General features: G+C 42.3%; 5 protein-coding genes, 1 long non-coding RNA gene and 1 pseudogene across 10 annotated transcripts; 4 read left to right on the top strand and 3 right to left on the bottom strand.

Annotated features, from left to right (window-relative positions):
• The first annotated feature begins 32,337 nt into the window (after positions 1-32,337).
• Positions 32,338-60,653, top strand: DHX32 (DEAH-box helicase 32 (putative)). Of its 3 annotated transcripts, XM_068140193.1 has the most exons (11): positions 32,338-32,953; positions 35,188-35,381; positions 37,436-37,808; positions 39,704-39,949; positions 42,646-42,745; positions 42,857-43,015; positions 53,049-53,240; positions 54,674-54,823; positions 56,432-56,622; positions 57,412-57,593; positions 59,050-60,653. In XM_068140193.1, the coding sequence occupies exons 1-11, from the start codon at positions 32,687-32,689 to the stop codon at positions 59,240-59,242; spliced, it is 2,247 nt and encodes a 748-aa protein (XP_067996294.1). In that variant the 5' UTR covers positions 32,338-32,686; the 3' UTR covers positions 59,243-60,653. The 3 variants fall into 3 exon arrangements, with proteins under 3 accessions (XP_067996294.1, XP_067996295.1, XP_067996296.1); XM_068140194.1 differs by lacking the exon at positions 53,049-53,240; XM_068140195.1 differs by lacking the exons at positions 53,049-53,240; positions 54,674-54,823.
• On the bottom strand, positions 32,906-48,994 carry LOC137442032 (uncharacterized). The gene is made up of 4 exons (XR_010987566.1): positions 48,965-48,994; positions 36,774-36,925; positions 35,186-35,354; positions 32,906-33,318 (listed from the first exon to the last, which is right to left on the bottom strand). It is a non-coding gene; the product is annotated as an uncharacterized lncRNA (long non-coding RNA).
• Positions 60,654-60,854: 201 nt separating the features above from the next.
• Positions 60,855-75,047, bottom strand: BCCIP (BRCA2 and CDKN1A interacting protein). The gene is made up of 7 exons (XM_068140196.1): positions 74,570-75,047; positions 72,711-72,785; positions 71,635-71,715; positions 70,791-70,883; positions 69,647-69,834; positions 67,484-67,661; positions 60,855-61,240 (listed from the first exon to the last, which is right to left on the bottom strand). The coding sequence occupies exons 1-7, from the start codon at positions 74,705-74,707 to the stop codon at positions 61,070-61,072; spliced, it is 924 nt and encodes a 307-aa protein (XP_067996297.1). The 5' UTR covers positions 74,708-75,047; the 3' UTR covers positions 60,855-61,069.
• Positions 64,997-65,136, top strand: LOC137442142 (U1 spliceosomal RNA; annotated as a pseudogene).
• On the top strand, positions 74,755-93,432 carry UROS (uroporphyrinogen III synthase). Of its 2 annotated transcripts, none has more exons than XM_068140198.1 (10): positions 74,755-74,887; positions 82,312-82,401; positions 83,141-83,224; positions 84,165-84,261; positions 85,958-86,032; positions 87,301-87,375; positions 89,230-89,313; positions 90,136-90,221; positions 91,585-91,683; positions 92,379-93,432. In XM_068140198.1, the coding sequence occupies exons 2-10, from the start codon at positions 82,339-82,341 to the stop codon at positions 92,523-92,525; spliced, it is 810 nt and encodes a 269-aa protein (XP_067996299.1). In that variant the 5' UTR covers positions 74,755-74,887; positions 82,312-82,338; the 3' UTR covers positions 92,526-93,432. The 2 variants fall into 2 exon arrangements, with proteins under 2 accessions (XP_067996299.1, XP_067996298.1); XM_068140197.1 differs by having other exon boundaries at positions 74,755-74,945.
• A 3,062-nt stretch (positions 93,433-96,494) lies between these two features.
• Positions 96,495-124,800, bottom strand: EDRF1 (erythroid differentiation regulatory factor 1). 2 transcript variants are annotated; one of them, XM_068140199.1, is made up of 25 exons: positions 124,663-124,800; positions 123,366-123,574; positions 121,614-121,680; positions 120,646-120,771; positions 120,037-120,161; positions 119,433-119,592; positions 118,119-118,220; positions 117,705-117,826; positions 115,954-116,065; positions 114,396-114,543; positions 114,215-114,323; positions 113,330-113,441; positions 112,506-112,763; positions 111,347-111,418; positions 110,329-110,479; positions 107,574-107,762; positions 105,992-106,192; positions 105,158-105,376; positions 103,971-104,194; positions 103,404-103,562; positions 102,968-103,117; positions 101,812-101,965; positions 101,429-101,544; positions 100,233-100,396; positions 96,495-97,330 (listed from the first exon to the last, which is right to left on the bottom strand). In XM_068140199.1, the coding sequence occupies exons 1-25, from the start codon at positions 124,726-124,728 to the stop codon at positions 97,159-97,161; spliced, it is 3,687 nt and encodes a 1,228-aa protein (XP_067996300.1). In that variant the 5' UTR covers positions 124,729-124,800; the 3' UTR covers positions 96,495-97,158. The 2 variants fall into 2 exon arrangements, with proteins under 2 accessions (XP_067996300.1, XP_067996301.1); XM_068140200.1 differs by lacking the exon at positions 118,119-118,220.
• A 3,372-nt stretch (positions 124,801-128,172) lies between these two features.
• TEX36 (testis expressed 36) lies at positions 128,173-136,583 on the top strand. The gene is made up of 4 exons (XM_068139275.1): positions 128,173-128,289; positions 130,257-130,388; positions 134,336-134,416; positions 136,244-136,583. Exons 1-4 carry the CDS (start codon positions 128,173-128,175, stop codon positions 136,490-136,492), a joined length of 579 nt encoding a protein of 192 aa, XP_067995376.1. The 3' UTR covers positions 136,493-136,583.
• Positions 136,584-143,015: the final 6,432 nt, after the last annotated feature.

The following is a 143,015-nucleotide window of genomic DNA, read 5'->3' as shown; positions in this document are numbered from 1 at the left end:
GGAGATGGAATCCTAGAACAGGCTGCCCAGAGAGGTTGTGGAGTCTCCTTCTCTGGAGGGATTTGAAACCCACCTGGACCTTGTGATCCTGGGCAAGCTGGTGTGGGTGATTCTGCTTTAGCAGGGATTTTGACTAGGTGATCTCCAGCTTCCTTTTCTCTCGGCTGAACATCCTCAATTCCCTCAGCTGCTCCTCTCAAGACCTGTTCTCCAGTCCCTTCACCAGCTTCACTGCCCTGCTCTGGACCTGCTCCAGCAATTCAATGAGTATCTCATCAGACACCCAGGAACTTCAGCGCTTTTCTTACAGAATGTGCCTATTACAAGTACTGAGGATGCAGAAATGCAACAACAAAAAGCTACAAGGAATTTCCCAAGAATGTGTTGAATTTGGTAGTTTTCCAATTGATATCCATCTCCAACAGCAGCCCTAAGTCAACAAGCAAATGGGCAAAAGCTTAAAGAAGAAAGATTATCTCCCAGTGCAATACAGCTCTTGCAGAGGCACTATGCTGCATCTTGCCCTTACTCTTCAAAGTCTCTTGTCTTCCAAAGAACAAAAACATTACTGCCCTTTAAACCCTGAAAACAGCATGGGGGGGGGGGGGGGGGGGGAATCAAATAAATGCCTCTCTGCAGCTACTGCTAAACAGAAAGTTTTCCAGGACTCACCCCCCCAGCAGAACATGTCCAGGGGCAATGCCTCTTAGAAAACTGCAGCTCCCAGCAACTAACTTTTTGTTCCTTCCCATCTAAAAGCTTCAAACCAGAAGCATGAATAGTGTGTTCTACTGTACAGCATTACAAAAACATTAAGTAATAAAAATATGTATAGTTGTAAGCACCTTGGCCATAAAATTACTAGTCTAACAAATATCCAGCAGCATTAAAGCTATTAAGGGAGAAACTCTGGTAACCTCCTGATGGCTGAGACAGTAATACCCAGTAAATAACAAGGGTGCTCTGCTCCTTCTTACTCTCCAGGGCTGGCTCATTACTAAATGCATCAAATCTCCATTTTACAGTTTACAACTTTTTACCCTCTTCCAAAGACAGCCAAGCAGCACTTCTCCCTCACCCCAGAGAACTGCCAGAATTGAGTAACCATATGGTTACGTTAATGCTGAGAGTAATGTGATGTGAGCTGAGGGACAGAGAATCTCATCACAACTCACAGCTCCCAAACAAGACAGCACTGGGAAGAATGGAGACCTGTAAAGGAAGGGAAAAACCCAGCCTCACCCTCAAATCTACAAGAGGAATACATAGTTTCATAGTTTCATTCAGGGTTGGAAGGGACCACAAGGATCATCTAGTTCCAACCTCCCTGCCATGGGCAGGGACACCCCACACTACATCAGGCTGGACAGAGCCTCAGCCAGCCTGCTCTTAAACACCCCCAGGGACGGGGCCTCGACCACCTCCCTGGACAACACAGTCCAGGGCTTCACCACTCTCATGGTGAAGAACCTCCTCCTCACATCCAGCCTGAATCTCCCCACCTCCAGCTTCATTCCATTCCCCCTAGTCCTATCACTACCTGAGATCCTGAGAAGTCCTTCCCCAGCCTTCCTGTAGGCCCCCTTCAGATACTGGAAGGCCACAATTAGGTCACCTCGGAGCCTTCTCTTCTGCAGACTGAACAGCCCCAACTCCTTCAGTCTGCCCTCATAGGAGAGGTGCTCCAGCCCTCTGATCATCCGTGTGGCCCTTCTCTGGACACGTTCCAGCACCTCCACATCCCTCTTGTAATAGGGGCTCCAGACTGAATTCTACCCCATAACACACAAGTTTTGATTGACACCCATACCATTATAACACAAATTATCCTGACTGTATTTAAGAAAACCATTAAGCAAATCTTAAGCTTATCCAGCACACACCCAATCTTCTCTTGCCCCTTGCTCTGCCTGCACTCCTGCAGGAGCCTCTATCAATCTCATGTTTGGTGTTTTTTTTCCCCTTAATCTAAGTTTGTTTTACAGGTCCTCAATTTAATTTTTCAGTCCTTTAGGTTCTCCACTAGTCTCAATTAGAGTAACATTATATCCATCAACCCTTATCTCTAAATCTTCAGCTTTTCATTTAGCCTCCCAGCAGTCTCCATCAGAGCTTTTCAGCACCTTATCAACTGCAACCATGTTGATTAAATTATACCACCCATTTGCTAATATTTACTGAGCCATTACTAAATATGCCCAATTTTGTTTGCTAATGCACATTTCTGCCTCGCTATCATGTGAAGCCAAAACCAGGCAGCCTTGCCTGTCTCCTGTTTCATGGAAACCTGGCAAATAAAACAAAATACCATCCTTTTATTTTAAAATGTACAACACTAGGCAAGGAAGGTTCCCTATTATACCCTGTATCAACTACTAAAGAGAAAGTTTCCTTACTCTTTGCTCCTTATTAAGGACCCATTAATTTCCCAGTAATTAAATACAGCAGAAAAAAAGAAAAGAAGAAATGTAATTACTACTATGGAAGAGTACCACTGGGCTAAAGACATAGAGGTCATTCTATTTATTGTAATCATATTAGTAGAGGTTTATCTACTGCTCAATTTGTCTCTACTTTCAGAGCCCTTCACTCGCCTGAATTCTATGCCATTGTCATCATCCTTTCAGGCAAATGAGTTTCCATTAAATGGTAGCACTCCTTTGCCCAGAGGATTCAGAAATGTATCCATACAGGAGTGACAAGGGTATATAACATTAACCTCTTCATTATCTGGGACAATGTTGCCTTCTCTGCACAAGCATAGAATCATATAATTGTTTTGGTTGGAAAAGACCTTTAAGATCATCGAGTCAAACCATTCTCGAGCTTTACTGAGACTGGAGGTAAGCCATGTCTCTCAACACAAGATCTCTGCCTCTTTTAAACACCTCCAGGGATGGGGATCCAACCACCCCCACAGGGAGCCTGTCCCAGTGCTGGAGAACCCTTTCAGTGAAGGCGTTTCTTCTAGTGTCCAACCTAAACCTCCCCTGGCACAACCTGAGGCGATTTCCTCTCATCCTATCACAGATCAACTTTCACCTTGTTATGATCTTTCAGGGAGTTGTAGAGAGCAAGAAGGTGTCCCCTCAGCTTTCTTTACTCCAGGCTAAACAACCCCAGTTCTCTTAGCTGCTCCTCACAAGACCTGTTCCCCAGACTCTTCATCAGCTTCATTGCCCCTCTCTGGACCTGTTACAGCACCCCAATATCTTTCTTGTAGTGGAGGCAATATGCCCTCACATGTATAGGTTAGACACCTACATTCCAGCCATCATCAACCATTCATTCCAATAATATGACCATGTCCTCTGCTTGCAGCCTGGTTAGAAGCTGTGTGGTCCCCTAAATCCTTGGCTTCTGAAGAAGCACCTTGTGATCTCAGATGACCAGCAAAAATAGCTAACATCAGGTTGCAATATTTAAAATACACATGAAAAGGCAACTAAGTCATTGCAAAATCAGCACATTATTATCACTTTAAAAATAACAATAAAAAATTAAGTGTATTGACTACCATGTAGATGTGTGATGAATACAAGTAAAGATGTGCCAATTGCAGCCTAAACTTAGCATGTGAAGAGGACAGAAAATGCTTGATCTTCTGAAGACAAGAAGTAACACCATAAATGCATTTTAAAAGCTTGATGCCCTCCTAAGAGCATTCTGAAACCTCTTGAAGGGTAATCTCATTTCAGAGGAGGGTAAGAGGACAGACAAGAGCACAGAAATAAGTGCTGAGAAATTCACATTTGAATCTTGATTCTCCAACTGCCTAAGCAATCCATTAGTTCAGAATGGGAATGTCATTACAAGATCTATGTATTACACCAAATGTCATTCTTCAGGTGCAAGGTGCGAGGGTGCAACCTTTATATTTCCAGATGTCATCTGGAAGCTATTGAAATCCAATGGACCTGGACTTCTGTTCCAAAAGAGACAAAGTATGGTTCTGAAAACAGATTTCTTTCCCCCTTTTTCCTACTTAAAAGGCACATGTATTTAAGGTGCTTTTAGTCTCTAAAGGTTTGTTATTGCATTTCTATACCACCAGTGGCAGGAACCACTAAAACTCAGCAGATTGGTCTCTATGAAAGTTCTTTGCATGCTTCAATACAGCCAAGTGTGTGTGCCCAGAACAGCCTTTAGCAACCGTTTAATATCTCCACCAGCACTCAATTTAAACATTATCTCCAGCACAAATGGCAAGATCTTAAACTCCACACCTTTCCTTCAGCAAATGTCGACAACACAGGATCATAAAAGCTGGCAGCGACCTCAGGAGGTCTCTAGTCCAACTCCTACTCAAAGCAAGGTCGGCTCTGTAGTCAGACCAGGTTGCTCAGGGAGTTATCTAGTTTAGTCTTGAAAACTTTAAGAGATGAAGATGGGCACAACCTCCCTGGACTACCTGTTCCACTGTTTCCCCTGCTAGCTGGATAGCTATTCAAAAAAACCAAACAAAAAAAAAGATCTCAATCTACTGATGCCAAAAACCTTGGGATTTTTTTTTACTGAGATTTTGAATGGTGCTTAATTATCTGCATTTATCTCTCAGAGGTTATAATTAACAAAGCTGCAGAACTTTCTCAGCTAATGAGTCTTCAGCACAGTTGCTTGGCCAAATAACATTTCTGGGTCAATCGTGTCAAAACCAAATTCCAGTTACCAATAGTTGAAGTTGTCTATTTATTTTCATTTTTTCATTTCCAAATGAGAAATCATTTCTATTTATCACAGTGTTTTTCCAAGCCCTAGGATGTATTCATCCCAGCTGTAAGCAGAACAACCACCATGAAACTACCAGGATTAACATCCAGCAGGGTAAAGCTTAAAACTTTGGGCCTATGCATGTAAGAAAATAAACATTGTGTTGATGTCACTGACACGGAAATGTTATTTAGCCAAGCGCTGCACTGAAGATTGGTTAGTTGAGAGAGTCCTACAGTTTTGTTAATTAGAGAGAAAGAGTGCCCATCAGGTCTTGAAAGCTTTTAAACAGTCCAAGAATGATAGGCAGGTCATGAAAGAAACCAAGCAACATAATTTCCTCTGGAACAGTTTATGAAACCTTTTAAACAGTCCAAGAACGATGGGCAGGTCATGAAAGAAACCAAGCAACACAATTTCCTCCAGAACAGTTTGTAAAACTTCCATACAGGACAGCACAGCTGCACATGGAGCATAAAGCTGCCCAGTAAAACCAGTACAGTTCACCAAAACACAGGGAAAATCAGCAGAAGGTAGTTGACTGACACATGGATACTTTGAGGGAAAGACCTACAGGAGTTGGGCAGCTGTCCCACCAGATAAATAAGCATGACAATACTGCAAGAACTTCTGTGTGAGTTACTTAAAGAGTACCAGGAGCAGGAGAGGTCATTGTGCCGCTGGACTCTGCATTGGTTAGGCCGCACCTTGAGTACTGTGTCCAGTTCTGGGCCCCTCAGTTTAAGAAGGACATTGAGACACTTGAACATGTCCAGAGAAGGGCAACAAGGCTGGGGAGAGGCCTTGAGCACAAGCCCTATGAGGAGAGGCTGAGGGAGCTGGGATTGTTTAGCCTGGAGAAGAGGAGGCTCAGGGGTGACCTCATTGCCCTCTACAACTACCTGAGGGGTGATTGTGGCCGGGAACGGGTTGGTCTCTTCTCCCAGGCAACCAGCACCAGAACAAGGGGACACAGTCTCAAGCTGCGCCAGGGGAAGTTTAGGCTCGAGGTGAGGAGAAAGTTCTTCACTGAGCGAGTCATTCGTCATTGGAATGTGCTGCCCAGGGAGGTGGTGGAGTCACCGTCCCTGGAGGTGTTCAAGAGGAGATTGGACGTGGCACTTGGTGCCATGGTCTAGTCATGGGTCTGTGGTGACAGGTTGGACTCAATGATCCTCGAGGTCTCTTCCAACCTTGGTGATACTGTGATACCACACTACAATTCAGGAGAAATAACTTCCAGATATCCAGAGTCTGGATATCCAGACTCCAGAGAAGAAAGTCAAGACAGTTAATAAAAATCATCCCAAGCAACACAGGCTTGAGCACAGGATTGCTGGAGGGTAACAACAATTTTATCAGCCTCCACAGGATCATCACTCCTGTGATTGCCAACCATCAGGGTTGAATAGCTGTCAAACAATGCAGCAATCAGCACACAAGGGGTTTTATGGATTTACAGTTAAACCAAGAAACATCCGCAAATCCCAAAAGATGTCTGTATGCTGAGGTTCTGGAATTCAAGCTACCTAGCTGAAGTCCTTTAACACACAGGTAACAGCCTAGAAATTAATCATAGAATCACAGAATCAATAAGGTTAGAAAAGACCTCAAGGATCATCAAGTCCAACCTGTCACCCAAGACCTCATGACTACTAAACCATGGCACCAAGTGCCACATCCAATCCCCTTTTGAACACCTCCAGGGATGGTGACTCCACCACCTCCCTGGGCAGCACATTCCAACGACTATTGACTCTTTCTGTGAAGAACTTTCTCCTCACCTTGAGCTTAAACTTCCCCTGGCGCAGTTTGAGACTGTGTCCCCTTGTTCTGGTGCTGATTGCCTGGGAGAAGAGACCAACCCCTTCCTGGCTACAACCTCCCTTCAGGTAGTTGTAGACAGCAAAAAGGTCTCCCCAGAGCCTCTTTTTCTCCCAGCTAAGCAATCCCAGCACCTTAAATACATGTTCCTTTTAAGTAGGAAAAGGGGGAAAGAAATCTGTTTTCAGAACCATAATTTGTCTCTTTTGGAACAGAAGTCCAGGTCCATTGGATTTCTATAGCTTCCAGATGACATCTGGAAATACAAAGGTCACACCCTTGCACCTGAAGAATGACATTTGGTGTAATACATAGATGTTGTAACGACATTCCCTTTCTGAACTAATGGATAGCTTAGGCAGAACTCTAGCCCTACAGTGACATTATTTGGATGGCACTATCTAGTTTATGGAAAAATCCTGAAACTGAAAATGGGAAGCCTAATGCATAGTAATTTAATTCAGAGCTACCTCCCTTTCTCTTCAGCATTATGCTTTTAACCAGTGCTTCTGCACATCCAGCACACTGAACTCACCTGCCTCAGCTACTTAACTGCAGCTTTTTAATCCTCCAGTAAAAAGGACTTAAAACCTGACCTACAACAAACAGGAGCTGGCATTTGACTACAGGTTGGATTTTCAGTGAAAATAGCATAATACAAGTTTCAGGATTCAAGGGAAGATAATCAGTAGGACACATAGTGCAGTTACAGCGATGTAGTGATGCTTTGAATATGTAGAAATAGGTTTTCTTCACACAAGTGCCTCACAAAATGTACATGAAGTGGAAAGGTCTGACACAGAAAAGGTTACCTGCTGATTATCTGGAAGTGCTCCTGCCTTATGTGAAACTCTAGCAGAGTTTGGCTTGAGACAGACCTTTTTAAATAAAGGTATACATTTTCTTTGATTTCTTTCTTTGGAAATCTAAGGATGCACAGATGGATTAGTGAAGGGAAAAAAAAAAATAAACCACTGTTGGTTAGAGCCAAGTGGATATAGAACTTCAGTAATACATAAAGAATACATACAGCAAAGTTTCCTCTCTTCAGTTCCCACCTAAAAGCCATCACTTCTGACCTACACCTTTCACTGCTCAGAACTGAGGTAAAAGGTTATCAAAGCCCCCAAGTTCATAACACTGACATGAAGGCAGAGAGACACAGTTGTGCTACACACAGAACTCTCAGCCTAAGACCAACAAGGCCATTAAACCATGTCCTGAAGTGCCATGTCCACATATTTCTTGAACACCTCCATGGACAGTGCCTCCACCACCTCTCTGGGCAGCCTGTTCCAATGCCTGGCCCCTTTCAGTACAGAAATATTTCCTAATATCCAAGCTAAACCTCCTCTTGCACAATCTGAGGTGGTTTCCTCTTGTTCTATCCACTTGATAATAGGGAGAAGAATTCTCTTGCTGGAAATTTCTGCCCCTTCCAGAGAGTCCACAAGGAAGCTCTTAATCGGCTTCAACGCAGGTTCAACCACCTCCAACCATGCTCTCTGGATATTCAACTAAGCTTAAACTAAAGGAATGAGAACTTGCACAATTCCATGGATGGGCTAAGGGAATGGTAACCACCAGCCAGGCACCTGAATGAGCACTTAATTGTTTTCACCCTCAACCCCTATAGCAAAATTTGGAAAATATAGGACAGCCCAAGACAAAACCAAACAATACCATTTATACCTGGGATCTAAACTAGACTTTAAATCACAGCCTCCAGCTATGAAAAATCAATGACATTTTAAAAAAATCATGTTTTTTTTAATATAGAGATTTATATAATTCTAGATATTTACAGCAATGTTTACATATTCTATAGTCATTGAATTATTAAGGTTGGAAAGGACCTCTAAGACTATCAAGTCTAAGTCTAAGACTATCAAGTCCTCTACCCAACACCTTCATGACCACTAGACCATGTCCTGAAGTGTCACATCTATTAATTTTTTAACAGCTCCAGGGACAGTGACTCCACCACCTCCCTGGGCAGCCTGTTCCAATATCTGAACACTCTTTCAGGAAAGAAATTCTCACTAGTATCCAACCTAAACTTCCCCTGCCACAGCTTGAAACCATTTCCACTTGTCCTGTTGTCAGTTACTTGGGAGAAGAGTCTACCACTGGCCTCACAACAACCTCCATTCAGATAGCTGTAGAGGGCAATAAGGTCTCCTCTCAGCCTCCTTTTCTTCAGCTTAAACAATCGCATCTCCCTCAGCCTCTCCTCACAAGATATTCTCTCCAAACCTCCTCACCAGCTTTGTTGCCCTAATATCTATGCATCACATAGGAAGTATGTTCACATTACCTGGCTTGCTCACTTTGATTCTTCTGTCCCTTTTTGTTTCAACACAAATGCTTGCAGAATAAATTCCAGCTAAAATCTGCAAATGCAACAGCTAAGCCTGATAAAAAAGAAGATATGCTGATAATTGAATTCTGAAAGCACAATAGCATGTCATTTATGGCATTATAACATTAGAATGGCAATTATCATGTAAATAACTTTAACAGAACAGTCTATAACACCATTATTAAAACATTCAAACTACACAATAATGCTATTTAACATTTCTAAATCTGTGCTTTTAGACCAGAACATTTTCTTACCCTCCTTGAAGGACATAGAAATCTGCTTCTGTATTGTCTCCACTAACAGCCAATGGAATCGTTCTTCGTCCATCGGTTCTACACAAAGCAAAGCACAAAGGATTTTTCCAAAATACAGTTGGACACATTCATTTTAGTCCTATAATATTAAGCTGGTAGATGTTACATCTTCACATTTCATAATCCAATATGCTGATTCTTTTAGTTTCCACTTTACTCCAACAGCAGATCACACTTCACAAGTTTCAGTTAGCTACATTTAATGCAATATATTATTCAATGCTGTGATAAGATCAAATATCATTAATGCAAACAACCTATTTCAGATATTGCAGTCTCTGGAGACTTTAAAATGGCTTTGGAGTGAGTCTTTAAAATAACCTTCTAAAGGAAACAAAATAGGATCAAATTGTTTGTGTCTGTTTCACAGAATCATAGAATTGTTCCAGTTGGAAAAGACCTCAAAGATCACCAAGACCAGCTATTAACCCAACACCACCGTGACACGTAAACCGTGTCCTAACGTGCCATGTCTACACAATTTTTGAACACCTCCAAAGATGGTGGCTCCACTGCCTCCCTGGGCAGCCTGTTTCAATGTCTGGCCACTCTTTCAGTAAAGACTTTTTTCCTAATATCCAACCCAAAACTCCTTTGGTGCAATTTGAGGCCATTTCCCGTGGTTCTATCAATTGATACTAGCAGAAGAGACCAGCACCCACCTGCCTCCAACCTCCTTTCCAGTAGTTGTAGAGAGCAAAGGAGGTTTCCCCTCAGCCCCCTCTTCCCCAGTTTGCTTGCCAATTAATTTTAACTTCTTTTTTATTGAAACAAAAACAGTCCTTGTATCCAGATTTGGCATTTGTATAGTTCTTTGTGTTTATTAGCTAGGTAACCCAAGGCAAATATTCTCAGGTAAATACATAGACACTGGAATAGTCCCAAAATCAGGTAGAAAGGCTTCTAACAGCCACTCTATTTATGAAGAGGGGAAACAAGGACAATGAAGGTTCAGAGAAACAAGTTGCAAAAGCAAACCTAGAGGCAAAGGCAAAACAAAAGATAAGAGCATAACAACTGATCAGGGTGACAGCATGACAGTGCTTAGCTGCAAAACGATGTGTAAGGAGGAGGAAAATAAAGAAGATACAGGAAGGGAACAATACATGAGAGAAAAAGTATGAAAGAACAGGAAGGAAAGAAGAAGAAAGCATCCAAACTTTTGTCAAGTTAAATTGAAGTTTTATGTTTTACTTCTCTGGAAAACTTTGTGACTCCACTGCACAACTGTGAATGAGCCACCAGAAAGAGGGAGCAAGACAAAATCTCAACCTAAAATAAGAGCTATAAATTAAAGTACCAGAGAGCTTCTGGAAGATGTATACAACTAAATGAAGACTTGTGAAGAAGAGAGGAAAAAAAAAGAGGTAATGGCTGTCTTTAGAGATCAGAAATTAATATCAGAGATCAATTGTATCTGTGAAGAAAAAAAGAATATGTATGCTATTAATTTCTCTTTGAAACCATTATGGTACCAAACCAGAATTCATGGCACTTGTTCTACATCATTTCTGAAATAGACAGACAGTATGGAGAAGATGGAGAGCCTCTTCCCCCAGCTGCACAATGGAGCCAAGTTAAGTGTTGGTCTCTTCTCCCCAGTATCAAGTGATAGAATGAGAGGAACTGGCCAGAGGAGGGTTAGGTTGGACATACTGAAAGTCTGGTAACGCTCACCTTGGATGATGGAAAATTCTGTCTTGATATAAGGAAGCAACTTCTTTTATCATGAGATGGCTGGAACTGGAGTACCAAGATGGAGGATCTCCATCCTTGAAAAGCTCCAAAACTCGGCTGATCAAGGCCTGGAGCAACCTGCTACAGCTAGATTTGATCTGAGCAGAAAGTTGGACTGGATGACTCCTGTGGGTCCCTTCCAACCCAGAGGAGACTGTTGCTCTACACAAGAACTCTTTTCCAGGGTGAGGAATTCCTTATGGCTTGGTATAATTTTTAACAAGAAATTAATCCATTAGGTGGGGAGATTAAATATGTTTTCCCCTTGGTTTCACACAAGAGATCTGACCTTTCACAGGAATTGTTATTATTAGAGGAAAACAATGAACCCATTAAGGTGAAGGTCACACATGTATCTTTGAAAACAAATTCTTCATGTATCGTCTGACCTGCTCAGTGGCAAATGTGCATAGCTGTGGTGATACCACCTTTATTTACAGAATATAAGGCTGCACCAAAAGCTGTGAATAAATGATGAGGCCATTGGTGAAGACATTCACCAATTAACAAGCAGCAGCTGTTTGTCTCCTTTTCTTAGGGTACAATTGATTAAAATTGCATGCTTCATTTAAGCAAAATTCTCTTGTACTTTACCAAAGGAGAGAGAAAATATATTTCAAATAGAGCAGTTTCTTTTCTGATTTATTGAACATCTCCCCAGCTGAATGCAAATTAGAAATCTATTTTGTTTTGTTGTGTATAATATGCAGGCACTATTCTAAAAATCAGAGTTAAAATATTTTGAATGTTAATCAGAGATGAATTCTAACAAACAACAGTTGGTGCAACAAGTTATTCGAGGCTTAAACGATACTTCCTTTTTACAGGCTCACAGAATCATAGAATTGTTTAGGCTGGGGAAGACCTTTAAGATTAGTGAGTCCAAGCATTAACCCAGCACTTACAGGTCATCACTAAACCATGTCTCTTATTACTACAGCTCCACAGCTTCAAACCCCTCCAAGGATGAGGGCTCCACCACTGCCCTGGGCAGCCTGTTTCAGGCTTTGACAATCCTTTGGGGGAAGAATTTTTTCCTCATGTCCAACTCAAACCTTCATAGTGCAACTTGAGGGCTCTTGGCCTGTCACTTGTTACTAGGGAGAAATGTCCTACACCCACAATACTATTACCTTCTTTCAGATTGTTGTAGAGAGCAATGAAGTCTCCCTTCAGCCTCTGCTTCTGCAGACTAAACCTCAGTTCCCTCAGTTGCTCCTCACATGACTTTTGCTCTAGACCCTTCACCAGCTTTGTTGCCCTTCTCTGGACCCACTCCAGCACCTCAATATCCTTCTTTAAGTGAGGGGCTCTAAATGTGAGCACAGCGTGTGAGATGCATCTATAAAAACTTTGGTTCACATTTTAGGAAAGGCCTCCTTCTCTGTGGAAAAAAAATGCCTGCAAAGCCAACTTGGAGATTTGATGAAAAAGCTGACACCTGAAATGACTTTAGGAATTAGCGTTTACCACAAGCCTAAGAACATGCAAAACTAGAACTTCTGGGAAATGTCTATATGAATTGCCTGACTCCAAGGAGACATTATTCAAGCCTGAAAATGTTCATTAGAAAATAAAAATTATTAATGATGAATAAATACCTATGTTATTTTCACAATATCTGACCACCTGGCAGATACAGAAGTCACTCTTGCGTCTGTCTGCTTAAGAACATCCTGACTCTGCTTGGTCTCATCCCACTGGGCACCTCCAATACCAACTTTTAACAACTTCAGAAGCACAACATGCTCAAGGCAAGATATTAAGTGGTCACTGTCTTGGACATCTGAAAAGAAATGTAATTTATATTCACAATGAAAAATGCTAAGTAAGTCTCAGGAAAGAGCAAGCATATCCCAGCTTGATAGAAACATTTATGGTATCATAATGGTGCTCTTCCTAAATCGAGAAGGCACAAGATAGGCCTCACACAAAGCACACAGCTGCTTTTCCACCTGTTTATTTGAAACAACCAACATTTGACTATGGAAAAAACAAAAGTTTTTAAACATAATTAAAAATAAAAAGGAAATCAAGAAATATTTTATTCTTCATTTTTAAACTTATGTTAGAGGGCACTCTAGAGACTATTATAACCATAGTTAGAACAGTTGCACAGAAAAACTTTATTCCCTATTTGCTGACCTGAGTATTAAGGTAAAATTAGGTGATTTCCCTCATATCTGCTCAGAAAACCTCCTTTTTTGAGCATACCATTTCACTTATTTTTTACTATTTTTTTAATCTAACAAGTCCTTGAATTATTCACTTCATTATAATTTAAAGATCTGCATTGCTTTCCAGTAGAGAACACAGAGATAACTGGACTACAAGCAAAAGCTCCTTTAGGGTCAGTGAGCTTTAAGGAATATCTACAAGACATTCTTGGCTCGCAGCCACCTTACAACATGGTGTGTGGCATATCCTCTAAAAAGAAAAGAAAGTGTGCCTTCAAATATCCCCAACAAATTCCCAAACATTTCAGCACATAGCAAGTGATCAGAGATGTTTCTCTAATGATTTCAAAGCACATGCATTATATCCCTCAAAATCAAATAGGATTTCAGGTTCTGCATCGCTGTTCCCATACTGATGCATCTGTCATAACTAGTCACCAAGATCTCATCTTTATTGGAACACAATTATTTTCTTCAGTATAGGCTAAATGAAGTCCAGAATACTAAAAGCTATAACCATTGTTTTTCCAATAAAAGCAGAGCCTTTTCAGTTGTGCTCTTGTGCCCATCTAAAGAGATTTAAATGGTGCCGCACAGGCAAAACCTTATTTGTAAGCAACCTCAACTGTTCCTGAGAATTAGCTGTTCTCATATGAAAAATGCCATTTAGAGACAATATAAATCTCATCTGCACTTGTAGTTAAAGCAATATCTGAATATTAGACATTGTTGGAAAACACCAAAGGAGAACAACGTGTTTTCATCTGCAAACATGAGCACTAAAACAGATCTAAAATGTGGGAGTGAAGATATCAGAAATTGACATGAATCCAACATGGATTCAGGAAGGGCAGATCCTGCCTCTCCAACCTGATCTCTTTCTATGATCAGGTGACCCGCCTGGTGGATGTGGGGAGGCCTGTGGATGTGGTCTACCTAGACTTCAGCAAGGCCTTTGACACCGTCCCCCACAGCAAACTGCTGACTAAGCTGTCAGCCTGTGGATTGGACCACTACACTCTGTGCTGGGTTAGGAACTGGCTGGAGGGCCGGGCCCAGAGAGTGGTCGTGAACGGTGCCGCATCCAGCTGGAGGCCAGTCACCAGTGGTGTCCCCCAGGGATCAGTGCTGGGCCCTGTCCTCTTCAACATATTCATTGATGATCTGGATGAAGGGGTAGAGTCAGTCATCAGCAAGTTTGCAGATGACACAAACTTAGGGGCAGATGTTAGTCAATTAGAGGGTAGAAAGGCTCTGCAGAGGGACCTCGACCAACTGGAAAGATGGGCAGAGTCCAATGGGATGGCTTTCAACAAGTCCAAGTGCCGAGTGCTGCACTTTGGCTATGGCAATCCCATGCAGAGGTATAGGCTGGGGTCGGAGTGGCTGGAGAGCTCCCAGACAGAGAGGGACCTGGGTGTGCTGATCGACAGCCACCTGAATATGAGCCAGCAGTGTGCTCAGGTGGCCAGGAGGGCCAATAGCATTCTGGCCTGCATTAGGAATAGTGTGGCCAGCAGGAGCAGGGAGGTCATAGTGCCCCTGTACTCTGCTCTGGTTAGGCCGCACCTTGAGTACTGTGTCCAGTTCTGGGCTCCTCAGTTTAAGAAGGACATTGAGACACTTGAGCGTGTCCAGAGAAGGGCAACAAGGCTGGTGAGAGGCCTTGAACACAAGCCCTATGAGGAGAGGCTGAGGGAGCTGGGATTGTTTAGCCTGGAGAAGAGGAGGCTCAGGGGTGACCTTATTGCCCTCTACAACTACCTGAAGGGTGGTTGTAGCCAGGAGGGAGTTGGCCTCTTCTCCCAGGCAACCAGCACCAGAACAAGGGGACACAGTCTCAAGCTGCGCCAGGGGAGGTTCAGACTCGAGGTGAGGAGGAAGTTCTTCACCGAGCGAGTCATTCGGCATTGGAATGGGTTGCCCAGGGAGGTGGTTGAGTCATCGACCCTGGAGGCGTTCAAGGGGAGATTGGACGTGGCACTTGGTGCCATGGTCTAGTCATGGGGTCTGCGGTGTCAGGTTGGACTCGATGATCCTCGAGGTCCTTTCCAACCTAAGTGATACTGTGATACTGTGATACTGTGAAGTATTCATCAAATATTTCCCACAGTTCTGAAGTCCAGCATATTATGACTGTTATTAAAACAAAACAAGAACCCCCACCTCCTTCAAATGAGCTGCATTTATTAGAGTTTATTTAAATATGTAGATACTTTTGAATTCTGGGTATAGTAAAATAGGTATGTATGGAACAGAAGACAACGGGACAAACAACTGTTAGCACTAATACAGTCCGATTCTGCCACCTAGTGACAAGCTTTCCTATGGAAATTTTCAGAGGACATTACTATACATGTCAGCAGGAAACACATTCATCCATAGGAAAAGGACGAAAGTGTTCAGCCTCTACAACCAAACCAGCAAATTCTGGATTTCACTGTCACTGTCACTTCATCTTTAGTTCAAAGGAATCAGAAAAAGAAAGACCCAGTACTCACTTGTGACTACCTAAAAAGTGCATTCTCTAAGGACACAGAAAGCATTGGTTTGTTACCAGTGACTCCAGAGTTGTCATTTCCGAGGTAACTAAGACATAAGAAGGGTGGAAACTAAACCAGCCCTGAGAAAGTCAGTAGAAGTTGTGCACAGAAAGCCCTGGAGGTGTTTAAAAGGTGCAGAAATGTGGTGCCAAGGGACACGGTTTAGTACCAGACTTGATAGAGTTAGATAATGGTTGGACTCTGTGATCTTGAAGGTCTTTTCCAAACCTGTGTTATTTCTCCATAGACCAACATTCTCTGTATAAGAAATCACACCATGATAGATCTGAAGAAGGAAGACCTAGAGAAGGAAGGCTGGAAAGCTGGGTGCAGGCAAACCTCATGAAGTTTAATGAGAACAGCTGCAGAGTCCCACATCTGGGGAGGAATAACAACATGCACCAGTACAGGTTAGGTGCTGCCCTGCTGGAAAGCAGCTCCACAGAGAAAGACCTTGGAGTGCTGGTGGACAGCAAGTTCTCCATGGAACAACAATGTGCCCTTGTGGCCAAGAGAGCCAATGGTATCCTGGGATGCATCAAGAAGAGTGTGTTCAGCAGGCCTAGGGAAGTTCTTCTACCTCTCTACTCTGCCCTGGTGAGACCACACTTGGAATACTGTGTCCAGTTTTGGGCTCCCAAACTGCTGGAGAGAATCCAACAGAGAGCCATGAGGATGATTAAGGGACTTAAACATTTCCCCTGTGAAGTGAGACTAAGATCCCTGGGGTTTTTCAGTCTTGAGAAAAGAAGACTGAGAGGGCATCTAATCAATGTGTATAAATATTTGAAGGGTGGGTGCCAAGTGGATGGGGCCAAGCTTTTTTTGGTGGTACACAGTAATAAGACAAGGAACAAGAGGTTTAAACCTGAACATGGAAAATTTCAGCTCAACCTGAGAAGAAACTTCTTTACAGTGAGGATGATGGAGCACTGGAACAGGCTGCCCAGGGGGGTTGTGGAGTCTCCTCGAGATTTTCAAAACCCACCTGGATGCATTCCTGTGCAGACTACCTTAAGTGATCCTGCTTTGGCAGAGAGGCTGGACCAAATGATCTCTGGAGGTCCCTTCCAACTTCTAATATACTGTGATACTGTGACCGAGCAGATCCCTAGGTATGCAATAGCTCTGAAATTATCCAAGATTTGCAGTGTCCCCGCTGTCCACATGCAGAAAAACCTTCTTTATAATAGAGAAGAAAAACATTCCTCAATCATATTTACAATAAAAATGGTATCATTCAACATCTTTATCAACAAATCACTTTGAATGTTGATAATAATAGAATGCAAAATTATAATGTTTCATTTTACTTAAAAAATACATTTGCAGCAAATAATCAACATTTAAATCACTTTCACCCTTAAAAGTCTTTACAAACCTGAAGAAGACAGTACCACGTTAACTTTGCACCTACATATATATGACTCCATGTGTATGCATCATTGCATCTCCTTTCTTTCACTGACTATCACAGTACCACAGTATAACTAAGGTTGGAAAGGACCTCGAGGATCATCGAGTCCAACCTATCAACACAGACCCCATGACTAGACCATGGCACCAAGTGCCACGTCCAATCTCCTCTTGAACACCTCCAGGGACGATGACTCAACCACCTCCCTGGGCAACCCGTTCCAATGACGAACAACTCGCTCAGTGAAGAACTTCCTCTTCACCTCAAGTCTAAACCTCCCCTGGCACAGCTTGAGACTGTGTCCTCTTGTTCTGGTGCTGGTTGCCTGGGAGAAGAGACCAACCCCTTCCCGGCTACAACCACCTTTCAGGTAGTTGTAGAGGGCAATGAGGTCACCCCTGAGCCTCCTCTTCTCCAGGCTAAACAATCCCAGCTCCCTCAGCCTCTCCTCATAGGGCTTGTGTTCAAGGCCTCTCACCAGCCTTGTTGCCCTTCTCTGGACACATTCAAGTGTTTCAATGTCCTTCAAATCTCCTTTCTTTCACTGACTATAACAACCACTATCCTAATGATTCTCTTCTCTCTGCTGCTTCTTCTGGGGCCTGAAGCAACCAAATACACTGCTGTATCACTTTTCTAACTGGAGTATGTGGTTTATTGATTGTACTCTGTCCTAAAATGCATAAATATTTTAAAACATTACTTCTATAATCTAGTTTGTAAATATTGTCACATATGGGAAAATGGATTTTGGAGATTCAATAATAAATTATGTTAAAATTGACTGAGCACTTCTATCTGTTATAAGTGCTTGGAGAACCACAAACACACACAAAAACTATGCTCACATTTAGCAACGATGTCTAAGCAACAGAATCAGCTTTTAAATTTATTATCTGACAGAGAAATGATATCTAAAGTGATTGCATTGGATTCCACCAGAAATCTGGCACGTTTGCCATGCTAGCACACTGAGCCTCTGCATTGAGTTTTAATACAATCTCTCTCCTTTTCACCATAACTCTTTCTGTATATGCAGAGCTCCTCTTATCTAACTTCTTTTCTACTAACCTGAGATGACACAAGCTTGAAGGAAGGCTTTGGGCTGCAGTATGCCAACATGCAGCTCAAGTCACAAAGCAAGGAAACCTAAGCACAAAATCTTGAAAGATCAAAAAATTTAGATTAATTCAGAATATAATCTGGACCAAAAAAACCCCACCATATTGGTACTATAATATATAATGTTGAAAAATAATGTATATACTCATACACATATGTGTCTACAAAGATCTGCTTAACCAACCCATTTGAGCCTCAAACAGTAAGTTTCCTGACTGCAAAGAAGGAAACTTCCTATTTTTTTGATGACAGGAAAAAACCCAGAGATGTAATAGCCTGGATGACAAAAACCATGGTGCCCTCTATTTGCAAAGCAGTGCTTTACAAACACAGACAAGAAGTGAAGATAACAAAAACTTGGCATTTTAAGTTAGACAAGACATATCCAGTCAAAGCAAGCAATTTTAAAACCCAACCAGCCATTTTCTTTCTGGTTAAATTACTTTCAATAACAAAAACCTAGATGTAAGAAAGATAATTTTGAAAACAAAATGTGGCTCTTTGCAAGTATTAATATAATGAGAAAAATGCACAAATAGGAATAAAATCTGTGCGATGGGTGAAAATAGACACGAGAATTCAGGGTTAAGGACCCTCAGGGATAACAAGATCCAATAAAAATGGCAAAAGAGTGGAAGGTACATTTCCAGTGACAAGGAAAACTTTTGATTTTGAAACTTATAGAATCATACAATTGTTTCAGTTGAAAAAGATCTCTAAGATCAGTGAGTCCAACCATCAACCTAAGACCAAGAAGGCCATTAAGCCGTGTCCCAAAGTGCCATGTCTACACATTTCTTGAACACCTCCAGGGACGGTGACTCCACCACCTCCCTGGGCAGCCTGTTCCAATGCCTGACCATTATTTCAGTAAAGACATTTCCCTAATATCCAACCTCAACTTTCCCTGGCAGAATTTCAGGCTGTTGCCTTGAAGATCTCCAAGGACAGTGACTCTACCACCTTTCTGGGCAACCCATTCCATTAGGATGCCTGACAGGCTCTCAAAAAGCCAAAGTGCGAGTGTCAAACTCAGAGAGCATCTGCACACACCACTGATGCTAAATGATATCAACACTTGAAGTTGACTCTTAAAAATGTAATTTTGAACATAAATTTGCCTTCATAAAGGGAAAAAAAAATTGCAAACTCTACAGTTGTTAGGATCATAAATATTTCCTGAACTCCATCAAAATATTCCTAAGTTTCTTTAGGAAGTTTCACAGGGGCTGTGAATGGAGCAACTTTAAAACATTTCAATTGCTCATCAGTTGTGTTTTAAAACATCACAAGATATATTTACCAGTTTGAAACTACTATGAGAAAGCCAGTGGTGTTTTCCAGATTGCACCAAAATTGTGGTCTTTTAGGCCAATGAGCAACACGAAACCTGTTGCATTTACCCAGACCCACCCACTATTTATTCTCCCTCTGATTCACACTCCTCTGCATTTACTCCACATAAGCCTATGCAAGCTAAATGTCAATTTGGCTACTTCACTTATGACAAAAATACCTTATAAGTATATTCTTAGCATGTTATTAATTAATTACACCCCCTTGGTGGTAAAACTTCTATCACTTTGGCACCACCAGCAGCAATGAGCTTAGATAAGAAGGAACTTGGCTCAGCACCATCCATGCAGTGTAACAAACTGATTTAATGTTCTTCACCCAGGTGGCAGAAATGCTTTGAGCAAGTTTTTACATCCTCTGTGTAAGATATTTATTATTTTTTACGGCACATTCCTTTTCAACATACAGTCTGAATTATCACAGTGTCTACATTTGCTCTTGTTGCACCTGAGCTTTACTGGTAGGCACCTGTTCTTTTGATAAAACAGTTTAATTTCCCTAAAGAAAATTTGTCTCTCATTGCAAAGCTGTGAAGCAGCAGATTCTGAAAGTCCTCCAGGCTTCCCATTCCATTATACTTTTACACATTGTCAGCTACAATTTGCAGTTTCCAGAAGCATACAGTGGAGAATGGTGTACTAGCAAACACAGGCCTTCAAGACTTACTACCACCTTCAGAAATTCTAAAACCCAGAAATCACCTCACACTACAGGAACTCACAGTACAGAGGTTGTTGGTCTCTTCTCACAAGTTACAACTGATAGAAGAGGAAATGTCATTAAGTTATGCCAGGGCAGGTTTAGGTTAGGCATCAGGAAAATTTTCTCTAATGAAATGGTTATCAAAGACCGGAGTAGGCTGCCCAGAGAAGTGGTTGAATCCCTATCCCTGGGTGTATTTAAAAGCCTTCTAGATATGGTGCTCAAGGATACAGTGTAATAGTGGCCCTGGCAGAGTTAGATAATGGTTGGACTGGATGATCTTGAAGGTCTTTTCCAAGCATAGTGATTCTGTGATCCTGTGAACTTGAGCTCTCTGTCCAGCTAAGTCCTCCGTCCAAAGAAGCCTTCAGAAAGAGCTGGGGATCACATCATCCAACCCTTGTTTGATGCTTATACTTTTGCTACCATCCTGTCTGGGGAACTAAGTCCCACTCAAAGGAAATTAAAAATTCAAACATTTCCTGAATGATGTTCAAATCCCATCTTACCTCTGTTTATTTTTGGAGCATAGCAAAACAGTATAAACAACTAATTTATACATATATAAGTGGTTTCAGAAGTCTGTGTTCTCCCACTCACACCCACCTGTGGTTTTTGTATAGCCTAGAACTACAAAGTTGTGCTAGAACAGTGAGACTATTTCTTCCCCAAAGTTTGCCTAAAACATTTACAGATGTTTTTGTAGAAAGGAATATATTAAACACATACCTACTGCATTTCTGTTACCATATACAGACCTCTACCACTTCAATTTCATTACTTGCTCTCACTTCAATCTCATTTTCTCTAAATGAAGAGAAAATGCTGTCTTCACTGGCAACAGTTAACAGGTTATTTAGCTAAATTGTAATCACTAACCAGGAATTTGCATCTTATTAAAAATAGGAATTTTCTGTACTTTAAACCCACAGAACTGGACACAATACTCCAGATATGTCCTCACTTAGAGTAGAGGGGAGAAGAGAACCTCCCTAGATTTCCCAGTTGTTGATGATACAACACAGTGATTAGGATCAGATACACTTTACCTAGAGGAGGAAGATAAAAACAAACAAAACCCTCTCCTTTACACTTTGCTATGGCCAAGACTGTGATATATTGTCCTACTTACATAAGATTGTTCTTTATGATTCATTCAATAAAGGCCATGACTGAAACTAACTGAAAAGAAAAAGTGTAGAAACAATGAGCAGGTGAATTTGAATATTCAACAGTACATTCAAAGCTCCTTAAAACATCTGTAGTTCTTAAAAATAACAACACTATTTAGTCCATGCAACTGTATTCTGATGCATAAAATAAAACACAACCTTCACACGCCTACAAAAGTCAACAATACTAAATATTCCCTTTTTAGAGGCTCTAAATGTTTTTTAATTGAAGGGTTTGAGAACTGGATGAACTGAGTTGTTCAGCATGGAGAAGAGGCTGAGGGCAGACCTTCTTGCTCTCTACAGCTCCCTGAAAGGAGATCAGAGTTGTGTAGGGGTTGGTCTCTTCTTCCTAGTAACAAGCAATAGGACAAGAGGAAAGGGTGTCAAGCTGAACCAGGCAAGGTTTAGGTTGGATATCAGGAAAAATTTCCTCACTGAAAGAATGATTCAGCATTGGAACACGCTTGCCAGGGAAGTGGTGCAATCACTGCCCCTGGAAGTGTTCGAAAAACAGTCTCAGGCTGTGCCAGGGGAGGTTCAGGTTGGATGTTAGGAAGAAGTTCTATACAGAAAGAGTGATTGCCCATTGGAATGGGCTGCCCAGGGAGGTGGTGGAGTCGCCGTCATTGGAGGTGTTCAGGAGGAGACTTGATGGGGTACTTGGTGCCATGGGTTAGCTGTTTGGGTGGGTTGGATTGGTTGATGGGTTGGACACGATGATCTTGAAGATCTCTTCCAACCTGGTTTGGTTTATTCTAAATAAAGGTTTATTCTAAATAAAGATGTGGCACTTAGGGACATAGTTTACTGGACTTGGCAATGCTGGGTTAGTGATTGCAGTCAATGATGTTGGAGGTCTTTTTCAATCTTAATGCTTCTATTTATTATGAGAGATACCAGATTTCATTACTGTGACCATAAAGCCCTTCCTAATGTACTGCAAAATGGTTCCAATGCTGCAGTTTGCTTCAGCACTATCAAAGGAAAAAGGTCAAAGTTATCTTTCTGGAAACTTTTAAAGTTGAGATGACATAAAAGGTAACATCTTCTCAGATGGAGCAACACAGTTACTGAAAACAAACACAGTATAATAATAAAGCAGGTATTTTTCTTAATCAACATGTAAAATGATATTTGCTTCTATCTACAGAGGTAAATAGAAATTCAGGACCAAAAGATCATTCATTATCTGTCATTTACTATTTGCTTGCATCTGAGAACTCTATGAAGTTTGACCCCACTTAAAGGGCTACTTTACCTTTAGAAAATAAGCTACATTTCCCCAATTTTTTTTTGACCACAGAGGACTCACAGATATATTAACAACATTTTCTGGAAGAAAATTTGGCTTGATTTATATCAATGGCAAAATTCCCACTAAATTCAAAGGCCAAACATTTAGTTCTGCATCTGTAATGAAGCAGACATTCATACTAAATATAAGCTGCATATACAACATCAGGAAGGACATGATTTGACAGAGCATGGCCATGCCAATGCACACTGACTTCCCTAATACTTTGGCTTGATTGACTGTAGAGTAAATGCCAAAGAATGCAAACTGACTCCATTTAGGTCTCCAACAAAACGTTACTGACCTGGTTAGGGTTGGAATATTGCAGCACCTCAGGCAAAATCAATGCAAAATGATGCCATGAGATTTCCTGGGTCTCAAGTTGATGATCAGAGCATTGCAACACCTCTGTAATGAAAACCAACACTGACAGTGACCGAATGCAGCTGACAGCCACTAAGCCAGGGCAGGATCACATTAAAACAATCTCACAATGTCAAAACAACACAAACTACTGAGCACATTGATCCTTGCCAGTTCCCAGTGACACTAACTGTGTGACCAAAGGAAAACAGCCACATCAACCTCAGCTCAGTTCATACAGTACTGGAAAAACATGCTCAATCCCAGCATGAAAGCCAATCCTCCACAAAGGCAAAGTTCTCACCCTTTTTCTTGGGTTTTTAAGTGCAATACTGCAGCACTGTGTTTTGTAGGAAGACAGTATTTGTTGGTCTCTTCTCCCAGGCAGCCAGTACCAGAACAAGAGGACACAGTCTCAGGCTGCACCAGGGGAGGTTTAGGTTGGATGTTAGGAAGAAGTTCTATACAGAGAGAGTGATTGCCCATTGGAATGGGCTGCCTGGGGAGGTGGTGGAGTCGCTGTCATTGGAGGTGTTCAGGAGGAGACTTGATGGGGTGCTTGGTGCCATGGGTTAGTTGTTTAGGTGGGTTGGATTGGTTGATGGGTTGGACGCAATGATCTTGAAGGTCTCTTCCAACCTGGTTTATTCTATGTATTCTATGTATTCTATTTCCTTGTCCAAAGACAGGCATAATGTGCAACTTTCCCACATCTCATGCTTTACTAAATAAGTTATAAGTTCCTTAAAAGTTAGTAAGGATAAGCATGTACAAATAAATGAAGATGTTTCACAATGTGAAACAAAGCAAAATTTGTAGTCACAAAATACTTTTCCTTTTTGTATTAATAAATAAACTAGATTTTTTAAAATTGCATATGCTTTGACCATTCAGAGAGACCTGGACAGGCTGGACAGACGGGCAGAATCCAACGGCATGAGATTTAACACATCCAAGTGCCGGGTTCTGAACATTGGCCACAACAACCCCATGCAGAGCTACAGGCTGGGGTCAGAGTGGCTGGAGAGCAGCCAGGCAGAGAGGGACCTGGGGATGCTGGTTGATGGTAGGATGAACATGAGCCTGCAGTGTGCCTAGGCAGCCAGAAGGGCCAATGGCATCCTGGCCTGCATCAAGAACAGTGTGGCCAGCAGGAGCAGGGAGGTCATTCTGCCCCTGTACACTGCACTGGTTAGGCCACACCTCGAGTACTGTGTCCAATTCTGGGCCCCTCAGTTTAGGAAGGATGTTGACTTGCTGGAACGAGTCCAGAGAAGGGCAACGAAGTTAGTGAGGGGCTTGGAACACAAGCCCTATGAGGAGAGGCTGACGGAGCTGGGGCTGCTTAGCCTGGAGAAGAGGAGGCTCAGGGGTGACTTTATTGCTCTCTACAACTACCTGAAGGGGGGTTGTAAACAGGCAGAGGTTGGTCTCTTCTCCCAGGCAGCCAGCACCAGAACAAGAGGACACAGTCTCAGGCTGCACCAAGGGAGGTTCAGGCTGGAGGTCAGGAGGAAGTTTTACACAGAGAGAGTGATTGCCCATTGGAATGGACTGCCCGGGGAGGTGGTGGAGTCGCCATCACTGGAGGTGTTCAGGAGGCGACTTTACAGGGTGCTTGGTTACATGGGTTAGTTGATTAGGTGGTGTTGGATGATAGGTTGGACGTGATGATCTTGAAGGTCTCTTCCAACCTGGTTGTTTTCTATTCTATTCTATTCTGCATTAGTTAAAGCATTAGGAATCGATGCCCACAGAGAAAGGAATAATCCTCAGTGCAGAGAAATGCAGACACCTGTGACATAAAACCATGCTGAGGTGAAGTAGGTGCAATATATTGTATTGGGCAAACATTAAAAAAAAAAAAAATAAAACAGCCACATCAATCAAATCCTAAAGAGGTGGTTGGAATATCTTAAAACACAGAACATTAATTTTAGAGTAAAGAGAATTCTTGTTCTATCATCCATCAGAGCAGCAATGACCGCTTTAGAAGTTTCACGCCTGCTGTCAAAAGTTGTAAAGAAAACTGAAGCCATGAATTCCCAAAGCAACAGCTCATCCACGCTCTGCTGACACAGCAAGTCTGCTCGTCTCTGCAGCAACCACTTCTACAGCTGGAAACATATTCTGATTTGGAGGTAGATAATTTGAATAACCCACATGACTCCTTCTCAAACTGCTTGGGTTAAATCACGCCTCCTTTTCATCAGCTGCTGACTGCTGGGTGACTAAAGGTTTCCCTTCCACTTGATCCCTTGTCAGCTACCTGTAAGTCTGTCACCACCATTATTTACCACTATCTTTAAATGCTTCACTTTGTTCATTTTCCACCACATTGTACACCTTCCTCTTTCAGAGCTCAACATCCCTTCCCTATGCTGCATTTTACCTCCCCCAAATCCAGAAATTCATATTCCAGGCCAGGAAAATCTTTCAGCCTTCCCGTTCAAAGAAAAATAAAACTCCATCACTAATATTTTCACAAACAAAGTTCCTTGTTCCAAGAGACTTTCCAGAGAATATTTCCCATCAGTTTACAAAGCAAAAGCCCTCTCACAAACAGCCTGATGTTTCTCTCTTTCCTGCACTGCCACAGCACTAGTTTTTGTTGTTAGCCCATCAGACATTTTGGCCCCTACCCAAACTTCTTGTCTGTAGTTCCTGTCATCTGGAACAAACTGTACTAACACTGTCGAGCTGACTCTTCATCTCATTGTAAATTCAAGTTCAAAATATCCTTTATTCTTTATGAATTGTCTCTATTTGTTCCTCCTCCTGCTGTTCCAGCTCTGGAAAGCATTAAGTCTACGGCATGAATATTATACTAACGAACTGAAAAGAGAATGCTGGCCTTGCTTTTTCTAAACAACATAAACAGAATAGAAAACATATAAAGATATCCCATTACATTAAAAACCACTAATAAATTAGAATAAAAATCCAGTTAGGCCTCCTCTCATCTGTCTTTTTAAGATGCCTTGATGTTTCAATAACACTTAAAGCCATTCTCTAACACAGCTCAGGAAAAAAAAAGTACTTGCAAAAAACTCACATAGCTCCCAGTTTATTTTTCATGTCATTATTCAGTAGAAGTGTAAACAAACAGATCTGATGCCTAGATGACAGTTTTGTGGATAAGGCTCTAATGTAGCTATACTGCAGAAGATGAGATAGTCAAAGGTTTCATTAAGCAAGTGGTGGTGATAAATATGGTAATCTACAAGAAAACCTTGGTTTGAGCCATTTCCTTTTTTTTTCAACTGTGACAGTTATGGGCCTCATACCAAGCCAGTCCTTTCCTAGGGATGACCCAGGTACACTGAGCTCTGGCAGTGACCTCACAACCTCCTCCTTCACCACCATCACAAAACAAGAATGTGCTTATCAGACAAGGCAAAATCCCAGCAGCCTGAGCTTTGCCCAGCAGGTGGGAGAACTGCAGTACTAATGTTGAACCTCCTACCTGTTACTCCACAAGGACAAAATTCCAGGTCTTTCTAGAAGTACTTCTTAGGTTTCAGTGGTACAGTAATAAACCTTATCTATAGAATTATAGAATTATGTTGGTTAGAAGAGACCTTTAAGACCATCAAGTCCAACTATTAACCCAGCACTACTAGGGCACCACTAAACTATCGCTAAATTTAACGAAAAAAAAACCCAGATTATCACTGATGAAAATAAGTTACACTGCTCATGCTACTGATTTGGGACATGTGGGGTAGTGGAAATTTAGTAAAATCCTGAATTGTACATTTAATTTAATTTTTCACCTTTCAAAAAATAAAAGTTGCTTACATTTACGTCAGTTTATCACAAAGTCTGTGTAATCCATTGGTAGAAATAAAACTGAAGTGGTTTCCCTTTATTTCCAAAGTGCAAAGTCACTGAATTATAGCCAGAGCCTGCTGGAATGATAAAACAGCTCCTGACCACATGAAAGAGAATGTTTCCTCGATTTGAATCTTGAATCTGAAACCACCCTCTCAAGTCACTAGCTATAAGGCTGGACTTCCTCTTCTTAATAAATTTGTTTGGCATTTTACAAGACTATGCTTTTCTCATTACTTTCAATATTATCAAATATGTAAAAACTATATTGTGATTTTAACCTAATTTCAATTCACAATTAATAAAGAAGAAAAAAAAAAATCCCCAAGAGGTGTTTCAGATACTTTTCTTTCACTTTCATAGAAATGGAGCAGATGTTAGTCAGTTAGAAGGTAGAAAGGCTCTGCAGAGGGACCTCAAGAGACTGGACAGATGGACAGAGTCCAATGGGATGGCATTTAACAAGTCCAAGTGCCGAGTGCTGCACTTTGGCCACGGCAATCCCATGCAGAGCTACAGGCTGGGGTCAGAGTGGCTGGAGAGCTCCCAAACAGAGAGGGACCTGGGGGTACTGATTGACAGCCGCGTGAATATGAGTCAGCAGTGTGCCCAGGTGGCCAAGAGGGCCAATGGCATCCTGGCCTGCATTAGGAATAGTGTGGCCAGCAGGAGCAGGGAAGTCATTGTGCCCCTGGACTCTGCATTGGTTAGGCCGCACCTTGAGTACTGTGTCCAGTTCTGGGCCCCTCAGTTTAAGAAGGACATCAAAACACTTGAACATGTCCAGAGAAGGGCAACAAGGCTGGGGAGAGGCCTTGAACACAAGCCCTATGAGGAGAGGCTGAGGGAGCTGGGATTGTTTAGCCTGGAGAAGAGGAGGCTCAGGGGTGACCTCATTGCCCTCTACAACTACCTGAAGGGTGGTTGTAGCCAGGTGGGGGTTGGCCTCTTCTCCCAGGCAACCAGCACCAGAACAAGGGGACACAGTCTCAAGCTACACCAGGGGAGGTTTAGACTCGAGGTGAGGAGAAAGTTCTTCACCGAGCGAGTCGTTAGCCATTGGAACGGGTTGCCCAGGGAGGTGGTTGAGTCACCGTCTCTGGAGGTGTTCAAGAGGAGATTGGACGTGGCACTTGGTGCCATGGTCTAGTCATGGGATCTGTGTTGATAGGTTGGACTCGATGATCCTCGAGGTCTCTTCCAACCTTAGTTGTGATACTGTGATACTGTGAAATGTGAAAATGAAGAATCTCAAAACCAAGGAAGGATATTGCTTGTACATGCACAATTTCAGCTCAAACCCCATAGCATTCTTATTCACTCCTGGGAAAATGTTGAGTTAAACCCAGGGTTTTTTTATTTGCTGACTTGAAATGCTTTGTTCTAACCCAATCCATCACTGTCTGTCAGTGCTTTTAGGACCAGTAATGCAAAATTAATAATATTTTACCAGCCAACAAAGCCTTAAGTGGAAATTAAAGCACAATAGAGGTGTGACTCGCCTGTACTGCTACAGTCTGTCTCACAAGATGGAAATTCTCTATTTCAGTTTTACAGTTTGCTCAATAAACAGTAATATAGTTACAGTGTAACCAAGGTTAAACGTTTCTGTCAGTAGGCCAACAGAGAAGCTAACAGAGTTTTCAAATGAGAGGGCCTTTTTCCACATTTGTTTGCTGTCTGTTGGCCAGGCACCAAGCTTTCATATTCATAAGCAAGGAAAAAAAAATATTAAAAATCCTGGAGAGGCTATTAAAGTGTCATTTTTAGGAGTAGGACTCCATAAATCATAGTGATGTTCTCACCTTCAGGTTCCACTAGCGTTTGGCACCGTCTCCTCCCTCAATCAGCTCCAGTAGGTTTATGTGTGCAGGTTACTGGCTCAGCTTTTATTGTACACAAGGAGACCCCTGTCACCATCGCTTGTCCTACATCTATCAAAGAAAAGCTCTTTAGTGAGGATTTAACATGGGCCAAAATCCAGCTATCGCCCAGCTCTCCTACTTGCAACACCTGCCTTGGCAGGCTGGCTGCCCCATGGGAATGGTGACACCATAGCATTGGGGATGGTGAGCTGCTGGTCCAGAAAACAGCCTGGTCTTCTCCTTTCCCTGGATAATTTTGTGGTTCTGCAGTCCCACAGCAGAGGCCACTAGCCCCAGGACCTGGGAAACCCAAGATGGCTTAACGAGGTAATTCAGTGTCAAGATATCTGCATAGGGAAAAGCAAAGAACATCTACTTTTGGATGTCATCTGTCTTTCAGAACTGCACTGGTTCCATGTAACCCTTGGTTGGTCTCTTTAAGAAAAGCAGAGATCAACCAGATAATGCTTCCTGGTTGAAAGATCAGGGATTGTACCAGGCACACAACTAGAAATCTGTTACCAGCACAGATCTTTTTTTTTTAAGTCAAAAGAGGGAAATAGCAAAGTCTTCAGGACAAATGTAATTCAAGGTTAGGAACAGATCTTCCACTTCCAGCTGCAAAAATGCAGTTCCACATCCTGATGGACATACATGAGTGATGGAGATGTTTGGCATCAAAAGATTTTGTGCTGGAAAATCAGATGGATAGAGGAAGTGTTCCTAACAGCATCTGCTGGTTTGCATCTAGCAAGAATAAACTATAATTTTGCTTTCTAAAATGTGTTACATTTTAGGCTTCACTTGCTCCATTACAAAGTAAATTCATTCTGAAACCCTCTATTTAAACAACAGTCTTGGTCAGGGGAGGGGAATGAAAAGAAGTGGCGCCCTTAAATTCCTATTGCTGTTGTGCTGCCAAAATGGGAGAAGAAAAATGCAACAGAGAAGAAAGAACTTCGTAATACCATTGATATTAGAAATCCAAATTCTGTCTAAATTGCACACAGAAAATCCTCCTCCTCTGAAAGACTTAATAGCAAAGCTGCAAAGAGTACCTATATATTAAGAGGGCTTTATTAAAGGCACAGAACATGTTATGTGGCATTTACTGCTATCCTACAGCACATTATCAGCAGCACTTGCACAATATCTAATTTCAATCAATAGCAAAGTTCTCATTGCTATCTTTGAAAGCAGCCTATAACCTAATTTACTAAAAGCACTCATCTGCAGCAAGTGTTTCTCTTCTTTATGAGAATTAATTAAATCCTATATTATGTTAAAAAGTGAATCTTGTGAATTCTTAATGGCCTGCTATAATGATGGCAATCAGAAGAGAATATCGAGAAGCCTTATCAGAAAAGGGTGAAACCCTCCAAAGGGAAGAAGAGATCACGCAAAATAGCAAAGACAAAGCCAAGAACAGTTGCAGCAAACATTCACCAGAATGGTGCAAAGCAGGTGGAAGATGCAACAGACAGACATCATGAGGTCAGAATCAGGGACTAAAAGAAGCAAGATCAGAAATGAGTACTCTGGCATACCAAGTAACAAAGAGCCATTGCTTGGATATCTTAATTTGTGAAGGCAATCCTCAATCATTCTCCTAACCCAGTTTTGGCTATGTTCATTAAGTTCCTCCACTGCCAGAGAAGCTGTTGGGCTGATGTTCCAAGAGGCTCAAAGTACTCAATCATCCACCTGGCTGAAGGTCAGCACAAAGCATTTCTATGGCCTATTTTGGCAAAGATAAATAACAAAAACTTGTTAACAACCTGTTCTATTAAAACATTTATTATCACAAAAGGAATATTAGTTCCATAATATTTGGGTTTCAAATTGTAAACATTCTTCTTTGTGTGGTAGCATTTAAATTTGCTCTCTTCCATTACAGATACCAAAAAGGAAGAACAAAAAAAATTCTCTGGTATGACCATTCAAATTTGTTCAATGAACCAGAAAATATTGGTGTTCTTAATGTTTTGAAGACAAATCTACCCTGCAATGGAGGAAAGAACAGAGTACATACTGCTGCTGCTGCAAAGCCTGTAAACACCAAGTAAAATTCGAGACAACAGCCATTCACCTATTTGCTGCCTGCCATTTGAAGCTGAATTTCACCAAAGAAAAATCCTCTGTGGGACTGCAGTCTCAGTCCCCTCATGATGTTCATGCCTTATTGATTCATTTTAACCACAGTTAGAGGGGCAGAGTTCTCAATGGCAGTGAGTTTGCAATAATAAATAGGAAAAGATGCAGTCTGCATCTTCATTTATTGTTGTAGTCTCCAACAATATATAGGAAAGAAACCCCCAAATCAGATAAGCCATTAGGTATCAGGAGAAACCATTAGATGCCAAAGCATCCACCCAGTGATTCGCTGAATGTGACCTAATTCAGTGTTACTAGGCATGAAATCTGGACTCCTGTCATCTTAACAGATATCATGGTATGTCCTCACTTGTCCTTACATTAGTTCAAAGCATACTTTGCAGTACTGTAATGCCAGAGAGTGGACAGATACGTCACCTGATCCTTTTGCCTTTCAGAGATACTCCTCCATAACATCACATTTGGTTCTGGCCCTCAAACTGGGCAGTCTGTCAGTCTTCGCTGCCAGCAACTCCTAAGTGCCAATAATCAGCCCGGTTTTGTGAGCAGCATATCATTAGATTTATCTCATTTGGATTGAGATATTCAGACTGATGAACAAAAGATTTTCTCATACTTCTCTTTGTTGTCTTTCTATGGTGCTGTCATCAGAGAAGGCATTAATAGCACTGCAGCAAATATAGTCCAAAGCTGTGAAATAAGAATAATTTGTAACAAGAGGCAATAACTTTCATTATTTCTTTAGTGCAGAAAAAGCTTGGTACAGAAAAAAAAAACATACCAGCATTGTGCTCAGAGACTGTTCATCAAGACACTATCAGTATCATTGCTCAACAGGACACTTGCCTCTGGAGCTAAAACAAAAAGTGTTATTTAATATTTCTCCTATAGTACAGATCAGTCAAGATTAGGAGATTCAGTATTGTTACTTTGGAGTCCTAAGAGTTGGAGTTACTTCACGTCAGTAAGTTTTCCTTCCCCAATCTTTCAAGGCCAGTCCTGGTGTCCTTGAAGGATTAGAATTGGCATCTATGCTGTTTTTTTTAATGCATCAAGTATATTTGCAGCAAAAGCTGTTATAGCCTTGCAAGATTTCCAAGCAGAGTTAGTGCACAGAGTATATAACAAGACTCTTTACTACTCTGGCTTTCTAAAGCACCACAAGTAACATACAATAAACACACTGGCTCCTCCTGATGGATGCTTTCAAGCAGCAGTTATGTCCTGTTAACTGGATGGGACTTGCTGCCCCTGCACTGTTTTTGCTGCACCCAGGGGTGAAGCTCATTGTGCTGGGATTAGCCAGCCACATGACCATCCCTGCAATCACAATAATCACTCCCTAGCCTCCTATTCACGGCAGCTGGGAGTGATAAAGGTCAGGCTCAGCATGCTCTTTCCCAATTATTTTCCAGTCTGGTCGAGGTGGAGACAAGAGCAAACAGTGGTCTGGTACAAAACTGGTCTGGTGCAAAAACTGTTCAGCTTCTGTTCAACAGTTTTTGAGTTAATCACTGCAGTTTTGAAGAGTTTGGATGATCTTTTAAATATATTTTCTTGAGGCTTATTCACATTACTAAACTACTTGAAGTCTGACCAAAAGATCACAAAGGCACCAGCTGGACCCCAAAACTGAAGAGCTGGGAAATACTAATCCAGAAGCAATCAGAAATGCATCTCTCCAGGTTTAGGAGGCCCGAATGATCAATCAGTGCACAAAGGACTCCTTCCATTACTAATGTATGGTTGCTGGGAATAATACATGTAAGAAAAATGGAAGTTTCGACCTTTTCTCCAGAGATCCACTGCTTTTCAGAATTACTTGATGGCAGCGATGGTGATGAAGAAATACTAGTATGTGGAGAAGACTTAGAGCTTAATCCTTTTGATGGCTTGCCCTACTCTTCCCGTTACTATAAACTTATGAAAGAAAGAGAAGAGCTTCCAGTATGGAAAGAGAAACATACTTTTATGGAAAGTTTGCTTCATAATCAAATTGTGATTGTGTCAGGAGATGCTAAGACTGGCAAGAGCTCCCAGGTCAGTACAACATATTTGGTTGGGGGTGTTTTTATTATTTTTAGAACAGTTAATGTTGTACTTTTCAGATTTACTATTATTATTTTACTAATATTGCATGGTTATGAAGCAGAACATTTTTTTTTTGCCTTAAATTAACTATTCACTGCAGTTGCCCCTTACTTGCATTAGGTATATCAACATCCAAATTTATAACCAGTCCCTGGTTTCTGTTAAGAGTGGGCTGTTACTGTGCTGAGCACTGTATGGGATTGCAGTAGAACAACATCCAGCTGTGGTGGTGGTACACATAGTTGCACTGAGTTTAGCCATTCTCAGTGTAGGAGCAGATGTGCAGCCATCTGTTGTAATCTGAGGTGTTAAACCTGGAGAGGGGAAGTGAAATACAGAAAGTGCATAAAGATTGATACAGTCAAATACACATATTTAAAATACATGCCTAAGCATACATTTAATTAACTTTCTTCAAATATTCACAGGCAATTGACACTATGTTTATTACAAGCCATTTTACTTGGTTGATGATGTCTTTTGGGCTTCAGGGTAAGCCCCCTGAGTACCCAAGAGTAACACTTCTCAGACTGTATTTGTGTGACAGTGTCATAAACAATAAACAAAAATTACAAACTACAAGTGTTTTTGTACTAAATATTAAATACACAAATATTAAGCCCTTTCTGAGTACTGAAGACCACACACACATTAGCTACTACAATCTAAAGTTCAGAATCAATGATACAGAAAACCTTAAAAAATTCTGTATTAAGTATTATTGTATCTACCAGTATGTAATTTTTTCCTTTGTATATCACAATATCAGCTCTGTCCCATCCCTGGAACAATTCTAGGTCAGCTCGGACAGGGTTCTGAGCAACCTGATCTAGTTGATGATATCACTGCTGAGTGTAGGGTGAGTTGGACCTTTAAAGGTCCTTGGAACCCAAACCATTCTAGGATCTCTACTTGAAAACCTATCAGATCTATCCTTTCAAATGTATTATGGAATGTACCAGCTAAAATCCTTCCCTCCTGAAATTTCAAGTGTATTTCCACTTTCTTCTGTGAGGTCAAATCTAAGTGCAGTGTACTTTAGGAGTTGTTTCAGGTTGCTTTAGTATATCAATAAATGATTCCATCTACACTTGGCTGGCTGATATTTTGTTTATTTGGACAATTTTATTGCCTTAATAATGACTGAGCTGTCATTTTGCCCTCTTTTTGCCCATTCAACACCCAGTGGAAATTGTGAACTCTGCAATGACTGCCTTGGATTCAATGCATATGCTCACTTGGAAAGCGTGGTGTAGCTCTGATTAGCACTACAGCAGGAAAGAAATACGGTGGTTGGCAGACAGGTCATAAGAGAAGGTGAAAAAAGTTCTCAAGGAATGAAGGATTGAATGAAAGATTGAAATCAGTAGGGCTGTTCTCAGGGAGAAGTAATGATCTTTCCCCCATTTCAGCCAAGAGTACAAGGTGTTTTTTTTCCAACAGTATACAGTTACTTTACAGAACTCATGTTAAAAGACATCAGTGCAGATTAAATCTCAGTTGACTCTAACCACCCAATTATCCACTAAGATATCAAATTCAGCTGTGGTGGTATATAACCTAAGTTTGTTACCACAGGAAGCAGAGAAGAATTTTAAAGCAAGTGCTATAAGCCATAATATTGTTGTTTATAACTGGGATCAGGAGAAAACTTTCCTCCCGGTAAAGCTGTTGCAGGGTATCTCATATCTGCCAGAGATTCTGATGCTGGACAGTACTAGAGATCATATATTGAACTAGAGACATCAATTTTCTCTGTTTCTATGAAAAGGATACACAGCCACCTGGTGCCTGGCACTAGCAGGTTTACTATTCAGCCAGTTGAGAAGCCCCCAACAACAGCACTAAAGCTGTGGGATTGACCAGCAGATGCTTATGGATGATACAACAAATATTACCTGTTCCCCAGGGACTAATTCTGTCCTTTCTGCAATATATTCAAACTAATCTGAGTCCAGCTGAGAAATTCCCAGGTATTCTAGCCAATCACTCCAGTTCTTGACTACTTAACAGATTCCGGAGCTTGACATTTATCAAGGCAGATAATTTCTGTGTTAGGTGCACCTCATCCATCAGTAAGCAGTGGGTGCTCAGGTTGATTTAGTTCTTCCACACTGCCTACCTCTTTTGGATTACAACCTCTGCTAAATACCAAATCCATCTGTTTTCTTGTTTACTCACAGGTTCCTCAGTGGTGTGCTGAGTACTGCCTTTCCATGCACTACCAACACGGCGTAGTCGTGTGCACCCAGGTACACAAGCAGACTGCAGTGTGGCTGGCTCTGCATGTAGCTGATGAGATGGATGTCAATGTTGGCCATGAAGTGGGGTATTTCACTCCATTTGAAAGCTGCTGTACAACAGAAACCATCCTGAGGTTTGTCTGGTTGGTTTTCAGTTCCTTCTAATAAATTTGTATCTTACAGCCCTTTGTCAAGTGCAAGTTTGCAGCTGACAGCGCTCCAGTCCTTAGGTCTTTATTGCACAACTAACATGGTCAGGAAGATACCTAACATTGTCATAACTGCAAAAGATTTTTACATATACTATGGCAACAACAATAATAAAAAAAAACCCAACAACCAACACTACTTTATAACATTATATATAATATTTTTAAATGCAGATACCAGGAATTTTGTAAAAGGCCTGAAAGAGATATTCTTGAGGAGAAGGATTTTGGGCATGTTAGTTGATGGAAAAACTCAACATTAGCAGGCAATGTGCACTTGCAAGCCCAGAAGGCAACCATGTCCTGGGCTGTGTCAAAAGAAGTGTAACCAGCAGGACAAAGGAGGTGATTCTCCCCCTCTATTCTCCTCTTGTGAGACCCTGTCTGGAGTACTGTATCCAGTTCTGGGGCCCCCAACACAAGACGGACATGGATCTGCTCCAGAGGATTGCCACAAAGATGATCAGAGGGATGGAGAACCTCCCCTACAGGGACAGGCTGCAGGAGTTGGGGCTGTTTAGCCTGGAGAAGAGAAGGCCCCAGGGAGGCCTTAAAGCAGCCTTCCAGTACCTGAAAAGGGCCTACAAGAAAGCTGGGGAAGGACGTTTTACAAGGGCTTGTAGTGACAGGATGACAGGGAATGGATTTAAGATGGAGAAGGGTAGATTTAGACTGGAGATTAGGAAGAAACTCATTACAGTGAGGGTGGTGAGACACTGGAACAGGTTGCCCCAGAGAAATTGCAGATGCCCTGTCCCTGGGAATGTTCAAGGCCAGGCTAGATGGGGTTTTGAGCAAACTGGTCTAGTGGAAGATGTCCCTGCTATGGCAGGGGTTTAGAACCAGTAAGGTCGCTTCCAACCCAAACTACACTACGATTCTGTGCTAAACTGTAGTAAAAACTTCAGTGAGAGAGGTTATCATCAGTGCAAAACTTCATTAAGTACCTCACTAACCACCTTTTTCTTTCTCTGTTTTCCAGTACAGCAATGCTCATTACCAAAAGAGAATGTGGGACAATCTATCACAATATAAAGCTGGAATTTAAAAGCAACCAAAAATCATGGCTGCAAAAAGGGTATATTGAGTAACAACGAGGGGCAAAGAAGTACTTAGGAGGATATTTTAAGAGCCAAGAAATGCACTTAAATACAGGCAGGTGACAGCAGCCAGACAGGGATTCAGATTTTGAGCCTCTCTTGAAGTTAAGAGAGTTAGTTTCACTGGTCCCTTAATATGGCAAGGCACAAATTATAAAATATAGATCAAAATCCTTTTTCCCAGTCAATGATCCCCAGTGGAAAAGAGATTACTCACCACTCCTGAAAATCTAGTTCAGCCACTCTTCCTTTTGCATGTCCTCTCTCTTTCATGGAGGATTTTAAACCTCATCCTGCAGAACATCTTCCTTAGAGGGAGATGAATTCTGTCCTCTTACACATCAACAGCTGTTTCAAGAATTCAAAGTTCTGCTGAGTAACACAGAAAAAAAAAATGATAGTTTAAAACACCTTTCAGTAGCAGGGATAATAGAGATAAAAGTGAGGAGGGCTTTATGGTACAACTTCATCTCACACCTTGGTTCTGGCACTGCCGCAAGTGCATGTGTACACCCTTTCATTATCTAGAGCTATTAGTTCACAGCTCAAGAACTGGTGGTGGAATGCAATATGCTTAGGTAGTTTGGGAGATGAAAGGCAATAACAGTTAGGATTCTAGGGCAGAAGTATTTCTTCTTTTCTCCAGAGCATCCTTCCAACCAGAGTGCATTTAGTGCTGTTGAATTACACTGAGTTTCTAGCTACTGATAGGATTTAAACAAGTAGTTGAGATTGTGGCACTGTCCACAAAATAGGGTCTCTATTCTTAACAAATCTTTCTGATAGAAGAGAGCACCAAGCTGTCCCCAGGACCCTGAAGTAATTCTTCACATTCAAGTTCCAAGGAACTGTGTGGAGTTTTCTGTTCGTATGTTGCAGATACTGTACAGATGACATGCTACAAAGGGAAATGATGTCTACTCCTCTTCTGACCTATTATGGTGTTATCATCTTGGATGATGTGCATGAAAGAACCATTGCAACAGATGCATTACTTGGCCTTCTTAAAAATGTCTTGATATTAAGACCAGAACTGAGGCTGGTAATACTCACTGCACCTCACATGTCTGGCACACTGCTGAATTATTATGGCAGCATCCCCTTCATACGAGTGGAAAACAAACACCATGCAGAAGTTGTATACTCCTGCAGCATTCAGAACAACCACTTTCTGTCTGCACTGAGATTGCTCTTTGAGATACACCACACAAAAGAGAAGGGCAACATTGTGATCTTCCTGGCCTGTGAACAAGTAAGTTATTAACTGATTCCAACGTTTCTGATTTGAATCAAGAAACAATTTATATCTGCATTTTTGTATTATGAACTCGTTGCCAGTATCTAAGACACCAGACACTGTCAACATGTTGTATCATTTCAGAGTCACAGAATCATTTTGGTTGGAAAAGACCTTTTAGGATCATCAGATTCAACCATTCTCTACCTCTCCCAAGGCTGGTGCTAAACCATGTCCCTCAGCACCACGTCTCTGCATCTTTTAAACACCTCTAAGGATGGGGATTCAACCACCTTCCTGGGGAGCCTCTTCCAGTCTATGAGAATCCTTTCAGTGAAAAAGTTTCTTCTCAAATCCAACCTAAACCTCCTCTGGTGAAACTTGACTCCCTTTTCTCTCATCCTATCACTTGTTACTAGGGAGAAGAGGCTGGCCTCCACCTGGCTCCAGCCTCCTTTCAGCTAGTTGTGAAGAGTGAGATCTCCCCTCAGCCTCCTTTTCTCCAGGCTTAACAACCCCAGTTCCTTCAGCTGGTCCTCAAAAGACCTGTTCTTCAGACCCTTCAGCAGCTTCAGTGCCTTCCTCTGGACATCTTCAGAATTTCAATGTCTTGCTAAAATTCCTATTATAATTAATATATTACCACTGAATTTAGGACTGTGTTACAGGAATCACAGGAATATTCAGGTTGGAAAAGACCCCCAGGATCACCAAGTCCAACTGATAACCCTACTCTACAAAGTTCACCCCTAAACCACATCCCCAAGCACTACATCCAAATGACCTTCAAACACCTCCAGGGTTGGTGACTCAACAACCTCCCTGGGCAGCCCTTTCCAATGCCTGACCACTCTTTCTGTGAAAAATTGCACTGCACAGAACAACCTTCTGTGAATTTTTACCCAGGAGGAGATGAAGTAGTAATGAAACCTAGAAACGAAAGGTGACATTCCTTTAGTAGACTGCAGGGACTTTTTATTGATAATGTTAATTCTTCATAGATTTTATTAATCATTAGGGGGGGAAAAAAACCCAATCAAACAAAAACAATAAAAACCTTTACCATACTTATATCTTCTTAAATATAATAATTAAGGTAAAGTAGGAGGATTTCTGCATACTTTGATTTTTTTAATGTATTATAATTAGACTAAGACCATCACAGTCTTTTCCAAAGTGAGCCAAAAAGGGGCTCTGCCATTTTAGCCCTTCTCATGATGGGGCCATAAGGGACTGCAGAAGACAATTGCTTGATCTGCTCTGATTCCAGGAGCAGACCTTGGCCATCAGTGCAGGGTCCCTCATTGCCAGCTCCAGAGTGCACCATGCACAGAAAAAGCCACCCCACAGAGGACAACACCATGTTCATAACTTTGGTTCCAACAAAGGAGAAAACATTTTGGGCACACCACTGGAGTATTTGAGTACTTGCTACAGTATTACCAGCCCTACACACACAAATTCTCACCAAACTGGTACTAAGCCACTAATGTGGATGCATCCTAAACGTCCTACGCACGTGAAGTTTTGTGACCACTTCATAATTTTTCAGCCTTGCTATTCCTGTGCTCTGGTTTTGCACATCTGCATAAGAGAGGTGGGTTTGGAGAAAATTGAAGCTAGAGAAGACTATTTTGAAAACTGCAGAAGAGAAACAGACTTCTCAAAAAACAGCCCAGCTATTCCCTTGTCTATAGTTAGTGGATAGAGCCAGTAAATCCTCATACATCATTCTGTTCACTTATTTTTCCTCTTTAATTATTATGTAAGGTTTAAATGTTGTTATAGTTTGATATGTAATTAAAATTCATTTCAGAACTACAAAAAAAAAAATAGTTGCTTTCAAATTAAATGTTGATATCTGGTGTTCATGCTCATGAGGAAATACATTTTCTTTCTCCTGATTACAGGACATTGAAAATGCTTACCAAATGATCAGACAGGAGCAGTCCAATTTAAACCCTGACCTTGGAGAACTCATTCCAGTTCCTTTATACCCCACAAAACGAGAGCTTATTCCCAAAGCCAACCAAGACAAACAGAAATGCTGCAAGAAATACAGAAGAAAAGTGCTACTCACCACAAGCTCTGGAGAATCTTTGATTTGGATTAAAAATGTAACCTTTGTTATTGATGTTGGTGTGGAGAGAAGAAAGGTTAGTGGAGTTCACCAGAATCAGCAGACCAAAAATTAGCTATGCCTAAGGGTCTTTTTTCAGAGTGAGGGAATGGAAAATGTGCAGCTAAGAGATTGTTGCAAATAGTTTCTAGAGGATCAAATATTTGTCTGTGTTTTCATAAGTCAGATTCTACAACATTAACATTCAAATTAACAAAATTTAACTTTCAGGGGCATCTCATGTGAAAACCAAGAAAGAAAACACAATTACTTCCTACATTCAGACAGGAAACACTATTTTAAAGATTCTAAAGCCAGATAGACACGTTCAGCTGGAAGTGCCACTTATTTGGGTACCAAACCAATGCTATTTCATTTGCAAACTATACCTTACGTTATTTTTTGCCTATTGGTCATAATTATCTCTTCAGTATCTTACAGGAAGAGCAAAACAAAACCATTTCTTGGTTGCCCATTGGCAGATTACCTGGTTTACAGAAATTAATCTCATCCCTTGTTTAACAGTTTAGTAATCAGTATATAGTGCCACAGACCATACAATGTCAAGAGATGCTCTCAAAGGGCATTCCTCTTTAAAGCTGCTTGTGCTCCTGGATACGTGTTTCCATCCAAACATCTCAAAATGCTGCAGCTTATCAAAGTAATCTCTGACCTTTTGTCTGCCTTCAGGTCTTTTCCAACCCATCCTGGGAAGGACCAGTGCAGCTGCAAACACTTGTTTCTCTTTTGTTTCTCTCATGTATACAAAACTGATGTCCTAAATAATGAGCGACTGTGTAGGAGCAAGTCTTAACATGAATTGGAAAGCTGCACTTGTAACTGTCTTGGGCTTTGTAGCTGTCCTATTTGTTTTGCTAGTCAAAATAATGCCAGTAAGAGGCAAAAGAAACAGTATAATAGAGTTTCTTTCTATAATGGAGAATGAAATCACCAAATTGAAGTTAAGTGTTCCTAAAAATTTTGGGTCAGGGATCATTAATCCTTGATAAGCCTTGAAAGTATTTCAGGCAAAAGCCTGGGAACTCCCATCACCTTTCATTTTCTCTCCAAAAAACTCTAACACTGTCATTTCTAAAGGTTGTTATGTGGGGGCTTATACGACTCGGCCTCAAGTCAAGCAAAAAATAATTGTCATACTTTTGTGTGAAATGAGCAAAAGCCTAAAAGCAGTTTTCAGTTAGGTCATGCACAACTTATTTCTGAAACTACAGTTGTCTTGGATGACAGAAATGAATCTTGTTTCCACAGTAATCTGAAGTCCAAAGTAAAATTCAGTGCTTCTAGGCTTCTGTGAATCATAGAGTATTTTGGGTTGGAAAGGACCTTAAAGCTTATCTAGGTCCAACCCCCTTCTGTGACTCAGAAATATGAAGCAATGGGAACCAAATCAATTTCAGCACAGTCCTGATAGCCATCATATCACCTCTATCAATTTTTTACCCCTTCATTCAACTATTTATTCCAAACAGCTGAAGTTTAGTCCTTTCTTATTAATTCCTCAGCAGTTCCAATTCATAAACTACATGGCTGAAAGTCAGTTGAACACAGAGGGAACAGGCAAAGCTTCGTGCAGAAAGAAGTCCCACATAAGTCTTAGCAGTTAGGAGATATATATAAACTTACCTGGAGGAAAATAAATTTATCCCCTGCACTGAAGAACATTTTATAGAATCACCTGGTTGGAAAAGACCTTAAAATCATGGAGTACAGCCATAAGTAAACATCTCTCTGTCCAAGTTTTTTTGTATTTATTTACTGAACCCCTGCTTAAAGTAGACACTTGATTCAGATTATATGATTAGAATGTTGCCTTATGCAGATATTCTATGTCTTGCCATACACTTCAGAATCTTGTGAGCTCCTAATTTTCATCAAAATTGCAGAATCACAGACTGGTAGGGGCTGGAAGGGACCTCTGAAGATCTACCCTAACGCCTCTGCTAAAGCACGGTAACCCACAGCATGTCCAGGCAGGTTTGGAATCTCTTCAGAAGAGACTCCACAACCTCTCTGGACAGCCTGCTCCAGGGGTCCAGCACCCTCAAAGGAAAGCAGCTTTCCCTCATGTTCAGATGGAAAATTCTGTGTTCCAGTTTGTGCCTATTGCCACTTGTCCTGTCGCTGGACACCACTGACAAGAGCCTGGCCCCATCCGCTTTCCCACTTGTCCTCCTTCTCAGTTTGCTCTTCTCCAGGTCTCTCAGCCTCTTCTCCTCACACAGATGCTTTAGTCCCCTCTGCATCTTTGTAGCCCTAAGTACAACTAAGCAAAAAATAAAACAGGGCACTGTACCCCTGTGTAACAGTCCTTATCTCCTGCACTGTATTGACAGATTTCAGCATTAAGACAAAAAACGGGAGCTATGGAACAAAATGCTATCAGACAATGTTGGGATTCTGCAGCTGGAAGAAACAATCTTTTTCTGGTGCTTTTCTTGATGATATTGTAGATATACATTTTGTGCCTTAGTAAGGTAAATTTCTTCAGAAAAAGACATTTATTTTCATGTATACTTACAGAGTTATTGCACAGCATGTCTGACATGTACCACAGTGCTGACTATTCTCATTTCCAAGCTGAAGAAATACGTAACAGAAAAATAAATTAAACTCTTGCTACACTGTAGAATGATCTAGACAAAAGTACAGACCATTAATATTTTTGTAGCCTTCACTAACTTATCTGATGCTTAATATCTCTTTCATTTAAAGGTGTACAATCCTAGAATCAGAGCAGACTCTGTTATAACGCAGCCCATCAGCAAAAGTCAAGCAGAGATGCATAAACAAATTCTGGGCGTGTCTTCATCAGGTAGAATTATGAGCTCAAAATTTAAATCCATTAGCTCAAATTATTAGCAGAATCCATGGGACAATGCAAAACTACATAAATAAAAGGTAATTTTCCTGAAATCTCTTCCAGGAAAACTCTTCTGCTTGTATCCTGAAGAGTTTACGTACAAAGAAATGAAAGAACATCTGCCAGCCAAGATACAGGAGTCAAACCTGACTAGCATGGTTCTCTTCCTCAAGAGGATGGATATAGCAGGCTTTGGACACTGTGACTTCCTAACCAGGCCAGGTAATGATGAACTATCAATTTTCCATATATTTATTATTATTATTGCAGTCATTTAAAGATTGTTTTGGTCCTGTTTATTCAAGATACGGGTTTTGACTGAAGAGCTTGTAATAATATTGACACTGCCTTTACAGTTCACAATGCAGTAGCTGCACTTAGGAAAAATGTCACTATCTCTGAACTGTTTGCTCTGTGAAAGAACTTGAAGTATCTGAATGCAACTGGAATTATCACCTCTTTTTTTTGTTGTTGTTTTTTTAATATGGCAAATATCTTCTCATCTAGGTTTTATATTACTTGGCTGCAACCCACAAAGAAAAGTTGTGTCCCATTGTACAAGGCATCATACAGATATCTAAGAAAACATATTCACTTAATCAAAAGTTTACAGCCAAAATATAAGCTGCTTTTGTTACCTAGGGGATATATTTGGAGGAAATCAGATTTCTTCTTATCCTCCTGCATCTCCCACCTCAAATTTATAATAAGCTGTTACTTAGGGACAATAATTATACAATAAACCTGAATAAACTTGCAATACTACACAGGGAATACTCTGACTTTTGAGATAAGAGCGTGAAGAAAGTGGTTGCTTGTTCATTTTTCCAACTTCATATTTTAGGGCTTTTTCTACAGAAGGATATTCTTTGTTCTGATCCTAACAAAACACTCCAATTTTGCTGTTGTTTACCCTTAAAGTGAGGGTAATAGAACAGATTTCACTGGTTTGGGAATCATATGACCTCTCAGTAGCTTCATTTAGAATACTTTCCAACATAAATAGGAAGAATTCGTGTGTTATCCTCTTTTTCTTCACGCACAGACAGAAAATAAGAATCATCACTTGCCTCCTACGTGCTGTGCAGTGTAATTAACCAGTAACACAGAATTTAATTCCCACTGTTGGATGTTCTGATAGATTGTAAGTGGGATATCTAAGAATAATGTACTCTACTTTTCCCTTTTCTGCCTGCTTAGCAGCAATATGCCTAAAGTCAATGTGAAATGAAACTGTGAAATGGGAAAAATGTGGGGGGGGAAAATGTGGGGGGGAAAAATGTGGGGGGGGAAAAATGTGGGGGGGAAAAATGTGGGGGGGAAAAATGTGGGGGGGAAAAATGTGGGGGGGAAAAATGTGGGGGGGAAAAATGTGGAAAAGCCAGTGGTAAATGATTTAAGACTGATGCAGATGGGAGTATTTTGGCCTCATGAGGGTCACTTGTGTTGAATCTAAGAAATCTTCACGGGAAATGGTTGTGGAAGGCAGTTGGCTTCCACTCAAATATAGGACATATTTTAGTTTTAAGAAAACATTCTAAAACATATTAATGCTTTTACTGGATATGAAGAAAGTTGTCCTTGAACTGTAGAATGAATTAGTGAAGTTACATTAGGAAAAGCAGTCTGCATTTTTTTTCATTTAAAGGCACAATGGAGACAATTGCTATTCAGAGAGAATGAAATGCTGGAGGCATTTAAGGCTTTCACAGATGCAGGGATTCTAAGTTTTGTCTGTATTTTTGAGAAAAAGGAGCTGAAGAAAGCATCCTGCTGATGTGTGCAAAATTGTAAAGGCATTAGATGAACTTATCAAATATGGAAAGGTTTTGGCTAGCTAGAGCAGAAGTGCAAGGTCAAGGTTTTGAAAGGTTTGAGGAATTACTGAAACGGTGTGAGGAGTATTAGACAAGCTGTTTGAACAAAGAGAAAAGTCCTACAATCGCTGTAGGCGGTCCACTGAAAGGAGAAAGTCTGCACAATTTCCTGGTCTCCTTCCCCTCTCTTAAGGCCTCCCATGATTAAACATTTCAAACATTGCTTTAATTGTCTAGTACAGCTCTTCCTTTACCCTAGGACGGATTGCATTGGTTTTCTTTGCCTGGGGGCTTTCTTCTTCCCACATCTGAATGGGCAACAAACCTTTTCTCTGCTAACACTTAGGTTATATTCCTAGCACACATCCCCAGAGATGACTATAAAGCTCATAGTCTCAGAATGCAGTTTGAAGTACCTGCTGTGAAATACATTTGTCTGGAAGAAACAAGACTACTGAAGTTAGCAGACTTATAAGGGGAGTTAGTTATTGCATTAGACCAACTTACAGAACTCAAAAACCATGTCAAACTTTCAGGCACATGGCATATGCCGCATTCAACCTGGCCTTGAATACCTCCAGGGAGGGGGAATCCACAACCTCCCTAGGGAAACTGTTCCACTGTCTCAGCACCCTTACTGTAAAGAATTTCTTTCTAATATCCCTGTTTCCTGTACAAGAGGTAGAGAGCATGCAGGAGATAAGTAAAGAAACAAAAACTGCACCAGTAAAACATTTTACTTGTGCTCACCAACAACATGCACAAGTGGCTTTTTCTCCTGCTCTCTGAGGAAAAAGCCTGGATTAACTCTGATTCATTATTGCATTATGAAAGCAACAAACATGTCAGGCTGACAGCTGTTGCATTTAATTCACACTGTAAAAGAGATGAACAAATGCATCAGGCTTGGGACACTTTCAGAATTCATGAGCCATCTGAAAATGTATCTGGCACTGCAGTTCTGAAGTATGCTCTCTGAACTGGTGTGCCACTCTAACAGGGATGTGTTCACATTTTTGTCAATTAATCTGCTAGATCTTTACTGTGTTCTTTAATGGGACAAAGAGGTCCTTTCCCAGAGAGCACAGCACCTTTAGATCATTTTGTAAATCACTGGAAATTCCTTATGTAAACTATTCAAATCAGTATAGAGATGAAGCCACATAAAATTTCTGTAAGGAATCAAGATGGAAGCATTCTCTAGATTTTTCATTTGTGCTGAATTACCATAAACAGTTTGCAGATTAAAAGAGTTGTTGAGGGTCATGGATAACACTACATTTCAGAGCTATTCTATTGTAGCCCCCTTGAGAATATATTTCTAGAATGTCAAGAGTTATATAAATGCAGGTAATTTCAAATTCTTTCAGAAACAAAAATGTGTTTGTGTAGCTTTTTATTATAAACAGACCGTAAAACCCAGAAACTTAATGTGCCTATGTAAGGTCTGCTCAACAGAGATTACCTCAGGGGAGATTTATTATCACAGGTCCACTTGTAGATTCTTTGGTGATGTAACTCCTGAATTTAATTGATTAAATTTAGAATCATAGAATCAATAAGGTTGGAAAAGACTTCAAAGATCATCAAGTCCAACCTGTCACCCAAGACCTCATGACTACTAAACCATGGCACCAAGTGCCACGTCCAATCCCCTCTTGGACACCTCCAGGGATGGTGACTCCACCACCAACCAGGACAGCACATTCCAATGGCTATCGACTCTCTCTGTGGAGCACTTTCTCCTCACCTTGAGCCTAAACCTCCCCTGGCCTAGCTTGAGACTGTGTCCTCTTGTTCTGGTGCTGGTTGCCAGGGAGAAGAGACCAACCCCCTCCTGGCTACAACCTCCCTTCAGGTAGTTGTAGAGAGCAATGAGGTCACCCCTGAGCCTCCTCTTCTCCAGGCTAAACAATCCCAACTCCCTCAGCCTCTCCTCGTAGGCCTTGTGCTTGAGGCCTCTCCCCAGCCTTGTTGCCCTTCTCTGGACACATTCAAGAGTCTCAATATCCTTCTTAAATTGAGGAGCTCAGAACTGGACACAGTACTCAACGTGTAGGCTAACCAGTGCTGAGTACAGGGGCACAATGGCTTCCCTGCTCCTGCTGGCCACACTATTCTTGATGCAGGCCAGGATGCCATTGGCCTTCTTGGCCACCTGGGCACACTGCTGGCTCATATTCAGACAGCTGTCAATCAGTACCCCCAGATCCCTTTCTGCCTGGCTACTCTCCAGCCACTCTGACCCCAGCCTGTAGCTCTGCATGGGGTTGTTGTGGCCAAAATGCAGCACCTGGCACTTGGACTTGTTGAATGCCATCATGCTGGACTCTGCCCATCTGTCCAGCCTGTCACAGTCCCTCTGCAGAGCCCTTCTACCCTCTAACAACCCTTTTTCTCCTAGTGAAAAGACATGCCTATATAATTCATAGTTTGTACTTCACAAATCAGTGGAGGCAAGAACCAGGCAGAAAACATGGGAAGGAAAGTATGGACTGTACAACCTGACCCTTAGCAGCAGTCCTGCATCCATGGGTCAAGGAATAGAAGTCAGGACAGTAACTGAGCACATACCACATGGAAAGTAGCCAATTGCTTAGAACACATCTGGTATCACAAATTGAGAAGGGGTAGGCCAGTACTGTTAAAGATGGACTTCACTCACATCACTTACTAGAGAGTAAAAAAAGGAAAGCAAAAAATATTTTTATGCCATTTTATATTTAAAGTTTATATTTTGTGGAAGGTTGGACTGGATGATCTTTGAGTTCTCTTCCAACTGGATATTTTCTGTGATTTTATGTTTCACAGTCATACAATACTTTGGGTTGTAAGGGACCTTAAAAATAAACCAGTCCAAGCTCCCTACCATAGGCAGGCAGGTGCACCTTCCAATAGACCAAGCTGCACAAAGCCCCATCCAACCTGGCCTTGAACACTTGCAGGGCAGGGGTATCCACTACTTCTCTGGGCAACCTGTTCCAGTGCCTCACCACACTCATGGTAAAGAATTTCTTCCTAATGTCTAGTCTAAATCTCTCCTCTTTCATTTTAAAACTGCAACCCCTCATCCTATCCCTATATTCCCTGATAAAAAGTCCCTCCCCAACTTTCCTGCAGGCCCCATGCTATAGCTGTGCTTTGAGGATGATGCAAAGCAGATAGAACTTCACTGAATAGTCAGTGCTGTCCCTGGTGTGTGGATATTACTTAGCATATTTATGTTAGAAAATGCAGGTCAGCCTCCATCCTGACTGGCACACAGCACAGGAGAAACCATTACCAGCCAGTTTGGAAGACTGAAGAAGCAGCATAAGGGGAAATGGAAAGACTACAAAGTAAGAGTTTGGAAAAGTATTTATTTAATGATCAACTATAACTTAAAAAAAAAAAAGTAGTTATAGACTTGGTGGCTTCAGCATATGGCAAACTCATAAAAAAAATCCTACCTCAGAAGTCAGAGGGAGAGAAAAGAGACTCAAGACAAAACCTGCACACAGAAGCTTGTCCTTGCAGAAGGAAAAATCTTTGCATAATTTGAAGAAAAATTGGCACTCAGTTTCTCCATATCTTCAGTTTGCTATCCAAGGAGCAATGTTTAAAAAAACAGTAACAGAAAACACCATTCTCCAGAACCGTTCTCCCTGCGGTAATTACTTTGGCACCTCTTCATGCTGTTAAGCCTAACAGAACCTGGAAAAACTCGTGGATTGCCAGGCAGTGAATCAGCTCTTTAAAGGCAACATTCCTTCACCTGTCACTAAAGTCAGCTCTAACTCTGCAACATTTTTTTTTCCCCTGTGGAAAGAAAAGATCTAACAGAAGAAAGGTATTTTATATACTCAACATTTTCACAGGGTAGGAGACTGGAACACAGGACCTGTAGATCCTCTATACGAATATGATGCAGCATTTAGACTATTAAAAATCATTAAAATTACATTTAACTCTTGTCTCCATTTCTTACAGAACTTTGTGTAAATCACTTGCTTCATTATGTAACAATAATACTTTTGCATTTATTTTATCACACCTTAAAGGCTCCACTTTCAGCCATATGAGATGCAATACAGCAAACACTAAAGACACAGCTACCTTTAGAAACATTACTTTGTGCATGCCAGTGCAACCAAAAACTGTGAAAGGAAGAACATCATTTTAAGTCAGCTTGAAACTTTCAGATAAACAATTTCACTGCCAACAACATTTAGTTAGTTACTTGCTTTACTAAGGCTAAATATGATCAGGAGTGCTATCTGTATTGATATAATGCTGGTCAGATTTCCAGAGCAACCCAGTCTTAAGTAACCAAAGAACACAAGCAAGGGAAAGAAAAAGTCAGATAAGGAAATACCTTTTAAACTTCCAGGGATGTGCCTGTTTCTTGCTGAAAGCACAGGACACATCTTGAGAGCTTCTCTTAAACTTTGCTCCTGTGAAAGCAGCAGTCAAGACACAAAGCATTGTGGTTTGCCTTGATGGCAGCAGCTGTTGGTGCTGGCGAGCAGTCCTAAAAAATAATGATACTGGCTTCATCATAAGACAAAGTAGGTTTCTGTTCCTTAAATAAGAGCTTTCCATATCTAAACATTTACAGTGCTTGTGATTTATCATAGTTTTTATTGAAATCTATTCTCTGTCATTGATTCTCAGTCTTCATTAGCTGTAACTCTTCATTTCTTTTAACTTTCTTCTCAGATGCTTTAGCTTTTGCAAGAGCTCATCCTTTATCCCATTAAGCCTCATCTGTCTGATAACAAAATGTTGTCTCTGGACAGAAGCCTCCCTCATGTACAGGCAAAGATATTAACTCAAATACTGAAATGAAATAGGTTCACAGGCTTAACAGGAATTTACAGACTCCTGAGATTGTCTCTGAAAACAAATAGTAAGTTTTTTAAAATTAGGTGAAGTCACAGCACTACCAGACTTACATCTTGGAGAAGTTCTGTAAAAGCTCATGCAAGAGGAATTAATAAACTGTTGTTTCCTTTAGACATTAGTAGCAGATAAGGGTCATAGACAACAGGTGCTTGCTTGCTTCCCTATTTACTTTTAGAACCATAGAACCACTTAGGCTGGAAAAGACTGTTAAATCATCTGGTCTACCCATAAACCTAACCATTCTGGTGCTAACCTAACCATTCTGGTGCTAAACCATGCTAAACACCTCCAGGGATGGGGATTCAACCACCTCTCTGGGGAGCCTCTTCCAGTGTTTGACAACCCTTTCAGTGAAGAAGTTTCTTCTAATACCCAACCTAAACCTCTCCTGGTGCAAACTGAAACAATTTCCTCTCATCCTATCACCTGTTATGAAGGAGAAGAGACCTCACTCCAATCTCTTCCAGGGTAGTTGGCGAGAGTGAGAAGGTCTCCCCTCAGCCTACTTTTCTCCAGTCTAAATAACCCCAGTTCCCTCCTGAAGCACAGTGCCATGGCTAAATATGACCTACCAACTCCTCACAGCTTGCTTAAATTTGCTTTTAATCTCTGTGGTGCAGAGGTAGCCTGCCAAGGACAGGTTCCTGTTCACAATGAATTCAAGAAAGAAATTCTTTCTAGTCATCTTCTAATATGCATATGAGAACAAATATAGACCCTGGCCATGTGGGCAGCTGTGGCATTGCTTTGGGGTTTTTTATTTAGAGATTTTTTTGGACATTAATATGCAAACTGACAGCAAACCACAGAAGCCTGAAGAACTGCCAGTGCAGTCATTAGTTTCTCAGTGCTGGGTATGCTTGGCTGGGGATGAGGCCAAGTCCTGCTGTCGTGGAATTTTTGCCACCAGCTTCAAGGGGACTAGAATTTAACTCATTATCCATAAAACAGAGAGAAAATATCAAACAGTTCCTTAAGCTGGAATAAGAAGGAAGTTGCTGCTGTGACAGAAGAGCAGTTATGAATTTAAATGAACTGGCACTCACAAAAGATATTGACCATTTCAGTAAGATCTGAAATAGAGATCTATCTTTGAAAGGAGCTGGCAGAGAAAAAGCCTTTACACTTCAAGAATTCCCAAATTTCCACCAACTTTTTTTATGCTCTAGCAACTACTTTTTGGAGAGTGTAGGCTTGACAACTTCCACTCAGCTTGCAGGTTCACTCTCTCTAGCCACCATGGTTGCATATAAAGCTCTTCTACGCTTTCATTGCCAAAGGGACCTACTGTCATTAACAGGAGATTTGCTGAATCTTGTCCTTTCAGATATGTTTGCTTATCACTGAAGCTGTGAGAGTCTGAATTCATTATACCATTCTTTCTCATCAAAAGAACACTTAGACTAATTTTTTTTACAAAATCTGAAAAAAGAAAACAAAAAGCAAAAACAAAACCCAACCCAAACCCAAACAATCAAAAAACGGCAGAATAACACTTCATATTCCTCTGGCACCATCTATCAAAAGCAGTCAGTTATAGTGAAAGAGACAGGGCATACACAAGCTGAATCTGTCTTCTGCTGCTTCAAGATGCAAAAATGTAAGAAAATAAATAGTGACAAAACAATACCAAAGGAGAAATTCAGCAATATACTTAACGAGCAAGAAGCATCTTTGCCAAACTCCTTCGTTCTTTACTCCCATGCAGCTGACAGGTTCAGAAGAGTTACTGCAAATGCCATCTTTTGGCCTGTTAAAAAATAGCTGATGAGATGGAAAGATAATTGATGAGAAAGATGTATTTGTGTCCCTGTGCATAAGCCATTTTCTGTATTGTCACATCTTGTGGGTTGATTTCATTCACACACATCTATGAAAGAGGAAGGTATACCTATGACATGTGACTTACAGAGTAAGCTTCGTATGTCATTGAGCAAAAGTTAATTAATTGAACAGTTACCTAAGTAATTGGTACTCCAGTGGTCCTAAAAATCTCCATATGTACCATTTTAGCCTAAAAGCTTGGTGTTCAAAAAGCAAATCTCCCTACTGAACATGAGCCAGCAGTGTGCCCAGGTGGCCAAGAAGGCCAGTGGCATCCTGGCCTGCATCAAGAATAGTGTGGCCAGGAGGAACAGGGAAGTCATTGTGCCCCTCAATTTAAGAAGGACATTGAGACTCTTGAATGTGTCCAGAGAAGGGCAACGAGGCTGGGGAGAGGCCTCAATCACAAGGCCTACGAGGAGAGGCTGAGGGAGCTGCAATTGTTTAGCCTGGAGAAGAGGAGGCTCAGGGGAGACCTTATTGCTCTCTATAACTACCTGAAGGGAGGTTGTAGCCAGGAGGGGGTTAGTCTCTTCTCCCAGGCAACCAGCACCACAACAAGAGGACACAGTCTCAAGCTGCACCAGGGGAAGTTTAGGCTCAAGGTGAGGAGAAAGTTGTTCACAGAGAGAGTTGATAGCCATTGGAATGTGCTGTCCAGGGAGGTGGTGGAGTCACCATCCCTGGAGGTGTTCAAGAGGGGACTAGACATGGCACTTGGTGCCATGGTTCAGTAGTCATGAGGTCTTGGGTGACAGGTTGGACTTGATGATCTTTGAGGTCTTTTCCAACCTTATTGATTCTATGATTCCATGATTCTACTGGCAGATCTCCAGTTGTGTTCATCTACCACCTAAGATAAAAAGCTATCACTTCAGTCTTTGTTCTCCTCTGCTCTCACTGTCCACACCCCTATCTTAAATGCTAAACTCTAACTCACGATATCTTTCACTTTTTCCTCTGTTCAGTGCATTTCATACTCATGCTCCCTATTCGCTGTGCAGCCCAAATTCACGCATTTCCTACTTTTTTCCCAAACTTGTCTCTCAGCCTACCCAATTATTTTCCTATATTCACACATTTGTTCTGCCTTACTGTTCTCAGTTCTATCTGTGGAAGTTGTAACATACAACAGGGAAAATTTAATTTCATGCAGTGAGAAAGTATAGGAAATTGCTAGGGAGAAATTTTCTGTTGCTACATTCCCATTTTTCTTCTGACATCGTGAGAAACCATGTGAAAAAAAGAAGAAACCAAGACATCTCCAAATACCTGCCAGAATGATAAGACAGCTGTAGCTTCTGTGTGTGCCTGACATTTGGTTATAACCCTCTGTCCTAGGGTTTTTGTGTACCTCTCAGATGTGGCCATCCACCTCTTTAAATTGAAGATGCACACAACAAAATACCTGAAGTAGGTGCAACACATTATTCAGCACTGTGGTTGGACTTTTGACAACAACTGCTCTCTCAGATGACAAAACCAAACCAACACAACAAAGTTATTTGCAGCCCTGTAATTGTTACTCCTTTTTTCCTCCCTCCACAGTGTTCTCATCTGTTTATTCATCTCATTTATTACTTTCTCTTCTCCCTCATTGTCAAACAACAGAAGCCAATTTCGATTATTTTCACACAGGAAATATACAGCTGGATATTATAATGAGAATTCAGACAGCCATTTAAGTGGAGCCATTCTCAAGAACTTGAATTATCTTTCCTTTTTATTAGCCCCTGAAAGCCTGATGCAGGCTTTGGAAGACCTTGATTATCTAGCAGCCCTGGATAATGATGGAAACCTTTCTGAATTTGGAATTATTATGTCAGAATTTCCCCTGGATCCACAACTGTCAAAGTCAATTCTGGCTTCATGTGAATTTGAGTGTGTTGATGAGATGCTCACCATCGCGGCCATGGTAACAGGTACTTGTAAATAAGGTCTGACTGCATGGCTTGTGCCACCTGCTAAATCCACGTAGACTCTTGCAGAGTCTGCTCACAAGGGCAACCCAAAGGCAAACTTTTGTTATTCACATCCTGCTGACTTCAAGTAAGTGACTATCTCTGGCTGTTTAAGTCTTGACTTCAAGCGTGCAACAAAACAAGAGTAATGAATTCCTAAGTAGCACTCCATTTCCATGCTTCAGCTGCCTCTTTAGCTTCCAACCTTTTGTCAGAAAGCATACACAGAACATCCCTAAAATGAACTTTCTTATCACCTATTCATGTTGATTTGGAGCAGATGGGAGCAGCAAATCAGGGGAAGTTCTAATTATAAACAATACTGACCTACAAAGAATTACTTTGTGATCTTGTTTCTTCATGCATTTTATAAAGCTAACATAACTTTAAGGATGTTAGTGTATTAATTATTCTGTCCTGATGGATCACTCTGTTCTTACAAGGCACTGTGAGACAAATCATCTGGCCCCAAAGACTGGACACATGAAGTGTGAAGAAGAACAGTTATATTAGGAAGCTGTTAACTACAGAGACAGAGCTTTCAAACCGATACATAACACCAGATATTTAAAACAAAGCTGCTGTTGAAATCTTGATACATCAAAGATACACAAAAGATTTTAGGATAACCCAGAGGGAGATGACTGCAGAAGTTCAAACAGCAAACAATGACCATGACATCTCAAGATCCCACCAGACAGAGTAAAAGAGGTCTAGATTGGCATTCTTTCAGGTCTCACTGTTACATGGTCATGCTGGCTCAAACTAGACTAAGCTGTCCCACAGTGACCTCCTAATCACACCCTAGCACAGCACCAATATTTGACAGCTCTCTAATGCTCAACAGCCACCTGTAGAGAAAGTTCTGGCATAGCATTATTGTGCTTTGCCCAGAGGGAATATCTTGGGCACAGAAACTGGTGAGGAGTCTTGGGCAGCAAGGACATGAACCCACAAGGCACCAAGATGCCTTAGGGGTTCTCTTTATGGAATAACTTTGGCTTATGCCCAAGCTGGCTTGATTATTAATAGTGGACCTCAACTTGTGGAGACAATTTTGAGGCACACAGAAGTCTAAACAATTAAGCACAGTCTCAATCATCTCAAAAGTCACAATTATGTAGCACAGTACCACAACAGAAATAAAATGAACTGCAAGTCACAGTTTTCAACAGATAGGGGCAAATTTAGGCATTACAAACCAAACAAGAGTTTGAAACAACATGTACATAAATAAAACCTCAGTGAATGTCACAGAGTCAGCTCTTCAGTAGCAATCCCACACTGAAGATTAAAGGGAACTGAGAAAGGAAAAAAGCAGAAGCACCAGTGGAGTTACTATTTGTGCGTGCACCTACGTGCCTTAATAACACCTGGCTTGATTTTTCTCTAAGCTCCTAATTGCTTCTTACACTCACCTCCTGGAACAGAAGAGATTGCTCTTACATGCTGGAGAAAATTCTCACACCCTGCAGGAGATCACTTTACTCTTATCAACATCTTCAACGCCTTCAAAGAAGCCACTGCAAACTCTGCAAATCAATGTAAGTGTGCCCATACTGGGCAGAAGAAAGCACATTGTAATCAATTAGGGGAAAACTGCCAGTATCTGAACAGTCATTATTAGCATTAAGTCACAGAATCATAATTCAGACATCCTTTTTTATAATAGCTTCCCCCTCTACTCTGCCCAAGTGAGGTCACAGCTACAGTATTGTGTCCACTTCTGGGCTTCACAATTCAAGAGACAGGAAACTACTGGAGAGAGTTCAACAGAGGCTACAAAGGTGCTGAAGAGCAACTCTCTGAGGAGGAAAGGCTGAGAGACCTGGGGCTATTTAGCCTGGAGAAGAGCAGCCTGAGAGGCGATCTTCTCAATGCTGGTCAATATCTAGAGGGTTGGGGTCGACAGGATGGGGACAGATTCTCTTCAGTGGTGTCCAGTGACAGGTCAAGGGGCAATGGGCACAAACTGGAAGACAGGAGGTTCTACCTGAACATGAGGAATAACTTATTTCCTGTGAAGGTGACAGCAGGCTGTCCAGAGAGGTTGTGGAGTCTCCTTCCCTGGAGAGATTCCAGACTTACCTGGATATTGTGATCCTGGGCAAAATGCTGTGGGTGACCCTGCTTTAGCAGGGGGGTTTAGACTAGATGACCTCCAGAGGTCCTTTTCAACCCACACCATGCTGTGATTTTGTGACTCTGTAATTTACAGGAAGAAACCTAAGATAGTAACCATTGCAAATGAATGTTAGGTTTAGTTTAACTAATTGAAAATTACCTAGGAGAGCACACCTCACTCAAGAGATATCCATAAGCACTGGAGCAATTGCCATTTGAAGCGACTCTGTGGAAAACCAGACTTATGGTTCCTCCTGTAACACCACACAAACCATATTTAAGATGGGAAATTACATAAATACAGTTGAGGAAGGGACTCTGTTCCCTCAGCAGCATAGCAATACTGGTGTTTTTCTGATAGCTGTCAACTAAAAGGAAAGTTTAAGGGGAAAAAATAGAAAGTAGTAAAGTTTGTATTTACAAGAAAGCAAATAAAAGTCTGAGAACTGCACAGCAGACAGAAACTTTCCATAGCTTGTTCCTGTGCTCAAACATCCTACTCAGGTTTATTTAGCCTGAGTCCAGTACTTAGTGATAGATTTGCCCATACTAAATAAGAACTTGGGACAGGAGAGTTTCATGTGCAGTCATGCTGAATGCTGAAGAAAGCTCCATGAGAACCTGCTCTTTACCAGCATGCAACATCCTAGCACTGCTCATGGGATTTCAGTTCCACATTCCAGCCTGAATCCAGAAAGCCTGAAAACAGAGTTGCTACTCATTCCATTTGCAGCTATTACAGGCAAAATAAGGCATTTTGAGTAGTTTTATTCAGGAAGATATAATTCTACAAAACTAAGTAAGGTTATCAAATATTGCCCAGTACAAGCAACATCAGTGAGCCTAAACTGTCCCACACAGCTCTTGTTATCAGAATTTTGCACAGCTCTGACACAGCTACTTACTCCAAAACGGTTTTCATCTATTGCATCAGTCAAAGAGCACTTTATGGAGCACTATCTCTGTGGGTAGTACCCATCAGCAAGACTTTGCTTTCAGCCAAACCCAGGTTTTTTTTCCCTCCACAGACTACAGTAATGAGAAATGGTGCCGTCATTATTTCCTAAGCTGCTCTGCACTGAAGATGGCAGAAATCATCAGAGCTGAACTAGTGGAGATTATGAAGCGCATTGAACTTCCCGTTTCAGAACCGCACTTTGGATCAAAAGAAAATACTCTGAACATTAAGAAAGCTCTTTTATCTGGTTACTTTATGCATGTAAGGAAAAATACTGTGGTTTCCTCTTACTGCTCTGTCATATAGAATGTTGTCAGAGATCTTAAGTAGTTACATCTCTTGAGTTGTTTTTTTCCACAGTGTATAAAATACTTCTGCCAATTCCAATCTTCTCGCTGGGATTCAGGTATGACAGCTGGAAGTCCACACACTTCCCTGCAAGAGGAGAACTGCCAATGTGCCTCTCACTCAAATAATTCTTTTACCCAAACAAATTTTTTGACTTCTAATATTCTCTCAGACATTATTTCCTTTTTGTTCTTGTGAAAATGCACTGGAAACAGAGAATGGGGCTTGTTCAATATGTTTAGTATATATAATATACAGCTTTCTTCATCCCAAGTGAGGGGTACTGTAGTTATAAACAAGAATGATTTATTCCCACTTGAAAGCATCCTCCTCATCACTATGTTACACCTAAAAACAAGACTGACCCCTCCATACTACACTGTGTCCTGCCACACATTGTGTTTTAGCCTCATACCTCTTCAAGAGCACAGCTCTTTTTCACAGACCCTTCAAATTCAGACATTTACTGTACAAGCCTGCCCTCACTTGTTGCAGATGGTCTCCTTTCAAATATACAGATGGACATTTTCTTTCAGTCTGTCTCATTTTATAAAATCCAGTCCCTGGTTTTCCCATAGAAATCTGGGAAGAGATCTAGATTTTCTAGTTCAAAGTATCTGAATACAAGTTTAATATGCTAGGCAAACACTGATCTATGCATCTCTACATTCAATTAAGTAATGAATAACTGTTTCCTTTTAGATTGCTCGTGATGTAGATGGCTCAGGAAACTACTTAATGTTAACACACAGACAAGTGGCCCAGCTTCATCCTTTCTCATCCTATTACAACACCAGAAGAATTCCTGAGTGGGTTTTATTCCACGAGTTTAATATAGCAGAAGACAATTCCATCAGGGTCGTCACCGAGATATCACCTGATCTGTAAGTAAACCATGATAAAACTCTTTCTTCACTCATACCTCTACCGCAACAGCACAAGTTAAGACAGAAAGAGGGTAAGGGGGTGTGTGTACACTGAGAGAAGTCAATTCTGGTCATCTTCTCTTTTTCTTTTATCTCTGTCATAAACACAGCTATCCCGGATGGTTTAGTACCCATCCCTGAAGGTGTTTAAAAGAGGCAGAAATGCGGTGCTGAGGGACATGGTTTAGCCCCAGCCTTTGTAGTCAGATAACAGTTGGATTCTATAATCTTAAAAGTCTTTTTCAACCAAAATAATTCCATAATTCTGTCTTCTGGTTCTGTTGAGAAAGCATTCCAAGCGTAACTGATTGACTAGGTATGGGTGTGGATTTAAAAGAAAATAAAGCCAGCAAAACAGGCATAGAGAAAAGGAAATCTTCCTATCTAGTCAAGCAAAAGGAGCTGGCATCACTAAAGGTGAAGAAAGTGTTGCTTTCCATATTTTTTACGTTCACTAGAGAATGTATGTGGGATGTTATTTCTTTGTTGCCAGTGTTGTCTGTCACTGTGTGTGTAGCTTTGCTTGATGTCTTCATTTTCTCTCAGAACACTGCATGAGAGCTCACAACTATTGAAAAAAACCCTAAGAACTGTGATCTCATGCCCTTACTATTCTTTTCATACAAACCAAAACATCATTTACATCAGCCTTTTCTGTTTCCTAATCTGGCTGTTCTGTACAGGTACTGAAGTAAATCTCAATGTCTGCCACTGTACCTGTAATCAGTTCATCCAGTGAAAGAAACACATTAGAAGCTGTAAAAGTTTCTTGTGAAGTACACAGAAAAAAAAAAACAACAAACAAAAAAACACCACCAAAACCCATGGAAGAGTTAACATGGCAGTGTACTCACAGATTAATCTATCTGGAAATGTCTCTGTTCCCTGAAAAGCTATTTTCCAGCCAATCTTTTTCTCAACATGTTTTATGTACCCAGCCAGCTCCATCATCTCATATCAGCTGCTTACAGATTCAAGACTACAATCTTCCTTCTGCAAAGAACTCTTTACACTGAAAAGATACATTTCACTGCCCCACCTTTTCTATTTCCAGTGTTTATGAGAAAGCCCTTTTCCATAATTTTCTTGAAGCAAAAATATGTTCAAATCCAGAAAAAAATTGCTATTTAATGCACTGAGAACCAAAGGACAATCACCCAAAGCGTAGAGAGAAAAATATTAACTGCAAATCAACTGAAAGCATGAACTACTCTTACACCTTGCAATGTTTGGGTTCTGAGTTGAGACACTCTTTGCAGCTGTACTTATCAACACCTTGCTGACATCTTTTGTCTAAGCTTGGAAATAATGATTCAAATATTTCAAAGTTGAGTTAAAAAAAAACCCAAAGTGTTTTGCTTTATTTCCCTATGAACTAAAAAAGTAACAATGTTTTGTCTTATTTCCTCACCAGATTCATGGAGCTGGTACCTCAATACTATTTTAGCAATCTTCCTCCTAGTGAAAATAAGGATATTCTGCAGGAAGTGATCAATCACTTGTCACCCGTTTCAAGCATGAAGGAGAAACAGAAAACTAGCAATGACAACAAGGAAAAAGACAAACTTGCCCAGACTCCCACAGAACAAAGATGCATCGTTCAGTGATTCTAGACTGAGCTAGTAGATACTGGACAAACATAAATAAAAGCAGTACATCAACAATCTTCCCCATCTTAACCCAGGTAATTACAGTGGACTTTTGACATAAATGTATTCAACAGCAGAAAAGTCATGGGTTAGAGCTGAGCTGGCCACTAGACAAGTGACAGTAATTGCTAGGCCACTCTCCATCGTCTTTGGTAAGTTGTGGGGAACAGGAGAGGTGCCTGAGGACTGGAGCAAAGCAATTGTCACTCCAGGCCAAGAAGGAGGACTGGTAAACCTCACCTCCATCCCTGTAAATATGATGGAGCAACTGATCCACCTTGATATGCCTCTAGGCGTATCAAAGATAGGAAGGTCATTTGGAACAGTCAGCAGAGTTTTACCAAGGTGAAGTCATGTTTAACCAACATGATAGCCTTTAATGAATAACCAGGTGCATAGGTAATGGCAGTGCAGTTGATGTGGTTTGTCTTCATCTCAGGAAAGCATTTAACACCACTTCCCACAGCATCCTTGCATCTAAACTGAGGGTGTGGTCTGGAGGATCAGGTAGCGAGGTGGATTGTGAACTGGTTGAAGGAAAGAAGTCAGAGTTGTGGTCAATGGGATGGACTATAGTTGGAGGCCTGTATCTAGTGGAGTCCCTCAGAGGTCAGTACTGGAACCAGTACTATTCAAGTCAAGTCTCCAGTTCTGGGCTCCTCAGTTCAAGATGGACCTCAGACAACTGCTTGAAAGAGTCCAGTGCAGAGCCACATAGATGCTGAAAGGAGTGGAACATCTCCTTTATGAAGAAAAGTTAAGGAAGCTGGGTCTCTTTAGCTTGGAGGAGAGGAGACTGAGGGGGTGACCTCATTAATGTTTATAAATAGATGAAGGGCATGAATCCCTCTGCCTTCCCAAATGGGAGAGAAAGGGAATTAGAAAGAGAGAGTGATGGGATGGGGAGAAAACTAAGAGAGCTTTAATTGAAATAATAACAATGGAATAGACAAAAATAGATACAAACCAGTATCAAACCCAATGCCTGATGGCAATGATGTCATCATCACCGCTGATGCTGAGGACAGGCACTGGGGAAGTCCCAGACCAGACACCATGGCAGATGGGAACTGGATTCTGGAACACATAGATGGGGACCGAAGGAAGAACAGCATCCTCCTTGTATGCTGGCCACTGAAGAGGCTTGACCCTGGTGATCCTCCAGCCTTCTCCAGAAGTTGAAGTCTGTGGGATGGAATCCCTTGTTGGTCCGTTTTGGGTCACCTGGCCTGTCCTCTCCTCCCCGCAGATGACACCTCTTACTGCACCCCAGCATGGCACACAAGATTCAGCAGTGATTCTGATCTGCACCCCAGCCCTTGGCAGTAATTTTGACCACCAGCATTCTCACTGCTAGAAGCAGTCACTGTTTGAAAAAAACACACCCTGAACTTCAGAAAGTGCTGCAACTGAGCAGAGGCTGAGCTGAGAAGTCAAATCACTGCACTGAGCTCAAACTGAGATACAAACATACTGAAAAACCACTCTTCTTAAGGGAAGGAGTTGCACACATTATTTAGTAACAAAAATACACAGGTTTGGTTAAAAATGTATTGAGCAGGTGTTGGAGTTTTCTTGTAACACTGGGTTTTTATTGTGTAGTTGATGATGATACCAAAGTATAAGACACAGTATTTGAAAATATCAACTCGATGGACATTTTTACGGATACCACCTGCCACAAGAAGCAGCATCTGAGCAGTACAAAACCATTAACTCTTCTGAAAATATTGTGAAGCCATAGTTCTGCATGGCTGCTTTCTAAAATGGTCTTTATAGGAGAGTTCAGAGTGAGAGATAGTCTTTGAGTTTATCCATAATTGCATTAATTCTATCAGCTGGAACTATCATAACAGTCCGCCAAGGTTTCATTGGTACATCGTCAAAGGACCATCTGCCGCCCAAACAGGTGTCACTTTCCTCTTGCACGGAGTAGCTGAACTTCAGAAGGGCTTTCTAAACAACACAAACAAATGCATTAGGATTAGAATTTTTAATTAGCACATGGAAAATACAGCATTTAAAGAAAGTAAAACCAATGACTATTATGGACATGCTTATTAAGAAGTTATTTTTTGCCCTCTCAAAAGGTCCACTGAAAAAAAACCTACATGAGAATTCAGTCTTAAGTGCACTAAACTATTTGCTTTCCACATAATTTATGTAATTCATATTTCATAAAAAAATTGATTGCTATCATTACAGCTTGGGATCAAGAAAGAAGACCCAAGAGGAAAAATAAAAATCAGTGACTCCTTCAATATGCTGATTGTGCCTCATTTTAGATGGTTTTGAGATAGCATCTCATTCCGTACCATCACATCAAGAAATGCTAACCCTAAGGAGCTTTTGTGACAACTAAAGAGGGATCCTTGACCAGGCTCCTAATAGACCTTCAAACTTGGAACAAGAGCAAATAGAATAGAATAGAATAGAATTTTTTTTGCTCAAGAATTAGCAGATATCTGATATATCTGAGTGTTTACTCAGATAGAAGGAACAGCAAGAAAGTGCAGGCACAACAGTGCCAGCATTGAAGATAATGGCTTGTAAGGCCTGTAGCAATGAAGCTCTGCCCTTTCATGGCCTACGCTAAAAATGCTCTGAGAACTAAAACTGAATGTATCTGTAAGAATACTGCAAGTACTGTGTCCAGTTCAGGGCTGCCCAGCTCAAAACAGACAGGAAACTACTACAGAGAGTCCAGCAGAGGCTACACAGATGCTGAGGCGCCTGGAGCAACTCTGTGAGGAGGAAAGGCTGACAGACTTGGGGTCACTTAACCTGGACAAGAGCAGGATGAGAAGGGATCTTCTCAATGCTGATAGCAGCTGAAAGGTGGAAGGAAAGAGGATGAGGCCAGACTCTTTTCAGTGGTGTCCAGTGACAGGACAAGCAACAGTGGGGACAAACTGGAAGACAGAAGGTTCTATCTGAACATGAAGAGAAAATTCTTTCCTGTGAAGGTGACAGCCCTCGAGCAAGCTGCCCAGGGACGTTGTGGAGTCTCTCGAGAGTTTCCAAACCAGCCTGGGCAACCTGCTCTGTGTGACCCTGCTTTAGCAGGAGTGTTGGACTAGACGATCTCTAGAGGCCCCTTCCAGCCCTCACCATTCTTTGGTGTATGAATCCTGAGAATTTCAAAAGAGCTCATGCAAGTTTCTAGATGGCTGGAGCTACTAAAGACACATGGATAAGAGATGCTTCTTCAGACAGGTGTCCACAATGCATTTCTTTCTTTTCAGTGCCACATACTGCATACAGATAGAAGAGTCCCTGTTCATCAGCTTTCCCAGACAAGTGGCTGATGGATAAGAAGTCACCTAACAAATGTTTCTGGCTCCCACACAAGTCAGATGGAGAAGTATGAACTGAACTAAGTACAAAAACCTACCTAACCTCTTCCCTCTGCAGGAAAACTGAAGATCTGGTCCCTTTTAGGTTTGCTGTTTGCTAACAGTATCTCAAGGCTGTACATTTAATTTTGGAAGAATCATCAGATAAATTGAGTGGCTTTGCTCAAGAACAAACAATGTGAGCAATGGAGGCCCTAAACATTTAATCAGTTCCAAGTGTGGGTATAATAGAATTTTTCTTCTGCTCCCTCAATAACATTTTAAGGAACAAAATAAAGCACAGGAAACTGACAAGTGCAAAGAAGCATCTATCCATTTATGTGTCTCAAAATGTCTGCCTCACCACAATTAACAGTATTTTATAGAATAGAATAAACCAGGTTGGAAGAGACCTTCAAGATCATTGTGTCCAACCTACCACCCAACACCACCTAATCAACTAACCCATGGCACTAAGCACCCCATCCAGTCTCCTCCTGAACACCTCCAGTGATGGTGATTCCACCACCTCCCCAGGCAGCCCATTCCAGTGGGCAATCACTCTCTCTGTGTAAAATTTCCTCCTGACCTCCAGCCTGAACCTCCCCTGGCACAGCCTGAGACTGTGTCCTCTTGTTCTGGTGCTGGCTGCCTGGGAGAAGAGACCAACCTCTGCCTGGCTACAACCTCCCTTAAGGTAGTTGTAGAGAGTGATAAGGTCACCCCTGAGTCTCCTCTTCTCCAGGCTATGCAGCCCCAGCTCCCTCAGCCTCTCCTCCAAGGCCCTCACCAACTTCGTTGCCCTTCTCTGGACACACTCCAGCAAGTCAACATCCTTCCTAACCTGAGGGGCCCAGAACTGGACACAGTACGCAAGGTGTGGCCTAACCAGTGCAGTGTACAGGGGCAGAATGACCTCCCTGCTCCTGCTGGCCACACTGTTCTTAATGCAGGCCAGGATGCCATTGGCCCTCTTGGCCGCCTGGGCACACTGCAGGCTCGTGTTCAGCCTACCATCAACCAGCACCCCCAGGTCCCTCTCTGCCTGGCCGCTCTCCAACCACTCTGACCCCAGCCTGTAGCACTGCATGGGGTTGTTGTGGCCAATGTGCAGAACCCGGCACTTGGATGTGTTAAATCTCATGCCGTTGGACTCTGCCCATCTGTCCAGCCTGTCAAGGTCCCTCTGCAGAGCCTCTCTACCCTCCAGCAGATCAAATCCTGTCCCCAGCTTGGTGTCGTCCGCAAATTTACTGATGATGGACTCAATGCCCTCATCCAGATCATCAATAAAGATGTTAAAGAGGATGGGGCCCAGCACTGATCCCTGGGGGACTCCACTACTGACTGGCTGCCAGCTGGATGTGGCACCATTCACCACCACTCTCTGGGCTCGGCCATCCAGCCAGTTCCTAACCCAGCACAGTGTGCTCCAATCCAAGCCACGGCAACCTGATTAACACCATGTGTGATCAGGGAGGATACAGATGCCAACACTAATTTAACCCATTATTAAGTACAGAGACCTACTCAGTCTAATATCCTCCATCATGTTTAAAATGAATTTGTTAAAAATATTAGGAAGACTGTTGAAAAGAAAAGCATGTTCAGTTTGAGTCCATCCACTTGAGTTAAAAATCACTGCCATTTAGACTAAAGCACACAATTAGTCTTCAAAATGCCACTCCAATTAACACAACAGAGGCAAACACAAACCAGGCCTTCTAGAATGTGACACCCATGGACACATGGGCAGCACAGGTTTCACCCCCTCAGGTTTTCAATAACATGTTTACAGAGAGTTGAAGTTCGCTTTGTAAAGCTGCTGTGGCAGGAACACAACAAGAAAATTCCAAACTTGTCACTGCCTAGAGGCTACAACAGTTTCCCCCCATAGCTACAATGAATTCACTCACTTGCTTTCTTTTCAGTTCCCATGAAATAAAATTACAGCCAGATCGCACCCTCGAACAGAAAACATCATGAAGGATTACACACAGCAACCTTTGCCACTAGCCCTATGAGGTGTGTGCCAGTGCTTTATCCTGTAGGCACTGCCAGGAATGAAAAATAATGGCCTCTTGACAAAGCAGTAATAGTGGAGAATCAGATTTTTAAAGCTTTGGGAAAAACATAAAGACCAATGCACCAATTCTTTGCATTTGAGCACATTTTATATTTCATTTCCTGCATCTTCCCCTTGCCTGATTTGGCAGAGCAGTGTACACAGGTTGCTTAGGAAATAGGAAGTAGTACTCTAGCAGTTTTTATTAATATTCTTGAGGAGAAAAGAGGCAGAAAGGGGAGGTGATAGCTACTTTTTTGGATCTTCAAAATGTTTTATTCTGAGCATTTTGAACACTGGAATAGGATCCCTATACTTACCTGGCAGGGGAGACACCATGATCAGGCAGGTGGTTTTCCCAAGGCGAGCCTCATCCTTTGCACTCCGGGTGTGCTGACCCCTGCGATTACCCCAAATGCGGGAAACTCGACTGCATCATTTGTGGTATAGTCAGAACAAGGGGACACAGTCTCAAGCTGTGCCAGGGGAGGTTTAGACTCGAGGTGAGGAGGAAGTTCTTCACCGAGCGAGTCATTCGTCATTGGAACGGGCTGCGCAGGGAGGTGGTTGAGTCACCATCCCTGGAGGCGTTCAAGAGGGGATTGGACGTGGCACTTGGTGCCATGGTCTAGTCATGGGGTCTGTGTTGATAGGTTGGACTCCATGATCCTCGAGGTCCTTTCCAACCTAAGTTATACTGTGATACTGTGATCCCCAGGTAGGTGGCTGAATACCCTGGAGGATTTGGATCCCTGGAGGTGTTTAAAAGACGCAGAGATGCGATGCTGAGAGACATGGTTTAGCACCAGCCTTGGTAAAGTTAGATAATGGTTGGACTCAATGATCTTAAGGGCCTTTTCTAACCAAAGTGATTCTATTATTTCTTGCAAGTAACAGTTGTTGGAAAGGGAACAAATAAATGTTTCCACATAAATCCAACAAAAATACAAAACCACAGCTTTGGTATCTGTGAAGTGTCTTGGGAACAGAGATCTCAGGGAAACACATTAAACTGCATTACCCAATATAAATAAAGTCTCCACAGGTGCTTTTTTGGTCCTAGGATAAACTATATAAGGGCAAGAGAAAGAGATCTGTGTATTTAAGTCTTAACAGGCACCGCAGATGCCGACTGAGACTCTAACAGAGATCCCTCTACATTTTGTGGAATCTTGAAAGTTGTGACACACAACTAAGTCAAAACACCCTCACAAGTTACTACTGGATGCTGAGCTGCCACCTTGCTTGACTGTCATGGAGAGATCCTGAAGCTAACTGTACTTACTCCAATTCACACACTCATAGCCTGTGTTCTCTGCTCAGCTGATGCAGCAATTTAACAAATCTTTCACATTTCTTATTGTCCAAATTGAAGAAGACAGCTGCACCGCTCCCCAAACAAAAGAGATTCCAAACTTTTGTAAATTCAGGCAGCCTGGGAGATGCTGTTAAATTCAACAGCCAGATTTATTACCATTTGTTTGGCCATTCACAGTATTTCAACATATCTGTCAATTACTGCATTCAGCTTTGGTGTATGAGTAAAGAGATTAATTTTGTTAAGCCTCTGAAGCCAAGACACTGGCCTCAAGACCAAGTAATATCTGATCTTTCCCCTAAATTCTCTGCTTATTTCAGATGTTCTTTGAATTTTTTCCATTACCCTCATAGCATAGGAGACCTGATTGTCTAGTAAAGCTGCCACAGGTAGTCTACACGACACCTTCTTATAATCAGGTCAATTATGACCTGATACAATTAATATATTCATAAATTAATACCAATATGGGGGATTAATTTAGTAATTTGGACTAATGGATGGCACAACTCTCCACAATACACAGTAATAAGTCCCTGTACTCAGCACTGGTTAGGCCATCCCTTGAGTCCTGTGGCCAGTTCGGGGCCCCTCAGTTCAGGAAAGATGTTGAGTTGCTGGAACGTGTCCAGAGAAGGGCAACAAAGCTGGGGAGGGGTTTGGAGCACAAGCCCTATGAGGAGAGGCTGAGGGAGCTGGGGTTACTTAGCCTGGAGAAGAGGAGGCTCAGGGGAGACCTTATTGCTGTCCACAACGACCTGAAGGGAGGTTGTAGCCAGGTAGGGGTTGGTCTCTTCTTCCAGGCAACCAGCACCAGAACAAGGGGACACAGTCTCAATCTCTGCCAGGGGAGGTTTAGGCTGGATGTTAGGAAGAAGTACTTCACAGAAAGAGTGATTGGCCATTGGAATGGGCTGCCTAGGGAGGTGGTGGAGTCACCATCACTGGAGGTGTTTAAGAAGAGACTGGACAGGGTGCTTAGTGCCATGGATTAGTTGATTAGATGGTGTTGGGTGATAGGTTGGACTTGATGATCTTGAAGGTCTTTTCCAACCTGGTTAAGTCTATTCTATTCCTCATCACCCAACACTACTCTAAAAAAAGCTGTATTTAATTTAAAAGATACATGATGTATCTTTTTAAAAGATCCTCTTGAATTTCACATAAACCTAGAATGGTTTTGGTGGGAAGAGACCTTAAAGATCACCTAGTTCCAACCTCTCTGCCATGGGCAGGCACATCTCATACTGGACCAGGTTGCTCAAGGCCCAATCCAACCTGGCTTTGAACACTTCCAGGCTTGAAGCCTTCACAATTTCTCTGGACAACCTGTTCCAGTGCCTCAATGTGCTCATGGTGAAGAATTTCTTCCTAATGTCTAACCTAAATCGAGCTTTTTCCAGTTTGAATTTAAGGTGAAACATCTTTTTTGATGATGTATAAAGAAAAATAAATAATTTACATGAAAAGAATCACATTACCTCATAAAAGAATTCCTCCTCTGCATTTGCAAACATCAATTCCACCCTCTGCTGATTTCTCCCTTGCTTCTTCTTAGAGCTGCTCTTTGTGGCTTCTGTAAAGGTCTTGCTGATAAGAAGATAGTAGTGGCACTTCCCACAAGGTTTGTTTGTTCTCTGTGCCTCAGTCAATTCTTTCCTAAAGACAAATAAATATTTACACATACAATTTAAAAATCAGTTCACACACACACAATTTAAATCCTAAACAACTGTTTAAGCAATTTATATAAAGCATTACTGTAGAAAAAAATACTTACAATGCAACCTATTCTTTTATGAAAGATATTGTCCATAAGCCTTCCTAGTATTTCAACACACTATTTGCACCCTAAACCAATAAAAATATGATATAACCCTTTTTGCCCCACAATCTTGTTCATGGTAGAGTGTGGAAATGGTTCTAAGTGCAGCTCCCCTGAAAATACATCACACTCTCTCTTCCACAAGGAACTGTGATTGAGAGCCAGAAAATATTCCTGCCCACCCATGCACTAAACATGATGTCACTGCAACACCCCAAAACAACATGAGCAGCTCATGTAAGAATCTGAGTGGTGCAAGTGCTGTACTTGGGCAGTAACTGGCTGGAAAGCAGCTCTGAGGAGAGAGACTTGGGGGTGCTGGTGGACAAAAAGCTCAACAGGAGCTCTCAGTGTGCACTTGCAGCCCGCAAAGCCAATCAGATCCTGGGCTGCATCAGGAGAAGTGTGGCCAGCAGGTCGAGGGAGGTGATCCTCCCCCTCTACTCAGCCCTGGTGAGACCCCACCTGGAGTACTGTGTCCATCTCTGGAGCCCCTATTACAAGAGGGATGTGGAGGTGCTGGAACGTGTCCAGAGAAGGGCCACAAGGATGATCAGAGGGCTGGAGCACCTCTCCTATGAGGACAGACTGAAGGAGTTGGGACTGTTCAGTCTGCAGAAGAGAAGGCTCCAAGGTGACCTCATTGTGGCCTTCCAGTATCTGAAGGGGGCCTACAGGAAGGCTGGGGAAGGACTTCTCAGGATATCAGGTAGTGATAGGACTAGGGGGAATGGGATGAAGCCGCAGGTGGGGAGATTCAGGCTAGATGTGAGGAGGAAGCTCTTCACCATGAGAGTGGTGAAGCCCTGGAATGGGTTGTCCAGGGAGGTGGTCGAGGCCCCATCCCTGGAGGTGTTTAAGACCAGGCTGGATGAGGCTCTGGCCAGCCTGATCTAGTGTGGGGTGTCCCTGCCCATGGCAGGGGGGTTGGAGCTAGATGATCCTTGTGGTCCCTTCCAACCCTGAATGATACCATGACACTATGATACTAGCAGGTAACTACAAAGCTAAGCCTCCAAGCACCTCTTTTCTTTCTCTTAAAATCTTCCTGACCCACCCTATTGACATGCTTTCTTTCACATCAAAGTAGTCATCCCTTAAAGGTCTGTTTTATTGTCTAAGTGAGCCAGGATGGGAGTCAACTTAATCTGACTTCTTACATACGAGAAAAGAAAACCAAAGAAAAGGGAGAAAAAACCTAAAATATTTGTTGGATTACTTGAGCTTCCTATCCAAAATAATCTCCTGGTTCTCAAGATGGCACTAATATAACACTATCTCAGTGGATTAATTTACTCCCTGTCGCTGAGCCCATGACAGAAATCCACAAACTGGTAGATAGCAGATGGCACCTAACTTGCTTCACTTATTTATCTGAAACTAAGCAAAATACTGCGTATGGACTTCAAGGACCAGAACTCATCCACCTTTTAAGTTTCAAATCTTCCATTCTAGAGCTAGGCATTAACACAGAGGTAGAAATATCCAAGTTGCTCATTATCAGCATGACATAAAAAGTTCTTATACTTTTTTAGATCAATATGAAAACAACCTGCAACACCAACTGTGATATACACACAGCGATTTCTGCAGTAAAATGGGACACATTCCTAAAAGACTTCTTCTATCTTAATGTATAAAGAATATGAAAAGCCAAAAAATGTTAAAATATTAACAAGATGATGACAATTATTTTTTTCTTCTTGCCTTATTTGTATCTCTAGAGTCTCACCTCTCTTAACACAGATTTCTGAAAGACTGTGAAGGACAACAACAGGATTACAACATCAGGTTAAAAAAATAACCCACACAAACTTACTGCAGCTGTTGGTGCATGGGCAGAGCGATCTGTGGCGGCACATTAATGAATCTTTCACTCAGTATAAGACCCACAGGCTTAGTACTGTCATTTAGGAGCTTATTCAGTTGTTCAACAACACACTGCTCACAGCTCTTCTCACATCGACTCAGAATCAGCTCTTTGATTTGCTCAGCACATGGTGTACCCTAGAAGCAAAAGGTTTATTTTCTTTACATAGTAAGACAACTATCTGCACACACACAAAAAACTTGAGTGGGAACTTCATAGGAATATTCTACAGGCCTATTAGCAATTTCCTTAGGCAGTCTCTAAAGCGCTGCACAATCTCTCCTAAATGATTTACCAGCCCTGAAGCTGAGGGCAACCAAAGTTCTAACTGATAGGGATGCAGTCATGAGCTGCAACACCAGCACACTCCACAGCAAAAGACAAAAGCTGCAGAAGTTCAACAAGAAGCTCAACAACTCAGGTCCTGTGTCCGGGTCAGGACAAAGGCATGAAGTGACAGGATCAGGGGTAATAGTTTCAAACTGGATGGAGCTGGATTTAGATTAGACATTAGGGAGAAATTCTTCACCTTGAGGTTGCAAGGCACTGGAACAGACTGCCCAGAGAAGCTGAGGAGGCTCCAATCCTGGATGTGTTCACAGCCAGGTCAGATAGGCCTTTGAGCAATGTGGTCTAGTCAGGAGCATCCTTGCTCAATGCAATGGGGGTTGGACTATCTAGTCTTAACATTCCTTTCAATCCAAACCATTCTATGATTCCACAAGATGAAAGTGAAGAAATGTAAGAGGCTGGCATCTGTAATCCTGGAACCGCTCATTAGACAGAGTTTTAACTCTCTGTTCCACTCTGCTTTATGTATGAGATTCAGCATGCAAGACAGGGCCAGATCCAAAGAAAGCTAAGTGATAGTTCAGTAGATTAGCAGCAGACTTGGCAATGCTGGGTTAACAGTTGGACTCAATGATCTTAAAGGTTTTTCCCAACTTAAATGATATTATGATTCTATGTGGAATTTTTAAGACCATGATCCTCCATAGTAGAATTCAAAATTCTGATTGGCTGGCCGGCCAGGCTGAAAAGCAGGATGCTGTCTCAAGTTATCGCTTTCTCTAAGTTAATGAGGAATACCAACCTTCCTTTCTGTTAAATTTAAGCAGCTTATAAAACCAAAGACTTCATCATCATCATTTTCATCATTGTCACTTTCCTCTTGGACTTCTGCTTGCTATTGAAGGGAAGAAAAAGCAACAAGTCATACTGACGTTCAAATCATTTCCACTCTCTGCAGCACAAAATGTTTTCATTTCCAGAAGATGCTCAGCAGATGATGACCATTTTGGTAATCTGTATGAAAACCCAAGCTACAAATTCTGGTTACAGTTGTGGAAGTGCTGCATCACCAGATGTCTTTGTGCTTAGAGAGCTTAGAGAGCCAGGTCATGGACCTTCTATAGCAGTATCTTCTGAAAGGTAATAAAATTTGGTGGCTCACATATAAGAAGCAGCATCTTGCTGCAAGGTATGGCAAGATCTTAAAACCAATTTTCTTCTGTTTCTTTGTAGGGAAATAAGCTTACAAAGTCTTGAACCCCAGAAGGCAATGGAGAATTGAGACACTGAAACAATGGGGCTCTACGATAATGAGATGAGACTCTATCTCTGTACATGCTGAGAACGCAGGGAAAACACAAGGTCCTACTTATGGAGATGGCAACAAAGTTCTCCACAGTATTTTCAGCATTGAAATTCAGAGACAAAAGTGAAAACCCTTCCACATATAAAAAGAAACCAACCAAAATAATTCCCTGTTTGGTTGAAAGCAGGCATGGAAAACTTCAGCTGCCATAGAAGAATTATTCTCAAAGTGAAAAAGGAAGCATACAAATTACGATGACCAGATCCCCTTCTAAAGTCTGTTACTTCATTTCAACATAAAGAGTACTGAACTTCATCTACAAATGTAAATTCTGTCTTACCTTGATAATACTTCCAATATGATTCTGTTGTATTAATATATCAGTTAATTCAGCAGTGTTAACAGGAGCTTTTAGGAACAACTGGAAAATAAGAAACAAATTACTAAGTTTTAGGCCTGATAATATCTCCCCAGTAAGAAGTGACAGAACAAGAGGAAACAGCCTCAAGTTCCACCAAGGGAGGTTTAGGTTGGAAATTAGGGAAAATTTCTTCCCCAAAAGGGTTGTCAAGCCCTGGAACAGACTGCCATGGGAAGTGGTGGAGCCATCATCCTTGGAGGGATTTAAAAGCCACGTAGATGTGGTGCAGAGGGACATGGTTCAGTGGTGAACTGGCAGCACTGGGTTAACAGTTGGACTTGATGACCTTCAAGGTCTACTCCAACCAAAATGATTCTATGATGCTATGTATGACAGGCCACTTGGTAGGAAATAAAGTCACCAATTTCTCTAAGTTATGTAACACACTCATCTTTACTTTCCATTTAGTGAGTTTGCTAACTTCCTTACATATAATCCTGCAAAGACTAAAAGCAGCTTCCTGAAGTGCCTGATCCTCAACCCTCCACAAGCTGGCTTTTGGCACAACTGGGATCCTTTTGAGTCTGGAATGATCCAAATATTTGCTGAGCATGTGTTCATAACAATAGCCAAAAGAAGACTGGAAGTTGTCACAGAACAGAGATGTTACTTGTTTGGTTGGTTTTTACAGGCTGTAATTTACAAAAGAAAAACCCTCCAGGAAGCTGATCAACATTGCATGAAGTTTTCTAGGCAGCAGCTAACAACACGAAGAAGGAAGAGCAGCCCTACAGATTATCAGGTAAAGCTCCTGTAGTTGTAATTGTTTAATCTTCTTAAGTACAGTAAAATCTCTCCAAAGAATGATACTTCACAACCTCTCTGGGCAGTGTGCTTCAGGGCTCCAGCACCCTCTCAAGAGAGTTTTCCCTTATGCTTAGGCAGGCCCTCCTGTGTTCTTCTATCAATACAAACAATATGAAATTATGACTTTACATAGCTCTTTGGATATTATCAATGGATGTATCAATCAAGCTAAGGAGAAGTCACAATACCTGTTGTAGCAATTTCTTTATTCCATTATAGTCATTGTCTGATATGGAATGTGCTTCAAATTCAATGTTCACTTCCTATGAAGAAGAAAATAGAGAAGGTCAAGCATAGTTGACAAGAAGCTAGAACAAGCCATAAAATCAACATAAACCTCTGGAGCAACCTCCTAACATTGGTTGTGCTTCATGGCTTTTCCACTATCCCAAATAACAGCCTGGTATGACAGAGATTACCAACTCCATTTGTCACCTGTTACAAAAAAACCCTCTAAACTACAACAAATAAAGACTCAACATATATTTTGCTGTGCTCCAAAGAGCAAAGCTATACCTGGCAATCAGATTGTGCTCTCAGACTGACAGAGCTACAACACACCGCTTTCCATGAAGAAAATATCTGCCTAAAGGAAGACATTTCCATTTTCCTTTCCCCTTTTCCCCTTTGATGTGTTAGATAAGAACTGAGGGAAACTCAATGTATTTTTATATCAAGACCTCCAAACTGAAATAAATGTCACAGTGATAGATCATCCTCAAAAACTGGACTACTAAATTAAAATAAGCATTATACTGCTGATATTACCCAGTCCACCAACAACTGCAAATAAAACACAACAGTGCAGGACACACAGAAGAGTCAAGAAACTTCATCCACAAATATGCAAGAATGCTACTTCAAGAAAGAAAGAAAGAAAGGAAAAGTAGTATTATTGTCTCTTAGCTTTAATTTCACAGTGTGCAACATCTTGTATCAGTTTAGGAACACTGAACAGCAGACAAAGTACTAGCAGGACTAGTCAAGAACTCGATAAACACGTATCAGTTCAGACTAAGTACCCGTATAATGTGGCACACGTTTCCAGCTGTGGTGGTTTGGCCACCAGTTCCCTGAGGAGAACTGACTCCAGCTCAGCCAAACCCAATACACCAGCAAATGGGAAATGTGCTTTTGCATCATCCTGGTAACACAATTAAACCTAAACTTTTTATCACGATATAATTTTAAAAAGGTAAGTCTTTAGGGGTTTTATTTGCTAGCATAATCTAACTAAGGCCCCCTCTAAGAAAAAGGGAGACGGCTCAGAGTGAGCCCCTAGTGAAGACAAACAAGCCAGCATAATATTTATTTTGAAATATACAGAGTTAAAGCCCATAGAAACTTCTCTTCCTTGACTATTTAAACCCTGTGAAAATGACACAGATTGCCTTATCATCTGAAGATTTTAATAGGAGTTCCAAGTCAGTGCATAGCTCTTCCTTTCCATATGGGCACTTCTACCTGTCCAGGGGCATACATATATAAAGAGCTCAGATAAGACACTTAAATTTTATTTCTGTGAAGCCTTTTTATTTTCCTTTTTTTAAAATGCTTTCTACTCCCCACTTTTCTTCCACAAAAATGATTTTTTTGTGTGTCAAAAGCATTACTTTAAGCGGCTATCTCCAGTCCCACACCAAGACCGCATGCAGATAGCTAAGGGCCAAGTCTGTACACCTGGATGCAGTCTTGGGCATGCAAACATTTAAAAGAGAAGAAAAATGGAAAAAATAAGACTCTCAGCAACAATTAAGCGAATACACTTCACCTCACCACGTACACTAACGTGCTACAGACGCTTCCACACGGGAACTCACAGCCCAAGAGGCTTTACAGGGGGACTGCTCCCTCCCCAGCAGCTCCCAGCCACGGTTTCGTGGCTATCGCGCTATGGTTTTATAACTTATCCCCGGTACAGTGAGCGGAGAGAGGAGGGGAAGCCCCCGGAGCAGGGCAGGGAGTGAATGAGATCCCGCGAGGGGAAGGCCCCGCGCACCGCGTGAAGGCCGCGAGCGCCGGGCAGGGCCCCGCGCACCGCGCTCACCTCATCGATCTTCTCCTCCTCTTCCTCCTCAGAGTCCGACTCCGATTCCGACTCCGGCTCCGACTCCGAGTCCGAGCCGCTTTCCGTGGCAGGGGGCTGCGGCTGGGGCCGGGCCCGGCGCTTAGCCGGCGTGGCCATGCCGTCGCGGCGCGCAAGCGCTCGGCAGCCGGAAGGCCGCCGCGGAGCCAGGAGCGGCAGCGGGCCGGCGCGGTGCCTGCTGAGGGTGGCCTGGCTGCCGGCACGGCGTCCGGGTCAGCGCCGCGACCAGCGCGGCCTTGCTTCCCGCCGGCCTGGGATCTTCAGCAGGGCCCGCTACAGGTCCGTGGTCTCCGGCTGCGGGGTGACCGTAGCGCCGCAAAGCTCTGCAGCCTCTGGGGTATGGCCGTGCTGTCGGCGGTGAACGAAATGGAGAGGGGAAGAGGCCCGGGAAAGCCCCGGGCTGGGCGTGTGGGGAGGTGGGGGGAAAAACGTCCCGGGCTGCCCCTCTCCTCGCTCATTAAAATAGCCCAACCAAACAACAAACCACCACCAAACGGGATTCCTTCTTCGCGCTGGTGATGTCACCTGCTTTAAAAGAGACTGTAAGACTGGGAGGGTCTCCCGGGCTCTGCCGGCACTCAGAATCATAGCATCGTTCTGGTTGGAAAAGACCTTTAAGATCATTCAGTCCAACCCTAACTCCGCCAAGACTGGTGCTAAGCCATGTCCCTCAGCACCACATCTCTGCGTCTTTTAAACACTCGAGGGATGGGGATTCAACCACCTTCTGGGGCAGCCTGTGCCACTGCTGGAGAAGTTTGTTTCTTTAATATCCAACCTAAATCTCCCCTGATGCGACTTGATCCCATTTCCTCTCATCCTCAAAATACTCTTGGAAACGGAACGGTGAATTGCAGCTACATGGTAATTCTTGCATTGCCGAAGCATCCTCTGATTAAAGGCAGAGTAACCATCCTGTGAAACAAATGTCCCTCCCAGCCGAAACCACTGTATGATTCTGTGAAATCCACCCAAGGAGGTCCGTGCTGAGGATTGCAGGTTCTGCTGGTGCAGTGTCTGTCAATAGAGGTTTGCGCTCAGCTGAGCTGAGAGCACCTGCAGGCAGAGAGTTTCTGTGGGATTTCTTTTCTTTTCTGTGGGAGCATTTTCTTTTACCATATGTCTTATTTATGCCTCTCTCTCTCTCTACTGCTACCTGAAAGGTGGTTGTAGCAATGTGGATGTAATTATCTTTTCCAAGTAGCAAAGTGGATGTCAGTTTCTTTTCCCGAGTAACGAGACAGGACAACAGAAAATGGCCTCAGGTTGCACCAGGAGAGGTTTAGGTTGGACATTAGGAAAAACTCCTTTCCAGAAGGGTTGTCAAGCCCTGGCACAGGCTGCTCATGAAAGTGGTGGAGTCCCCATTCCTGGAGGGATTTCAAAGCTGTGTAGATGTGGTGCTGAGGGGCATGGTTTAGTGGTGACCTGGCAGTGCTGGGTTAACAGTTGGACTTGATGATTTCAAAGTTCTTTTCCAACTAAAGTGATTCAGTGATTTGGAGAAGAGGATTGGGCATTGGCTGTTGCCAGCCAGAAGAAATGCAACTTTTGCTTTTTAAAATACCTCCCAAATGGCTAAGAATGTGCATGCCTCATTAAAATGTCAAACATGTCAATGTTTATTATTATTTTTGGAGAGCTGGGTTTGCTTTGGGGGTGCTTAGGTCATTTCCAAAATACGAGTGCTGATACACTGGGAAAGAAATCATTGTGGAGGAAGATGAACTGGCAGAGCCCTCTACTGCTGGGGCAAAACTACCTCTGAGGAGGTGCAACCTAAATCTGTGTAAAATTTTCCATTTTATTTTTGAAACTGTGTCAGTCAAGAATGATACTAATTTTTAACATTATTTGTGATGTAGTCGAAGGCCCTGAACCCTTTGCTGGCTCTTGTGCATTGCCATGTCAAAGAACCAGTTTGGCTGTTAAGTTTTGTGACATAGACACCCAAATAGTAGGAATTATTCTCAAATCTTTGTTGCTGTTACTTGCTGGTACTGAAAGAGTGTAGGTTTATACTAGATACTAGGAAGAAATTCTTCCCTCTGAGGGTGATGAGACACTGGAACAATATTGCCCAGAGATGTTTTGGAGTCTCCAACCCTGGAATTGTCCAAAGAGAGGTTGGGTGGAGCTTTGAGCACCCTGTTCTAGCAAAAGGTGCCCCTGTCCAGGAGGAATAGTTGGCACTAGAGGATCCTTAAGGTCCCTTCAAACCCAAACCATTGTATGGTTCTTTAATAGATGTATTACTTTGTGAATTTGGTAGATCTCTGAACTCGACCGCAGCCTTACGGGTGGACTTTTTTTCTTCTCTGGTTATTAAACCAATCTAATCATAGTAAAATAATATTAGTAAGAAATACATAGCACGAAAAATACTAGCCCAGGGGGTTTTAGAGGTTTTTAAAATATCATAAGAGCATCTCAAAATTCATCTCCATTTCTGTTTGTGATGGAAAAGTCAATTCCCTTTGCATTTGGCAATCAGACTTTATTGCACGACCCATACTGTTGCTTATAATCAGAACAGTATTAGAAAAGTTTAATATAGTTTGCAGCTCCCTGTGCCACTTGGCAGCAAGAAACAAAAGGACCCATTTATTTCTTTCAACAGACTGTCCTCTCTATTAAAGACAGTTCCAATTAGTTTGGGGACAGCTTTTCAAATGAAATTTGAGTGACCCACGGAGATGTCCTTTCTGTACAGTGTTGTATATAAAAAAATCTGTGAAGGTCTTTTTAATATGAGAGAGTATTGCTCATTTTTCCTCTACTAATATCAGGGGCCTAGAGATACACATTGTAATCAGCTTTAGACTTTAATTGAAAGCACAAGGATGTTGGATTTTACTGTGTGATGCTGTGAATAGGAAGCATTTCAATTATGCCTGCAAGGATAATATTCTGAAAATGCAGTGTGACCTAAATTACCCTCCTTCTAAATTAAGGTGGGCTTAAAATTGAGTAATGTGGACTCAGAGAAATAGCACCAAACTGCTTTTAGCCTTAATGCCTCAGATGCTCCAGTCCTCTTGTAGTTCATCATAGCTAACTGGATAGTTCCAAACCTTAGGCTGACAAATATCAACATCTTTGTGGGTGACATGGACAGTGGCATTGAGTGCACCCTCAGCAAATTTGCTGATGACACCAAGCTGTGTGGTGCAGCAGACACACTGGAGGGAAGGGAGGCCATCCAGAGGGACCTTGACAGGCTGGAGAGGTGGGCACAAGCCAACCTCATGAAGTTCAGTAAGAGCAAGTGCAGGGTCCTGCATCTGGGTCGAGGCAATCCCAGGCACAAATACAGGCTGGGCAGTGACTGGCTGGAAAGTAGCCCTGAGGAGAGAGACTTGGGGGTGCTGGTGGACAAGAAGCTCAACATGAGCTCTCAGTGTGCACTTGCAGCCCGTGAAGCCAATCAGATCCTGGGCTTCATCAGGAGAAGTGTGGCCAGCAGGTCGAGGGAGGTGATCCTCCCCCTCTACTCAGCCCTGGTGAGACCCCATCTGGAGTACTGTGTCCAGTTCTGGAGCCTCTATTACAAGAGGGATGTGGAGGTGCTGGAAGGTGTCCAGAGAAGGGCCACAAGGATGATCAGAGGGCTGGAGCACCTCTCCTATGAGGACAGACTGAAGGAGTTGGGGCTGTTCAGTCTGCAGAAGAGAAGGCTCCGAGGTGACCTAATTGTGGCCTTCCAGTATCTGAAGGGGGCCTACAGGAAGGCTGGGGAAGGACTTCTCAGGATCTCTGGTAGTGATAGGACTAGGGGGAATGGAATGAAGCTGGAGGTGGGGAGATTCAGGCTAGATGTGAGGAGGAGGTTCTTCACCATGAGAGTGGTGAAACCCTGGAATGGGTTGTGCCCCATCTCTGGAGGTGTTTAAGCCCAGGCTGGATGAGGCTCTGGCCAGCCTGATCTAGTGTGGGGTGTCCCTGCCCATGGCAGGGGGGTTGGAACTAGATGATCCTTGTGGTCCCTTCCAACCCTGAATGATACTATGATGCTATGATACTATGAAATACAACTTTTATTTCATCTTTCTGTCTGTGTGCTCCAGACAAAAAAAATATTAAAAAAATCTCTTGTCCTTTTCTTAGCTGTTTGCCAGCCTAATAAGCTTTAAATGCTGGTGGTTGTTTTCTTAAAACATTTTGAAGAACAATCTTTGCAGGGTTGTTATTGCTGCTCAGGCAAACAAAGTACTTGTATAGTGAGCCAAAAGCAGGCAGCCGGCATCACTTTATAAAGACAGCCCTGGCAGTGTAAAGTTTGTTGAGGTTTGGGCTGGTTTGGGCTGAGGTAGAATTATTTTCTTCACAGTAGCTGGTGTGGAGCTGTGTTTTGGATTTGTGCTGGAAACAATGTTGATAACACAGGGAAGTTTTAGTCAGTGCTGAGCAGTGCTTACAGAGTCAAGGCTGCTTCTGCTCCTCACCCCACTTGCAAGGAGACACAGTGGGGACAGCTGACCCCAGCTGACCAAAAGGATATCACAGACCATACGACATCATGCTCAGCAGATGCAGCTTAGGGAAGAAAGAGGGGATTTTGGGAGTTATGGCTTTGTCTTCTCAGGTCATTGTTATGTGCAATGGAGCTCTGCTTTCCTGAGGATGGCTGAACACCTGCCTACAGATAGGAAGTGGTGATTGAATTCCTTGGATTGCTTTTCTTGTGTGTGCAGCATTATTTTTACCTATTAAACTGTCTTTGTCTCAACCCAGCAGTTTTTCTCACTTTTACCCTTCCAATTGTGTCTCCCACTCCAGCAAGGGGAAGTGAGTGGCCATGTGGGGTTTAGTTACCAGCTTCAACCACGACAAGGTTATTAATGCATGCTCTCTTTTCCAGATACAGATTGAGCACTGGTGGACTCCGCTAAGTCAGTTCATTGTTCAAAACAGAAACTTTCTGTGGTTTAGAGGATAAAGACACAAGTAAACCAGTAAAAGTAGTGTCTTTCTTTTACCATCAGCAAATTTATATGAACCTGTCTGAACTACTTAGGCATAAAAACCAGAAGAGTCCAAGAGGCTGTAGAAAAAGAGTCAGTAAACTCCTAAACAGTCAGAGGGTAGTTGGAGATCAAAAGACATGTTATTCATGCAAAACTTTACAGATTCCCTAGATCAAATCTGTGTCCTCTTGGATGCTTGCAGCAACCTTTTGGAGTCAATAATCAAGCTGCCTTCTGGTGGAATGAAAATAAGCCAGTGGCTTCTGGTAGGGCCAGAGCTGTGCAGGCTTGCTCTTTACGCAAGTGAGCCAGATGGCTGAGTCCAAAGCGCAGCTTGTAAGATTTCTTTGTTGAGGAGACAGCTAGGTAATTGCATCTCCCAGTTGTTCATGGTGTTTTATGATGTTGTAATTATTCTTTGGTTTCAGTATCTATTTTCTGTGCAGGATCTAAACAAAATAATGAATTTGATTATTATAAGTCACCTTGTTAAGCAGGGATGTTTACACATTTCTTACTGTTATTCATCACTTGACACAGTAATAAGGCAGAGGATGGGAAGTAAATTCATTTCTAACTACCCAAGTAATTAATGAGGAATCTGCTCTCTCCAGGCATACCTGAATTAACTCTTTAATGTCATCAGGGTGTTTTACTGCAATACTGTCAGAGATGGCTCTTGCTGAAAAGCATTACTATCTGTATTAGACAGCTTGGAAGGGTTTGTTTCATTACATTTCTATATGTTTGGATGACTTCATAATGTTATTAAACATTATCTGTGGAAAAAGACTTAGAGGTCCTGATGGATGAGAAGCTGGACATGAGCAGACAGTGTGCGCTTGCAGCGCAGAAGGCAAATCATATCCTGGGCTGCATCAAAAGATGTGTGGCTAGCAGGCTGAGTGAGGTGGTTCTGCCACTTTGCTCTGGTGAGACCTCACCTGGAGTACTGCATCCAGGTTTGGAGCCCTCAATACAGGAAGAACACAGAACTGATGGGGGGGAGGTCCAGAGGAGGGCCACAAAAACAATTGGGGGCGTTGGAGCACCTTTGCTGGGGTTGTTCACCCTGGAGGAGTAGAGGCTCTGGGAAAACCTTATAGCACCCTCCAGTACCTGAAGGGACCCTACAGGAAGGATGGAGAGAGACTGTTTACAAAAGCCTGTAGTGATAGGACAAGGGGCAATGGCTTCAAACTAGAAAAGAGTAGATTTAGGTTGGATGTTAGGAACAGCTTATTTACCATGAGGGTAGTGGAACACTGGAACAGGTTGCCTGGGAAGGTGGTTGAGGCCTCATCCCTGGAGATTATCAGAGTGAGGCTTGACAGGGCTCTGGGCAGCCTGATCTGCTGCAGAGGGGGTTGGACTAGATGACCTTTGGAGCTCCCTTCCAACTCAGACCATTCTTTGATTCTTTCATTCTATGATCTGTTTTGGAAATAGGAAGGTTGGATAGGTTTGGGAGGTGTAGGCTGGATGTTAGGAAGACATTCTTCACAGAGTGATTGGCCTTTGGGATGGGCTGCCCAGGGAGGCGGCAGAGTCACTGTCTCTGGAATTGGCTTTAAAAAAAGACTGGATGTGGCACCTAGTGTCATAGTTCAATTGGTTGGATGGTGTTAGGTAATAGGTTGGATTTGATGATCTTGTAGGTCATTTCCAACCTAGTTAATTCTGTGATCAGTATCAGAACAGCAATCTGTACTGCAAAGAACTGTGCACAGTGTTTTGCCAGGAGTCTTCAAAGTTCCAGTGTTGCAGTGAGAAAAGTCACAGAACCACAAAATCGACCACCTTTTGGACAACCTAGGTCAGTGTCTCACCACTCTCAGTGTAGAAGATTTCTTTCTTCTCCCTAGTCTGAATCTTCCTCTTTTAATTTCAAACTGTCACCCCTTGTCCTGTCATAACAGGCTCTGCTAAAAAGTCTCTCCCCAGCTCTTCAATCAGCCCTTGTAAGTCCTGAAAGGCCACAAGAAGGTCTCTCTGGAGTCTTCTCTTCTCCAGGCTGAGCAACCCTAACTTTCAGCCTGGCCTCACAGCAGAGGTGTTCCAAGCCTCCCATCATTGCTGTGGCCTCTTCTGGCCTCACTCCAATAGGTCCATGTCTCTTCTGTGCTGAGATCTCCAGAGCTGGACCCAGCAGTGCAGGTGGGGGTCTCAGCAGAGTGGAGGGGCAGAAGCCTCTTCTTTGACATGCTGGCCGTGTTTCTTTTGATACAGGCCAGTTGGGCCTTATGGGCTGTGAGAGCACTGTATTGCTTCCTGGCCAGCTTTTCACCTGCCATATCTTCCTATGGTTTAAAAAAAAAATTTGAAACACTTCCCCACCTGTGTTTTCCTCCATGAAAAGAGACCCCGAATACATCAAATTAAACCGCTTGATACATAAACCCTTGCATGCTCATTATATAAGATGAGCATAGGCTGGAAACCAGCATGAAAATTAATAGAAGTTTTTGCAGATAGGAGCTTATTACAAAATATTTTCCTTTAAATTGCATGACAGTTCCTCCCTTAAGCAGTGTTATCTGAAGACAGCATGTTATTTGTTGGCCTTATCAGGGTGGATGTTCATGCGCAGAGAATGTACATTAACTGCTTACTCATTGTGTAGAGAGCAATGCAGCTGTTAGCCCCCCTGTTTCTTTGAAGCTGAGCTATTGGAGTCACTGCTGAGTAGAAAGTCCTCTAGATCTAATTTAGATAAATTCCTTTATTTTATTTCAGAGCTCTTGTGCAATTATTTGGTAAACAATGAAGGTTCTGTTGCTGAAGGATCCCAAAGACACAGATTCAGGACCAGATCCATATATTAAAGTGAGTAAGCTTTGAAAAAACTGAACAATTGTGTCACTTCACTATTAAATACCTTGTCTTCAGCAAGCTAGATGAGTTTAACTATTTCATCTGAAGAATTTACTTAATCCAAATTAGAAGTACATATCTGAAATGATGCTGTTTTCTAAGTCATAATTAGGAGTGTCTGAAATTATGCTGTGGAAATACTCCGCTAGAAATTTTGCTCTTACTGAAAGAATTATTTTAGATATGGAGCATTTGTACCATTAAAGCTCTTAGCATAATACTGATGTTAAAACCATTTTAACTAATTAATATTGATTATGTTCACTTGCACAGAATTAGGTTACAAAACCTGTTAGTAGTTTTTTACTGGGAAGATAATGTGAACAGAAATTACCTGTTGCTGCACTTGCTTTTTGTCATGTGAGTGGATCTTACTTGTAAGAGCAGTTCTGTTGAGTCAAAAATGACAGAGATACACAAGAATATTTGCAAGATGAGGTGACCATTTGTCACTGGGGGACTTCAGAGCTATGTACTGGGAGGCCTCAGATCCACAACTATTTGTTTACTCTAATGTAATATTAAACAGCTAACAAAGCTAACTTAAATTCCCTAGTGAGAGCAAAGAAGATGCCTTTGTATTTACTTTAGTAAAAAGAAATATTTACTCTTGTTTACTTAATTTTTTGAAAAACAAAAGACTACTGTTTGAAATTTATTCCAGGAGCTATAAATATTTTTTTTTAATTAGGAGTTAGGAGCATATGGATTTGAAGCAACTTTGATTCCAGTTCTGTCATTTGAATTCATCTCTCTTGAAGGCTTATTTGAAAAGGTAAGTTTGAAATTATTTCAGTTGTCTTATTTCCAACAGACTTCAGGCTATGGTGGCCAAGATGCTGGGTCTTACCTTGATTTAATAATGCTCTTTGTGGTACCTCTTTTTCTTTCCACAGGCATAATTGTGTACAATACAGCATTGAGAGAACATCAAGTGTGTTTCCTGTACTTGTTAAAGGCTTCAGCTGGTCAGATAGAATTCACATTTAGGTTGATGGGCCATAGGCAGCCATAGACATTAGAGGATTTTTGTCACAATATAAACCTAGAAGCTTGTAGTGGCCACTAAAGGTTTAGCTGAGGTTCTCCCTTACATTGTACTGTAATTGTGTACTGCATCCTCTAGTTACATGGAATGAAATTCCATCATCTATATTCTCTTTCTCTTTCTTCAGTGTATGTATTTAACTGCAAAATGTTGAAAAGGAGGAGGTTCCCTTTATTGACAGTCTCCAACAGCACTAAACTTTGCTAGGTGTTTGAATACATCATGCTCTGCATTTACAAGTGATCCAAGAACACTTTTTCCTTTTTGTACTGATCTCTCAGAGTCTCAACTCTTCTTTGAGAGGGCTGTCTGGGTGTTACCCTCTGTGTTATTACTTCAAATAACAGTTTGTTTCCCTGACATGAATTTCTAAGTATCTCATATGTCATTTGCCCATCCTTCCAGCTCATTTCACTGACAGGAATCCTTGTCCATTCATATAGCTACTCAGAATTAACATAATCTTTGCAGGTTTTGTTCTTCATTTGAGATTTGTTATACATTTCTCTTATCAATATTCTGGCTACTGAGAGCAATGAGTATTTGCCCGTTTTAGTTTCAGGCATTTATTGAAGATGTTTTGGTTTTTACAGGGTTATAAATAATTGATAACTTAATTTGTTTATTTATTAATTCTTTTATTCTTATCTTTACTGTTTCTAAGCAGCTGTCTCATCCAGAATCTTATGGAGGCCTAGTTTTTACCAGTCCAAGAGCATTAGAAGCCATCAAGATATGTTTAAAAGAGAACAGTAAAAATGAAGGTAGGGGCACATTTGTACTTCTTAGTCTCTCTGGTTCAGTGTTTTGTGAAGCTTGTGATTTTATTTCCCCCACCAGTAGGTGCTTGGAGTGTGCCCATTTAAAAACACTTTATCTCAGTTTATTCTTCTGGCATCAGAAAGGCCTCGTGCAAAATTGAGCTTTTAAGGGACTGAGGGCTGGGGTTTCTGCACTTGGGCTATTGTTAGAAATGAAAGGAAAGAGCTTTTGGAGTAAATTACACTTAATGGGAGCTTTTCCAGTTGTGTTTATCTTTGGTAAAAAAAAGTTGTAAACAGAAATTCATGCCTGAGGAATGATTTGCTGTGGTGCCTCATTTTGCTTGCTAGCCACAATCTGATCACTGCTACTTCTGTGGACTTCATATGGAGTCTCACAGAAACATAGATTTCTCTGTCTTGGATATAGAATTTATTGAATGAATTAAGCATCAGGTAAAAAGCAATGAAGAAATTGTGAGACATAAAAGCCATCAGATTAGTTGCAACAATCCTGCAGAGTGCTAAATAGAAATTATTTCCCAGTGATCTATCAAATTCTTGTAAGCTCCTTGAAATTCTTACTCTAAGTGATAACTTCTGGCTTTGAGCATATGTGTGCACTTAAATTGTATCATTACTTTGGCTGCTCCATATTTAGGCTGGGGTCATACTAATCATAGTGAGTAAGGTTGCATCCTTGAGTAAGGCTACATCCTTGAGTGAGGTTGCTCTAACATTTGTACCAGCAGAAGGCTGTATTTGAGGATTTTTTTTGTCAAATGCAATCTTTTATCTAGAGTTGATCCCTAGTCTTGAGTAGGAATGTTGGGTGCTGCTGAAATACGTGCTTAATCGATAAAATAAGTAGTTCCTGTTTGGGCTCCTTTCAATCCTAATCAATCCTTTTCTTGTACCTTCTTTGGAATAGTTTCCCTTGATGTTTTAAAATTTTACTGTTGTAGTTTCTATTTCTTTTCTTTTGTCTCCCCAAGAATACTAGAAAGGAACTCAGTGTTCTGTGTTGTACTGTTTTAAAACAAGGTAGTAAAAGATCAGGTAGCTGGATCCAAGGAGTGAAATCTATAACATACTTGTTGCCTGGAGGAGGAAAACCATTTCCTAGTCATTTTATTTTACTCTCTGACACATTTTATTTCTGAGCTGAAAACTTGTTTTTCATGTCTGTTTAAAATATAATCAGTTTCTGTATTTTTCTTGTGTAAGAGTTGCAGAGTGTTGTAGTTCATAGATACATATTTTTACCCTTTCATTTATTGTCATAGAAGATTGTAATTTTTTTGCCCTAAGCTTTCACTTCTAAACTACCAGTTTATATGCCTGATTCTCTCTTTGTACCATGTGCTGTTTTTTCCTGTGATTTTAGATATAGAGTATAAATGAACATTGCAAGTTGCCTGTGATCTGGCATAGGGCAAGCATGCATTTAAAATGCTACTTAACAAAAGCAGCTAAAAGCTGTTTACTCAGGCTTTTAAAACTATGTCAGAGACTACTATTTACACAACAACAAAAATACATTAAAAATTCATTTTGTGCATCCAGATTTGCTAAAATATGTAGTGGAGTATTAGTTACTCTTATTTTGCTGTATTTGTAGATTAAACAGCAGTCCCAATACTCATTTAACATGCATGCTTTTTTGTCATGGGCTTAAATTTAATCATGTGTTTTTCAGTCTGGTCAAAATCTCTTAAACAACTGTGGAATACCAAACCAGTGTATGTGGTAGGAAAAGCTACAGCTTCCCTAGGTAAGTTGGGGGGTGAAAGAAAGAAATTTTAGATCAATCTGCCTTGGAAGTACAATTTTGGGAATATTAGGTGCTTTCCAAGGATGCTTAGACAGAAAAAAAGTACATCTTATAAATGGGTGGGTTTGAAACTAAGTAATGGTATACACCTCAGAATTAGAATAGAATAAACCAGGTTGGAAGAGACCTTCAAGATCATTGTGTCCAACTTATCATCCAACACCACCTAATCAACTAACCCATGGCACTAAGCACCCCATCCAGTCTCCTTCTGAACACCTCCAGTGATGGCTATTCCACCACCTCCCCAGGCAGCCCATTCCAGTGGGCAATCACTCTCTCTGTGTAAAACTTCCTCCTGACCTCCAGCCTGAACCTCCCCTGGTGCAGCCTGAGACTGTGTCCTCTTGTTCTGGTGCTGGCTACCTGGGAGAAGAGACCAACCTCTGCCTATCTACAACCCCCCTTCAGGTAGTTGTAGAGAGCAATAAGGTCACCCCTAAGTCTCCTCTCCTCCAGGCTAAGCAGTGCCAGCTCCCTCAACCTCTCTTCATAGGGCTTGTGTTCCAAGCCCCTTCAGCTATAGGTCTAGCTTCTGGTTTTTCATTACTTTATTGTCATGAGAACTACACAGGAGGTATTATGAGAAGACTAGTATTTGAGAATCGTAAGCCTTAATGTTTCCCTGCTTCTAGTGCAAAATGTTTGGAAGAACTGGCTACCTCTCTAAAACCATATTAAGGCAGGCTGGTAAAAACACCTGCTGCTATGACACCTAGCAAGCACCTTGAATCAGTCAAGTCCCAGATTGGTTAACTTCTCAGGATCTCATCCCTGCATACTTGCTGAAGATGAGTGTCCAACTGTCAGATTTTCTGAGAGGATTTCAACCCTTCACTGCAGAGACCAGCAGTACCCTAATTGGGAAGCTGCTGCAACCAAACCATGTCCAGAACTGCAGCCCATTCAGCACAGTCAGTGCTTTCTGTTTCACTGCAGCAGGTATGAAAGTTTAAAAACTCCACAGCAGCTCAGCTATCCCCAGAATTCTCCTCTTGTACTTTGTTTCATTTATGCCTTTCTAGAGCCAAAATAAAATATTTCATAGCATGTTACTACTTCAAATGCTCTGATTTTGTGCTTTTCAAATAAGTATTTGTGTGCCTGGAGCAAGTTGTGTCTTTGTTTTCAACACCTCTTTCTGTGACAGCAAATCTGAATTGTTCTCATTGATTTCAGTGTTTTTACTTTGCTGCTTTTGGTTCTAGTGGAAGAAATTGGTCTTATTCCACAAGGAGAAAAGTCTGGAAATGCTGAAAAATTAGCAGAATATATTTGCTCAAGTGAGTAAATCTACTTGAAATTAAGCTAATGTGCCCTCCATTGTTTCCAAATTGCCTATAAGTAAAATCAAGTGTACACTGAAGCAGAAAAGTCCACACTGCCTGTATCTCTTATACATAGAACTTATGAATTCAGCTCTGTAATTGATTTAAAATACTCTATGACCCAGTAGACAAAGTACATTGGTTTTTTTAGTGAAAGATCAGACATGCAGAGGTGCATGCTGCCTTCAACTACCTGTCTGATCATTGGCTGGAAGGAGAGGTAGAAATAATGCCCTTGCACCAGTATGGGTTAGAGACTGGAACCATTCCAGGTCAGGTTGTCTGAGGCTTTGAGCAACATCCTCTAGTGGAAGATGTCTCTGCTGACTGCAGGGGTGTTGGACCAGGTGACCTTTAAAGGTCCCTTCCAACCCAAACCTTGCTGTGATTCTGTGGTTCTATGATTCTCTTACCTGGTGGCATTTTTAAAGCAGGATTTGTTTACGAATAGAATAGAATAGAATAGAATAGAATAGAATAGAATAGAATAGAATAGAATAGACCAGGTTGGAAGAGACCTTCAAGATCATCGTGTCCAACCTATCATCCAACACCACCCAACCAACTAAACCATGCAACCAAGCACCCTGTCAAGTCTCCTAAACACCTCCAGTGATGGCGATTCCACCACCTCCCCGGGCAGTCCATTCCAATGGGCAATTGCTCTCTATGTAAAACTTCCTCCTGAACCTCCAGCCTGAACCTCCCCTGGTGCAGCCTGAGACTGTGTCCTCTTGTTCTGGTACTGGGTGCCTGGGAGAAGAGACCAACCTCTGCCTGTCTACAACCTCCCTTAAGGTAGTTGTAGACAGCAATAAGGTCACCCCTGAGTCTCCTCTTCTCCAGGCTAAGCAGGCCCAGCTCCCTCAGCCTCTCCTCACAGGGCTGTGTTCCAAGCCCCTCACCAACTTCGTTGCCCTTCTCTGGACACGCTCCAGCAAGTCAACATCCTTCCTAAACTGAGTGGCCCAGAACTGGACACAGCACTCGAGGTGTGGCCTAACCAGTGCAGCATATAGGGGCACAATGACCTCCCTGCTCCTGCTGGCCACACTGTTCTTGATGCAGGCCAGGATGCCATTAAATACTGCATTAAAACCACACAAAACCTATGGAATCTGCATCCCAGGCATATCCTGTCTTACAAACTCTTAAGTTAGACACAGCCATGTGTCAGAAAGGTCCTTTCAAGATCACCTTCCATGTGTTGTCAGTGTAACAGTAATTAAAGTTGGAGGTCACTTCCATTTTAAAGAACAAGAACAGGTGAGGATATCCACTTCCACCCTAGCAGTGCAAGCAGAATCCTTTTTCCTTGGAGAAGGAAGAAAATAGAGTTTGAGATAGAGTGCAACTTTTCAGCTCAGTGTTTCTGTCCTCTTCTTTGCCTGAACATTCTTTTCTATAGAGAGAGCTGTCATGTATTGAGTGGGACTAAGATTTTAAATGCAACACTGAGGAAGATTGTGTTTCTTGGGAAGAGGAGGAGATAACTTGCACAGTGCTTTTTTTGCTTTGTGGAATGGCAAGGGGAATAAAAATGCAGAATATCTCTGTTGAGATCTTTTTAGCCAATGTAGTCATATTTCAGTTACAGAATATTTTTTAATTTACATGCTAAGTAGCCTCTGTCCTCTGAATTGTGGATGCAGTTGCACTACAAATGTTTTCAGTTATCTTAGGCAAGTGTCTGGTGAAGCATTTACTGCAGTATGCAATGTCTGCTCCCTTTAAAATGTATTGAATGTATTGTATTTACTCTTTATTAAAGACATCAGTTAATTAAAATCCTTGTTTCTATGTTTACAGGAGAGAAACCTAATTACTCAGCCCTTCTTTTTCCTTGTGGAGCCCTGAAAAGAGAAGTACTTCCTACAGTACTTCGGGAAAAAGGTTGGACTTCCCTTGGAGCCTCGTTTTAATTAGTCAGTTGTGAGGAAAGTTGTATTTAAAGCTGGAGAACCAATGGGAATCAGTGAAAAATTGAATTTGCTGTTATGTTGGCTAGAAGTTGGAGGGTGGGAGTGGAAATTGTGAGGTTGGATTGGTGCCCACAGCTCTGGGACTGAGCTGTGGCGTAACGTGAGCAAAGTTTCGTAGTTTCATAGTTTCATTCAGGGTTGGAAGGGACCACAAGGATCATCTAGTTCCAACCCCCCTGCCATGGGCAGGGACACCCTACACTAGATCAGGCTGCCCAGAGCCTCATCCAGCCTGCTCTTAAACACCCCCAGGGACGGGGCCTCGACCACCTCCCTGGACAACACCTTCCAGGGTTTCACCACTCTCATGGTGAAGAACCTCCTCCTCACATCTAGCCTGAATCTCCCCACCTCTAGTTTCATTCCATTCCCCCTAGTCCTATCACTACCTGAGATCCTGAGAAGTCCTTCCCCAGCCTTCCTGTAGGCCCCCTTCAGATACTGGAAGGCCACAATTATTTGCCTTGTTCTTCACCTGGGATGGAAAATAACTTCTTCACAGCAGCCTTGCACGATTTGTTGGGTTTCAAGTGTGCTTCAAGGTCCTCTGATTACAGATGGTTTTAGTATATCCTGTAAATCTACTTACAAATCCTTCACAGATTTTTTTCCCCCCTGTATCTTTGTAACCTAAAATAGTACAAAAGTGCTGTTAGTATGTTGAGAGTGTTTTATGGAAATAATAGATATTAATGAAACCCTGGTTAATAATGACTATATGTCCTGGTTCCAGGTATAGCTCTGGAAAGCCTTACTGTTTATCAGACAACCCAACACTCTGGCCTGCAGGAATCTTTGAGCAGTTATTTCTCACAACAGGTACTGCATGCTGATGTCAGTTAAGAATTTTTGAGGTCCATGATAATATCCATGAGAATACCCATCTCTGGAAACTTTCAAAACACCCCTGGATGTGTTCCTGTGTGACCTTCTCTAGGTGATCCTGCCTTGGCCAGGGAGTTGGACTTGATGATCTCCAGAAGCTCCTTCCAACCGCTACCATTCTGTGATATACTCCTTTTATTTCCAGATGCTTATAAATGATAGTTTGTGGTGACAAATATCCTGCATAGGCTTCTTAGTTTGTTTTCCTGTTGACTACCAAGAAATTCTTTTAGCAAGAGTTTCAGAGTGAGTCCCTCAGCTACTAGTTAGAACAACTGCAAGTAAGCTGAGAAGACACAGCCTCCATGTGAAGAAAAAAAGCACTTCTGTGCTTTGTCTTTCAAATCTGTTCAAAGCTATTGGGTAATAATTGCATGTATATTACATACTCCTTTTTTTTAATCATAGAATCATTTAGGTTGGAAGAGACCTTTAAGATCACAGTATCACAGTATAACTAAGGTTGGAAGAGACCTTGAGGATCATCGAGTCCAACCTATCAACACAGACTTCATGACTAGACCATGGCACCAAGTGCCACGTCCAATCCCCTCTTGAACACCTCCAGGGATGGTGACTCCACCACCTCCCTGGGCAGCACATTCCAATGACGAATGACTCGCTCGGTGAAGAACTTTCTCCTCACCTTGAGTCTAAACCTCCCCTGGCACAGCTTGAGACTGTGTCCCCTTGTTTTGGTGCTGGTTGCCTGGGAGAAGAGACCAACCCCTTCCCGGCCACAACCACCTTTCAGGTAGTTGTAGAGGGCAATGAGGTCACCCCTGAGCCTTCTCTTCTCCAGGCTAAACAATCCCAGCTCCCTCAGCCTCTCCTCATAGGGCTTGTGTTCAAGGCCTCTCACCAGCCTTGTTGCCCTTCTCTGGACACGTTCAAGTGTTTCAATGTCCTTCTTAAACTGAGGGGCCCAGAACTGGACACAGTACTCAAGATCATCAAATCCAACTCTTAGCCCAACACTGCCAGGTCACCACTAAACTGTATCCCTCAGCACCACATCACCACATCAGGTTTTTCAAATCCCTCCAGGGATGGAGATTCCACCACTGCTGAGCAGCTTGTACTAGGTCTTCTCCTGGGGGTGAACTTGTTCCTCTTGGCCAACCTAAACCTCTCCTAGTGCAACTTGAGGCCATTTCCTCTTGTTTTGTCACTTGTTGGCTAGGGAGAAGAGCAGACCCTCACCTCATTACAACATGGGAAGGGATTTATTTGAAGGTGCACTGATACTGCTGCCAGAGTGAATCATCTGTTCTAACCTGTGGTTACTTTTACTCAGGGAATTCCAGCAAGCATCGTGTTCTTCAGCCCATCTGGTGTCAAATTCTGCCTTCAGCACATGAAGAAGCTTTTGGGGGATTTTAGCAACAATATCAAGGTATCTTCTCTTTAAAAGTGGTGAAATGCAATAGGGTGTAAGCTTGGGGTGGGTGAGTGGGAGATGGGAAAGCTGTTAACACCCACTGCAAACCTCCCATTTTTTTCCCTTGAACTCCAAAGAGGTTATAGCAAATGAAAATGTTGTTATGGAGCTGGGAGCCTTCTTTTAAAAGAAGAAAAAGTAATTGTTTTCACCTAAAATCTTTAACTTACCTGATCTCCACTCAGTTTAGAATCACAGAATGCTTTGGGCTGGAAGGGACATTTAAAGCTTGTGTAGTCCAAACCCCCTGAGGTGAGCAGGGACTTCTGCAGCTAGAGGAGGTTGCTCAGAGCCCCAAGCAACCTGATCTGGAATGGTTCCAGGGATGAGCTTTATTTTCTCTGATGTGCAGGAGCCAGTCATTCTTGCCTGAATCAGCAGTTCCAGGCTGAGGCAGATTAAAATTGCTCTTGCAATGTTTGCAATGATGAGATAAATAACAATCTTGCCCGAGTAATTCTAAGTAGCTCCATTGATGGGTGGGTTTTAATGCTGAGAACCTTCAACTTGAAATGATTAAGAGCATCAAGTAAGCTCAGCCATGCCAGTTGACAGACTGACAATGCCCAAGAAGGAAGGATATGTAGCTAAGTAACTGTTAAGAGAGAACACCACACCCAATTATACTTCTGTAACTGATGTAATTTCAGTTCGCTGCAATTGGTCCAACCACAGCAGAAGCCATGGAAGCAGCAGGAATCCCAGCTAGCTGCACTGCAGAGAGTCCGACTCCACAAGACTTGGCTGCTGGGATCCAAAAAGCACTTCACTTACAGAACTGCTCAGTATCTAAGTGAGAGCACAGCACACCTTTGAAGCTGAATATGGTGCTGTGGAAGATTTTCCCACCTTGCAGTCTTGGTGTCCTGCAAGAAGATATTTTTCAGGACTGCGTAACACTGTCCTTAAGATTACACAATTGTTGTTTGGAAAAGACCTTTAAGATGATTGAGTCCAACCCTTCTTTGGTTATCTTTGTTGTAAGAAGCTTGTATCTAAAGATGTAAGAAATCCAAGACATGACCAGAGTATTTTACAGCATGTAGCAACTCCCCTTTTTCTCACGTGTGCAGTGTAAGTATTTTATGTGGATTTCCCTTATAACTCTTTGTGAGAAGCTGATCAGTATACTGAAATCATTGTATCACCTCAGGTATCTCCTACCACACCAGGTATGGATTTAACTTTTCTGCACAGTTTTACACACACATCTTTTTCTTTTGTAAAAGAAAAGCATATTTAGATGAAGTATTTTCTGTTGTAAAGCTTCACTTGTTTGTGGTTCTGCTTTTCAGATATTTGTATCACACTGATGATTGTAGATTCTCAGTGGAATAGGACAGTCCTTGCAGTGAAGTTGCACTGTGTGAAGCTAACAGCACCTCATCTGTTGACACTAAAGATCACAGAATTACTGATTAGTTTCGGTTGGAAGAGACCTCTAAGATTATTAAGTCCAAAAATGAACCTAGCACTGCCAGGTCACCACTAAACCATGTCCCTCAGCACCATATCTACTCAGCTTTTCTGTCCCTCTAGGAATGGGGACTCCAGAACTTCCCTGGGCAGCCTGGTCCAGACCTTGAAAATCCTCTCAGTGAAGAAGTTTCTTCTAATAGCCAACCTAACTTTCCCCTGGTACAACTTGAGACCATTTCCTCTTATGCTTTCACTTGTTTCTAGGCCTCACCATACAAGACTCAAGGAAGCTGTTAGATTATGTAGGAATAAAATTAGGGAGGCTAAGGCCCAGCTGGAACTGAAGCTGGCCACCTCAGTCAAAGATAATAAAAAGCATTTTTATAAATATATTAACAATAAGAAGAAGGGCAGGAAGAACCTGAACTCCCTAGTGGACCTGGAGGGGAACACAGTTACTGAGGATGAGGATAAAGCTGAGGTCCTGAACACCTTCTTTACCTCAATGTTTAACAGCAAGGCAGGAGTTCAGGACGAGTGGTCTCCGGAGCTGGGCGTTGGGGTCGGGGAGCAGAGTAATACCCTGGAAATCCATGAGGAGTTAGTTCGGGACCTGCTGAGCCACTTGGATATCCACAAGTCCATGGGACCAGATGGGATCCATCCTAGGGTGCTGAGAGAGCTGGCGGATGTGCTAGCTAGGCCACTCTCCATCATTTTCCTCCAGTCCTGGCTCACTGGTGAGGTCCCAGATGACTGGAAACTGGCCAACGTGGTCCCCATCCACAAGAAGGGTCGGATGGAGGAACCTGGAAACTACAGGCCAGTCAGCCTGACCTCAGTGCCAGGGAAAGTGATGGAGCAGATTATCCTGGCAGCAATAACTGCGCACCTGAAGGATGGCCAAGGGCTCAGGTCCAGCCAACATGGATTCAGGAAGGGCAGATCCTGCCTCTCCAACCTGATCTCTTTCTATGATCAGGTGACCCGCCTGGTGGATGTGGGGAGGCCTGTGGATGTGGTCTACCTAGACTTCAGCAAGGCCTTTGACACCGTCCCCCACAGCAAACTGCTGACTAAGCTGTCAGCCTGTGGATTGGACCACTACACTCTGTGCTGGGTTAGGAACTGGCTGGAGGGCCGGGCCCAGAGAGTGGTCGTGAACGGTGCCGCATCCAGCTGGAGGCCAGTCACCAGTGGTGTCCCCCAGGGATCAGTGCTGGGCCCTGTCCTCTTCAACATATTCGTTGATGATCTGGATGAAGGGGTAGAGTCAGTCATCAGCAAGTTTGCAGATGACACAAAGTTAGGGGCAGATGTTAGTCAATTAGAGGGTAGAAAGGCTCTGCAGAGGGACCTCGACCGACTGGAAAGATGGGCAGAGTCCAATGGGATGGCTTTCAACAAGTCCAAGTGCCGAGTGCTGCACTTTGGCTATGGCAATCCCATGCAGAGGTATAGGCTGGGGTCGGAGTGGCTGGAGAGCTCCCAGACAGAGAGGGACCTGGGTGTGCTGATCGACAGCCACCTGAATATGAGCCAGCAGTGTGCTCAGGTGGCCAGGAGGGCCAATAGCATTCTGGCCTGCATTAGGAATAGTGTGGCCAGCAGGAGCAGGGAGGTCATAGTGCCCCTGTACTCTGCTCTGGTTAGGCCGCACCTTGAGTACTGTGTCCAGTTCTGGGCTCCTCAGTTTAAGAAGGACATTGAGACACTTGAGCATGTCCAGAGAAGGGCAACAAGGCTGGTGAGAGGCCTTGAACACAAGCCCTATGAGGAGAGGCTGAGGGAGCTGGGATTGTTTAGCCTGGAGAAGAGGAGGCTCAGGGGTGACCTTATTGCCCTCTACAACTACCTGAAGGGTGGTTGTAGCCAGGAGGGAGTTGGCCTCTTCTCCCAGGCAACCAGCACCAGAACAAGGGGACACAGTCTCAAGCTGCGCCAGGGGAGGTTCAGACTCGAGGTGAGGAGGAAGTTCTTCACCGAGCGAGTCATTCGGCATTGGAATGGGTTGCCCAGGGAGGTGGTTGAGTCATCGACCCTGGAGGCGTTCAAGGGGAGATTGGACGTGGCACTTGGTGCCATGGTCTAGTCATGGGGTCTGCGGTGTCAGGTTGGACTCGATGATCCTCGAGGTCCTTTCCAACCTGAGTGATACTGTGATACTGTGATACTGTGATACTGTGAAACCCCAAAACCCTATTGGTTTCTATTCCTGCAATGAAGGAAGATTTATTAACAGAAATAAACTGGCTTATCATTGTTAATAGTGGTGTTAGAGTTGTATAGCTTGGATGTGGTTTCTGCTTTAATTGTTTATCTGTGAAAGGAGGGAAAATAATCCTGTTTAGCACTAATGCTTGGAAATTCATGAAAGATTTAAATCATAATACACACTATAACACTCATGAAAGTCATTTGTGTTGTCAGGGCAGTGCTGGGCTGCAGCAAGGAACAGAGAAATCCTCATTTGCTGCAAGTTTCTGTTAGCTTCACTCTAAGCAAAGGACCTGAATTCCCAATTAAGTGATGTGCTTCCTAGCTAGAGGAAGAGTTAAGCTGAACCCAATTATGGTAATAGAACCTGAAGTCATTTCAGACTGGGTATGTGTCTTCATCAGTCAGACTGGGCAGGCACAGGCAACCCTTTGGCTTTAGAAAGCAGTTCAATGCCTGGAGATTAAATAGTATCTCAGAAGTGTGCTAATTGTTGGAAGATAAGTTCAACAGTGGGAGGAATGCTTCAAGACTAAAGAACATCATCCTGCAAGGCACAAGAATGGCTGTGAGAACTGGGTAGAGCTCCAGGAGCCCTGGCACTCAGCAGTGGTGAGGTCATACCTCAAATAATAGATTCACTTTTGGGCCCCTCACTACAAGAAAGAGATTGAGGCCCTGAAGCAGGTCCAGAAAAGGGCAACAAAGCTGGTGAAGGGTCTGGAGAACAAGTCTGGTGAGAGGAGATTGGAGTGAGGTGGGGGCTGATCTCTGCTCCCAAGTAAGAAACAAAAGGGCAAGAGAAGATAATCAGACTTTGAACCAGAGGAGGTTCAAGTTAGACATTAGGAAAAATTTCTTCCCCAAGAGGGTTATCAAGCCATGGAACAGGCTGCCTGGGGAAGTGGTAGGATTGAAAACCCATGAATAAATGATGCTGAGGGATAGAGTTAGATAGTAGCTGGACTTGATCTTAAAAGTCTCTTCTAATCAAAACAATTCTATGATTGTGTAGGTATTTTTCTAGCCCTCACTGCCTCCAAAGTAGTTTGAACCCTGTGAATCTCTTGATTCTCTGCTGAGGGTCCTGGCAGCCCTAACCACTGAAAGAAGCAGAGCAATTTGTGAGCTTTTATGTAATAAATAAAACTTTTATTTAAAAATATGCTCTCATTTATTCACAGTTTCAAGTCTGAAAAAGACAATACTAGCCTCCATCAATTCATACCCAGCTAAACCCATTCATTCTCAGGTAACTGAAGCCCCAGGGATGGCCAGTCTCTGCCAGAGACTCACAGCAGAGCTCAGAAGGCACAGAGTTTTGTGCAGGCTGGTGACTGTGCTGAGAGGAGGGTGTCTGTGCTCAACATACCCAGCAGCCACTTCTTTGTACAGCTTCATGTTACCAGTTCAAGCACTCCCACAGGGCCCTGCTTACAACATGTATTTCAGGCAACAGCAAACCACAGCAACAGGGAGATTGCATTTTATGCAAAAAACAAACCAACATCTCTATCACTGCAAACCCCATTTCCTGTCAGAGAAAAATCATTAATTTCTCCAACAAACAAGTGTTTACATTCACATCCAGAACCCCAAGCTGGCACCACAGAAATGCTGGTAACCAACCCCCTGTGGAGTTCTCATAGGATAAAATACAACTCCTGCTCTTTCCCCAGAAGGTAACTATGAGTAATATTTATCACCTTCAACAAACACATACTCCAGATGAGGAAGAAGCCCACCCATCCCATGAGTACAAGGCACTTCTTCAGCTGTTCTGCAGCTTCTCAGTCACTGAACTCCTCCACTACTGGCCTCAGCATTTGGAGTCAGCTGCTCCAGCAAGCTCAAGATCACCTCTGTCCGTTCCAGCAGAGTCATAGCCTTGTTAGCAGTTGCACGCAACAGCAGAGAGTAGACTTGCTTGTTTGTTTTAAGCACAACTTCTTCTTCATTAACGCCCCTAAAAAGAAAACAAATCATACAAACTTAACCCCACCACAATATATCCCACCTCTCAAGCAAGGTTCTCCTTCCCCCACTACTCTTTTGGGGCTGTTCAGTCTGGAGAAGAGAAGGCTCCGAGGTGACCTAATTGTAGCCTTCCAGTATCTGAAGGGGACCTACAGGAAGGCTGAGGAGGGACTTTTCAGGATCTCTGGTAGTGATAGGACTAGGGGGAATGGAATGAAGCTGGAGGTGGGGAGATTCAGGCTAGATGTGAGGAGGAAGTTCTTCACCATGAAAGTGGTGAAGCCCTGGAATGGGTTGTCCAGGGAGGTGGTTGAGGCCCCATCCCTGGAGGTGTTTAAGCCCAGGCTGGATGAGGCTCTGGCCAGCCTGATCTAGTGTGGGGTGTCCCTGCCCATGGCAGGGGAGTTGGAACTAGATGATCCTTATGGTCCCTTCCAACCCTGACTGATACTATGATACTCTGCCCTGGTAAGGTCATATCTGGAGTATTGTGTCCAGTTCTGGGCCCCTCACTTCAAGGGCAGGAAACTGCTTGAAAGAGTCTAGCACAGAGCCACAAAGATGCTGAAGGGAGTGGAACGTCTCCCTTATGAGGAAATGCTGAAGGAGCTGGGCCTTGTTAGCTTGGAAAAGAGGAGGCTGAGGGGTGACCTCAATGTTTATAAATACATGAAGAGTGAGGACAGAACCAGACTCTTCTCAGTGATGTCCAATGATAGGACAAGTGGCAATGGGTGCAAGCTGGAGCATGGGAGGCTCCATGTGAACATAATCTTTTTTCACTGTGAGGGTGAAAACACACTGGAATGGACTGCCCAGGGTGTCCTTCTCCTAGGATATTCAAAACCCAATTTGGACACATTCCTGTGTGATCTACTCTAGGTGATCCCGCTCTGGCAGGGAGGTTGAATTTGATCTTTTAAGGTCCATTCTGAACCCTAGCATTCTGCAATTCTATGAAACATTAAGTTTGCGAAATCATCTGCTGTCTGCCAAAGTGCATCTGAGACCCTGACCTGGCAAGTGAGCTCACATTTCTTCCCTTTTCAGCCCATTACTAAAACAAAAGGTATTCAGTATCACTAAGGTTGGAAGAGACCTCAAAGATCGAGTCCAAGATGTTATCTTACACAAAGCAGAACTGAGGAAACATCCACCAAGTACCAGAAAGGCTACAGTGAAAGGCTTAGTCCACTGCTGGTTAAAAATGTTTAACACACTACAGCAGCACTCCCATGTCACAGTATTCAAATGTTAACAGCTTCCCCTATGGGGAATCTTCAGCACAAAGTCTTCAGAGACTATGATGAGAAAAATAAATGGGGGGAAACCCAAAACCCCAGAGTAAACCCAGGAAGGTTTCTGTGTACAACACTTATTACGAGACAACAGAACTAAACCAATTTACTGTTTGGGATATCTATGTACAAACCATACCTTAATCCTCTGCCTCTCACATATTCAGATTGCCACCTTGTGGAAGCTCTTTAAACTAAAAGCACCCAGCACTGGCACCTAAACAACTAAGGGTGCACACAGGCTGCCTTCTTGTCTCCTGTTCTCTAGTCTCCTACTATCAACAGACCAGTTACTGTGCAGAATTAATTTGTTTCACAGTTTGCTTTTAGCAAAACAATCCTTGCAGCAGCAGTACTTCTATCTGTCAAACCTCCAGCAACAAAAGAATTCTCTAGGGGTCTACTAGAGCTGATGCTATACTTGCATAACTGAACTTTCTATAGAATCATGGATTCGTTAGGGTGTGAATTGCACAGTATCACAGTATAACTAAGGTTGGAAGAGACCTCGAGGACCATTGAGACCAACCTATAACCTATCAACACAGACCCCATGACTAGACCATGGCACCAAGTGCCACGTCCAATCTCCTCTTGAACACCTCCAGGGATGGTGACTCCACCACCTCCCTGGGCAGCACATTCCAATGACGAATGACTCGCTCGGTGAAGAACTTTCTCCTCACCTCGAGTCTAAACCTCCCCTGGCGCAGCTTGAGACTGTGTCCCCTTGTTCTGGTGCTGGTTGCCTGGGAGAAGAGACCAACCCCTTCCCGGCCACAACCACCTTTCAGGTAGTTGTAGAGGGCAATGAGGTCACCCCTGAGCCTTCTTTTCTCCAGGCTAAACAATCCCAGCTCCCTCAGCCTCTCCTCATAGGGCTTGTGTTCAAGGCCTCTCCCCAGCCTTGTTGCCCTTCTCTGGACACGTTCAAGTGTTTCGATGTCCTTCTTATACTGAGGGGCCCAGAACTGGACACAGGACTCAAGGTGTGGCCTAACCAAAGCAGAGTACAGGGGCACAATGACTTCCCTGCTCCTGCTGGCCACACTATTCCTAATGCAGGCCAGGATGCCATTGGCCCTCTTGGCCACCTGGGCACACTGCTGGCTCATGTTCAGGCAGCTGTCAATCAGTACCCCCAGGTCCCTCTCTGTTTGGGAGCTCTCCAGCCACTCCGACCCCAAAGCCATGAAGGGCACAGGATGTATATCCTCTGCAGGATAAGCCACATATTGAAATGCATAGTAATGCACCAGTGATTCACCACCCCTCTGTGCAGTTCAGATAGTTAAACTTATTTTCCCACTTGAATCCAGGCACTCCAGCCTGACTTAGCCCTCACTCACTCCTGGACTGCTATCAGGAAAGATGAGTGAAAACTAGCTGCCTACATACAGTGAGGAGCTTTCTTGGGAATTTCCTCAACTACATACAAAACCCACAGAAAACATGCAACATTTAGATGACTGAGGTATATCTTGGGTCTTTCTCCACACAGAGGAGTCACATCCATGGAAAAAAAATACGTAATTCTTTTCATGTTCAAGGGCACATAGCTTGTAGATTCATACACGTGAAAGTTCATCTTACCCAATTTTTTTTTTGCTTGAAGTTAACAATTTAATGGATTGGAGGAGGAGGAATGACATTCTCGACTCAAAAATACTGAGCAGCTTCAATACTTCTTCTTTGTTGAGGCCAGGAGAAGAATCAGGAGATGACATGTTCTCAGCACTACTTTTCTCCTTCCTTATCTACAAGGAGAGAAAAACAATATCTGTATCACTTGACTCCACCATTAAAACACATTTCAATCTATCACAGAATCCCAGTATGGGGGGTTGGGGTTAGAAGAGACCTCTGAAGATCATCTAAATCCAACCCCAAGCTAAACCAGGGTCACCTACAGCAGGTTGCCCAGGATGACAATATCCAGGTGGGTTTGGAATCTCCAGGAGCCTCCACAACCTCTCTAGGCAGCCTGCTCCAGGGCTCCAGCACCCTCACAGGAAAGCAGTTTCTCCTGACAATGAAGTCAGACACCACACTTGCAGGTCAGATGACCCTTTACTAGAGTGGTACCAACATCACAACTGCTGTAACACCCTGTTTATGATGTTTCAGTAAGCTGCTCATACTGACACTGCACTCACACTGCACACAAGCTACACCAACTGCCTACAGACTGTAGAATGGTTTGGAAATATGCTTAAAGATCACCTTGTTCCAATCCCCTGCCATAGGTGGTGACACCTCCTCCTACTCCAGGCTGTTCAAAGCCCCATCCAACCTGCTTCTGAAACACTGCCAGGCTGATGCAGTGTCTCACCACCCGTGTGGGGAAGAACTTCTTTGTGATGTTTAAGCTAAACCTGGCTTTTTCCAGTTGGAAGCCATCACCCCTCCCATTCCTGTTATTCCATGCCTTTGTAAAATGTCCCTTTCCAGCTCTCCTGTAGCAACCCTGCAAAACACTAGAAGGGTAACATCTGCCCAGAACCTTATCTTCTCCAGGCTGAACAAGCCCAATTCTCTCAGTCTTTCTTCATAGCAGTGGGGTTCTAGCCCTCTGATCATCATTGTGGACAACTCTGGACCCACTTGAACAGTTCTAGGGCTAATTTTTTTTAATCCCACTTGCTAGAAGAGAACTGCAGTAGGTCCAAACCCTGTCCACACTATTTAAGCAACTACCTCTGAGAAATAACCAAGCAGTATCTTCAATGACCAGTTATGTGAATGCCAGAGACAGAAGAGAGCAGACAATTGCCACTTGACTGGTTTACCTGTTCACTTTCTGCCATCAGCTCCTTTCTGATGAGCTGGATCGCACCTTTGGTTTTTGCCATTATATCTAGGGCCCCAAACAGAGTCTTTAATTTCCCAGCATTGCTGTTCTGACCTACAAAACAAAAGTAAAAGTTAAGCACACAAATATTATGGATAGTACTTTGGCTTCCCAACAGATTTCAAGAGTTCTCACACAAAAAAGCATGTATTGTCCCAGTCAGCTGAAAACCAGCAAGACTAAAATGCCTCTTCTCTTGAGAAAGATCCTGCTCTGCAAAGCAGGTTGCTCATGCTCTTGCAGACAAGATTATCTCAAAAGAAATTAAAGTATGTAAATGCAGTTTGGAAATCTGTTTTAGTAAGACAAAGCTGGACTTACTTGCCATCTGGAACTCTGCAAATGCCACTCTCTCCAGCTGCACACGAAGAAACTCACAGGGTGCATCCTTCAGGAGCTGGAAGAGTCGCACTGCTTTGCTGTAATGAAGATCAGCAAGGATTCGGTGTTGTTTCCTCAAGTGCTCATCACCAACCTGCAGTCAAAGTAGGCACACAGTAAATCCTAGATAGTTTGCATGTTCATGAGGTAACCCTTAGGAAAAAAACTTCCTATGATGGCACACAAGGTGCCAACAATTGCTCTCCAGTTCATTTCATAACGGCTCAATTACATATTCCTAGGATATACCACCAGCCTGATCCCTCTGAAGCGCCTGATTTCATAGCTCATGCTAACAAACTCACATCAAGTAAAGTTAGCTTAACTATTAAGGAACAGTAACATGGGAAAAAAAGTTAAACAGAAAGCAACATGCAAGTATACATTAGGGCATTAAAACCAAACCAAACCAAGACAATCAAAAGCTAATGGTCTAGCCCAAGGATGCCTGCTTAAGGATCACAATACTCACTAGGAAGCGAAACCAAACAAAATGAAACACTGATCAGCAATGGCTTCTGTTATGAGAGCAGGGAACTACTCAATAGAATGATAAGGCCCTCCATAAATACATAAAATACATAAATACCCTTCATGAAGAGCAGACTGCTCTTAGAAGTAGTGCTGTGCCTCACAATGATTTACAAATCTGTGTGGATAGCTGGAAAGGGACTTTTTACAAAGGCGGGTATTGACAGGATGGGGCTTAATAGCTTCAAACTGGAAGAAGCTGGCTTTAGATTGGGTATCTGGAAGAAATTTTTCCCCACAAGCATGATGAGGCACTGGAACAAGTTGCCCAGAGAAGCTATGGAGGCTCCAAGCCTGGAAGTGTTCAAAACCAGGTTGGATGAGGCCTTTACCAACCTGGTCTAGTAGGTGTCCCTGTCTATGGCATAGGGGCTGGAACTAGATGACCTTTAAAGGTCCCTTTCAACACAAACAATTACATGATTCAAATAAAACATCTCACACTTTCTTGGTTAAATCAGATATATCTCAACTACAGGTAGAAGGATAAATATCCATCTCCAGGCATACTGAACATGTCAAGAATGGAAGCCATAGAGAAAACCAAAACTGCTGGTACTAATACCTGGTTTCTCAGACAACTGTGGTACATTGAAGCAAGCCTGTGGTGAATGGTTGCAGCTCGATACTGGCAGAGAGGCTGCCGTGCCGACACTGTATCAACATCACAGTATTTCAAGGACTTCATCATGGCTTCGCTAACTTCCTTCTCTATCTACGGGACAAAATGATAGAGCATGATCACCTTGAAACCAGCACACCACTAGATGCAAGAATAGGGATTAAACCTCCCTGTATGGTGCTATCTTTTCATCAAGCAAAACCTTAAAAATCCAAGGGACAGAACATTTCATGGTTTGCAAGAAATATTTCACACGAGTTCAACCTAATGGAGGTTTACAATGAAGTCTTCTTCCAGTATCTGTTGAGATCACTGTTCAGATTTTTCAGGAAGAGATTAACTCATTCTACCAGGTGTTATCACAAATGCTCTTCCTTACCTGTTCCTGAGCCTTTCGGGACAGGGGAGCATAATCCTGCTGTAGAGTTGCCATAGTGAAATACGTAGTAGACAGCTCCCAGTTCACAGAATCCCAAACAGCTGGATGCACATCTCTCTTCCCTAGGGATCTTAGTGCCTTCAGATAGTAGTCAATAGCCTACAAGTTGTAAAACACCACATGCACACGGTTACTGCTAAGTTTACAGCAACCAGAATTTCATTTCCCATTTGCTATTCTCAAGGAATCGTTCCAAAATAACCTGTCTGAACCTTCTTCAGTGTTTTTCTTACACTCACTTTAGTTCTAACCATGCATTTCTATCTCCTTCATGTGTGCTACTGCAACCAGAATCTGAACATCACAGCACTCCATTTATCAGAGCAAAAGAATCAAACCTTAGCAGCAATACTGAAGCCTATTCAGTGACTGTTAGAATAACATGAAAGCAAGAGAGGTATCCCAAGTTATTACAGCAAGACTTACAGATCTTTACAAAGATATTCACAGATGTTCCACCATAAAAGGCATGTTAGGGCCTAAATTCTCACAACAGCATGATGTTACCTTATTATAATAAAGTGCCTCTTCTGGGGAAAACTCTCTTTTGAAGTCACCTTCAGCCGCACAGTGTGCCTGAGCACAAATGCGCATCAGCCTGCCTGTGTTGCACAGCAGAAGGGCAGCATTGGTTGCATCCTCAATCGACTCAAAGTTCTGGATTCCTTCTTCAAAGCATGAGAAGCTTTTCTTCCACAGCTGCTGCTCAGTCATTGATATGTTTTTACTCACTAGGGCAAAGATAGTTTATCATCTCATTCAAACTCCTGAAAGATTACTGAACGAGCATTTCTATTACATTCTTACATAGCGGTGAAAGGAGGAGAGAAAAAATGGCCTCAAGTTGGGCCATGGGATGTCTAGGTTGGATATTAGAAGAAACTTCTTCACTCAAAGGGTTCTCAGACACAGAAATAGGCTTCCCAAGAAGGTGGTTGAATCCCCATCCCTGAAAGTTTTTCAAAGATGCAGAGGTGTGGTGCTGAGAGACATTGTTTAGCACCAGACAGAGTTAGAATCTATAGACCCAATGATCTTAAATGTCTTTTCCAACCCATAACCATTCTAAGAGATATCAAACATATGAATCTTAACACAAAGTGCACTATTAGACATACTGTATTATGAAGAGTTGTGGTAACATGACACACAAAACCCAAGGGAAGCTAACAGGACAAACCAGATCTTAATTTTCACAGGGCATTGCAGTAACTTGGATAAAGTCACGGTATGAAACAAGTAAAACGTGACTTTTACAGACAAATGAAATTCAGCATTCGAGCTTTAACTTCAGCTAAATAACAATTCTACAAAACCACAGAGATGAGGAAATTCTAAGAAAAAATTCCAGCCCCAAAATCATTCCAATATCAGTTGGACAAAGGTCACAGAAAACAGCTGCTATTTGGGAGCCTGGAGCTGTTTACACTAGCCGCTGGCTTCTTCCCCTTTATAGAAATCTTACCTGCAGACAAGACATTTCTGGTTTTACCTCAAAAACAAACTCTCAAACACCTTACCCTACAAGGAAGCTTAGGCAACCTCCATTTCCTCAAAAAAAAAACAAATCCAAAAGATAACCACAAACAAACAAGAAGACCCCACCAAAAGTAAAACAGAAGTAAAGCTTCCAAGGATTTACCTTAAAAAAAGAAAATAAATGAAAAATAAGAGGTGGATGAAAGAATGCTTACCCACTCTCTCAGTCTGCACAGCAGCAGCCTGGTTCATGTAGAACACTCCAATCTCATTCCTGATGTTGCCCATCCTCTTCAGTACCTGTACATGTTGCTCTGGATTTTGGTTTTTTAAGTTACTGAAAAGCAGAATTTCGTAAGCTGCTTCGTAACATTTACAGCTGACAGAAAGCTGGCACTCCAGGTCTGTGGATAAATCTGTTGCCCAGGCAAATACTAGAAAACAAAATTCAAATTCAACATAGAGTCATCATGGAATTGTTTTGATTAGAAAAAGACCTCCAAGACCATTGAGTCCAACCATCAGCCCAGCATCACCATGTCCCAAAGTGCCATGTCTACATGGATAAGGCCTTGAGCAATCTGGTCCAGTGAAAGGTGTCCCTGTCAATGCCAGGGGGCTGGAACTAGATGATCTTCAGGCTCCCTTCCAACCCAAACCATTCTATAAATCTGTGTCAAACAGCATTCCAAACAAACTTCAAACTGTGATAGTCCAGAGAACAATGCTCCAAAAGAAAACCAAGTATAAAACCTGTGTCAGCACAATCCCACAATTTCTACAGATCAGTAAAAGTTACCCATTAAACAATTACTACTGCCTTCAGTTCCTTTACTGGCATGCCTAGCTTCAGGCATGCCATACATTATCTTGACAACCTCCTTACACATGACAAGCACAATAAGCTTTCTCTGAAGAAAACAGAACTGAAGCGTAATAAACCCTCCTCCAGAAGTGTTTCTCATGCATGGTTTTGAGGAAGCACAAAGAAATTACTTCTATCTGTCATGTAACTGAACTAGAGCTGTTATCTTGTATCAGTATCATACCTTGACACCTGGATTCTCTATGCAGACTGTGCAGTATTTCCTGATCTTCCTTTGTCTGGTAATTGTATTCTTCCAGATACGCTGCTCTGTTGTTTGCATTCTGAGCAAGCATTAACTGGATATCTCCACAAAGTGTTAAGCACTGACAGAGGAACATCAACACCTCAGGGAGCATGCTGGCAGAGAGACAGCAGTAGGTATCTATTAGAGATAAAACCCACGGGTGAGAGAGGAGGAAGAAAAGAATTAAACAACAAAAAGTTTGACACAGTCTGACAATAGGATTGGGTTTTATGTTACCTGTCACATGTACTCTCTGTATGTAGACAACACATGTTCTTCTAACAATCATGAACCTATTTTAAAGTCACAGTTGCTCTACAGAGCTGACAGCTTCAATAGAGTAACTAAGCTGTCCCAGCCAAGCAGTCAATCTGGTAATTGTAAATGCTAATCTCAAATTTGACTAAAGGAAAACTGACTGTATACAGAGTAACTCCAATGAGATACAGCCTGAAAAATGCATGTCCAAAAGGTATAGTTTAAACTCAATTCTCAAGCCTTTAAACCACTGAAAGCTAATGAATGCTTTGAGTTATTGATAGATACTGATACTGTGTGTTAAGATCAAGTGTTCTGGCTTTACAAGCCTCCTTCTGCCCCAAGCCCTACAAATACAGAAGGAAAACAGCAGCACTACAGTACTAGGCTTATGACATTTACTATTCTATTAATTATTTTCATTGCAGTTGTAACATTCTCAACAGTCTGATTTTACTTCCTTCCTTTCCCTTGGCAATACTTAAGAATGCATTTAAATGCTGATCAATATCCAAAGGGCAGGGGGCAAGAGGATGGGGCCAGACTTTTCAGTACTGCCCAGAGACAGGACAAGAGGCAGCGGGCACAAACTGGAACACAGGAGGTTCCATATAAATGGAAGGGAAAAGTGTGTCACTGTGAGGGTGCCAAAGCCCTGGAGCAGGCTGTCCAGAAAGGTTGTGGAGTCTCCTTCTCTGCAGAAATTCCAAACCTGCATGGACATTGTGATCCTGGGTGACTGGCTGTGGGTGACCCTGCTTTAACAAGGGGGTTGTACTGGGTGATCTCCAGAGGTCCTTTCCATCCCCACCAAACTGGGATTCATTTTGGAGGAGTACCTAATTCAGCTGAAGAGCAAGTCTGGTACTTCTGAGAGTCAGGGATATTTAAATGAAATGGGAACCACCAGGGGAAAAAACATGATTTGCTTGCAGTGATAGCACTTTGACTGCAGAATACTATCTTGGTCTTGGCACAAGGACCAGCCCTGCCAACCTGAAGTGCTCTGAAGCTCTACATCTGCACTCTAAGTTTCCCAGAGTGTCAAAATGGCAGCACCTTTCTAGCAATGAGACAGGAGTTATTCTTAGCACAGGCTTCCCTCCTAAATAATGAGCTAGATGCTTAGTTTAACTAAATGCACAGCTGTCAGTCTTGTCACTGCATGTAATCAGAATAAATGATGCACAAGAGAAGTATTTGATACCACGACAGATCTAGAGAAGCAATGGTACAGATGACAAACACTCCAGCAACTTACCATGACACTGTAAAGCCAGCTTGATGTAGCGCAACGCTCTCCCGTACTTCTGTAGAACCATAGCAGCATCAGACAGGATGTAATAAGCCCTTGAGGATTTCAGAATCAGCTGGAGTTTCATTTTATATTGCCACGATCCAGGAATCATTCCTGACTGACTGGAATGCTTACCCTTCTGAAAGGAGCCCACTGTAACAGGAACAGAACCCTCATCAGTAAATCCCATCTCCATAACGCGTGCCAGAGGTTGGACATGACTTCATCTGCATACAGACAGAATGTAAATTGCCTTCTTACAGTTCTGCACAAGGATAGTTGTGCCACCTTGTCTGCTGCCACATTTTTCAGCTGCAAGGTGGACTCAAGACTTTAAACTCTCCCATGTGTTCCACCTGACAGTGGAATGCTTGAATTCAGTAAGCACAGTGACAATTCAGCCAACTGTATTTTAAACAGCTTTATAAACACAGGTGCAGTGGCCAAGACTACTCTGTTAGTTAAAAATAGAGAAGAACAAGAAAGCCATAAGCCATGCCATATTTGCCAACAAATCCTTGTGATACATGCTCTGTTTCTGTAGGAAGAGTCTCAAAGGGAGAAATCATCCATTTGTGGGTTTAGCTTCCAGCACAGAAGGAAGAGGATAACTCAATGTCTCTCTCACACTCCTATCAAGACATTCTCTGTATAAGTTTATGAAAGTTTCTCCTTCAATGCTTCAGTGCGTTGAAAGGTACTCTCAAAGACCATCTTGTCCAACTCCCCTGCAATGAGCAGGCACACCTTCAACTAGATCAGGTTGCTCAGGGCCTCATCAAGTTTGAACTTGAATGCCTCCAGGGATGGGGCCTCAACCACATCTCTGGGCAACCTGCTCCAGCATTTCACCACTCATTGTAAAGAACTTCCTCCATATCTCCAACCTAAATATACCCTGCTCCAGCTTCAAACCATTGCCCCAAAACCAGGAAGAATAGGCCACTGACTTTAGTATTTCAGTATCACTAAGGTTGGAAGAGACCTCAAAGATCATTGAGTCCAACCTGTCACCACAGACCTCATGACTAGGGTAGGGAGGACTCTACTGCCCACTGCAGGCTTGAAGTCACGACCTTCCCATTAAGGGTCTTATGCACTACCAACTGAGCCAGATGTTGCTCACACAGTAAAGGAAAGAATTTTTTCCTGATACCACTTGCAGACAGAAATAATTCTCTGGCTTGCAGGCAGACCTACAAGGCCTGACTTGCAAACCCCATCTTCATCAAGTTGTAGAAGAACTATGTGTTTACAGTAGGACAAAACCAGATCTAGTAGAGTAACACCTCATGCAGTTAAAGATACAGAATGTGCATCTACTGTATCTATTCAGAAGTAGTTCTCTTCAAGAATTAATAGCACTTACCTTTCTGTATGTACATAGACATACACACATAGAGAAACTACAGGCTTTGTATCACAGAAAACAAACCAACCCACACAGTGGAGAAGTAGAAGTTTCTCCCTTATACTTGAACTACTTTTCTCAGGGCTGAATTCAATCCTTTTGACCTACACAAGCATCACAACTGCTGCTTCAGGACAGAGCTCCAGCACAGCTCCAGACGTCAACTGAAACATTTTTTCTCCTGATTTGTGTAATATTTACCTCCCACATTCCCCAGGAAACATTTGTTTCTAAACAGAAAAAGTTAACATGCAGACACTCTCCTTGCCAGCTGGCAAGCAGCTGCAACTTGTCATCAGCTCCAAATTGTGAAGGCAGAAGACAGGAGCCCAACTGCAGGAGCACTGAAATAAGCACGCTGATCTTGCTGAGCTGACCTAGGTTAAAAAACTCTTAGTAGGCCTTGATAAAAATGAATCTCACAGGGGATATTAACAGAACTGTGTAGAACTTATGCAAGCTCAATACAGTGTAACTTTGATGGAGGTGCTAAATTCTGTGGTCATGTATCTGATAAAAAATAAGAAAATATGCACGTGTCTTCAAGGTCCCTGACCTTCAAAACACAATCATAAAATTGGAAGAGAAACATGAGAACACTTAAATGAATAAATGGAACTTGACTCTTAGAGATGTTCAATGAGGAATGGAAGAAAAATGAAAGGATAAGAGTTGCAGAAATATGCAAGGCAAATTTCTTTCTGGGTTACATTCAGGGAGCTTCTTGCACAGCAGAGCACTCTGCTTTCAAAAGAAGAGGCTTTCTTATACCTTTTAAGTGTGCTCCAAAGGAAAATACAACAGTGTGAGCCTCCTGGGGTTTGAGTATTTAAGCAAGCAAAACAGCTTTAATTTGCTGCTTCCTTCCACAATTGTAGAGGTACCAGAAAGAAAACAAAATCCTAGCATTTTATTTGCAGTTCAGCAGGAAGCAGAACATAAGTTAAAGTTCTCCCATGAAAGTTCCAAGTCAAAACCAACCAAATATAAAAAGATTAAGATACTGCTACACAAAGCAACCCCCTAAAACAATAAACCCTTACAGAATTCATCTGCAAGCCACATCTAAATAGGGTCCAGTAAAAATTATATATTCACTAAAAGAGTGATTTCATATGCAAAGCACCCCCAAAGGGCTATTCTCTTCGTATTTAAAAAGGAACAGACTGTTCTCTCATGTTTTGATCTGTAACTTTTGCTTATGCAACAGTGTAATCAGCGACTTACAAGTACACTACACCAACAATCAAAGTGCAGCAGCTTGTGTTGGCACTGGAAAGGTCTTATTTGCACAACAATGTAACTCACTTTTATCCAAAAACAATGCCATCTGTTTCTCCGGACACTCAGGACCGCCACTGGTGGATTCATCTTCATATTTCAACGGGATTGGTGTGCTGGGGTCAGCTGCAGGAAGGTCACTTTCTTTTTTAATACTGCTGTCAACAGACTTCAAGCCCTGCAAGAAGAAATCAATTAATTCACCTTGAAAGCAGTACTAACCTCATTTTTGATGTATTCTGTATTTGCTATGAGAGGATAGTAGAAAGTTGATGGCTGCACTGTGTGAAGCTAATAGCAGCTCAGCTGTTGCCACTAAAGATCATAGAATCCTTTTGGTCAGAAGAGACCTTTAAGATCATGAAGTCTGACCGTTAATCCAACACTGCCAAGTCTGCCACTAAACTACATCCCTCAGCACCACATCTACATAGCTTTTAAATCCCTTTAAGGATGGGAACTCCACCACTGCCCTGTGCAGCCTGTTCCAGGGCTTAACATCTCTTTGCGGGAGAACATTTTTCCCAGTGTTCAACCTAAACCTCCCCTGGTTCAACTTCAAGCCATTTCCTCTTGTCCTGTCACTTGTTTTTAGGTAGATGGGATAGAACTCCACCTCATTCCAACCTCCTTTCAGGGAGTTGTAGACAGACAGAATGTCTCCCCTCAGCCTCCTTTTCCCCAGGCTAAACCACCCTGATTTCCTCACCTGCTCCTCTTAACACCTGTGGTCTAGATCTTTCAGCAGCTTCACTAATCTTCTTCAGACATACTCCAGCACCTCAATGTTGTTCTGTGAGTGAGTGGCCCAAAAATGAATCCAGTATTTGAGGTCTGGCCTCACCAGAGCTGAGTACAGGAGAACAATCCCTGCCCTGGTCCTGATACAGACCAGGATGCTGCTGGCCACCTCGGCACACTGCTGGCTGATGTTAAGCCAGCTGCTGACCAGCACCCCCAAGTCTTTTCCTGACAGGCAGCTTTCCAGCCACTCTGCCCAAGCCTTTAACAGAGCATGGGGCTGTTGTGAGCCCAACTTATTTACCTCTAAGACATAGTTGAGCACCAGCCGGCAGCGCTCCTCGGTGTCATGGCAGACAGGAAATGCACAGCTAGGCTTCATTGAGGGGGCAGCAGGGAAGGAATAGGAAGAGAATAAATATTTGAAGTATGAAATGTCAACATTACTGAAGATGCAAATGGAAGACAGCATCAAGAAAACCTGTGAATGGAACATCTGAACTCTACACTGGAGTGTCATGGTATTTCACTCCTTTATCTTAGTGAGGAATTTGCACATCTGGTCATCTACACTTGGTCTCTCGTTGTAACCCCAAAAAAAAGGCAGAGGGGTGAAGAGATGACAGTCTGCAGTGCAGACCTGGGAAGATAAGTATACTCAATACTATACAGAAATCATTTCCTCCTATACATCACAGCTGCACTTTCATGACCTTCACACGACTCAATGCCTTGGTGTTTGGTTTTTTTTAGGAAGAGTTATTTTTGTCTTCTGTAATAGAAGAAGAAAAAAGGGGAAATTAAGGGCTTCAGCAATGGCATGAAGTTGTTGTATTTTCAGCTGATGGACCTTGAAGTGTAGAAAATTAAGATAGCAGTTAGCATTACAATTTTTTTCTTAAGGAAATCTTGTTCTCTGCTCTGTTGTTCTCCCAACAACACACACACACAGACACAACTCAAAACAATCAAAAAACCCAACCCAAACCAAAGAAACACCAAACAAAAAACAAACCAAACCCAAACAAACATTAATATTGCTCCAGTTTAAAAACAACAAACCACAAACCACCCACACAAACAAAACCAAACAAACACCATCACCAAGAGGACTCAGCCACCCACACAAATTTGTGTAAGAGCAGTAAATGACCACAAGGCCACATGGCCACTCTGCTGTCATGAGTGGGCTAATTTTCCTATAGCCAGCTGTGCAGAATCATGCCCATAAAGGACACATGCAAGGTGCTAAGGGAAAGATCTCCATTAAATGTGCTATACTGTAAAATTCAGATGAGCTGCAAGTTCTATGAACAGACCATGAGAAGTTCCTTTCCATGCTGCCTCATACTTCAGTTAAAGGTGAAGACAAAACTAACAGCCCACTGGATTTCAGTAACAAACCTTGCTGTATGAACTGGATCTTTCCAGAAAGCCCTTCTAAAATCCCCAGCTTCACTTACACGGATTCGATGAACAGACTTGTATTTTTCTGGCACTGATAACTCTCCAACAGATTTGATGATAGCCACAGCTTTATTGTCATCTGGTGGATCAGAACTGTTGCTGTAAGAACCATTTTCATCACTGTCTGGCATTTCTTCCTCTTCCTCACTGTAACTTTCATCCGAATTTCCATTTATAGGGAAGTCCATACTGTCTTTTTTAGGTTCGTCCAACTGAAAAAGCTCTGATAACATGTAGTTTGCTGAAGCACTAATCTTTTTAAAGAAAAGAAAAGAGCAATTATTTGCAAGTTATTTTTTTCTTTTGGGAGGCAAAGGCAATATAAGCTGGGGACAGACATTTTAAGCAGGGCCTGTTGTGACAGGACAAAGCAGGATGATTTTGAACTGAAGAGAAGGAAATTCAGACTACAGAGAAGGAAGACTTTTAAATACTGAGGGTTGTGAAATGCTGATCTGGGTTTGCCCAGAGAGGTGGTAGAAGCCCCATCCCTGGAACCACTCCAAGTTAGGTTGTTTGGGGCTCTAAGCAACCTGCTCTAGTTGAAGATGTCTCTGCTCACTGCAGGGGAGGTGACTAGATGACCTTTAAAAGTCCCTTCCAACACTAACCATTTTATGATTCTCCTAAAACAGCAAGACAAAAACAAAACCCCCAAATGGTCTGGGGCTTCTTTAAACATAATCAACTTCCAAGTTTATAAATCAGTTTAAATTCTCTCCATTGCAAAGGGAAGTATTACCCTAAATATATGAGATTTATTACTATGACAGCATTATTATTCCATTTACAAAGCCACAAGAAAACATGTAGTTCTTACTTGAGGATGTCTGCCATTATCCAACAACTTAAGACAATTAAGGAGCAATGTTCTGATGGTGCCATAGTGTTTCTTGTTCTGGTTTTTCTTCAGCATCATATTGCAAGCAACTCTAAAAGAAAGTTGAACAAAACAGTAAATCCCTGGATATTTCCCTTGTGCTGGAAGAAAAAAAAGCAAGCTTCACACATTTGCTGTAGTACTGCTCATCTTCCAAACTTTATGATACATCTAACACAAGACTTAGCAAGTGTAGTTTATATGGAGAAATGTCAAAGAGTCTGTTTTGCTTTAATGAGAATGAAGCTTACTAAGCTTGTATGAGAGGAGATTTTATTTCATTCATTTCCTTTTTCATCACAAGTTTTGGTCTCTGTTCTTAATACTGTATCACAGTATCACAGTATAACTTAGGTTGGAACAGACCTTGAGGATCATCGAGTCCAACCTATCAACACAGACCCCATGCCTAGACCATGGCACCAAGTGCCACGTCCAATCTCCTCTTAAATACCACCTTTCAGGTAGTTGTAGAGGGCAATGAGGTCACCCCTGAGCCTCCTCTTCTCCAGGCTAAACAATCCCAGCTCCCTCAGCCTCTCCTCATAGGGCTTGTGTTCAAGGCCTCTCCCCAGCCTTGTTGCCCTTCTCTGGACATGTTCAAGTGTTTCGATGTCCTTCTTAAACTGAGGGGCCCAGAACTGGACACAGGACTCAAGGTGCAGCCTAACCAAAGCAGAGTACAGGGGCACAATGACCTCCCTGCTCCTGCTGGCCACACTATTCCTAATGCAGGCCAGGATGCCATTGGCCCTCTTGGCCACCTGGGCACACTGATGGCTGCACCAAGAATGAAGTGACACAACATGAATGGTAAAAACTCACTTGTACAGAAGAATTGCCACAGGCATTGTAAAAGGGTTTTGGTATTTGTCTTCTGTCTCTTCACAAAGGGTGGTCAGGTCATACAGCTTTACTATATCACTCCCACTTGCTGTAAGGTAAGACCTGTCATTAGTCAGCGTGCCACTAAGAAACCTTTTCAAATTCATCTAAATCTACTTACCTTTAAACAACCAGTATGTATGTCCTTCTTTGGTGCAGTTTGATTTCAGAAAAGACAAAATATTTTGAGCAATATCTTTAATTACTTTGGTAGAAAAATTAGAGTTTTCCAAATTAGGAATATCTTCAGTCTTGATCATTTCATATTTCTGCAAGGAATACGTATTAGAATTCAAGATTAGGAGGGTTTTCCATCACCTACCCTCCCACCCTTAAATAAACAAAAAACAGGTAGTGATAGGACTTGGGGGAATGGAATGAAGCTGGAGGTGGGGAGATTCAGGCTGGATGTGAGGAGGAAGTTCTTCACCATGAGAGTAGTGAAGCCCTGGAATGGGTTGATCCATGGAGGTGGTTGAGGCCCCATCCCTGGGAGGTGTTTAAGACCAGGCTGGATGAGGCTCTGGCCAGCCTGATCTAGTGTGGGATGCCCCTGCCCATGGCAGGGGGGGTTGGAACTAGATGATCCTTGTGGTCCCTTCCAACCCTGACTGATACTATGATAGAACAAAACAAAATCCAGTGTGTATCAAGTGCTGAAAGAAACAAAGGCTGCTATTCTGAAACACAGTCATGAAAACTGAGTTAAAGTAAATCTTAGAAAGGAAGCACATAATTACACTACTCAGCACAAACTTTAAAGAAGATTCACTTCTCTGACAAACAAGGTAAATGGAGAACAAAAGGCAAAAAAAGTGGTGCATGTGCAACATCTAATGCTGAGGGCCACAATGATGTGAGGACTGCAACCCCTCTGCTGCAAGGCCAAGCTGAGAGAGTTGGGGTTGTTCAGCCTGGAAAAGAGAAGGCTTTGGGAAGACCTTCTTGGGAATTTCTGGTACTTAAAGGGGTGTATAAGAAATCTGGGGACAGACTTCTCATCAAGGCTTCCTGTGACAGGACGAGGGGTGATGGTTTTAAACTCAAAGAGGGAGACTCAGACTAGACAGAAGAAAGAAATGTTTTACACTGAGGGCAAAAAACCCTGGCCACTGGTGGTAGATACTCCCTCGATGGAAACATTCCAGGTCAGGCTGTTTGGGGCTCTGAGCAACCTGCTGTAGTTGCAGATGTCCCTGCTTACTGCAGGAGGGTTGGACTAGGTGACCTTTAGAGATCCCTTCCAACCCAAACCACTCTGATTTTATGATTACTTCAACAAAAGCTAATCAGCCTGGTAAGCAACTATATAATACCAGGTACAACAGAAACTCAGCTTGTACATGTGCAAAAACAAACCAAAGTTTAAATAAAGCACCCACAAACATGCATTTATCTTGGCCACTGAAAGCTACACATTAAGATGCACAAAATTAATGCATTTCTGATGCTACATTTTTGCATTTTCCCTTCACTCTCACACTAAGTGGAGAAAAAACAAACCACAACATTTTGAGTGACTTTTGCAAGCTGTGCTGATCCTTCTCATTTTGCAATAAAGGATTTTTGTGACCTTGGTGTCAGAACAGTAAGATCATAAACAGATCTGTCACCACTAAAGCAATATTCAGAAACTGATGAAGAGATTAAGTAGGCTTAATGCAAAGAGCCAGACTTACCTGAACAATCCCATTAACATGAAAGCACATCACAAGCTCTGGTACATTGCATATTAAGTTGTCCAACCAATAGTCAATTCCTGTTAGTACATTTATTGGCTTGTTGTTATCCCTAAAAGCAAATAGTTCTAGTGTTAAGTCATTATTTACTCTTCAGAAAACATTAGGGATGTTTACTAACAGGATTTAGATTTAAGTCACCTGAGAGTGGATGGGTAACAATTAATTGTTATAAGAGAGACAAACAAGGTGTATCAAACCAAACATATGCAGGGATCTCTCCAGGGGAACACACACCTTTGCTCAGCAGATTTGAATTTTGCCTCCACTTACACAGCAACTTTAAAAAGCTTCAGATGTCACACTATTACCAAGTTAGTAAGTTCTAAAGGAACAGCAGTATTGGCTGCACTTAATTATAGCACAAGCCTTCTCCCAGACCTTCCAAAATTCCTTGCAAAGCAAGGTACTGTTAATTCCTCAAAGTGCCTTCTAAAGATGACAAGTATGCCAAAGGAGTTTCAAGGTTTTGCTCATTCTTTGCCTATGCATAATCAGGAACAGAGAAACTGGAAATCAAGTGATCAATATAAAGTGTTAGAGAACACCAAGACAATCAGAAATTAGAACTACTACAGTCACAAGTTTTAAGTACTCAAGTGCAAACTAGCATTTACTGACATTCAGAATCCCAGTAGGAGAACCAGGACTTTCCTAATTCATAAAAATATCAATAGAATGACATTAAACACTAAATGTACAGGACTGTTTTAACACTCAACATTCCTGAAGTCAGGAAAGGTTGAAAACTGACAATACTTCCAAATGAAGGTTTAGTAACATGGCCAGAAAAAAAAAACAGCAGAGCACCTCAAGTCCCAAGTGCAGTGGCACAAGCATTGGGACTGTTTGTTTGCTGCAGTTTGCAGGGGCATCATCATTCAAGTCTAAAGCATGAAAGTTATCTTCTACTGCATGTAAAGAGTCAACCAAACAAGATGCAGAGAACTGTATAAGAAGCAAAAGAACAACTCAGTAACTCATAAAATTCAAAACCTGGGGCACTTCCAAACACAACTATAGGCTGAGCAGGGAATGGATACACAGTAGTCCCAAGCAGGACTTGGGGGTGCTGGGCGATGAGAAGCTGGACATGGTGGCAACGTGCACTTGCAGCCCAGAAGCCCATTGTGTCCTGGGCTGCATCCCCAGCAATAAGAGAGGTGGTAGTTGCATTCTACTCCACCCTCCTAAGATCCCAGCAGGAGCAGTGTTCAGCTGTGGAGTCCCAAACACAAGGACACGGAACTGCTACAGTGCGTCCAGAGGAGGCCACAAAGATGATCAGAGGGCTGGTGGACCTCTGCTATGAAGCCAGACTATGAGAGTTGAGGGTGTTCAGCCTGAAGAATAGAAGGCTCTGGGAAGACCTTAGAGCAGCCTACAGGATTGCTGGGGAGGAACCTTTTACAAAGGCAAGATGAGGGGTAATGGCTTCATACTGGAAGAAGCTTGATTTCAAGAAGACATTAGGAGGAAAATTCTTCCCCATGAGAGCTGTGAGGAATTGTAAGAGGTTGCCCAGAGAAGTTGTGGAGGCTCCAATCCTTGAAGTGTTCAAAGCCAGGTTGGACAACGCCTTGAGCAACCTGGTCTAGGAGGTGTCCCTGCCCTCTTAGAGGGAGATAGAATTGGATTTTGTCAGAGGTCCCTTCCAACCAAAACCATTCTGTGATTCTATGAAAACTCACCTGAGACGCAAGCTCACAGCGGGGTACCTCCCACCTCCAAATATAGGCATATTTGATCCTACTAACATGTGGATGTCTTCAAAGGTCCACAAGATATTACGAACAAAGTCATTTTTAAGTCCCTTCATTACAGACAAAGAAAAAAAGGTTAGAAATCACTAGTACAAAACTTGTTCTGTATGAAATTCTGTGGAATGATGAGGAAGAAAGAAGCAAAAGCAGCAAATAAAAGACAGCACATAATGAACTAGGCTAAGCATTCACGTTAACTTAAAAGACTGAGGTCACAGATGCCACAGAAGTTGCTCCTACAGGGGACAGTTTTTCTCTTTGCCCTAATTTAGACCAAATTTAAAAATGCTTGTTTAAATTGGAGGTTTCAGTGTTTGAGCTCAAATTTCATGTATAGCATACCTGACTGTTTTCCCCATCACTGAACAAAGGAGTCAGGTTTTGTTCTTTGGGGGCTGAGGCCACATGCCCCACTAGACATGAGGGTTCAAGAGGCACACTGCCCTGTGAAAAGCACAAGCATAAAGGAGTGATTCTGCTGCTGAGATACAGTTAGGCCATTAAAAAAAAAATAAATCTGTACAACAGCATATAAGGGAAAAAAAATCTTTACTTTTAACACCTTTAGATTACTATGTGTTAAACTAGAAAAAAGTCTCTGGTCAGTGACTACAACGTTTCTTATCTACAGACACTACCAAGATTTTGCACCTAAATTTTCAGAGGCTTTGGAAAAAAAAAATCAAATCAGAAAAGTTTCATCCAAATTCTTTTTTAACCCAGGGTCACCATCAGATTAAGTATCCAGAATAAAACCTGCATCCTCATGTCTCATTGTCTGTTATTAAAAGAATCCCCACCCCTGAAGGCATTTAAAAGAGGCAGAGACGTTGAATTAGGCAATAGTTCCTCAAGAAGGTGGAAGAGAGAAGTCCTTTTTGTTTCAAGCACTGAAATATTTCTCCAGTTTAGAAGATTGCCACACTCTCAACACACACAGCTCCAATTCCATGGATAATATGTCAGAGCCTTTGGAAGTTAGCTGACCGAGGCACATTAGCTAGCAAGTGTAACTTGTAGACTGCATACAACAAATCTTTCAACCTCTCAAAAATTTAATCAATTCCCACATTCTATTACTCAAAAGCCACAGGAATTAACAGTTTTCATAAATATGCTCAGCCACAGACTGGAATCCTGGACTGGGGCCTAATACTAATCAGTTTGTTGCATAATTGCTGTAAACATCTCCCCCTTCCACTTGTGCAAACTCACAGCAAGTATTTGCACATGCTGCTTAACTGTTTTGCAAACATTTCCATAGATCTTCATTTTCCTGTTCACTTCAAATTCAAGGCCACCACAGGTTTACTATAATGACAAATTCAGAAAGAAAGGCCAAACCCTTTGGCTTCCATACACCAGAAAATCAGATTTTCCTATTTTTAGGTAAGCCATTGATGAGCACTCCTTGCCAAATGCTTTGTGTCTCAAAAATGCATACCTGAAAGTATTGAGTATTACAGGGACAGGAAAAAAAAGTTCCTGAAATTTGGAGCTCTGAAACACTGGTATAAGCTAAACAACATACACTGCCAAGTCCTAATGCTCAAGTTAATTTCTTTCAGCAAATACTGCACCAGCATCTTTGAAAACCTTTTAACATGTATCACACTCTACAAGGGCTAAGGCATTTCAAACATTATACACACTAACCTGGTTAGAGGCACCTGGCTCTTCAGATAACGAAGAAGGCATTTCAAAAGGAGTTGGCCAGGAGGCCCTTCCTGCTTCATCGCTCTCACCCGAAACAGGACCCTCCTGATGAGGTTTTGAAGTGGAAGGAACAGGCTGAGCAGCTCCATCACCATTAATGCTGACCAAGAAACATTAAAAAGTTCAGTCAACAATATGCAAACACATTCATTCTAGAGTCCTTAGATTTGATGCACTGCTCTCAAAGAATGCCTTGTCAATCTTTTAGAGTGTTCCCAAAGTTGTTCAATGCTCAAATTCCTGAGAACAACTACATCAAGTGTCACAATCCACTTTGTGTATTTTAAAGTTTTTCTTCCCTCAGAACCAGATATATTGAGTTATCAAGCTAAGTAATGCTATTTTATTCTTTAATTATTTAATTGTACTTTACTTCAGTTTCTGTTAAAACATTTACATGTTACTTCCTGATCTCATCCCTCAACTCCCTCTCTGTAAGGATAAATCAGTAAGACAGATCATCATGGAATTTTAACATTTATTCAAGACAAAAGAGCAGGCAAAAGTTAAGTGGAAAATTTGAGATTCATGCAAACCAAGTTACCTGTAGTACAAAAATTTAGAAAGTATAGCCTTCTGGTACCAATGTTCTTTACTCTTCTTTTTTCGTTGCCACTTCTGATCAATCAGCCTTTGATAAAACTCTTTCAGCCACGTCCAGTCCCCTGTCTAAACATCATCATAAATATGAAATTAAGAACAAGAAACATCCTCAGAGTAAATCAGGTTCCTTATTAACTTAGGAACGCTCATCCACAGTAACATCAAAATCCTGTAAAATCACTTCAGTCTTGAATTGGTTATTTTTTGAACATGTATTTTCCAGATCAGTAGTTTTTCTTACTAAAAAGTCGACTTCACTAGGAAATCAGATACATGGTAAGTTGTTACACAGTAACAAATAGTTATTAATAGTAAAATTAATAATAGTATAGTAACACTGAAGCAATAGCAGGAAAGTGGGACACAGAATTTCAATCCTACAATGTCATAAATCTAGGCCATCAGACACGGTGCAGAATTGAGCACCTTTTGCACTCACATGTGATTCTCGGGAATTTTAATACCTACACTGCTTTCATCCTGGCTATACCACCCTTGAAAGAATGGATTCTGACCACACCACATACTTAACAAAACCCAAATGGTGCACCTGAGAGGATCTCATGAAGAGTTCTTGAATATCCAGCTCATCCAACAAGAGGGTCCGCCCAATGCGATGTACTGCCATGCTCACATGGCTCTTGCTATAAGGGATCTTCAGAAGCTTTTTAATGTTCTTGCAGGAGAAAAGAGAATAGAGATTATTTTTAATACAATTATACTGCATTGTAAGACAATTCTTCGGATTTTGTAAGCAGAGAACACACTAGAATAGAATAAACCAGGTTGGAAGAGACCTTCAAGATCATCGCATCCAACCCATCATCCAACACCACCTAATCAACTAACCCATGTAACCAAGCACCCTGTCAAGTCTCCTCCTGAACACCTCCAGTGATGGCGACTCCACCACCTCCCCGGGCAGCCCATTCCAGTGGGCAATCACTCTCTCTTAACTAACACTACTAACACTGGGAGGCATAAGCTGGCAAATAAAACCTCAGAATGCCAGTGACTAAGGCTGTTCCACAAGAAGTTGCATTTGTTAAGGTCAGAAAGCATGAGAGACAGTGATCAATAGACCACATAATCAGTATAAACCACAGACATAATTAAATATGGTCTCTTTGGAACATCACAATCAGGTATCATAAGAAGAGACAAAAAGCAGGTAAGTGGATAGTTAGGATTTTAAAAGCTTTATCTTCACCACCTTGGGAATACCAACATTTTGTCAGACATCCAGAGGAATCTGGACAGAGATCTAAGTCTGAATAAAAATCTGCCAAACATCAGCACTGAGGCAGTACATCTCTTCTGAACAGCCTCATCTGAATCCTACAGGTATTACCAACAACAACAAAAAAAAAAAAAGGCTGACAGAGAGTGGAGAGAAGAAAAAGGGAGGGCTACTTTTCCTCAAAGGACACAAAGATAACAGACACTACGACAGACTCTTAAAATAAGCTCTATACACTGTAAGAATTGGAATGCAGTAAGTTAAAAAGTTATACATACCTCTGAATCAGACACGACATCTACATCATTTCCAACGGAGTCAATGAAGTCATATGCCATTCCAAAGCTATTTAAAGCACAGTACAAATTAAGACACATGCAATGTGGCATGTGTGGGGTTTTTAAGATTATTAAATCTTTGGAAGTTCTTTCTTCATTGAAAAACAACAACAAACCAAAACAAATATCAAGCTAACCATTACCAGGTGTGATGATCTCTCCAATTAAAATAATTTCATTTTTGCATTCTACAAGTTTTTCAAAGCTATCTTTGAAAGTGCTTAGATCCAATTTCAAGACATCCTAAAAAGGTAGCCCAAGTTTTGCTGATATTGAGAAAATCAGAACTATTTACACTGTTTATGATAGCTAAGGAGAAACTAGAGAAACTGAGGTTTTAATTTATTTAAAACCAAAAACAGCTTTTCAAAAAGTTTCTCTTTAAGGCATTAAGCGTATTAAAGACTTTTACTTTAGCAGCTATCTTTTCATTTCACCTCTTCTTTGTGCCTCCTAAACCTGGCCCACAGGTAACAGCCACATCCTTTTATCACAGAATGATTTGGGTTGGAAGGGGCCTCTAAAGGTCATCTAGTCTAGTCATCCAGTGAAGGGTCATCCACAGCTAGATCAGGTTGCCCAGAGTCCTGTGAAGCCTATCTTCACTTTTATTAAGGCCTCTCTAAATTACAAACTGGTTAGACTATTTTAATGCCCAGATCATTCTTTAAAATTAAACCAGATATTAGTATAACCCAAAAAAATACATGATATGCAAGTCTCCCAAGTTCTGCTTTAGCTATTAGCTTTTAAACGCTGACACTAGAGACACATTAGATATTTGACAAGTAGAGGCTGGCAGTTTAAACAAAAGAACCCAACAAAGCCCTGAGAAACATGTTATTCGGGTCCAAAAATGTACATCTCCTAAAACAGATCATGAGGATTTCAACACAGACTGTCCAAAAACTGAAATTTCACTAACTTTTTGACTTGGTGCGAGTTTGCCTGTTCAGCACAGGATGTAAGCCTCCTATTCATAAACATTCTGAACTCAAACTGTTTATCAAACATCCACACTGAAAGCTAACACTGCTCTCTTGCATTGTTTTGTCCCTTATTCCACCTTCTGTGCTCACTCTTAGCACGACTTTAAATTTCTTTTGCCATTAGTTAGTTAGCCAGGTCCAACTCCTCAAGGCCCAGAAGAATTATAAATAGGCTCATGCAGCTTTCAAAGGGCATCACATTTGGTTCATTTTCACCTGTTGCCAAAACCAGAATGGCTGACTGAATTAGTCTAGTTTGATTTTTGACCATCTGACAACAGCCAGCCAGGACAGAAGATCAAGTTAGTCTTAAGCAAGGTGTCAACACCCACTTGAGAAAAAGTCATAATCAACAGCATTACCAGCATGACAAGGTCAGGCTGGATAGGGCTTTGAGCAACCTCTTCTAGCAGAAGGTGTCCTTGCCCATGGCAGGTGGGGTGAAACTAGATGATCTTTAATATCCCTTCCAACCCAAACCATTCTGTAATCATTAATCCTTTACAAAGGAGGCAAGTTTGGAGCATACAGGCAAGAACTAAGGATGATAAAGCAGAGGAAGAATGGCTATAAAAAGCAATAGCTAGTTGCTATGGCAGAGCCTGTATGTTAAACTCTGAGTTACATATGTTCCAAGATCACTGTTAGAATTATTCTTAAAGACCTAGGGAAAAAAAAAAAAATACAGCCTGCTGTTATTTACCTTGAAAATGGTTTACTTTTTTTGTTGTTGCCAAGAATGGTTGTACCTGCTGCTCCCAGCTTCGCGCTGTCACGCAACCAGTTGGCAGGCGGAAGCTTCAAGTCTGTTTTCTCCTGCAGACGGGCAAATGCTGCTTGTGGAGGGGCAGAGGAGTACTTCACCACAGCGCTGCTTTTCACTTCATTGCCTCCAAGAAACAGCACTGAGCCCTAGTTTTCAAAGAGACATGAGTCTTTCACTTCCATTTATCAGATCTGCTCTGTGATAAGCTATTTTTAACTACAACAGACCAAAGCCTGTCCTGCATCCAACTAGAATTTTCTCCTGCACATGATTGAGGAAGTTAGATCTAGATTAGTTATTAGAAAGAAATTCTTCACAGTGAGGGTGGTGAGACACTGGAACAGGTTGATTAGGGAAGCTGTGGATGTCCCCTCCCTAGAGGTTAGATGAGGTCTTGAGCAACCTGGTCTAGTGGAAGGTGTCCTTGCCAATGCTAGGGCAATTGGAACTAGATGATTTTTCAAGACACCTTCCAACCCAAGCCATCCTCCCCAAACTCCAACATCTTCACCATGCCTATGCTCCACTTTACGAGTTATAAAGTGCAATTAAGGTCAGGTCCCCAGAGAATGTGAAACTACTAAACTAAGCCAGAATACTGGTAATACCACTGAAGTTTGAAAAGGTGTCCACTAGTACATAGTAACGTTGAAGCTAAACATGCTTTTGCCTCATTACTGCCCACAGCTAAACACATAGCTGTCACACTTGTGCTGAGAGCTTTGAAGTGATGGATGTTAAGAGGAAAAAACAGATCCACAGGACACTCTTTATGCAAATATCATGCTCCATACTGCACTTAACAACAGAAACCCTGATTATAATTAATGCTTAATCATAATTAGCACGTTCCCTGCTGCGCTCCGGTCCTGACAACAGCACTGCCTTACTGGCTAAACTGGAAGGAAGCTGGATACACGCCTCGGAGAAGACTGAAAACATCACTGTGGGCTGTGTTTACAGGGGCTGCGGCCAAACCAGCAGCGCCCGGGTCCGCCGCCGGCAGCAGCTGCCCTCCCGAGCCTCAGCCTGCCCTCTCCCGCTCCACCGACCGCCCCACACCGGGCAGGCTAAGGGGGGGGGGGGGGGGGACAGAAACAACTCCGTAGGAGCGGAGGAGTCTACGGGACAGGGGCTGTCCCTCAGCCGCGGGACCCCCAGTCCCGCTGCGGCTATAAGACACTGCAAACAGAGTCACACCCTCCCTCCATTCCTCTCCCCTTCAAATCGCTACCTGTTTCGGCTCCTCCGCGTCAGTCCGCAGAGGGGCAGCGGCCCCCGCAGCGCAGAGCTCCTCCATGTTGCGGCAGTCGAGCGCCCGAAGAAGCGGGGGGCGCTGTCAGCGGGGAAGCAGGGAGCACGTCTGCGCCTCCACACAAGGCACCACCTCTCGCGAGACTTTCCCAGAACTCCCAGTGGGCGCTGGGGCGGGAAAGGGGCGCGCTGGCCAATAGGAGAGCGCGAGTGGTGGTGCTCGAGGGCAGGGTGATAGCGACGGCCTGTGGTGCAACGTCGCGGTTACGTCCAGCCCGGTTGGAGCCCAGCCCGGTTGGAGCCCGGCCCGGTTGGAGCCCGGCTGCTCGGCGCTTTGTGGGTGGGTGGGTGCGGTGAGGGTGCACCATCGGCAGCTGGCTCTGCTACGCCGGTACGTGCTGGGGTGCTGTGTCCTTCGGGGCTTGTGTGGCAGGAGCTGCTGCACATCTGGGAGCTGGGCACGGCAGGTGCCCTCAGAAACCCAGGTCTGTCCTGAGCAAAGAGTTGGACGTTGCCAAATTAAGTACTTTAGGTAAGGGAATCATAGAATCGTTTGGATTGGAAAAGACACTTTAAGATAAGCAACTCCAACCATATCTAACCCTACCAGGTCTCTCAATGCCAAATCTCTTGAGCCATGTAAACACCAGAGGTGGTGACCTACCTCCTCCCTGGGCAGCCTAGTCCAGTATTTGAGAGCACTTAAAAGTGAAGAAGCTTCTAATATCCAACCTAAAACTCTGCTGGCACAACTTCAGGCCATTTTCTGTTATTCTGTCACCTTATACTGGGGAAAGAGACCAACACCTACCTTAGAGTTGCAGAGAGCAAGAGCTCCCCTCAGTCGCCTTCCCTGGAGGCTAAAGAAGCCCAGTTCTCTCAGCCACTCCTCACAGGAGCTGGTTTTGACCCTTCACTACCTTTGTTGCCCTTCTGTGGACCTGGTCTAGCACCTGTGTCTTTTTTTTGTAGTGATGACCCCAAAACTGAACACTACTAAAGATGTGGCCTCACCAGTGCTGAATATAGGGGAGCAGGGCAACAGAGCTTACTGGTGGCGTTTGCGGATATGCTGAATAACTCTCACCACTGAAATCTTGGTGAGGAGACACCTTAAGAGTGCGGGGAGATGAATTCATAGAATCATGGGATTGTTTTGGTTGGAAAAGACCTTTAAGATCATCAAGTCCAAACCCAAACACTACTGTGGCCATTAAACCACTTCCCAAAGTGCCATGTCTACACATTTTTTAACACCTCCGGGGACAGTGTACACCACCTCCCTGGGCAGCCTGTTCCAATGCATGACCACATTGTAGTGTGCTAGACTCTGCTATACAGTGAAATTGACGAAGACATCGCTGTGATGACCTAAGCAGACAGGCAGTGCTGAAAGGATTGTGAAATTGACGAAGACGTAGCTGTGATGACCTAAGCAAACAAGCGGTGCTGAAAGGATTGTGAAATTGACGAAGACATAGCTGTGATGACCTAAGCAAGCAAGCAGTGCTGAAAGGATTTTTAATCTTTATTATTTGTTATTCTTTATTCACCATGCTACAAGAGACAGTACAGTTTGTGACTGATCAGGAGGTACAAATGCCAACAGCCTGTCGTCACCGTCCTTGATGATATATATATAGCAACTAGGCCACTGCCTGCCTTTCTTTACTGAGGTACTTTTTTCTCCTGCCACTGATCCTCATGGAGTTTAGGTGGTCCTAATTGTCTTTGAAATTGTCTCTAAAAGTTGGTTTAAAAATTATTATTAGATTTCAGAGGCAGAGTGCAGTGGCATTAGCCTTATTTCCTTTGTGAACCAAGCTACAATACTCTAGTTTTGTATGTATTTACTAACAGAGCATAGGTCTCTTATCAGTAACAACAACATTATAACAATCCATTTTGGTATGAAGATACACATATAGAATCTATTTAAGAAATATAATTAAGGTAATGTTTTAAAGCAGTTTTCATTAATTTGGACCTATGTTTACTGCTCTGGCAAACTGGCACAAATCTTCTTTAATTATTTATTCATTATGTTCCTTTAAAATCTGTTGATGGTGTTAGTAAGGGAACTTCTAAGTCTCATCCTTAAACTTTTGCAGCTTTACCCATATCTCACTAGAAGATTGCAGGAAATACAAAACTCTTGCAGCCTTTAACTGTACTCACTCTAATGGAGCAGCACTAAAAAACAAAGTACTGTTTGAGTTTGCAGTAACAGGCCCCAATTTACTGAATCTGAAAATTAATAGAATAGAATGAAAACGAATTCCAGTTTCCTCTGCCTGTTATGTTCTTTATCCTTCTCTAGTTGTTTCTATCTCTGGTTTACTCAGTCTTATAAATAGCCTGAGCTATCTCCCCAGCTTTCTGCTTTGCTGCTGGCACATCCAGGCAGTTCATTACAGTCAAGGCTGGGATGACAACAGAGTCATAAAAGTGTTTCAGACCATATTGCTCTTTGAGTTGGTTTAACCTCAACTGGCAGCTGAGCACCATGCAGGCTCTTGCTCATTCCTCCTCTCTCCCAGTGGAAATAAAAGGAAAACTCATGGGTTGAAATAAGAATAACTTAGAAACTTAATTAAAATATATTCATAAAATATGTTAATCATCATTGTAATGACAAGGGATATAAGACAAATAAGTAGAACCCAAGAGAAGAGAAGTGATGCACAGTGTAATCGCTTCCCACCCACTGACCAGTGCTCCAGCACTGATCAGCCACCCAACAGCAAACACACCCCAGTTTATATACTAAGAATGAGATTTGGAGGTGTGGAATATCTCTTTAGCTAGTTTAGGTCAGCTCTCCTTGCCATGTTCCCCTCAACTTTTTGTGCTCCTGAACAAACCAGGAAGCTGGAAAGTCCTTGATTCCTTATGAACAACTAACAACATCAGTATATTGTCTGCACCCACCTCACACTGAATCCAAACCACAACACTCTTCTAGCTACTAAGAAGTTAATTAGCTGTAATCCAGCTTGTTTACAGTTACTGCTGTTTGTTTTTTTTCCTTAACCAAAACAGTGTCATCTGGAATAGCTTCTTTTTCATAAACAAGGTTTAAACCAGCTTCTGTAAATTGTCATAAAAGTAATTTACCTACTTTTGTACTTAAAATAGCTTGCAGAATGGTATTATTAATAGTAACGAGTCCCAGATAATTGCTCTTATCAAAACTTCAGCAGATACTGAGGGAGATAAAGTAAAGGAAAGCCTTGAAAAACTCTACAATGGCAGCGAGGTTCCCAAATATCATGACCTATGTCTGATACTAAGATGGAAAACTAGGTACTCCCACAAGAAATTTGTAGTTGCACTTTGTAAATGTCTGAGACTGAATCATGTGCACTTAACTCATACAAATGCTGGCTTTTTTTTCTTGTTCCATTTGCCAGCCAGGGTATCTGATTCCTACATGAGTTAGCCTTGAATGTCAGAATACTGGAAAACAGCCACTTGCCATATGAGCGTCATGTTGTTTACAGGGAGTCAAGTCTTTGGAGGGAAAGTCTTGCTTTGTGCTTGGTTTAGTGAGAAGTTCTGCCTTGTCTGCAGCTCACCCACAGGCTCATTTCATCATAAGCAAGGGGTTTGTGCCTCCATTTTTATTTATGTGAAATGAGCTTTACATTTTGGTTGGTTCTTTACTTCCCCATCTTTAAAGTTTCATCCTTGCTGTCAGAGCATGCAGCTAATAGTTAAATAGTGTGGATGTTTGCAAGTCAGTGCTTGATTTCAAAGCCAAAAACCATCAATTTCTCTCCCATTTTAAGACAACATTAAATTATTTTATCAACTTTTATTTTCCCCTGCTGCAGCTGATAGGGAAGAGCAGCAAAGCTTTTGCTCATCTGGGTCTCACAGGAACATCAAAATCACTTAGTGATGCAATCAGGGAGCGTCTAAAGTCATGGTACTACCCCCACCCCACTCTGTGAGTGGGCCAAGTGGTCACCGTGGTAACCACAGTGTCCAGGGAGCCAGGCAGTGTGGCCAGGGCAGTAGTGGTGTGGAACCATGCCCAAGGGCAGGTGTTCACACCACAGAGAGCAGCACGCTGGATCTTGGGTGAGCCACTGTGTCCCCACTGGGGTTTTTTAACCTTAACTTCTCACCATGCAGAGGGTGACTTTGTCCTTCAGCCAGAAACAAGCTTTCCTGTTCCTGTTGTTTGTGAGGAAAGGTGTTGGGATGTTTTTGCTGTTTTCCAACAGTGCTGAAGGTCTTTTATTTTACATTTATCCCTCTATGGTTTTCTTTACCTTCTGGAAAATGCTAGCTGATATTTACCTCAGTTATCACCCTCAGAAGAAGTGCTGTGATCCCCATCAAAGGCCCGGTACTGGGACCTCTGGGCATCCCAGGGCACTGTGACACATGCCTAGCACAGGCTGGTCTTCAGTTCCTGAGCTCATGGTCCTAATGTTTGGCTGAGCTGTTTCCCAGGAGTTCTATGCTTTCAAACCTATGATCATACAACAGCAAGGAGCAGTGTGGGGGGTGGGGGAAAAGACATTATAGCATAAGGGAGCATGGAAGTGCTGGTGGATAGCAAGGTCACCATGAACAAGCAGTGGGCTCTTGTGGCCAAGAAAGCAAATGGTCACCTGGGGTGCCTTAAGAAGAGTGTGTGGCCAGAAGACAAGGGAGGTTCTCCTCTCTCTCTACTCTCCCCTAGTGAGGTTAGCGATGGAGTACTGTCTCCTGTTCCAGGCTCCCCAGTTCAAAGGAGACAGGGAACTAACCAGAATCCAGCAGAGGCTATGAAGATGCTGAGGGGATTGGAGTATCTCTCTGAGAGACCTGAGGCTGTTCAGCCTGAGAAGAGCAGACTGAGAGGGGATCTTCTCAATGCTCAGCAAGAGCTAAAAGGTGGAGGGCAAGAGAACAAGGCCAGTCTCTTTTCAATGGTGCCTGGCAACCAGACAAGGAGCGTCAGGCACAAACTGGAACACAGGAAGTTCTCTCCAAACATATGAAAAAACTTCTTTGCTGTGAGGGTGGCAGAGACCTGGAGCAGACTGCCCAGAAATGTTGTGGAGTCTCCTTCTCTGTAGAGATCCCAAACCTGTTCCTGGACATTACAATCCTGGGCAACCTGCTGTGGGTGACGCTGCTTTAGCAGCGGAGTTGCACTAGGTGATCTGCAGTGGTGCCATCCGACCCCCACTATTGCTGTAATACTGATAAGTGTTTTATCAGATGGATTATCTCTTCATAAACAAATTTTTAATGCTCCTGGAGAAATAATATTCTTTTCTGGCTACTGATCTATGTTGTAAAATCTTTATCACAGTAGTTGTGTTGTGTGTGGGAGGCTCCTGTTTTTTCCAGAGGCCACTAGGTGCTGCTGCAATCCAAATAATAAGAAATAAATGGGAAAATGCCATTACCCACATTTCTGATTGCATTGATTTGAGGTTTTGTTCTTAGTTTGTTTCAGGGTTTCTTTGGGTTTCGTGTTTTGGGGCTTTTGGTTTGGTTTTTTTTGTTTGGTTGTGGTTTATATGTTTTGTTTGTTTGTTTTAATGAGTCACAATTTTCATTATTTTCTAGTTTGCTCATGCTGGAGCATTCCAGGGTCAACTTGATTCAACAACAAGCTCTGCACTAAAAGAGGTTTACAGCTTAGGAGCAGCTCAGTATATCGAGGAGAGATTGCTGCCAGCATACAGAGCTCGGGAGCAGGTGAGTGACTGTGGCAGAACAGTCAGCGTACAGAGCTCCTTTCTGCAAGATGCCACTTGCTAAATTATGAGTTAAGAACAGCACTTATGGCAGTTAGGAAAGCAGTCACAGCAGCCTGGCAGACTTTGTGCCTCAGGGGATAAAATGATTGCAGGCTGTACAAGGAAGGAACATATTTCCCTGTTACTCAGTTATCATTTTGGATGCTCAAAGTCCTGCTGTAGTTATTACTGATCTCCAGCATCAGTTACTTCATCAGCTCTTTGAGACATGTTCATGTGCCAGAATATATTATCATCAATCTGAATCCAAAACCTGTGTGGAAAGCCCTACAAGAACATTTAATTGAAATGCTGTGATCTCTTTTGAATTAAATGCACAGAAATTCTGTATTTTTATCTTTTTATAATCATTAACAATTTAGAAACTTCATATTTGAAACATTATAACATTTCCCTTCCGACCCAAACCATTCTGTGATTCTATGATATTTAAGGCTTGCTTTAAACATGGGATTTGGGACAACTTTGTAAGCAAACAAAATGCAGCATTTTAAAATCACAAGTATTTAAAATGTTACAACTTCCTAAGCAATATTTTTGTCCTTATTTTATCACCACTGAGCTTTGCTTTTCCCACCCACTTGGTGCACAGAACATTTTCTATTTTCATTTTCTCTACACAGAGCAATACTGTTGCATTCACAGAGTGTGCTATAAAGAAAAGCAGAAATGGGCAGGGAAGGGATATTTGAGAGGGAAGTTTGGGGCTACGGAAAAAGAAAAGATTTTACTGTAACATGGTACACCTTTACAAAGGCCTGTAGTGGCAGGATGAGGGGTATGGGCTTCAAACTGGAAGAAGCTGGATTTAGATTAGATATTAGAAAGAAATTCTTCCCTATGAGGGTGATGAGGCAGTGGAACAGGCTGCCAGAGAAGTTGTGGAGTCTTCCAAGCCTGGGAATATTCAAAGCCAGGTTAGTTGGGAACCTTGAGCAACCTGGTCTAGTGAGAGGTGTCCCTTCCCATGGCAGGGGGTTGGAATTAGATGATTTTTAAGGACCTTTCCAACCCAAGTTATTCTATGATTCTGATGATACTCCATATACATTTCTGCAAAACATCTGGCCTCAGCCACCATCTGAAAGGGAGAAACAAGTTAGACTGACCTTTTATCAACACTAATAAGACTGTTCAGCTGCTGCTTTGTGTCCTGTACTTACCAGCCCTTCACTGTTAGAAGTGAATTCCTATCTATTGTAAATCAAGAGCTGAAATGGGATCAGCAGGGAGACTGTGAAGATGCATTAAAATGTGGTGTCACAGGAACAATCTGAGGAAGTTTGTTTATGTGACCTTTTTTAAAGTGCTGACAGAGTGTTGCTGTGTGTCAAGGTGGATGTGTCCAATCTCTTTGTATTGGTGAACTCACTGGCTCTGAGGTTAATTAATTTTCACAGAAATCCAGTGCTGTTTAAGCTGATACTACTTCTGATTTCTTACTTCATGATAGTCCTATAATTATTCTGTAATAGATTTTTCTTTTAACCATTAGTTTATACAGGAAATCCTTCCAAGGGGTGATATTCAATATTTACCATCTTGGTTTTCAATTTTCCTGCAGCATGTGGGCACTAGTAATAAACTCTGCTCTGAAAATGTTAATATTGACGTGAAATTGCAGCAGGATGTTTTAGTGAGTCCTACATTTACTGACTCTGGAGGTGCTTATTTTTAAACACGTGTGAGAATATATGCATTTAATTTCCTTATCCATAGAATGGCAGCCTGGTTGAATCTGTATGAGAAAACAAGTGAACATGTGGCACAAACCTAAAAAAGGTAGAGAATCTGTTTAGTTTACCCAGTACTCTAAAATAGGATCATGCAGCTGACTCCATGCAGGCAGATTTTGTGTTCAGTGATTTTTTTTTTTCTGATTCAAGCCTCTGATTACATTTATCTTTAGCACAGGTTCAGTTTCACTTACTCTTGAAACATGTTTTAAATTGTGTTACATGAAAATTTGCTTTCTTCTTTGGAATTGAATATCATAGCTGGAAGATGAAAAAATGTATTCCACAAGGTTAAAAGTAAAAATTACTGGAGTATTTACAGATAAGAAATTATAAAGTTCCCAACAAGAAACAGAAAAAAACAACCCCATACTCAGGGAAGAACAGAGTCAATCTAATAGTCCAGAAGAGTTTTCAGAGTTCCAGTTTTTCCATATTTTAATAACATTGCAATGATACATAACAAAGAAACCTTAACAAAATTAAATATGTTAAAATCCTTCTAAAATGTGTGTGTGTGGAGGGGGTTCTGCAGTCGTCCTTTTTTTCTTCTGAAACTCCAATTTCATTTTAGAGGTTGGGTGAACACTATGGTAAAGAATGAGATTATAAATTAGTTATGCAATTAATACCTCCTCCACTTCCCCTGCAACAAGCAGTGTACATGACATTCAGCACATAAATCATAGATTAATTCAGTTTTGAGGTCCCTTTTGTCGTTCATTTTAATTAGCTCTAGGCTCACTTGTGAATCAAACAAGCCAGTGCTGACATCTATCTGGTGTTTTGCTGCTTTGAAAATTCACACTTTTCTGTTAATCATGCAGGTATTCAGCTAGCCAAGGGACTGCAGATCTCTTGATGATTTTGCTTAAAAAATAATAAAGTACAATACAGAAGGTCCACATTATCCCTATAAAATAATGTGCAGTTGAACGTTTAACTTGCAAATGTGAATTACTGGTGGTGAATGTTATGTAGTGTTGGGTGAAAAACTGGGTTTGAGCCAGCAATGTGCCCTCACCGTGCCCAACCATGTCCTGGGCTGCATCCCCAGCAGCATAGGCAGCAGGTGGAGGGAAGGGATTCTGCCCCTCTGCTCCACTCTGCTGAGATGCCACCTGCAGTGCTGGGGCCAAGGCTAGAGTCCTCAGCACGGGAGGGACATGGACCTGTTGGAGCAAGGACAGAGGAGGCTACAACAACGATGTGAGGGCTGGAAGCCCTCTGAGAACGGTCTGAGAGAGTTGGGATTGTTCATCCTGAAGAAGAGAAGGCTCCAGGGAGATGTTCTAGTGGCTTTTCAGTACTTAAAGGGGCCTATAAGAAAGCTGGGGATAGACTTTTTAGCAGGGCCTGTTATGACAGGACAAGGGGTGATGGTTTTAAACTTAAAAAGTGAGAGAATCGCAGAATCATAGAATGTTAGAGGTTGGAAGGGAGCTTAAAAGATCATCTAGTTCAACCCTCCTGCCAAAGCAGGATCACCTAGGGCAGGCTGCACAGGAACACATCCAGGTGGAGTTTTAAAGTCTGCAGAGAAGGAGATTCCACAACCTCTCTTGGGCAGCCTGTTCCAGGTCTCTGTTACCCTCACCATAAAGAAGTGTCTCCTTGTGTTGAGGTGGAACCTCCTGTGTTCTACCTTGTACTCATTGTTCCTTGTTCTATTACTGGGCATTACTGAAATGAGACTGGCACCTTCATCTTGACACCCACCCCTCAGATAATTTCAGACATTAATAAGATCCCCTCTCAGCCTTCTCAAGACTAAACAGCCCCAGGTTTCTCAGTCTTTCTTCATAGGAGAGATGTTCCATTCCCACAGTCATTCTTGTAGCTCTTCATTAGACTCTCTTTAGTAGAACCCTGTCTCTTTTGAGTTGGTGAACACAAAACTGGACACAATATTCAGGTGTGGTCTCACCAGGGCAAAGTAGAGGGGGAGGAGAAGCTCTCTAGACCTGCCAAACACACTTTTCTTAATGCACCCCTAGTTGACCTTCAAGGGTCCCTTCCAACCCAAACCATTCTCTGACTTCCTTGTTAGAACACAAGCAGCTGTAATTTCAGCATATGTCCAAACACAACAATAAACAAATGATGTGAAAATTCATATTTTTTCAATTATAACTTCTTTTTTTTTCAGAGAGCAGTGAACAACAATTTTCCCTTTTCTTCTCATGACAACAGACACTGTCTGCACAACTTCGGAGAGTATTTTGATTTGGTAAGTACCCAGCACTGGCAAAAATCAAGCAAGTCCATGTCTCTTAGTCTGCCAGAGATTAAACACAGCATCTTTTCACTCCCCTGCAAAAAAATTCAAGATGCTGAATATCTTGAGGAAAGAAAAATGTAAACAGGAAAGAAAAACACTCTTTTAATCAATGTAGGGATGGCAGTCTGCTATACCTTGCACAGAAGCACACATGGTCCTCGAGAAGGGCAAAATTCAAGGGGAGCAAAAGCCCCATGATTTGTGTCTCTGAAATTAATTTTCTAGTGATCCTGGAGTTTATGTCTTAGCATGGTTTTGTACCCAGTTATATGTCCTACTAGTGGTAAAGGTGATTTGCCTTGTGCTGAACTTTTTGTCCACTCGGCCACTCAGAATTCACAGTCCCACATATTTGGTTCAGATTCTTCTTAATCATGTTTAACCAAAATCCACAGGACACCACAATGTGTCTCCAGAATGTGTTATTTCCCAATCCACATCTCTTTTTAATATACCTCTTTAAACCTATGTTGCAGAAGCCACAGTTCTTAAAAGAATTTAAATTGTTTGGAGATTTTTTGTGTGTGCAACTGTTTGGTTTTCCACTTTTCTTAGAATAGCATAGCATAGCATAGCATAGAATAGAATAGAATAGAATAGACCAGGTTGGAAGAGACCTTCAAGATCATCGTGTCCAACTTATCATCCAACACCACCTAATCAACTAAACTATGCAACCAAGCACCCTGTCAAGTCTCCTCCTGAACACCTCCAATGATGGTGACTCCACCACCTCCTCAGGCAGCCCATCCCAATGGGCAATCACTCTGTCTGTGTAGAACTTCTTCCTAACCTCCAGTTTAAACCTTCCCTGGCACAGCCTGAGACTGTGTCCTCTTGTTCTGGTGCTGGTTGCCTGGGAGAAGAGACCAACCTCTGCCTGTCTACAACCTCCCTTCAGGTAGTTGTAGAGAGCAATAAGGTCACCCCTGAGTCTCCTCTTCTCCAGGCTAAGCAACCCCAGCTCCCCCAGTCTCCCTTCATAGGGCTTGTGTTCCAAACTCCTTACCAACTCCATTGCCCTTCTCTGGACACGTTCCAGCAAGTCAACATCCTTCCTAAACTGAGGGGCCCAGAACTGGTTGACATCTTTCTAAGCAGCAAAGTAAATTGTGCAACTCACAAGATAATGAGTAGACAAAGAATGAGCAAATTGAGATAGTGAAAATTTGTCTGACTTTGGGCTCTTTTAGCCCTGATTTTTTTGCTGTTCATTATTCCCTGAGTGTCCTCCATTTCTGTGCACTTTGCGCAGCATTTCAGTTTCAGAGATACCGATCAACCGTAATTCCAAATAAATATTCTGCAAGCTATGGAGTGTGAAAATGAAGCCTCATCTCTGTGTTTGGACACACAAGGGATAACTTTGAAGATTCAGATTTCATGGTCTGTCTCAGTTTTTTTATTGCAGGCTGAACATAAAATTATTAACCTATTTCTTTGGGTTACTCGGAAGCTTGAATTTAGCGGAGTGTAGCTAAATAGCCTTGAGTATAGAGTGTGCTGTAGAAATGCAAAGTGTAAATGGTTTATTAGTACTAAGAGGTGGAAGGTCAACAGATTTCCCATTATATCTGCAACCAGAAATGTTCATACAGGCAAGTCTGACAATATTATTTTTAACTTGCTGAAGATCAACCCCGAGTTCTTGAAATCACTGTGGTAACAGCTTGGTTAACTTCCCTGTGGGGTAGTGACTGTTACAAGATTCATCTGTGAAGCTGTGATTCTAAGTCATATGTTTACAGGGATTTTTCCTTCCACTTTTTGATCTAGGGTATGGGCCAGAGGAAGGCGGAACCCGAAAGACGGCAACAGAACTCACAGAACTTTCAGCTGTGGGCTCATGAAGCAGTTCCTAGCAGCAAGGATGGCTTAACCATTTATCAGACATCATTTGTGAAAAATCAAAAAGCTGAGGGCCCATTTTATCGGCGGTATCCAAAACACCACTCAGAAAAATGGTGCAGTGGCAAACATGCTCCTGAGAGTGAAAAAAGCCGCAGCCAAAACAAGTCACCTTGATTATAGAAACACCTTTCTAGTGCCACCTCCTCAGGGCATTTTCTCCAGAGCTGAGCTACTTGTTGCTCCAATGGATAATGAAATAAATATTTGTGTGAAGTGAATGTGGTAGCACAGTTGAGAGTTTATTGAAATGAGCTATCATGTTACTCTAAAGACACATTACTATAAAAAAGTTAATGAAGAGGAGCATTATAAGGGAAAACATGACTCTACATCTCTTTAGAAATACCTCAGCTAGCAGAACAGAGGTACTGATTGTACTTGTGTTATTTGATACTGGTTGACCCTTGTCCTGATACAAAAGCTCCTTCAGCTTCAGAATCTGTGGCATGGCTGTACCTCAAGCAGCTGACAGCATCTGTGTTGACAGAAGTGGATGATGAACTGGATCCTTCAGAGTTGTCCACAACAGGAAGCCAAAACTGAGCTCAGGTAAGAGAGAAATTTGTTGACAAGTTTCATGGCTAGGAAGGAAAGTCACTGCCCACTCATTAGTGAAAATAGATAAAAAAGAAGATGCACATCAGATTGCTGTGCAAAATTACTAATATTTGGTTATAACAGCAGCTGTGCAAGGAAAGAAAGATGGGAAGTTGTAAGCAATGTTTACATGCCTGTGTGTGCACTCACACAATGTGACTGTACCTCTGTGCATCATTTGTGTCAGTGAAGGGAAAAGAACTCAAGCTGAGAGGGAAACGCTGCATGAAAGTTTGAGGTGGACTGGATCTGAAAAAAAGTCATGATTTTACAGTTATATGTCCCTAAGGAAGTGAATTCTGACCCAATCCTCTAAGCACTCTGCTGCCAGAATCCTGCCTCACTTTAGGATATGGAAGGCGTTAGAGTCAGACCTCCCAATAAGGTGTTTCCCTCTTCTGCATCATTTCTATTAATATCAGTAAAATAATAAACTGTCTGGTTTGAAATATACTAGAAATAAGCATGTTGCTATGCAAAATAATGCTGACTTTAAAAATTTAAGCAGATGTTTATGGGATAATTTCCTTTGTTTACCAGATAAATGGAAAAAAACCCTAAGCCCTTAGAATTCCCTGCCTTGAAACTGAACTATGTTAAGAAAGTATTTGTGCCTCTCAGTTAGAATTCCCTGCCTTGAAACTGAACTATGTTAAGAAAGTATTTGTGCCTCTCAGTGAACAGCTCTGCCTTTTTGTATCAGCAACTGCCTGCCCTTTTTGTGTGCCATCAGAATAGATGTTTTTTTTGGGCTATTTCCCCAAACATGAAGCAATTTTATTAGCACAGGCTGAAACGATAAACCTTTTTCTTAGTTATATGAAGTTCCCCCTACTAAAGTTCTCAGGGTGCTGCACAACGTGTGGAAATGCAAAACATTAATGGACAATGTTAAAACAGATAAAAAGCCAAGGAACATGGAGCTGTTAAAAAAGAATTATTTTTTCTCAAAGTAAAGACAGCCTGACAACTCCAGAGTCACAATTTCCAGAGCTTTAGCCAAAAATTTCATCTCCAAAGTAATTCCAAACTGAAGTGTGTGCCAATCACATGGTAGATGAAGTACCCCATGCTGTCTGGCATACTCAAGAGGGCAATTTTGGGCCCCCATCAGAAAGAAGAAACACATTCTTGCTACATTGGTAATGTTTATCTGTGGTCTAGCATTACAACTGGATCTGGTGAAATAAATTGCTCTAGTTTGTTATGCCTTAAAACATCAACAGAAACATTCCAGATTTTTTGCCCCTCCCTCTTCCCCCCCTTCCCCCCCCCCCCCCCCCCCCCCCCCCCAGTTTCTTTTGTTCCTGCACATTTTGATCCAAACATGATTGTTTGGGTTTTATGTGTGTGTGTAAATGTGAATTAATATATAGAATCCCAGCATGGTAGGGTACAGAAGGGACCATCATCTAGTCCAACTCCCCAGCTAAAGCAGGGTCACCCACAGCAAGCTGCCCAGGATCACAATGTCCCAATGTCCAGTCAGATTTTGATTCTCCCCAGATAAGGAGACTCCACAACTTCTCTGGGCAGCCTGCTCCAGGGCTCCAGCACCCTTACAGGAAAGAAGCTTCTCCTCCTGTTCAGATGGAACCTCTTGGATTCCAGTTTGTGCCTGTTGTCCCTTGTCCTGTTACTGGGCCCTTTAGCTCTTGCTGAGCATTGATACAATCCACTGTCAGTCTGCTGTTCTCCAGGCTAAGCAGCCCCAGGTCTCCCAACCTCTCTTTTTAACATTTTTATTAAAACAATGAATCCAAGGGGTTGATCTGGACAGGTTCCTTTGGTTTACTGAGCTGCTACTCATCAGCTAAACCCTGCAACAGGCTGAGGCTGAAGAGTAACAACTTTGTCACTTCTGTGCACAGGTTGAAGCCAGCTTGCTTCCCAGGTTGTGCTGGCTCAGCTGCATTGCAGTACATTGTTAGACTTGTGTCTGTCTGTATGCCTATGACTGCTTGTTTAAAGTGTGTTTGGTTCTTTGCCCTTTTCAGCTCCAGTTGCTGATGACTAGATCTGATCAGATCATCTCGCTCAGAGCTGCTGTCTCCTCGTTCACATGCCCCTCTGCTAAGCTACAGGTCAGCCTTTAAACCTGGTTTACTTCTGAAATGTTGAGACCTTTGAAGTACTTTTAATAGTCATTTGCACCCTGATAGATAACCTGCTGTATGCCAGCATTTTGGTTTTGGTACAACAGGAGGCAAGATTCAAAATTTGCCTTTTGTTTACTTGGTGTCTAAAGAAGCTTAAAGAGATGCTTGAAGCCTGAACTGCCTGGCCTGCAGGGAGGGTTGGTTGGAAGGGGGAGTGCTGCTGATCATGGAGCTTTATTTCCAAGTCATCTGCTGCTAATCTAATCACTCCATGTTCATAATCAAATCACTCCATGTAGTTGGAATGTTGTTTCTTAGCCTGTACTTTCGAGGTTAGTCTGAGTGAAGTCCCTTGATAGAAATGTTGCCCCAAAGATGAGCTCTTTTCCTTCCTTGGGCTGCACAGTTATGTAGTACCTGTACTCCTATAGATCTGTCTAAACCCAGAACTGGTGCTGATTTATTGACAGTGGTAAAGCATAGACAGTATTAAGCTTCTATAAATGTTCTTATACTGGTTTCACTTTTCACTAGCTGAGCAAAATATTTGATGATGCTGATGCTGAATCAAAAAATAGGCCTGTATCTAGTAGAAATGCTTGTGTGGATATAGTGGTTGACATAAAATGTCTGAAATTAAGTTGAAACAATGGATTAGGCATCTTCAACTTTAAATCTCAGTCTGCAAATCTTTTTTTTTTTTAATTATTCCTTGTTCCTCCCTCCTGCTGCTACATTATCTAATGAGTAGTAGATGGCAAGCACAAAGTTCTGTTCCTCTTGAGAGTGAGAAAGGACTACACAGAGATGCTTCATCTCTTGCTTTGTGCCTGCCTCCCCAAAGAAGAAATGAAATAACAAGCTGTTAAAACATTATCTCTGGAATATCTAATTAAAGGGAAGTCTATTCAACAGGGAAGTAATCCTAACTGACCTTAATGTGGATGTATGGCAATAGTGGGTGTGAGTGAACCAGTAAAGCACCCAATTTATGACTCAGGCAGGCGGCTGTGTGGCGTTTGTGAAAAGCATGTTATCAAGCTTGCTGTTCTCAGATCATGTCAGTATATTCACCTGGAAGTGAAGTAACTCAAATTATCATTTCTTAAATGTGGTGTACAGAAAGAAATGCAGTTTGAAATAGTTAAGTTTCAGCCAAACAGGACCAAGTAAGTGCTGCTCAGGGAGGACTTCTGGACATGTCTAGTCCAGCTTCTTGCTCAGGCCTGACCCTTGGCAGCGCAGGATCAGCTGAGTAGTGGCTTTGTTGCTGTGTCAAGAAAGCCTCTCAAGAGGGAACTTGCACAACTTTCCAGCTGACTTGTTCCAGCAGTACAATGCAGTGCTAGAGGACAATATTTTGCTAATAACCATCCTGAGCCTTCCAGCCTGCTGTGTGAATGCTGCCTCTTAGTGCATCATTGGGCAGTACCAGAAAGTTTGGCTGGATCCCCTTTGTAAGTATTTCTCAAGTACTCCCAGACTTCTCTTAGCCATATCTTCACCAGACCAAAGAAACAATTTTCCTCAGTGTCTTCTCACACGTCTTGTGGCTCTGACCCATCTTATTTATTATTGGATCCTGTCCTATTTCTCTGCTGCCCAAAGTTTGTCACAGTATGCCAGGTTCAGCCTCAAATATTCAGGGAATAAAATCTCTCAGCCTTGTTGTAGGAAGTGATTCTCAAAGCCTTAATCTGTCAATGGGCTGAAATCATCCGTTTGGATGTAAAGCAGGGTTGAAAAACCACCCAAACACCTGGGTGAGCTTGCATTTTCTCCTTTCTGAGGTTGTACAGCTGATTCTGTATACATCAAAAGTGGAAACTGCAATTTACAGAGTATTGTGAACTGTGTAATTTACAGAAACTGCTACAGCAGTTCAGTGTCCTTCTTGTGTTGAGGACCTCAGAGATGGATGCAATATTTCTAAAAGTAATTTCTGTGTAAAACAGCATTATCACTGTGAAGATGGTGTATACCTTTCAGCATTGATGTTACTAGAATGTGTAGTCAGAAAAAAGTTCAAGTATTTGTAAATGCGTGAGTTTCTGGTATCTATCTGACCCATCACAAACAAATCAGGCTAATGTATCTCCTCAAGTGGGGAGCACACTGAAGGTGGATCTAGTGCCAAATCCTCCCTTTTTATCTTCTCCCTGTTTACCTCAAAGAGCTCTCATGAAGAAAACTCTCCTGGGTGCCTCAGAGGAGACACATTTCATCTGTGCATGCTATTTATGCTTTTTTTCCTGAGCAGTAGCATGATGGTAACCCCTGCCAGCAAAGGGAGGCATTTTGTTGCTGTGGAGGAGTAACTAGAATTTACACATAAGCATGACTGGACATTAGGAGAAATTTCTATACTCAAGGAGTGGTCAGGCAATGGAACAGCCTGCCCAAGGAGGTGGTGGAGCTACCATCCCTGGAGGTGTTCAAGAAACACATGGACGAGGCACTTTGGGAGGTGGTTTAATGGTCGTGGCAGTCTTATGTTGATGGCTTTTCCAATCAAAACATTTCCATGATTCTATGATATGTAGAACTCCTGTTAATCTGGTGGCAGATGCTGGATACACCCAAGTCTCAAAAGTCTTCCATGGGTGCTTAAAATGCTACTTAACTGCTACTTCTGGACACATGAAGAATCACCTTCATCTTGATGCCAAATTTAAACCCATGTCAGGCAAGAGGTCCACAAATTAATTATTTTCATGTCACCACTCTGCTTTCAGTTGTGAGGATGCTCAAACACATCAAGTTCTTCAGTGGGTACATGAAGAACAGCTATTATCATGTCTGCATGTAAGAGCTTAATTATTACAACACCCATGTGAAATAGGTTCTATTCTTTCCTCGCTTCTTGCATTGTTTCAGGGATAGGGTTATGGCTTATTATACAGTGGTGCAAGTTTTCTCTTTTCCTGAAGCTGTCTTGTGTGCCTGGAATATTTTCATGTTGGTTAAATCATCAAAAGAACACTTACCTGTATTCATGATGGTCTAGCCCAGGAGTTAGGACACCCACAAGAGAAACGGGGTTACCTGGTCAGGCTCTTTATATGTCTTTCAAATTTAAAGCAAACAATTCTGGTGCCCCCAGCACAAGAAGGACATCAAACTCTTGGAGAGAGTCCAGAGGAGGCCATGAAGATCAGAGGGCTGCAGCACCTGTCCTGTGAGGATGGGGTGCAATAACTGGGGCTGCTCAGCCTGGAGAAGGCTCTGGGGAGACCTTAAAGCAGCCTTCCAGTACCTGAAGGGGACCTGCAAGAAAGCTGGGGAGGGTTTGTTGTGATAGGACGAGGGGGAACGGTTTTGAGCTGTGAGGGTGGTGAGTCACTAGAACGGGTTGCCCAGGGAGGTCATGCATGCTGCAACCCCTCCAAGGTGTTCAAGGCCAGGTTGAACAACTTGGTCTAGTGGAATGTGTCCCTGCCAATGCCAGGAAGGTTGGAAGTAGATGATCTTTAAGGTCCCTTCCAACTCAAGCCATTCTACAGTTTTATGATTCTACAAGTAATGGAAGCAAGGACTGAAACTCAGGCCTGCCAGCTAACTGGTGAGTGCCCAGACCACCAGAGATCAGGAGAAAACCCTGTGCTTGCTTTCAAACCCAGCTTTTAGCTGTTTCATAGAATATGTATCAGCTCTGGCAGAAGGAGTATACAGTGATTGTTTCTTCAGATTACATGAGCCCAATTCAGAAAATCAGGAGAATCTTAGAGTAACTTTTTTTTATTTCCCTTACCGTGGGATGTGTAGAAATAGAGGTATGTGGATCATAAAGCAAATAACTAATCCTTACAGAAGCCACATGAAGTATTTAAGTTTTAGTACTCATTCTGCAGATTACTTTAATGATGGCATGCTGTACTGAGGGAGATTGCTGTGAGCCATGAATAGAAGGAGTCCTGGTTCCTCAACTTCTGCTGTAATGA

Source organism: Melanerpes formicivorus, unplaced genomic scaffold (genome assembly GCF_026170545.1).
Source record: "Melanerpes formicivorus ecotype bairdi unplaced genomic scaffold, bMelFor1.0.p_v2 SCAF_6, whole genome shotgun sequence".
Classification (NCBI taxonomy): domain Eukaryota; kingdom Metazoa; phylum Chordata; class Aves; order Piciformes; family Picidae; genus Melanerpes; species Melanerpes formicivorus.
Note: the sequence above shows the minus strand (reverse complement) of the source record. Positions and strands in the feature narration are given on the sequence as shown.

Coding starts and splice junctions, on each gene's coding strand:
- DHX32 (XM_068140193.1), top strand. CDS start 32,687: ATGGAAGTTTCGACCTTTTCTCCAGAGATCCACTGCTTTTCAGAATTA. Junction 35,382..37,435: donor ACAACAGAAACCATCCTGAG/GTTTGTCTGGTT, acceptor CGTATGTTGCAG/ATACTGTACAGATGACATGC. Junction 57,594..59,049: donor ACCGAGATATCACCTGATCT/GTAAGTAAACCA, acceptor TTTCCTCACCAG/ATTCATGGAGCTGGTACCTC.
- BCCIP (XM_068140196.1), bottom strand. CDS start 74,707: ATGGCCACGCCGGCTAAGCGCCGGGCCCGGCCCCAGCCGCAGCCCCCT. Junction 72,786..74,569: donor AGGAGGAGAAGATCGATGAG/GTGAGCGCGGTG, acceptor TCTTCTTCATAG/GAAGTGAACATTGAATTTGA. Junction 71,716..72,710: donor TAAAGAAATTGCTACAACAG/GTATTGTGACTT, acceptor CTTATTTTCCAG/TTGTTCCTAAAAGCTCCTGT.
- UROS (XM_068140198.1), top strand. CDS start 82,339: ATGAAGGTTCTGTTGCTGAAGGATCCCAAAGACACAGATTCAGGACCA. Junction 84,262..85,957: donor AGAGAACAGTAAAAATGAAG/GTAGGGGCACAT, acceptor TGTGTTTTTCAG/TCTGGTCAAAATCTCTTAAA. Junction 89,314..90,135: donor TACAGTACTTCGGGAAAAAG/GTTGGACTTCCC, acceptor TCCTGGTTCCAG/GTATAGCTCTGGAAAGCCTT.
- EDRF1 (XM_068140199.1), bottom strand. CDS start 124,728: ATGGAGGAGCTCTGCGCTGCGGGGGCCGCTGCCCCTCTGCGGACTGAC. Junction 121,681..123,365: donor AAAAGTAAACCATTTTCAAG/GTAAATAACAGC, acceptor TGCTTTAAATAG/CTTTGGAATGGCATATGACT. Junction 117,827..118,118: donor GTGATGGGGAAAACAGTCAG/GTATGCTATACA, acceptor TCTGTAATGAAG/GGACTTAAAAATGACTTTGT.
- TEX36 (XM_068139275.1), top strand. CDS start 128,173: ATGTTGTTTACAGGGAGTCAAGTCTTTGGAGGGAAAGTCTTGCTTTGT. Junction 128,290..130,256: donor CATTTCATCATAAGCAAGGG/GTTTGTGCCTCC, acceptor ATTATTTTCTAG/TTTGCTCATGCTGGAGCATT. Junction 130,389..134,335: donor CATACAGAGCTCGGGAGCAG/GTGAGTGACTGT, acceptor TTTTTTTTTCAG/AGAGCAGTGAACAACAATTT.